At 38.4% G+C, this 144,179-nt stretch overlaps 1 protein-coding gene across 3 annotated transcripts; it reads left to right on the forward strand.

The window, feature by feature from the left end:
- The first annotated feature begins 14,103 nt into the window (after positions 1 to 14,103).
- LOC124132860 (neuropeptide SIFamide receptor-like) lies at positions 14,104 to 91,048 on the forward strand. Of its 3 annotated transcripts, none has more exons than XM_048392440.1 (3): positions 14,104 to 14,445; positions 85,055 to 85,154; positions 89,290 to 91,048. In XM_048392440.1, the coding sequence occupies exons 1-3, from the start codon at positions 14,148 to 14,150 to the stop codon at positions 89,981 to 89,983; spliced, it is 1,092 nt and encodes a 363-aa protein (XP_048248397.1). In that variant the 5' UTR covers positions 14,104 to 14,147; the 3' UTR covers positions 89,984 to 91,048. The 3 variants fall into 3 exon arrangements, with proteins under 3 accessions (XP_048248397.1, XP_046352961.1, XP_046352960.1); XM_046497005.2 differs by lacking the exon at positions 14,104 to 14,445 and adding an exon at positions 35,121 to 35,768; XM_046497004.2 differs by lacking the exon at positions 14,104 to 14,445 and adding an exon at positions 68,249 to 68,864.
- The last annotated feature ends 53,131 nt before the right edge of the window (positions 91,049 to 144,179 follow it).

Here is a 144,179-nt window from a genome sequence, read left to right on the forward strand (position 1 = left end):
TCTATTTCTTGCGTTCCAATAAAATTAATGGTGGTGTATGGTTTTCGACTGTTGACCCGAGATTAAGACTCACAAACTTAAATCTAATTTCGTTGGCTCGTGATGTTCAGAAAATAACATTTGTGAAGTCGATTTCATGAAAAAAAATTAAAAAGGTGACTTAATGATACATTACAAATCGTTTGATCAATTGAATGTAGCTCAAAGAATATCCACGATTTGTAACATCCGAGCCAGTGGTTGTGTCCCAAAGAGCTTCAGTTGAATCAAAGGCGTGATATATAACGTTGACTATGGTGTTGATGTTACTTAAATTGTTTATCACAGTAAAGGTCAGAACGTCATACACGCTGAGGGATTATTAAGAGGAAAAGAACAAAATTCTCTACATCTGTTTTGTTGACGTTTGACACTCCTCGTCTTCCTTAGGGCATTAAGATTTATTTTCAATTGTATCGCCTTTACGTGCCACCAGCTACTAGGTGTTACAATTGTCAACAGTTTGTCCATGTGTCTTCGCGATGTAACAATAATAATCTGGTATGTACAAGATGTAGTGGGGACCATTAGGTTAAAAATAGTAAGGCTGGTGGTGTGTCCAAGTCGAAATTGTGGAGAAAATTACAGTGTTGCGTACCGAGGCTGTAAAAGCGGTAAAGCAGTGTCTGTTCCGCGAGTTTGAGTTTAAAAAAAGCCTTGTATGCGGAAGCAACTCGCATTGTTTAGGTCACTCCTGCTTCCTCTCACGCGTCTGTCTTTGCGAGCCGTAGTGTTACCTCGCCTCCACCAAATAAGGGGGGCGGTCGGGTAGCCTAGTGGTTAAAGCGTTCGCTCGTCACGCCGAAGACCCGGGTTCGAATCCCAACATGGGTACAATGTGTGAAGCCCATTTCTGGTGTCCCCCGCCGTGATATTGCTGGAAAAAAATTAATATTGCTAAAAGCGGTGTTAAACCATACTTACTCACTCACCAAATAAGGCTTCCAAATAAGGCTTCTGTAGAGATACGTACTACACGAGCTGGGTTCCCAAACCACCTACTGTTCCACCTGCTGTTCCTGTATGTTCTTATCAAGTGCATGGGTCATATATTTTATTAGTCACAATGTTTTGTAGGGAAGTAAAAATTCAGACTGCAATGGAACAGTTATTGAAAACGTTTGAATCAAACCTGGTGATTTTAAATGATGATAAAATTACCCTATGGTTTTGGGGAGTCTATTGTTTGTTTGTTGTTTTTTTTTTTGGGGGGGGGTTCTGCCATGGACTTGTCGATTATGTCCTACCCATTTGCTCCTAAATGTAACTGGGATGGAGAACAAGACGATGCCCAGGTAGTGATCACTTTCCAGTATTAACTGAAATTCAGGAAAGTCCACTTAGATCCTCGAAAGTAAACGTTTCCCGATGGAAATTCTAACAGGCAAACTGATTTCTTCTCTTTGTGGTAAACATATTACATCTGACCTAATCAACGAAGATGTTTATGTTTTAAATGATAACAATACTTCACAGCCATTGAAATATCACAGGCAACAACTGGAAAATCGTCATGGAAGCGACCTACTTTCATCCCCAAAGTGATTTGATGTGAAAAGGCAAACAAACCAAAGAAACAAGCCTACAACAGGGTTTGTCACACTTCACTTCAATGTGACCTGGATGTGTTCAGGAAGAAACGTGTCGAGTTTCAACGTGTTGTTCGAGCAACTAAACGGTCTAGATGGCGTAATTGTATTTCGAGTAAATATATTTATTCCCTTCTATTTGATAGATAGACTGATATTGTATTTGGTAGTTAAGGCCACATTGTCCATTGTACAGGATGGTTGTTGCTTATCGTGCTTTGTAGCTACTGTAACATACGCTTTTGCCTTTTTACCACAGTGAAATAAAACATCATTATTTTGTCCTACAGCAGAATCAACATTATGTTCTAATAACATAGAAAAGTCATTAAACATATCCTTACTAGCATTGCTGTAAAACTCGTTTTGATACGAAGTGATCTTATCTTCAGGAGTCTGTATCTAACTGTATGATTTATTAACAAATGACATTGCAGGCCTCTTATTTGGTTGATAAGCTAAAGGTAGGATGTTTTTCAGAATACAGTTTGCTGAACAACCGACATATCTATTATATATGTAAAATATCAGTAGAAATGATAAAATAGTCACAACGCTGCATCCAGAATGTGATACATAAGTCATATTGCCTATGATATCTGATTTAAATTTCTATTATCTATATGGTTGTCAAATATCTTACACATATCTACATGTAGTAAATTTAAGCCATAGCTAGGTGTTTATGCCTTTGTCTAAAGATTGTCGAGGACAAGAGAAGTTATTGGCTTAATAGTATAATCAACCTGATTTCCAGTCCTGGCATTGAAATCTCCACATAAAATAAATTGGTAGAATCGATCTTCAGCAATTCATGCTTGCCGTAAAAGGCGACTATGCTTGTCGTAAGAGGCGACTAACGGGATCGGGTGGTCAGGCTCGATGACTTGGTTGATGCATGTCATCGTATCCCAGTTGCGTGGATAGATGCTGATGATCGATGCTCATGATGCTCATGATGCTCATGATGTCAATCACTGGTCAATGACTGGATTGTCTGGTCCAGACTCGATTATTTACAGACCGCTATCATCATAGCTGGAATATTGCTGAGTGCGGCGTTAAACAATAAACAAACACATTCGCATGAATCGCCATAATCATGAAGAATGTTCATAAGTTACCCATCAAGCATGTCAATTCCACTCTCTTCACTGTTTGCATATACTGGTGAACCCTTAGGGTTGATGTAAACAAACACAAGGAAAACATGAACGGGAGACAACTCATTCTTCACCCTGAAAAATAGAGCGTTATCGGACTGGCCGTAAACTCTCTCAAGAAAAAGGGGATATATTATGTTTAATTATACTGATATTCCTCCTGAAAACTTACACGGGATTATAACGTTTTGGATCGCAATTAAAGATATCATAGTTACTTAATAGATTTTGCTATCTTGTATAACTAATGCACCGTTGTCACTCATAATATCAGTTAAATTCATGTTTACATAATAAAAGTATTGAGTGCTTAATGTATCTTCATGACTAATAAACGTGGTTGAATCTGGTATTCGATCTAAGTTCTGTTTAGTGGCACCACAATCTGTAGAATCAAGGTTGGTATCTATCTTGATAAACACACCACCACATTTATGTGCTGTTCCAGAATATATTGTGCAAAGATCTGGTTGTCAAATCTATCACAGTGTGTTAGAATTCACGTTTGAGTACATATACATGACAGTTTGTCCATAATTATTGTCTGTGACAATGTAATCATCAGCGCTAGATTTAGTATCACTGGGACCATTTTCATATCCCTATACTGATGACTGACTTGGGTCAGCTGGTGACTTGCTAGTCTCACGACTAGAGGTGGCCCAGTTGCAACGTCTTCCAACATAGCGAATATCAGAGATGTCGTGGTCGTATATAAAACACCGTACCATCGATAACCATATGTTACCACTGCGTGAATGCCGCCTTTGTGCACATTCAATCCTAACTGTGCTTGCGGAGCTAGTGTTCAGTGACGAAGTCATAAAATCCCTTACCGTGTTCTCTGTTTCCCTCCATGTCTCACGCTTTCTTTCTGACAGCCCATGAAAAATCACGTTGCAGCACCGGGACTTAGCCTCTAGGTTATCAGTTTTTATTTCTATCTCTGACACGTGTTTTTTCAACCTGTCGTTTTCATCCTGTCTCTCACTTACTCCCTTACGACAATGATCGAAGTTCGTTTTGAAGGATGTCAATTGTGATTGAATAGTCTTACGTTTAAGCGAGGTCACTCGGTGTGATACCCGTGAAGATCCGGGGTAGAATAGGTCTTCAGCAACGAATGCTTTCGGTAAAAGGCGACTATGCTTGTCATAAGAGGCGACTAACGGGATCGAGTGGTCAGGCTCGCTGACTTGGTTGATGCATGTCATCGACCCCAATTGCGTGGATCGATGCTCATGACAGTATATCACTGGATTGTCTGGTCCAGACTGGATTATTTACAGACCGCCGTCACATAGCTGGAATCTTTTGCAATGATGATAACGAGACGTAAAATTCCTTCAAAAATAGAACTTGGCATTGGTGACCACAAATTAAAAATTGCATGCGAGTTGGCGAGACTAACAGGGGGTTCTAACATATCTCATGTTGTGAACAAATGTAATATTGTTATAAATCGGTTGAAATCCATAGCCAAAACGAAGTGGGATATTGATAAATCCTCTATGTTATTGCTTTATAATTTTTGACTATGGCTGCCAGGTATTGATGTCTGCCTAAAAATGTCATCTTTCCAAACTTGACCGCATTCAGTCAAAGGCTTTGCAATTACCCAAGTTTCAGCTATCCAGGCTAAATTTAGAAATGCCTCCAGGCCTTCGTCATTACCTAATGTCTCACACATATTATCTCAAACTGAAATCTAAAAGCAATCCTTGGTTGCTTCTGAAACCAGGCCTTTGCTATTATTCAACCAATAACAAAAGAATGAGTTCAAATTTTATTAAATCTGTATCTCAGGATTTCATAAATGAAAATTAGGCCAACTTCATACACATTTTTCTGATGCCTCAAAGGATTCGGCCTTGTTCGAACTGCTGGGGCAGTGTGTTCAGGCTTAATGACCAGCAAAACCCGAAGGAGGGTTAATGAATATGATCGTGAGGCAGGTATATATATTTGCTGGTTATGCTAGTTATGCTGACCGACACATGAACACAGTTTGTCCTGTAAAATTAAATTGTACATTTCGTTGAAGAAAGAAACGCGAGGAAGTTAAAATTACTAGACTTCGTCTTGGGAACTGTTATGAAAATACTCCCGAGACAGTGAAACATTATTTAATTAAATGCCCCGGCCATAATCTTATCAGATTAAATAAAAAAAATGCAGTACTTGAGAAAGAAAGCTCATTTTCTCTTTTGGGCCTAAACATATTTTTTGGTTAAATTTAAATAAAAACTATATCACGAATAAGCTTTGTTAATCATCCCATTTCTATTGCATTTGATGTGATGGGCGCAAATAGACCTTTAATGTTCCAAGTCGCCCTGAAACAGAATACCACACCATGCGATTTAGATATCATGGAACAAATGAATTTGCTCATTTTCTCTTTTGGGCCTAAACATATTTTTTGGTTAAATTTAAATAAAAACTATATCACGAATAAGCTTGGTTAATCATCCCATTTCTATTGCATTTGATGTGATGGGCGCAAATAGACCTTTAATGTTCCAAGTCGCCCTGAAACAGAATACCACACCATGCGATTTAGATATCATGGAACAAATGAATTTGCTCATTTTCTCTTTTGGGCCTAAACATATTTTTTGGTTAAATTTAAATAAAAACTATATCACGAATAAGCTTGGTTAATCATCCCATTTCTATTGCATTTGATGTGATGGGCGCAAATAGACCTTTAATGTTCCAAGTCGCCCTGAAACAGAATACCACACCATGCGATTTAGATATCATGGAACAAATGAATTTGCTCATTTTCTCTTTTGGGCCTAAACATATTTTTTGGTTAAATTTAAATAAAAACTATATCACGAATAAGCTTGGTTAATCATCCCATTTCTATTGCATTTGATGTGATGGGCGCAAATAGACCTTTAATGTTCCAAGTCGCCCTGAAACAGAATACCACACCATGCGATTTAGATATCATGGAACAAATGAATTTATATTCATGTTCCCTTTTCAAGAAGCATTTAAGTCAGCTTAATCTTGTTTGTCATCAAACGAGAGAACGCTAGCATCATATGTGTGTGAACTTACCCTTTTATGAATTATATGTGTGACCCATAATGAGATCTTTTAGGGACAATATAGGTGAAAATTTACATTTTGTCTTTTCATTTTATTGTAAAGCTAGAGTATCTTCAGTACATATAAATACAGTTCACAAGCTTCAATTCATATTTATTACAGAAATACATGACATCAAACATTTTGGACTCATTTCCTTTTCAGAAATGTTCATGCAATAATTACAGTTTTTAGGCATACTGTCTGATGAATGGAAAGTTAATATGTATGTTCAAAGGTTTTGAAATAATGTTTTTATTACATAACAAAATAATGAGAGAAAAATAAGATATTTTGTAGAGTCCGCACACATATGACTTCACAACAATAATTGTATCCTAGCACCCATAAGGTCACTTTTCTCTTGGTTGGTCACATATATTGTTTCGAATTAAATTAACTTGTTGTAAAAGGCGACTCACCTTATTCATATCACGCCACAGTATGTATTCCTAAACATGGAATGTTTATCAATCTCGTCATTTTTGTCTGCGTTGATAAGAACAACCGTTTTTGTTAAACTATTGTAAATTAAACATGTTTTTGTTGTCAAATTTAATTTTAAGGATAGAATGTGTATTTTCTTCGGTTCATTGATATATGAATCGAAAAACCTTGAATAAAACTACATAACGAGTTGAATGCGAACAGACCACTGAAAGAATTGTGGTAGTGAAAAATATTTTCATTTTGTTACTTTGGTTTCTTTTTATTATAGGAATGGTCTATCCTGGACTGACCAAGCCGTATTATAGGATTACATGTAAACACACACCACTGACATAGTATTGAATTAGCTTCGGTATGGTGTACTTGACGTTCGTGTTGGTTAGACGCCTTTGAGAATGCTAGACATCCTTAATCGAACGTCCAAGGAATAAGATTACCATTCCAGTCAAGGCTCAGACCTGCTTGTGTTACCTTGTGAGATGAAGTGCTCCGGATTCAGTCACCAAACGTTGAATAGTACAATTAGATTCTATGATCAACGTAACAACCACGATTGCTGACACTCTATACATGTAGTATGTCATTAAGTGGTAACTAAAAAAGACAGCACTGATACAAAATCGGAAGACACCAGTCTGCACGGGTTGTGAGGTTGTCGTCTTGGTATGTGTAGTTGCAGAGATTTCTGGTTAAAATTAGTTACTTTTCAAATAGTCACACATCTCTCCTGCATAACGAGGACAACATTAATGCAATCTTCATGGAGTTGTCCTGCAGACCTACAACAATAGTAATGCAATACTCCTGTCTAGCAGTACTACCTTAACAGTGAGAGTCCTACCTGGAATTGTCCCGCAGAACTACAGCAACAGTCCTGCAGCACTCCTCTAATTGTCCTGCAGAACAACAGCAACAGTCCTGCAGCATTCATGGAATTGTCCTGCAGAACTACAGCAACAATCCTGCAGCACTCATGGAATTGTCACGCATAACTACCACACATTCCTCAGTACCGCCACAGTTCTGAGTACACCCGAAGATGTCCTGCATAACTGTCCAAAAACTGACGCAATACTACCGCAGAACTCCATGTACGAAAGTCCCATGGGAATTTATATCGAATGACTTTTCTCTTTAGAAGCCACCATAATATTTTGTAAAAACAGTAGTGGACAGACTTAAAAAGCAATGCATATGAAAGAGAATCGATACATAACACTTTCATTTCTTTCTATGAAACTCTTAAGACTACAGACTAGCGTTAACGTTCTGATTATTTTATATCAATAATGAAAATCAATTTCACGCATATATTATTCCGAATCACTTTCCATCTAAACTTAGAACTTAAAGATAACTCCTTTGAGAGGCATTAAGAGGTTGGAGTACTAAGTAAGGATAGGATATATGGGATGAACGACGTCCTTATTACAATTAGGAGCGACGTTTTGGTGTAGGTTTCAACACCTATATCAAGCAAGTGATGGAACATCACTTGCATTTAGCAAAATTCCAACAATATCGCGGCAGGGGACAACAGAAATAGGCTCCACACATTGTGCCCATTTTGGGAATCAGCGTGACTAGCGAACGCTTTAACCACATGCCTACCCCACCGCCCCTCATTTTGCGTTGATGAATACAGCAGCATGCTGCAAAAGTGATTGAAGTTAGAGATGTACTTAGTTTTCACTTGGAAGCCCTTGAGGTTGATGCAGTCCTTTTGAATTAATTTTATTTGCTTTCTACATTTTCGCAGAATGACTATGCCAGGAAAACATGTCCACATGCCAGTTAAGAATCCATAGATTCTGAACACGCATTGGTTCGAAACACTTTCAGATTTCGAACATGCTGAGGAAATTAGCATTCCTTGACCCCACCAATGATGGGAAAACCAAATTAAGGATCTAAAGACATTTTTATAGTATATTAAAAAAACACTTTTGTTTTGTCAATTGCCATAGCAATATGTTCAATAGACAGTATAATGCTGCCGTCCAGACCTCAATAAATGATGCCAGTTATTATGCTGTATTTGGAGAGAGATTTTTGGTTCTGTAAGAAGACCAAACCAAAATAGATAAAATATAGACATTCTGACTACGTTCCAATACCGTTCGTGGGTGTGGCGATATCAACATCAGACTCTTGATGAGATAAACAGTTCAGTGGAGAAGATTAGCCTAGCTACATATCTGACGTCTGTTCAGATATCATGGCACATAGTTGGCATATATTGGCATATCATGGCATGGGAGTCCGTTGATTACGTAAAAAGTATTCTTGCTAAATTGTCTGAGATGACAAAGGTATATACATGTATTTCAGGTAGCCATGGGTGATTAACCAGCTTGCAGAAGAGGTGACAAATACCAAGTACAACTTATAATGTATGTGTATTTTCCAACAATATACATGGATTTGTGAAATGGTTTTATTTTTAAGGGATTTCTTTTGATCTCGGTGGTATGATAAAGAACTCACATTTGAATGTTGGTATATCCCGATTACTTACGTCTGAAGTGAGACATTGGTTGTGTGTATGTGTGCGTGCGTCCGGTGTTTAACGACGCATTCTGGTCTAATCAAGCTTAATGATACCCTGTCAACCAAGTCACAGAATCTGAACATCCACCAAGTCACCACCAGCCAAAAACGATCAACAGGTTGCTGGAGATCAATTCTAACCCGGAATCAACAGATGTTAAAGTTCTAAATATCGCGATTAGATGATGCGATGGCACCAGAATAATGTGTAACTGACACTGCTTGAACAAACGCAGATGTAAAAGTTCCATTTTTAAATATCGCGATTAGATGACGAGATGGCGCCGCAATAATTCGTAACTGATACTTAAAAATGTTTTTATTGTTTTGTAAACGAATATGATTGTGTGTACGTGCCTCAAAGAATAATTATTCTGTCCGTGGTATTTCTTTGTCTTCATGTTACCAAACGTCAATAGAAACATGAACGCATTAGATTGCGTCACGTTTCTCTTTAAGGGTCAATGATTATTAACAGTCAAAACGTTTGCATATAAAATCTTACTTTTACGGATTATGTACATTACTATAAATATACTAGTAATTTAAATTTTATAACGATTTGTCTCAGTCTGTAAAATCTCCTTCTTGAGGTCATTACAAGGTTGTAGCGCAAAATAATTAGAGGTTGTTAAAGGCATGATATATGAAAGGCTTGCTTAAATAAAATTAAATATGTTATAAACATGAAATAAAACGTGCAATTGAAAAAAATGTGCTTCTGAAGGCAAGCATTTTAAAGTGTCAACCCTTAAAATAGAAAAAAACGTTCAAATTCTACAAAACATCGCGTCCAAGTCATTACCAACACAATTGAAGCATAATTATTTAGAATAAGTGTGCACGTAGGGAGTGTTCAACGGACTGTACTTTAAGTAAAGAGACTTATGTGTCATCACTCAATGATCCATTACTATAATTTTTACCAGTGTTTTGCCTTATACGCCCAGTGGAATCTGTTTCGGCAGATAATCGAGACTGATTATTCTCTGGCGTTGACATTTTATATTCATGATAATAGAAGTGGTTTCTCGCTTTTATTCTCAGTAAACTTCAGATCATATTTGGTTTCATTTTTAACAAAGTGTCTTGAACATTTGACTCGATAGAAATCTAAGTATATCTAAGGTCACCGCGCGTTTGACAAACGCCCCATGGATCGATGAAGTTTTTTTCCCATTGTAGGTTTCTCAAATGGAATAGTGGTGTATAGTGTAGAAGAATTTGGCTGTCCAATGGCGTCACTGATAAGCGTTTCCTTCTATTCTGTTCTTTCATTCTGTGTCTTTTTTCAACTGATGTCGTTAATGTATATAGTACAAATCTAAACGCTCATTGTACCATCTTTTAAATTCGTTTAGTGTTCTCGAGTTGTGTTGAAAGTCTGAACATGTTAATATTTACACGTTTCAAATCTGAATGTGCTCTTTATCTAAACGTGTTCGGAATAAGTAAGTTTTGGTTTGGTATGTTTGGCAGTTGCACGAACACGTTTTCCAGGTGGTACAGCTTTTTATGCGATTGCTTTAAGGTAAGACACCAAGGGCTGGATCTGCTGGAATATTGCTCGGCATGAAGGGTAAGTTGACTGTTGGAAAGTTGAAGTTATCTCTCTTTTCATGGTATTGTGGATATTTTTTGTAACTCTGAATCTTTATGCTCAGATCTAAATATTATAACAGCGGTTTTTCACAGGTCACAGTTCATGTGGTTAAATCAGTGGACGGGAATCGGTTATTTGATGGTGAGTGAACGATATCAGATAATCGATATACATGAAGCTCAAGTTAAACTTATTCCCCAAATTCCAAGCACGTGCAACATTTGTTCCCCTAGGATTTAAAGTTTTAACACAATTTTCAACACTTTCAGAGTGCAGTGTCAAGTGTAATAATTTCATATTCGATAAGAAATCTATGTATTCCATAGCCATGTGTGGACGAAGGGCGAGTTGTCATAAAGGAAGAATGTCAACATTCATTCCACTAGATTGTCTACATGACTTGGGGCATCCAGCGCAGTTATTCACTTACATACATGTCCATCTAAGACCTTGTTTGATAACCACGTTCGACCCCTGAAGATAACTGCCCATCTACTCGCCATCACAGGCCTAGTTACATCTTCCTAACCCTTAGCGGTAATTAGAGAGTCTGGACCCAGAGTCCATGCAAGCACCAGACAGTCGAGACTGATCTCTTCATAATCATCCAAATTGCTTGAAGCGCATTCAAAGATAAGCAATTAGCTTTAGACATGGCATTCTTACAAGTATGTGTTTTATGTTCTTTTACACACATACATGTTACATGTGTATTTACACACACGTGTTAAATACTATCATACATAAAGGCACATATACAAGTACTGAAATATCACTTCTGTAGGCTTTGATTAAAGAAGCTGTTCCTGAAAATGCTTGTAATATGCGATCGACAACCTGGATGTTCTAATACGTAATGCTTGGTGGTGTCCCCAAGATTTGTGTGCCCCTCGTGTCAGAAGAAATTGCATATTTCGGAGCACTGACGCTAGAAAATATTCTGCCACGAACGCAAATGGTTGACAGCTAATTGCAATAAGACATTTTGTTACTCATAATCCAATGTGCCGCCACATTCCCCTGTTATCAATAATTCTAACATTGCTGAAGGCTTGACCAGATATAGATAATCACGGCTGTCCCTCGTTATCTGACAAGCGATAATCCTAATAAATTACTTGCAGACAATAACATATAAGCTAAATTGTCATCATCAAAAACGTTTCAGATAAAAATGCCTGTATGTATGTTGAGTGTTTGTTTGTTGTTTAACGCCGCACTTAGAAATATTCCAGCTATATGACTTCGGTCTGTTAATAATCGTGTCTGGACCAGACAATCCAGTGATTGCTATCATGAACATCGATCTTCGCAATAGGGATACGATTGCGTGCATCAACCAAGTCAGCGAGCCTTGACCACCTGATCACGTTAGTCGCCTCTTTCGACAAGATAGTCACCTCTATTCTAGACCCGTTTCCTCACTGGGCACGTATGTTGTTTTACAGCTACCATCCGGGTAGGGGTAAAGTGGATAGTTGCGTTATATATTCTTGATTTCATTCTTTTAACCCGACATCGTCTTTTGCTGGTTACCAAGTCATGTAGGCATAACAGGTAGACTCAAAAGCCGATGCTGCAGCTAAAACAGCTCTTGACAAACCGTTATCTCCACTTCTGATCCCGTACATTGATTTCAAACCAACCATCAAATCTTATACTCGGGATCTCATGCAAAAGAGGTGGGACGCCCAAGTAGGAAGCAATAAACTACACGAATTGAAACCAACAATCGGTCATACCTACTTGGGTTGTCAGTCAAGACATGACGAGGTATTTGCCACAGTCGGTTTACACACGAATATCTGCTTAAGACAGATGGGGACGAACCTCCTAAGTGTATCCCTTGTGATGAAAGGTTCACCGTCAAGCATATATTGCTTGATTGTGTGGACTTTGCAGTCGCAAGGGATTCACATTATCAAAGCGTAGATCTGAAAGATCTCTTTTCCCGTGACAGCGGGCATCTCATTATCAGCTATTTGAAGGAAATCGGTCTGTATAATAAATTTTAAATATGTATGTGAATACTTAAATGCTTGTTCTTAAATTTGGTGTAATGCTATTATCAACTGACATTATTGAAGGCTCTGTCCAGGAGGTTAACGTAGCGTAAAAATATTGTCCCCGTGTGTGACACTCAATCCTATCATAATCGATGTTACTATCATCAACCAGTGTTTTTATGACCATTTTTTGACATTGGCTAGTATTGTTCACAACCACTAGTGGCTAAAGTGATGACGTAAATCCTGCTGGGGTATCATGCAGGAAGTCGAGATACTGTAAGTCCCAAATATCCCCAGCGAGGTGGCCTAGCTTTGGTTGCTGGTGGCCTATGGCCCGTGTTTTAAAACTGTATGACATTGTTGTGCTCAAGTATGTTTCGTCAATCGTTTTTAAATATGGTATGCATGAATTGATTTTAAATATTCCTTTGCTTAAATGACTTTTTTTTTAACATATTAAACTTGGTCTCGTCGCCATATGGCTGAAATAATGCCGATGCGACGTTAAGTTTTAACTCACTCACTCTTTTAACCCACCATTTTTCTAAAAGCACAGGTCACTTGATTGTCTAGCTGGTCCCTTGTAGGCGGCTGTCGTATGGCAAAGGTACTGCTGTGCCGAATCAGGCAACAAAAACTAAAAATTGTGTCAAATTTGTGTGCGTGGCGGGTGCTACGGGTAGAGCAAGACATGCTAACCCGTTTCGGGAACACCGAGTGTCATCACCTATTTTTAGTGATCCATTAATATAACTTTCACCACAATGTTGCCTGTTACGCCCAATATCCACAATGGAAGGATGTTTCGGCTGATAGTTCGACTTAATCTTCTCTGGCGTTGACATTATATATATGTTGAAGACAAGTGAACACTTTCATTCTCTGAACTACCTAAGTATTTAGTCAGAGACTTAAGATAAGATTCTTCTTTACATGACATGAAAACAGGAAATCGTCCGGATTATCGGATCATAGGTGCACAGTAAAGTTATTTTAAATAAATAATTAAATTTCCAACAGTTAACATCCAGAGGGGTTTTCGGACTAACGGAGTTACAATCACGAACAGAAGCCAACAAAATGCATCCATGTATTTATGCAAATAAGATATGTTATATTTCAGCAGAAGTTTCTCATCAAAGACTTAAGACGATAATTTAATACAGTCTTGATAGAATACTCATACAGATATTCATATCCTCAAATTCAGTTCTTCTAAGGTCCATTTATCTGACACCCCTGTCAATTATACAACGAAGCCCCCATTTGAGACAATTGTTAATTCTGAAGATTTCTTGACCTTTTCAGTAGAGAAGTGCTTAATCGGTTACATTCTCCTGTTTCTCACGAACGCCCGATGTTTGCCCCTCAGATAGAACCGCGCCGATGGTGGAGCACGCGGCACATTTATCGAACGCCACTGCTTGCTGATATTCATTATCCTCTTTTGTGTTGCGATGAACTTAAGAATGCCCAGAAGATGGCTTCAAGTTTAGTTAACTTATTCGTTGGCAACAGACATATGTCATGACAAGGGGAAATTAGAAACACGGCTGCGCCACCTTCTGGTACCAACCCTGCACAGTGTAACAGGCACGTTCGTGTTTAACAGAACCTTTTCAACGTAGACTGGAGCATCAAAATGTCAGAAAGCAAGTGGGATGAGAACTCTTCATCGGAATATCCCCTGCATAACTATAGTTTGGAATACGCCTACCTCAATCTTGAAAGATCCCCGGAATTTAAAAGTGTTTTGTTTTGTCTCTATAGTGCAGTGTTTTGTATTGCAATAGTTGGCAATGCTTTGGTTGTAAGTATCGTTTGTCGCCGACGAAGCATGCGATCTGTAACTAACTATTTCCTCGTCAATAAGGCTCTTGCTGACGTACTCGTTGTCGTCTTTTGTGTGCCTGTCAACGTCCTACAGATTGCTTTTACAGGTAGGTACATTACGAATGCAGTCACTTCACTTGCTGTAATATATAGATGTTTAGTCAATCATCACAACCGGTGATGCCTCTGGGACCTTTTCATTCATGTGGATTAAGAACGTTACAGATGTGGTCTCGGAACATTACAATACTGTTGAGTACTTATCGCTGTGTGCACATTTTCATCCTTAAATCAAACACACTTAAGCACTCACCAGGGGCAGGTGTTAGCAATGTACCTGTTATTTCCATGTAAATGGTTCATAAAAATCTCAAAAACGTTTTTTCAAAAGCAAATGATAAGTATTTATGTCCATTTAATTATTTCTTCTCCACAAAGAACCAGTGAGAGGTAATTATTTGGTAACATCATATTTGTTTCTAACCAAAAAGTAATACAATTCGTATAGAAAGTAAGTAGCACTTAACTCGCAAGATGCACATGTATATAAAGTGAAAAAATAGTTGTTTATACGTTAATAACTGCTAATATGATATGAATACAGTTGGTGTAAATAACATACATGTGCATTACATGTTTCCATACTGAGTTACTAGTATATGTACATCTTTATCTACGTTGGAATAAATGAAAATACAAAAGTTTAGTTTACTTGATAAATGTTTAATTAGATATATGGGCACAACATGTTTAATTTCATGTGAGAGTGTTGTGTCACTCATCGCCGTCAAAACAACTCATTTCACCTGTCGGAAGTCATGCTAAACATATATTTCTCGATTGATCACCAAACGCTATAAGCAATGGTGTTTCTGCAGACGTTGAGCGAATAATTGCTACAGAGACACAGCTTCAGTTCATTCATTGCCAACGTTCGTGCCCAGCGTAACTGTTGGTATTCAAATTATGTCTGTACGGTATCCTGGTGGTCATGCCAAAAATAGGTCGCTTTGTCGAAATCAATTCATCATCTGCTGTTAATATGTACACCGAGCTTTTCTTGATGACACAATGGAAATATAAATTTCGCTCCTTTCAAACTCCCGACACAAACTATAGAAGATAGGACGTAATATACATATTTGTTTATCGAGCAATGGTGAGAATTTACTGATAATCATTGAGCCAATGAAACGAATCGATCGCGATCGATTCTTTCAAAAGGACCAATCCTATACCAGAAAGAGCTTAAACATCATTATCAAAATCGAGATTTAGATATAAGACGAAATGCCTTGAGACGAAAACGTAACAAAAATTAGAATTAGGAAATAGAATTAGTATGTGTGAATATTATTTAACCCACCAGTCAACTTTATTACAACTATATTGATACATGGGTTGTTAAATCGTCTAAGGCGCCCGATGTCACTCTCCAGAGGTAATTTCAACTTATGATTAATTGTGTCATGATCCGCAGATCGTGAGGCCTGAGTTCGATCCTTCACATGGGTACAATGTGTGGGGGGCTATTTTTGGTGTCCCAAGCCGTGATATGGCTTGAATATTGTGGCACAAAACCACATTAACGCTCTTTAACACTCGTATGATATACTGAGTATGTATTGTGCCCCGGAATTACACCCAGGCATAATGATTACAATGTTTCTACACCCATGTGCTCATAGGTGTATGTCGTCATGTATACATGTCAGCATTGTAAGGTTCGCAACACAGTGGGTTGACTTAAATTCGATTTTTTACAGGTACAGATTTGAAGACACACAACGAATCCCATTAGTACGGAACCTACCTTCCGGATAATTACAATTTTGAACATCTTCATATTTACATTTCTACATTAGGGACATTACTTCATACCCGTGATGCTTTATCCGGGCATATTCATAGTGAACGATAATGTCCGTATTACCTGCATGTCACTGCAGACATTGGTTACACTCCCTGGTTAACACCATTTGTGTATGTATAACAGGATGGATGTCAGCCCACGTATGAACTAATATCACTGACAATGTATAATTGAAGCATTATAGTTTAATCAAGTTTGAGAGCATATATTTTACCATTATTCAATAATTAATATATATAAATAAAAGCGAGAAAACCACTTAACAATCACAAGAAATATCTGCTAAAAGCAGAGTCCATTATATGATACCAACTTTGTCATAAGCATGTGTTCATGAATAACTATCAAATGAATACATACATGTATGTCGCAAGAAATGACGAAAACAAACATCGAACGCTGATCGCTGACATGCTTGCTCATATTATCATCTCCTGGTTAGCCTCGTTCAGACTTGATATTTGAGGGTAATCCATTATCTAAGTCATACTTTGACGAAACGTTGTCTTTCATTGTTTGATTCCTACCCCTCGTAACAAGTGGCACATCCCTCAGTTGGTAATATTGCCTAGGCGAGGGAGTGCCTTGGGCAAACAAGGATCGATGAGATGTAAGAACCGGTCGTTACCAAGACGTGCACTGATTAAAGGCATTTGAAATTACCTCATGATATAATAGAGTCGCAGGAGAATATGCCACCTCTTTGAAATCTACACCAATTATATGTTATAGAAGTTTCTATAACTTTGATGTGAAGATTGGAATTGCTTTCATAAGATTTCTATATAAACCTAGCTAAAAGTACCAATTAGGACACGAACTGTAGGATACTTCAGTGATAGTTCAAAATATATCCGTCCTACATTAATGACAAAGGTGGGACTCTGGACGTTCTAATGAAGGAAATGATCATAATGAAAAATTACCCTAAGGGAAAGTAAACTGGATATGATTACACAGTTTGAAAGAAATAGAAAAAATCAAAGTAATATCACTAATTGCGTTGCTTGTGATCAAGTATAACAGATAATCTCATAACAATGTGAAAAAACAGCTCATCGTATTCAGGCTACATCCTAGTTATTTGGCTCGTTACGACATCACTGGGATTGCTAAAATATTAAACCGAGGACTCCATATCGTTTCCAGGTTTAAATTTACTTTTTTCAACTTTACGTAATAGGAACTGTTCGTATTAGATATTTGGTAAAGGTCTTGACATCAAGATGGGTTGGACGTACATGCAATTATGCTTTTACTTGACAAAATGGATCTTGTTGCAAAAAGATGAATGTGTACATGTATATATACATTTTCAAAAGTACATACAGTTTAAAACAAGCGACACTGTCCTTTCCATATTTCATAAGCAATCACTGCTACAGTTTTGTCTGGCATTGCATTAGTGCATTATTTGAAGCAGCGACACGGTCTATACGTTTACAATTTCGAATCCCTGCTACAATGTACACCTGCTGAAACTATTATTATGAAGTTATAATCAAATGAAATTTAACGCCAATATTTAATTGTTTGGGCTTGTACGGGACACGTTGCCGTTTTACAATAGAGTATTAGTCCTGATTCTTTCGCAAATACAGTTTCAAATAACTGATGTATATATATTCCAGTGGAATCAGTCTGAATGAAAGAGTGCTCACACAAAGGTATGCATATCCTGTTTGGAGGAACATTTGAAACGAAATTCCGAAGAATTTTTAATTGACATCACCGACAGATTGTGTACAAAATACAGAAAGCGATGCGTGTAGCTTGCAAAGAACTTCCAATGGTTCATCCCTTTAGGAATCTACTAGCAAAAGTCATATATCTCTATTTTCGTTTCCTGCGATATCGATACCCTCGTTGTTGAGAAATTATGAGAACGTATATGTTCTAAATAGATGTTTGTCTGTTGACGATGTGTGTAGAGAAGTATCACGTTCGTAACGCATTTCTACAAGTACTATTTTAATGTCAATTTGATCAAGAACTTTGGAGTATGTAACAACATACGTCAATGATATAAAGTTTCCAACTGTAGAAATATACCACTGTTTTGCAGCAGCACCAGATACTGCAAGTCTGTCCATCCAAGTCTGGAAATAAGGACGATGTCGTTATCTAATCTGTCATTAAAACATACATTACTTCAATGTACTGCAGCCTACATATATGATACAGTAACTCAAAATCAAACGTTTCAAGTTTTATATCAATCTACCTGAGCGAAAAACGTATAGTTAGAGTCTGGGCTTCTGATGGCGGTTACACGTTACAGTCAATGCCTAAATACAGTCAGTTTGTTGAATGTAACAACGTTCACTCAGTCAAATGATAAATTGCCGGGAAATGTCATTGATTTAATTTACAGATCGATTCACTGTCTTGTGCTATCTTTTTCACCATATATTTTCTTCTGGCATGCTTTCATGTCAAATAAGGACAATTTGGTCTCAATTTCAGATTGGATTTTACTTACCAATAGATTCGATCGGCCTATCGAATAAATCAATGCTCTTTTCAGCCATTGTTGATTATGACTGAGTAAATCAATCTTTTCGTAAATTAACTCAAAGTTTTAATTATTTTCAAATTGACTTAATTTAGACTTTGACTCTTTCATGCATGCAAAAACTGTTATGAAAGAAATTGAATACTCGATGAAGAACGTGAGGATATTTAAGAATTGACCTTCACTTTGTGTGAGTTCATTGGAGTATGAACCTTCATAGAGTGAGGGCCTAACTGTATGAACGTCGGAGCTTGCGACGACGTTCATGCAATGTTTGGCCCTCACTCTATGAAGAATCATACTCCAATGAACTCACACAAAGTGAAAGTCAATTCTTATAATTTTTTCATCACAATTTCTTACCTCAAACGATGTAGGCCAAGATCTAAACACAATTTCATTTACATACGTGTGACTTCATGTTTACACTGACAGCCATACAACAACCAGCTACATCGCGGAGTAAAATAGTTCCTAAAAAAGAGAGGTGACATGGGCGTATGGATGCACAACTTGCTCTTCAGAAACATCTTTAGCAGCACATGTGTTCAAATCATATCCTCATTAGATGAGAAAGGTCTGTAAAGAACTACCTCAGTAAGTCAGTCACAATGACAGCGCGTCGTAATACATTTACATCAAGTACAAGACGTCAAAATGGCCGACACGTTAAACGTGACGGGAGAGATTTCCGAAGTTGTTAAGGAATGTGTGGCGGTTACATGTGTACGTCATCATTGATCAACTGGCCGATCATTGAAAGGTGAATAAAGATGCGTCAAACAGACACTAAGGTAAATTCATAGATTGCTGGAGACGGTCATAGCAGCCTTGGCACGGATCGAGTCGACACTACGATAGTTTAGATGTGCATTTCATCGTTTGTTCATTAGGATAGGCCGCAGCGAGGATATTCGTGAACAATCATGCAGTCACGCTCTCTGACATTTCTCAATGTATACTGAAACGCTGAGACCAAGAATAAAGGTTCTAAATGATCAGAAAGAACGCTTATGTGTGTTTTCGTGCTAGGGAATTCCCAGGGGTTTCCCCAGGAATGTGGAAGTAGTCCGTCAGTGTTTACGTCATTTAAAGAACACGGTCTCGTGAAAAACGTATGAACGTCAAATTGTGTCGTTCATACACTTATGAACGTCAATTTCACGGTCATGTGACCAACCTCTCGTCCAAAGGAAAAGCCGTATATCTTAGAAACTTCAAATTAAAAAATTATTATTAGTTATGGTGTCTTCAGTTGCCGTATACGGCGTCATATTACACCGTATTCGGCAACTACAGACACCCAAACGAATTTATAATGCCGATAAGTGCTTTATCGCACATGTCATGTCTAAACTTGACACTTACAACCAGTATAAATGACAGGACCAGTACGTGTTTCCATTAACAATGGAATATGTGATGCATTATTGTAACTAAAATGGTGAGAATTATCATAAATATGCCCTCATATTGACAGAAATCTGTGGGCCACAGTAAAGTGATAGCAGTCCGTTTTCGCATTTCGCTAACAACGGGCTGTTGTCTATTCTGTTATATAATATACAATGTAGCCACGCGATAAATCGCAAACAACTATGAAGTACGAAGCGGGGTTTATTTCACGATATAACATTGTTCTACCATAATGCCGACGAATCCCTGTTTCATCCCCTCAATGCCGAGCGCCGGTAAGGGTAACAAGTACCATCTTCTAACGTATTTTGCCATGACAAGGACGGTTAGCGAATCAGTGACCTGGGAAGACGCTCTATCCACGAGACCACAGAGGCGGTCTGGTTGAGCTATGTTCCTCCAATTAAATCAATGATTAAGAGTTCAGTACGCACAAACCAAGTATATCTTTTGACTTTTTCGAGTTCGACATTTGATTAACTCTTGTTTTATATATAACATGGTCTTTATCACTATTACAATCGTGAATACGTGACTAAATAGGCACTCCGTTTGCCACGCTGATGGAAACAACTATTGAAGCCAACCTGTGAGAACGTAGGATTGTCAACATGATGAGCAAAGAAATAAAAGCGACAAAACCCTTTCCATAATCATAAGCAATCATTTTGACTCTACCATAAGCATGCATTTATGAATCACTCTCAAATAGTGACGATACGAAGTGTTCACGAAAAGGTGAGCGTATCCTGTCCCACCGATGGCATGCTATCTCATGTTAATACCTTTGCACAATCTGTACACCTTATTCACTGGCACTGTAACACTGAATTTCAGTGATCCATTCATATCGTTTTCATCACACACTTTCATATTTGACGTTTTGAAATCTCGCAGCCTGTATCAATGTTCCAGCAACATTCCCCGGTGGTGGATACCAAAATTGGTAATCATATAGTGTACCAATGTTGGAAATCGAACCCGTCCTGACGTGTAAACGTTGTAAACACAAGGCTTTTAAAATATTGCCACTTACAACATGATTTACACGTTCATTTACATCTGGAAATCGGGATTATCAGTTTAATATGGCCTGACCATTACAATAATCGTACTCTCACAAACCGTGATTTAATATGCTCTGTACAGGCATCGGATTTCTTAGACAATTTTATATTGAAACATTATATAAGTTGTGTTAAGTAAATTAACGTCATGATAGTTATACTCATACATGTAGCACATGTCTTCAGGATAGTCTAGGTTTGTCAGCAGCAAACTCGTGCTGGTGGGTTTCACCAGTGTAATAACCGTCTGAGAGCTGCATCACTTGTCTCCCACTTCAAGCGGACACGCCGTAACATAACTGCAAAACTGTTCAAAGCAGCGTTAAACCTAATTCACTCACTTATGATAGTCTATGAATGACTTAAAAAGTCGAGTATGACATGGTGCTCTGAAGCGTTTCACATTTTACTCATACAGGCCACTGACCACCATAGACTTATGATAGTCTATGAATGACTTAAAAAGTCGAATATGACATGGTGCTCTGAAGCGTTTCACATTTTACTCATACAGGCCACTGACCACCATGGACTTATGATAGTCTATGAATGACTTTAAAAGTCGAATATGACATGGTGCTCTGAAGCGTTTCACATTTTACTCATACGAGCCACTGACCACCAGTGCGACCACATGTGTCAGAAGAGATCTCATTAACTAGAAAGTGTGTCACACATAAGCCTCTTTCAGCAGTATTGCAGCAATATGTCAGGGCGGAGAAAACACGATTTGGCATCAGAAAACGATACAAGGTCCTTTAAGTGACGAATGGGTATTTAAACCACTGTATGTACATGTAGGCGTGGATCACATAACAGTTGTGTGAACGTTAATCGAACACATATTCGATCGGTTAAATTACCATACGGTTTCCAAAGGAATGGCACAATAAATACCAGAAGAAATGATGTTATACAGACAATATACCAACCTATAGCATGAACGAGTAGATGCTGCTGATGCATATGCTGTTCTTGTACACATTTTATGACACTTCAAACAGAAAGTAGACACGAACACAACAAATATTGCTGGATTTGGCGGAAAGCATTTGGCCAATAATACTTGGCATACAATGGAGGCGTAGTACACCCAGCTGTGTTATCTTGGACGCTCATTCACTATGAAAACATTTGTACCTGTATGTAAATACAATTTCAGTAATTCATTCATGTACTTTTCACTGCCGTTATGCCTTTTCCGCCCAATGGAATGATACATGTCTCGGTGTATAATTGAGACGGACTATTCTCTGGCTCTGACATTTTATATTTCTTTAATGTTCAGAAAATAAAGAGCATTATAAGTATATATTCACGTAATATTCATACTGTTTAATTTTGTTATAAGATTACTTTTCATTGATTTTCGCGTACTTTATTGGGATGTTAATTCTTCGTTATTTTCGGTATCTGTTATTGTCATGATGGTTATGTTTATTAGTTAAAATAATGATGATTTATTCTTTTAAAAGTGAAATACCATGTAACTATAAACATGTACTCGTGCAGGGCCCCGTTTCAAAAAGCAATCTTAGCGCTAAGATGATCGTAACCATACTTTAACATAGGCTTACGACAGTCGTAGCCCAAAGATCGCGCTGTGGAACGGGGTTGCTGATGTTAACGGTCTTTCTACTTCAGTATTTGATTCAACTGTTGAATAATTATTATAGTTTGTCAACTTTCGTTAATCATTTGTAACAACAAAGTAATCTTTGACAAGATAGGAGCGTGTAATCTGTTGAGTGAGTGGGTTATTCTATGTCCAAATTGAGTAGGTCCATTGTACTGTTCCTACGAGCTCATTGTCTACTTACACCATGTACAATGTATGTCTTTCTTGCGTACACGCTATCATGTAAACAGTTACAACGTAAATCAGACAATCAATAAACGTAAGGATAAAAGGCCACAACGACAATATGACAATAAATCCACATATAATCCAATGATAGTGATGCAAACCAAAGAGGCTAAGTCACGAAGAAATGTAAAAGGATAAACGAAGATTAATTTCTGTACGACGTGAGCAAAATTGTTTTGTGCCAATCGCTGTTTTATCACCCTGTTAACGCCTCTTCGTGTCAGTAACACACGGTTACTGTTGTCTGTGGAATCTCATGCATTATTGATACAATGAAATCTCTTCGGTTGAACATGAAAAAGGTGGATTTGTAGTGCCACTTTATATTAACGATAGAAGACACACACTTGATCGGGTCCTGACAGAATAATGCCCTCATTCGAAGTGTTACTTTGTTTACACACTTAATATTCCGCTTCCTTTCTCCCCAAGGTACGATTGCAGTATGTATTTCCTGGAAATGGACCACAGATGGTCCGTTTGGTAGGGGTGTCATATTATTTAGGAGATGAACTCTGTGTGTTTTTCGATTCGGAAATTTATTTTTGAACGTACGGCGTGTATCAGCATTGTCAAACAGCTATCACTAATTTATAAGTTCACGATACACGCTCTTACTACGCCTACAGCTGGGACAAATAGGATGTACGTCACTCTGGAATGCTACGACGTCATGATACAAAGGATTACATCATATGTTTCCATGACAAGCGAATCCGCATTGTGTGCAGAATACAGAGTACAATCAACTAAATCGAAGGTTTAAACGACATATGCTTCTTCAAAACTTTAGCCATGACATACTAGTATATTGGGGAAAGTATTCATATGCTGGAACAGTCCATAAGGCTTCACACTGTCAGACTGAAGCACGCACTTGTCGAATAAATCCATGGAAACGTGATGTTGTTTGTGAAAGGTGTACACATTGTTCGCATGTGGGGAAGTAAACCCGAGTCTTTAACCACTATAATATTATGAATACCCAACCGCCACTACGGGGCAATATATTTGTCAATGTCAAATGTAAAAATGATTTTATTCATAATATTTACATTCATGATTGTAAGGTCATGAGCTCTGCGTCCTTGTTCAGTATGAATTACATTAGTTTTGTTGTCATTGTCTCTTACAATCCTAGCTCTACCTGGACAGTGGACGCGGTTCGGATATACGTTATATGTAAATAAATACATTACAACTGATTCAGTGGCATTTGATGGGCTAACCATGGCCAAGCAATTCCGTTTGCGTTTATGTTACCATTAACCGAAACCCGAAATTTCGGTACTTATTGTCACTGATTCCCTATTGTTGATCAAAATTCAAAGTTAATTACACAATAAGTCTGTAAAGTTGTTTTTCAACATGTGTGTGCGTAGTATGGACACCGGTTTTTCCGATCATTCCTCCTTAAACGCAAAACAAAAATTGAAGTCAATTCTTAAAAAAGGAGCGTGTTGGGCTCTCTTTATCTCATTTGAGAGTTATATACAGGCACACAATGGAGAGAAAAATCAATGTGTAAGATGTTGTGTGACACTGTAACATTATACTCAGATGTATCATATTGCGCTGTGTAAACATGTAACTTACATGAAATACAAATAGATCAGACCAGACGAAGTAGTTCGCCAGATGAAACTCGCAATAATGGCACTAATATGCGAAATATGATAAGTTATATGGTATTTTGATGTCATAATGGTGACTCATTTGTATTAACGATCGAAAATCATTTCCAAGTTCGCTGGATGAAATGTCAGAGTTGTAAACTTAATCTTGCACAAACTATAATGTAAAAAGATTCAAAGTTAATGTAAAGGTTACAGTCTATTGTCTAATGTGTAATATGGTCATTTGCTCATGTTGAATACAGTTGTATCCTTTCAACGCATTGCTAAATGGACACCTTGTAATGCAGTGTGCTTCAGATTTACTGCACAAGGTATATAGAACAGAAGCTTGTGTTTATATAGAGGTCTTATAACAGTACATTTCGGGGGCATATGTATACAAGTAAAGATACCGTTGCATCTCTCTGTTACAGTGGCTGAACTGAGATGATATCCCAATTATATATGATTTGCCCCTTTGCCCCTTTTGTTGGTATTTTGTTTCATATGTCTTATGATTTAGTGGTTAAATTAATAAAAGCGGCGTAAAACCTCAATCACTCAATGACTCTCTGTTGTTGTTTTTTAAGTGGGCATTGTCATCTCCCCGAAATGCTTGCATGAAATTCTTGGACGAACATGTAATGTTAATCAAACGCTATATGATATCAGAGAATCGTACCTCGATACTAAAGCTGGCTGATTGTTTAGACATTGGTGCATGTAAATGCATTATTCTGCCTATGTTCCATTTCTCAGCCCCTTAAACCTACATATAAACTGCACAATTTAACTGTGCTTTGCATGATGTACACTGTTATGATGAGCTTAATGTCTATTTCACAACAACTTTGTAATCTGTTAATCTGCTGAAGCCAAATTGAATACATTAATTGTATTCATTATGTTCACCTTTTCACAGCCAAACATAAACTGGTGAGTGACTCGCACGTAAAATCAGTATCTTCCTTAAACCTTTGTTTACACTGTCATGTCTTATCGAGTTGATGTCGACGTTGAACCATGTTCTGTCCATATCAATATTTTTCCCTTTGAGATAACCAACACAAATGAGGCCCGAGTGAAGGGTCTGTCTGCATATCTACGTCAAGAGTGACGAGGAAGTTCTAATTGGAGAACTCGCACGTATCACACAACATCGATCACAGGAACATAGGGGCCAGCAATATAAATAGGCTAACGTGCTTGTAAACCAATAAGAACGTCTGATATACACGTTTTGTAGGTCTATCAGTCAGTCACTGCAAATGGACAGTGATATGTATCTGTGGTATTGATACGAAGTTAGACGCACATCATCGACTGTTTCTGTTGCTAATTACACAATTATTGATACAACTCCCAACTGGAACCAGATATTTGTGGTTACAGGATATAGCATTTATTATTACACTGGACGATACTTTATGGCAAAATTACTCTCTTTACAAGTAAAAGTTGACATTAATCATTTTGCAGACAGTGTTTCTATGTTGATCTATCTCCATCAGGGTAGAGAACTAATTTTCTTACAATATCTTGTAGCAGTCAGGGGAGCCCTTGTAATATGTTTTGCAATAAAACGATCATTTAGTCTGGTTGATCGAGACCATTTTACAATGATTCCTTAAATGAATCTCAGGAAAAAAGGCTATAAATTGCGCTTCTAGTCAAATCGAAATAGGAATCACCAAAGACCATATATATTTTCCCACGAAAGCAGCTTCAATTTGGTATGGAAAGTATTCAAATAGAGCCAAGTGTTCTGTGGTCTATCCTCCTCACGTTTGCAAAGTAATCATGTTTAAGACCCAGACTCTACATGTAGAAATAGAGGATGAAGCTAAAATCGGCAAACATGCATTGATCAGTCGTAACGCCATCCCTCTATAATACATGTTGTAATCATGTAATCAATCATACCATTTGGGGCTCATTTATCAAAAGTTTCAAGGGGCAATCCACATTTCAGCTATTTGATAAGATTGTTTGGGAACTACGTGTAGAATAATTATGAAAGCAATAATCAAACTATGTACAGAGATAGGACTTAGTAACAAATATTACAGTTAATATCACACGTAAGGCTGTATTTGTGATCGTGCAAACCTAAAAGGTTTCAGGAGCAGAAAACTTCGTTTCAGAGAACCGTTTATTTATTGAAATCAAATTCTGAAATCCTTTTAAACCTTTAATATAAGAAAGATATGACGTGACAAAAAGGTACTGAAAAGTGTTATCATCTCTTGAAGGTTTAATAATTATTGGTGAATATAACGACATGCATGTTTTCATCAAAAGTGAGTGCTGTCATACCGTATAGCACGTGTGGCACGATCGTTTTGTAATGATAGAGAATTGATTTGACCACTGAGACACTTTCCGAAAATAAATGGATGTTGTCTGTCGTGAAGAAAGACCCTAGATGCCACGAGACGTCATGTTATGTCGCCTACGCACATCCTAGGGGATAATGAATATCGCTCTCATCGTGGCTAAATCTGCTTCAGTTGAAACATGTTTTCATTTTGGTATGATTTGGAAATGTGCGATTATATGTTGCGGTTAGCTTTTTGAAAAGAAAATACTGATGTGTTGACGTTGTGTTTATGTGAAGTAAAAAGGAAATAATCTGTAAATTCTATTGGTGAAAGTTCAACATTTCAGTCACCATTGGACATATCCTTACGAAATGATTATTTTATAACAAATTCAAGGACAGTTTAATTGAAGCGCCAGAGCTTAAACGTAGGTAATGTCAGGGGCAAATGAAATAAAGATGCACCTCTAATGTAGTGACTTAAGAACTGAAATTGTTAACGCCCCTTTATCTTTGTAGTAGCATGCAGGTCTTTGGTGAAAGCCAAGAGCAAACCAGATATCACAATCAGATCGAATCTTGTTCTCTAACCCACAATCCTTAAGTTGGAAGCAACCGTGAAACGCGTCGAAGGGGCAACACATGCACGTGCAAGTCTTTTGTGTAGAGGACCGCCTCCGTGGTCTAGTGGTAGAGTGTCCACCCGGAGAGCGGAAGGTCCGGGTTTCGATCCCCGGCCGCGTCATACGAAAAGACGTTAAAGATTGTACTTGTTGTTACCCTGTTTGGCGCTCGGCATTAAGGGTCTAAAACAAAGACTGGTCGGTTCGGAGTCAGTATACTGTGTCTGAGTGGGGTATTTATGTTAAACTGCCGCATGGTATCTCAGTGAGCTGGGACTAATACAAGCAGCCACACACAACCACACACACACGTGCATTCACGTCGCTATATAAGTGCAATAATCTTGGACGCAACGTTAAACCCTATTTCACCTCACCTTTTGTGTAGACATTAATGATCTCTTAATTGTAAACATAGATTACCATAAAAGCGCGAATGTCATTTGAAGTTTAATGAGAAAACGATATGTGAAATGTGACTTCTTCATAGATAACATCTATGTGAATTTCGTGACTAGGACGTACATTTATACAAATGTGACAAAAGATTGACAACATAGTATACACAAGGTTGTATGACAAGACGGATGATTTCAACTTTCCCGTTATGTCAACAATATTCCAGCAGTTCCACAATTCACAGTTTTTAGATACGATCGAGCTCTTTATACGAAGAATTCAAAGAGCTTCACACAACCCTGCCTCAAAGGTAACAGCATTCATGGTACAAGTAAGGCTTTCAAAACGTTTTATGCCAGACATGTGGATGACATTTCTAAGTTTGAAGCATCAGTGACAGAAATGCAATTTAGTCGTTTGAAGTGTACAATAGGAACAGTATTTGTTTTGGCTACAATCTGACTTTCCCTTACATGTGTTTGTGACGGAGGTCATCAGTGGGGCAGGATACCTTCACCTGTTCAACTTTCTTAAATTGGTAGTGATCCATAAAATACATCAAGCTTAAGATATAGTCGGAGTTGTACAAAAGACTTTCTTAAAGTAATGGAAATGGTCCTTTTCCTTTTCTTGTCAGCTATAGTGTGCTACTGGGACGTACAGATACTGATTATGTCAAGTGTATCAACGTGGCTATTCCTCCACAAAAAGTTTCTGAATTTACTGTTTCCAGCTAAAAACATGATTGTTGACATGCACATTTAAGATTTATATTAATTATATTTCTGCAAAACCTTGTATGACTACTAGCGCCACTAGTTGGTAGTTCATATCAGCATTTCTGGTCCAACTGCACCATACCCATGCTCGTAGTCATCGTAGTAGTCAGTGTCTCCGATATGTGTCATATTTACCCAACCCCTACGCCGTGATATAAGTTCAATACTGACTCATTTCCGACGACCAGTTTCACTATCTTTAGCAGCAGATTTAATCATGTATTTTGGTGGAGCCCAGCTAACTTTTAAGTTGCATCTTTGTTGCAAGTAGATCCGCATATAGATGCCCCGATTATTTCATTTTGTAAGCACTGTGCTCTGGTGAGCTGTGCCGCAGGGAGTATGTTGAGTGCACGGTGTGCACATGTCTCTTTTCAATTATTCTTGACGTGCTGTTTGACAGTCTTGTTTTTGACACTATTGTACCACTGCGGTCGCCGCTAGCGCCAAGCTCAAAGGTAACTAAAACGTTCACGTTCAAGTGCATAATCATTGAACACTGAACACAAAATGGAAAACCGCACGTTACCTTTACGATAAACTACATCGCTTAGTTCCGATACATGGTCGTAGTCAACGAGCGTCAACGCCGTTCATGCAGCGATAAAGTCAGCAAACTTGTCAGGGTCAGACTTTTAGAGCGTGAGTTGACCTTGGCTAAATAAGGCGAATACACGAGCCGTATATACCATTAGAACATCCGATAAACTGTCCGTGAAACATTTCCGACAGTATATATGTGTAATGGCCCTTGAAACATTGTTTTTCATCAGTCTTGACTTGTTGGCATTTTACCAGATGCACTCGGTAACTAATTGGAATGTTAAAAACCAAACTGGACGTCGCGCTCTGCAGGGTGTGCAGAGTTGTTTAATTTATTACACCTTGAGCATGGACAGGGTACAAGTTCACAGGGCGAAATTAACGATAGATTACCATCTATTTAATTTATTAAATTAGCACTATCACGTTGTTGTATTGTGTAAAACCCGTTACGACCTCTCAGTTGACAACAACATACTATTTATAATCTTCGTTTACCTGAACTGGAGAACAAATGAACGGGGAACTATTTCATAGCACCATGACATCACTTAATTCCGCTGTGGTTTGGATGACAAGCGATGTAATCTTGACCTTTCTCTCAGTTGCTGAAAAGTCGTTACTGAAACTAACTTTTACTGTGGTAATAAATAGGAAGTTATAATCGCCTCAACTGATATCACGTTAATGTCCCTCGAGAAATATTTTCAATTATCTCGGTAAACATGGGTCAAGCTTAAACTTATTTCACTCGGGACATAAATGTGATATTAAATTGAAGCTTGTGTAATATCCTATGACTTTTTCACTCAAGGTTATAATATATTGAAATACTCAAAAACAGTTATTGTGACGTTGATTGCTTTCACATTCAAACCTTCATATTAATTTTCTGAAAATGGAATTTGTTCATGGCAAATCTCGAAAATCCTAAATCTCGCGGGTAGTGCATGTTTCATCGCAAGAAATATCGAACATTCGGGAGAAATTGCTTCAAATGTTCTCTATAAAAGGCCAGATATCCACGCTGATATCATTGCCACTCTAAAAATTCTTCCGAAGTTCAGAATTCAGAAAAAATCTTTCCATCGTTTGGATGATATTTCATTGTGCTACGCGTAACAGATGACCAGCCTAGGGATTGTTTGAATTCGGTACCTCACAGCGTGACGTCGCACGTCAAGTCAACGTCCACAGGAACACCATATGGCACGCATGGCACCAAACAGAACTACTACGTCCTCTGACAAAAACTATCTTCCCGAGGTAATGGGGTTAACTGACTAAAAGTCCAGTTTCCACCCTTGCCGAACTAGCCTGGAGTTTCTGGGCTTGATCGTAGCGCCACTAGTGGCTTTTGCAAATTATTTCCCTTCTCTGTCCCTCCCATTGACCAATCAGATTCTACATCTGATATCACTTGCATTTTGCTTCAGACAAAATGGCGGCGCCCAGTCAAGACGATCTGATCGAAATCTACATTGTGATAAAACGGGTGTTACAAGTCATCAAGTAACATGAGCATCCTGATTAAAACCATGAAAAGATATCTGTTGACGCCGAGTTGGCGGTACACCCATGCTTTGCAAAGCCTGCAATCGACCGAAATTTGCACGGCAGTTTTCGAACCGAACGTCGATTTTGATTGGACTATGCATAAATTATACTCGTTAGTCAAATCCATAATTCCAGCCCCGTTCGGCAAGGGTCGAAAATGGACTTTCATAGTCAGGTAACTCCCTGCCTCGGGAAGATGGACAAAAGACTCGCCAAGACATAGATTCAAACTACACATGTTTGAAACAGACTCCAGACAGCAACTTTCACAGCCGTACCATTCGAGGCAATAGAGACATTTCTGCGAAGACAGTCCGACGACGTCTACGCATCTACTATATCCGTGCGTGACGCCCAGTCAGACGGCCAATCTTGACGGCTGAACATCAACGTCGACGTCTCAAGTGGTGCAGACAACACTTGCGGTGGACAGCACGTCAGTAGAGGAGGATCCTCTTCATCGATGAATCACGCTTCCTTTTTCATCGACAAACACATGTGTCCACGAAGACGATAGGTTTGGAGGTGATTGCACTAAGATATAGGATGGAATAACGGCTACACGAAGGATTCAAATTATCGTGATTGATAGGAACTTGAAGGAGGTTTTGCAAACAGACGTTTTACCTTCTTCAGACCAGAACGACCCTGGAGTCACATTACAGCACGATAGCGCCAGACTACATGCTACTATAGCTGTGCAGTCGTATCTGTGTTAAAGTTAATATTCCATGATCTGTTACAAATCGAACATGTAATGGGTCACATGGAAAACCGTTGCAGGGACTTTGGCTTATCCTTCCTTAAATACGGAGTGCCATTCCCTAGGCCTTTCTTCAACGTTTTGTGTCCTCAATGAAGCGAAGGTGTCTGACCTACATATGTGCCCAAGGTGGACACACTCGCTACTAATTGTTCGAAGTCAGACCCTAACCCTCTCGTGTGACATAACTCATTAACGTGCGATAACATATGGATTGTTGCTCGATATCTTCAGACGTTGTTCTTTCAGACATTATGTGACAATACTATCCACTTCTGTAGTACGTTGGAAAGATACTTTTAGAATGCCACAACAACTTTGGCATTTGAGTATATTTATAACATGTTTCACAGGTTATTCTAAGAAAGTAAGTCAAATATAACAAAATCTCTACAGGATGTGTCTGATTTTCTCAGTGTTACTAATCTTCATAACTCTTTCTCTGGAATTCTGATTTTAAATTTTCTACTGCCGTAAATCCAGTTGAATATCTGATCGGGTTAAATCAATGTTCAACCTGCATTCTCCTTACTTTATTCTGTGATCAATTCACGATCTGCCCACACTTCATAATTCTTCTTTGTTATTGCGGTCAATGAATCCCGTCCATTCGTCTGTTAAGGTTTGTTTTTTCAATCTTTCCCATACTTAAGCAAGCGCTTTCTTCAGCAATCATTTCTAGACGAGTAATTGCTTGTACTTACATGTAAATAAATGCCCACGTGTTCTTCTGTGATGCATGTACATCAATCTGCCCTTACGGTGCCTACCTATTGTGTACAGCGTGTACCTCGATAACAGACAATGCTGACTAACATTGAAACCTGCATTATTTATGTGTTACATTCTTCAACACTAGCCCTCTGCTAAACAGAGCAAACTGAAAGAATTTGAAAAAACAAAGCGATTTCGAAGAAGCAGGTGTGCATTTATCCACACAAGTGCAGAGTGACAGCGATGACAGGTGTGGATGCAAGTGAATATTTAACAACAGGCACGACGACAAAATGACAATTAAAGTGTGCTTCAATCCCTCTATCGTGCTCAGAGTTCCTTGCGGCCGTCAGGCCAGCGCCATGTGACGATTCGTCACATCTTACACAGTCCATTCAAGATATTGCATGTTTGTTTAATCTGTGTCATTTTTGTATCAGTTTTGAAAAGTCTACACATTCAAGGCTTGCATTAGGTTTGCATGTCCTGATTGCAAAATTAGCGTGCTTGTTTACAAACAAGAGATATGCAAATTTGCCTGTGGCAGTGGTATTATGCTAAGTCACCACTGCGCCGGAGTGAGGCTTCAATCTCTTAGGTCATAGCAGCCACCACTGGGGGAAATCCCAATCCAAGTGTATTCACAAGTTCTATCTTACACATAATACCCTGTTCGAAATTGCGACGTGTTTCGAAAAGATCTGTAACGCTGGGATGTGGCGATGCGCGGCTAACGGTGAAAACGTGTACTAGCACCACTCCAGCGTGGCGCTAGGTATTTTTCAGAGGGGGGAACTGATTTGATGGATTGTTAAGGTGTGACGTTTTCACATGCTATCAACATGTGAGGCACTTAGGAAATATACATAATGTATCGTTTACAGAATTGCAAACATTCAACATGATTCATTTTATTTCATGAGATTCGAAGCCCGGAAATCTTCATCGTGAATACTGTCTGCATTAGCACCATTTATGGAACATTAGGCATGACGAGATAAATTTTTCATTTATTATAGATTATATTTGATTAATGTTTACTATACTCAGCAATCTGCGAATCGAATCACATATAACGGGTATATTATATTAACTTTTAACATTGAAAAACTCAATTGGTTTTGTCGGTTTCTGTCTTCAAATTTCATTTAACAACGTATTTCAAACACTCAGATTGAGTTGCACGCTCCCTCTTTTGCGATGCTTTAATATCCAATCACCGACACAGTTAGGTGCATAGTTCATTCTCAGACAAATCTCCTAAAATAGTAAATCATTTAAAGTAACCTGACATGATTAATTTCGACTTGCTTGTCTTCACAGCCGCGCTGAAGCAAATAATTTTCCCTCGAGGTATCGTGTTTCTAATGACTCTGGTGTCAGCAAGATAGGCGTATTATAATATAATGTTTCTAAAAGAATACGCAGATCTGTAACTGAACCCTAGTGGTTGCTTTAACTGTACATGTATGACTTTGAAGCGATGTTGTCAAACACTATCAACTTTTTATTCTGTTACGACGTTTCAGAGCTACGTACTTCTTGCGTCTTCATTATGTAAATGCTGAGTAAGTGTACAGACCTTTTACAGATATATGGATAGATAGATATGTTTACACAACACAACGTTGCTTGAATGTTCAAAGGTAACAATATAATGTCAATGCCAATGAGATAGGATTAATGTTCAAAGATAACGAGTCCCTGGCGTTGACGTTATACACACACGCACGAACAGACAGACAGGCAGTGAGGCAGGCAGGCATGCATGCATCCATACATACATCTGAATGTAATGATAATACTACAAATTGTATCTGGCAGTTCATTATATACGTTTATGTTACTGTAAAGATTATATTTGTGAACGATTGCGTACTTTTTAACATTGCAAGCTCGCATGGTAATCACGGTATTAATTCATCTCGAGATCAGTCATCAAAGCCTGAGCTTAACTACATTATAAAACGGGGTTCTGTATTCTTCGTTCTGACACATCAAAAGCGATCATTATTACATAACTGATGACGTCCATATTAAAAGCGCTTGTTGCCTTAGGGGTAACAGCAGGGATATGCAATTTCACTAACTTCTGTAACCACTCAGGTAACGTCATCGGGTACACGGATGCATCATTAATGATAACTGTATTAAACGAGAGATAGTTCAAAGTGTATTTGATGACGATCCGCGCAAAATAGTGGAAGAAGTCACTAATGCGACAACCGCTCCAAGCTAAAGAAACCTAAAGACGATCAAACGTGATTCTCCTCTCCGGTGCCACATAGGATCAGAGAGACCTTTAACTCGACACTGCTTCGTTGTTTGCGGCGGTCGAGGGATGATGAGGCTCGCCAGATGGGCATATCAATATAGCACGTAATTACCAAGACAATCCCCAAACGGGGCTATACTTCTTCAGCCCTTCATCGTCGTCACATTCGTGGACCTGCTGTTATGCACCGAACATCTAACTGAGCCGAAGACATTTTTATTCATTGGTCTGTTACTTTTATTGCCTAGACCATTCTGGACCCACAGAACTTACTGAAAGGGAAATCTCAATTCAGAAAAGAATACACATGGTTAATCAGTCTCGTGTGGAAATTAACTTTCGGGTCTAACTCATCGATTCATCTCTGTAATTACCATGTTTGATGGTCGGGGACGGGGGGGGGACGATTCAAGTTATCTGCGTGCCTGAAAGTTTATAGTGTGGCCTACTATATCGATTCACGGGCACTGGTAACAAAGCTCAGAATGTTGATTTACCAATAAGCACAAATATCCCATATATCTGGCCTTACCAAGTGGCATCTTCCGGGATTACAGATGCTATCATTCTATCCGGAGAGAGTAGCGACAACCATGTTTTGACCACCATTTGATTTATTAAATTAATCGATGTCAGTTTTCCTTAATCTTGCCTCAGCAGTGAGAAACTCTGTCAAGTTGCCTGAATAGACTTCAACGCGGAGCCTCTTCTACGGTTCGGAACGATTTCGTCAAACAAAGAAACCTAGCTCAACGGACCAGTTTTCTACCGATGAGCCGTCTGCAGTTTCTTCCATAGTGTGTAAATCATTTGCGGAAAGAATATCAAATCAACAATGGCAAATTCAACGCCAGGATTAAATGACACGGATTTTTATTTTCCATTGATTAAACAACCGGTGTATATGGTTGTGATCTATTCCTTGGCTTACATCATCGTGTTCCTGACTTCTATGGTTGGAAACATCATGGTGATGGCGGTGGTCTTTAAGAACAAAAGCATGCACTCTGTCACAAATTACTTCCTGGTGAATCTGGCTGTGGCGGATATACTTGTGACAATCGTCTGTGTGCCAGTCAATCTCTTAACAAGCTTGTATAATGGTAAGTAGCTCTCCAATTTCATCCATGTAATAAACAATTTGGTTGGCGCCAACTTGAGTTGCCGTTTTAAACATCAGCCATTACAAAGTAAACACCAGAGGAAGCTGGAATGCACAACGCTATGTAATTCAAAATAATTACTTTGTTCTCTTAACTGAACATAACTGAACACCCGGTATCCCTCTCAACTTCACACTCTCGACCAATGTTCGCCCACACACTATATGAAAACATATTATGTTATGATGTAATTAGTCACGTTCGTTCAAGGTTTTTTATATCATATTTGTTTAAAACGTTGGTTATTGAACGATATGTAATAATAATAATAGAACAGGATAACGTCTTTTTATTCAGATCCAAACTTGATTCATGCAGTGTATGTTGGCCCTAACATGCCATCAAAAGTTTTGTTTACCAAACAGGTACTCAACTTGAATTACTTTGGCATTTCAGTCTTAGTCAAAGAATTTCTTCTCTTATGTTTCTCCTGTTTGACAATCGTTTCGATCCCTTGTCATATGATCAGATCAATGAGGTGTTCATTACTGCGAACCGTACCTATGTCTTGTCTGTCACCTTTGCAGGCATGTTCCTCTGAAGGTTTATTCATGCCATTTGCTTCTTTTGTCCTCTCGATCTTGACTTCTCTCAAGATATTTCCTCGATCAGTTTACAGAATGGCGACGTACGTGACCTCTTACACATACACATCGTTCATTTTCTATACATTCTTTATTTTTCTACAATACAATTCCTGTCATGTATTCAGACTTGTTTTAGCCAGAAGATGTCGGTATGGAAAGTGAAAAATGCTTGAAGTTTGTTTATTTCCAGTCACTTTCCTTCCAATCACTGTCTACACAACTTTCGGTCACCAGCGTGTCTATTTGCAATATGATTCACAAATCTATCAAGACATTCATCACACTTTTTAAAATTAGAAATATTTCTTTCATTCACATAAAATTATGTGAAATTCCTTATCATACGTCCCCATTTGTCTCAAACGCACATTCATAAGATTGAGATTAGATACTGAGGACTCAAACTGCAGATTTACTGACTTTTCAGAATTTTGATGCAAGTCGATAGGAGACTCCAAATGTTGTTTGTGCATCCACCGAAGTGAGATTCTAGGAACGTAACAACTGCCACAGCGAGGCGTTCGAATGTAATAACTCGGAAGCTTGTCTTATTTTGAAAGCCTGAAGTCTTTAACATCACACTCACTTTCTCTATTGGATTAGGCAGTTAATTGAATCAGTTTGCCATCGGCAAGGGGACTTACATTAACTATAAGATGTGCTACTAGCGAACTTGATATCTTTGAAAATCTATTTTGAACTCTCGGTAGTATTAATGAAAGTCTATTTTGAAGACATCCTGCTTAATATCAAATACGTCAGGTTTCACGATTTACGTGCCAATGAGGAGTTGGTGTACGCATATGATTTTGTGATATCGAAAACGTTTCTGCCATGCAGACGTTTTGACATTATTGACAGTTTACGGAAATTAGAATATTAGAGCCCCAGTGAAATGCAACTAAAACGATCGGGGGGTCAGGCTTGGTGATATTGTTTGATGCATGTCATCCTACCCCGAAGGGGTGGGGCATTGATCATAATTTCAATCACAGGTTTGTCTGGACAGATTCGATTATAAGTATGCAGAGGTTACGTTTATTCATGTACAGTGTCTGACCTTACCTGTGACATTTAAGATATTTCATTGCGCCGAATAACTCAAAACTAATTATGACGAAATGGATTTAAGATTGATCAATTTGCTGACATTGTACACATCAAACCGCTTCTAACGACAGGCAAAGGTAGCTTGATGTACATGGGTTAAACAGAAAATTCTTACGTTGTGTTTTTTATCATTATTTGTTTGTCAACTTCATTACATTTATGAGTGACGCCATGCCTGTTTCACATGTGTTAGTTCATCAACTTAGGAGTAAACGTATTGCGTTTTAAGATTTGCTGAACATATGTTATCGAGTACTTTAAGTATTTGAAGATTTTGAAGTGTTAAAGTCCTGATATCTGTAAACATCGCTGGAAACATCGCTTGTCCCCTGACAAGTGAGCTCCCCTGATGCGGAATGCAGAGAAAAATGATGAACATGTGAGAAATATACTATATGATGGGTGAAATTTAGACTATGAATCTTATATTTCCGGTTTTTGAATCAATTTAACAACGTTCGTTAACCGATTAGATTGTGGTACGGATTCTCATTTGTACCATCTCCTTTAATGAACATGCATGGTTGACATATATATTTTTTCTTTAGAGATGTGTTTGTATCATTGAATTTCGTCAAGATTTATCCGACTCAGTGCTCATTTGCCTCATAACTATGAGCTTCTGACACCTGGCAAAAGGTGAAATGTTCACTCAGTCATTGGTTTTCTCGTTTCAGTATCTCTTAAATCGGCCCTGATAGTCTATACGTTGCCCCAGGGGAAATAACGTGTTTAAGTATTGATAGTTATTAAATTCCTTCACTATCATAACTTGAGCGTCTTGATCCATGTATTCATGGCTGGGTATGTTTTAATAAAATTGTTCATCACATTGTTTTTAATCGCTTAGCAGACACACTTAAGAACGTCATAACATTATACGCTCTATACAATACCGACATAACAAATATTGTGGCTCATATAACAGTCACTATAAATGTTATACATTTTTATGATCAGATAGCCAGCGTAATGAACACGTTTGCTAATAGTTCATATATATGTATGTATGTGTATGCACTTCCGGCTGAAGAAAGGCTTGCATTTCGAATTAGTCTTTGGGTACCAGATCCGTTCATCTCCTACATCGGTAACGTCTAGACTGCGTATTGATGCGGAGATGACGAAAGAATCGGTTAGACTGATTAGGTGCTCATGTTGTACCGCTTATACCTTCCATATCATGTCAGCGTTGGTGACCACGAATGAGTAGTTAAGTGGAAACGTCCACACTCTGCAAGGGCAGACTGGTCCACTCACACACGCATTGCAAATGGGCTGTTGACAAATCCGGAAGTAACTGGCGACCAATGAATGTTCAAACACACTCATCAAACAGTAGTAATACATAAATACGTTTTCTGTGGCGGTTCTAACACTAACACAATCAATATCAATATACTTTCCAGATTGCCTTCAATTAAAAAGAACGTTTTAATATCTCTATGCATGCATGGTGAAATGTGAAATGCAAAATGTAGACCTCGTTACTTTTTATAAGCCTTTAAGTAATGTGCAGTAGTCGTTACTTTCTATTTGCCATCACGTGATTTTGAGAACTCGTTACTTTCGGTATTATATTCATTTATCAGGAAGAAAACGTTGCCCTGTACATTGCATGTTGAACTCGTCACTTCTGTATGGCCTTCGCGTAATATGCAGAGCCCGTTACTTTCTATGTTATTATGTACATATTCAAATAAAAAATCCAGCAAAGAGGGATTGTGTGATCCTGGCACAGTCAGGCTGGTTAGGCACACAATCAGCTCAGGGCTCTTGCCCATTCTACACGCAACGCAACTTGGTACTTTGGATGATGCAAGCGTGACATTTCGAAAGCGAGGTCTGCATATTTGCCATGTATTTGTTCAATCTTGTCGATCACATTAGCGTCAAAAGGGACAGAAAATTCAACAATATAAATAATTTCATTGGATTTATCAGAAGGGACAAGATCAGGTTTGTTGGCCTGGACACATCTGAGGCTCTAAACGGGCCTATTCCAAAGAATTTTGTATTTATCATTTTCCATGACGCCCTTTACATGTTCAGGGCCGTACCATGGATGGACCTCTGTGTCAAAACCACAAGCATGGCGAAGACGGCAAAAAATGATCGAGCCACTCCATCATGTCGCTTAAGATACTGTGTTTGTGCCAAAGCTGGGCATCATCTGACAATGTGTTGGACAGTCTCAATAAAATCATTGCATAATCTACATTTCATATCTACATTTTGATGCAAAATCATTCATTGACGGTTTGGAGTGGGAAGTGACTGGTCCTTAGCAGCAAACAAAAAGCCGCCTGTCTCACTTTTCAGGCCAGCCGACTTCATGCAAGCTGAGGACTCTGCAGGGCTGCTGATCTTCCCAATACACTGCACATAAACCCGATGCTGTAGTCGTTCAGATAGCCTCTCTTTGAGTCTGGGCCGATTTGATATGGCACTTCGCTTGGTTGACACTCTTTTCTGTACCGTCCAGCAGTAAAGAACCACCAACTTACATTATTAACAATTATTAATATTATTATACATTTATATACCTTTATTTTATGTGCAGAACGTATTAGGCACACACTGTTACTTTCTATATTGCCTTCACTTCATATATGGTGAACTTGTTACTCTCTTTTTGCCTTACTTTCTATATTATCATCATGTAATATGCAAAACTCTTCACCGATATATTTTTTTTGTCTTAACGCAATATGCAGAGCTAGTTTCTTTCTGCATTACCTTCATGTACTATACACAACCTGATACTTTCTATATTGCCTTCACGTAATATGGAAAACCCGTTACTTTCTATTCTGAATTCGACCGCATCCGTTGTCCAGTGGAAGAGCGTGGAAATATGGTACTTGTTGTTACCCTGTCTGTCACTCAGCATTAAGGGGCTAAAACAAGGATTGGTCGGCTTGGCGTCAGTACACTGTGTCTGAGTAGGGGTATTCATGTTAAACTGCGGTATGGTATCTCAGTTATCTAGCACCACTATAAATCGGCATCAGTCCAGACCAGCACAAGCAGCCACACACACAGACACACACACGCACACACGAACACGCACGCACACACATACGTGTATGCGCGTAGCTATATAAGTGCAATAATCTTGGACGCGACGTTAAACCCAATTTCACCACCTATTCCGCATTCGCGTAATTCTATGGAATTCTTAATTATTTTTCATACAATTGGAACATGGCATCATCATTCAAACTCAGTTACGGATGGTCAATTTTCTGAACCGCTCCTCCAATATGTTCTCGAAATGACACCAACGTTCTTAATTGGGTTAGTGTATTATCTGTGAAATACGGAAATGATTGTCGGGCAATCTGCACGTTAGAGGTTGCACGTGGTCGTGTTAATTTTCAATATAAACGTCAACGCCAGAGAACAATCAGTCCAGATTATCTCAAGAATCAGATTTCATTGGGTGACAAAGGCAAAACAGCGGTGAAATCTATTTGAATAGATCACTGAAAATCAGTAATGACACCAGGTGTTCGCGGAAAGGGTAGGCAACCCTGGCAACTGTGAGCATTTTGACTGGCCAGTTTAAATCGTGAGAGTATCTTGGACCCTAATCCGAACCCACATATATGTCTTCGGAGTGTGTTTTTCTAAACGGGGTTTACTTGCTGCAGCGTTCACTCTGATCACAAAATTATCTGGAAGTCACGTTTAACTGAAGACGAAAATGTTGTTAGAACACGATGAATAATCAACACCAACCTTTCGGCAAGACAGGCCTGCAGACTCACGTTGCTTGGACACATGATATCCTCCAGTAATAACGTTGACTTTATATTGATGCAAGATGTTTCCGTCTTCATCATCTACAGTGAGTGAAAGAGGACTCTGTGAACCTATATGCTTGGTGGATCATTAAAGCCAATAGGTTTCGACAGGCAAAATGCAGTATAAAATAAGTAACCGCCATCCTGTTTTCAGAGGAACATAATACAGGAAGGTAATAAAGAGCAAATGGAACCTTCTCACATGGCCTCTCTGTCGTCGTTTATTTCATTCTACGAACCGATATGTCTAGAACTTGTTTTTTCGTGATTATGTGTAAACTCATAATATAAAAGCATTGGTATAGAATGATCTTTAGGTTTATGTAATGTGTTGGGCTATTGGTTCTTTGTCATCCCCTATTTGTCCAGTAAATTTTGGTTTGATGAAAAAGGGAATAATGACATAAGCTGACTGCTGTGGATGTTTCATGCTTCGCTTTGGAAAGGCTTGGTCTCTAATGGGGGTCATGGGTAGTTCAAGATTTTGCAATTAACTTTGAAGCCAGTTTGTACAGTAGTTCAACATCAGTTAGATGACAGCGTTAGGTCAGCTTAATTTGAGGGGGAAACTCGCAGTGACGCAGGTCACGTGTTGTAACGTAAACTATTTTTTGGTAAGATGTTAATAGGTCAAGACTCACAATAGGGGACTCTCGATAATATATCAGGAAACGAACTTTTGTATTACATTTACGTATAACGCACGTGTGAAATCCAATCAGTCCGAAAATTCCGCTCTCCCGGCGAATTTGATGGGTGCGTCAACATAATATAAAGGAAACAAAATAGAAATTTACAGTGAGATCTCCGATCTACTATAACAAGAGTGAATTATTTCTGTTTTAAGTATTCCAAAATTCATATTTTACAGTTAGTACATTGTTCAATAATACATAAATGCATTTAAGGTTATCGATGATACTGCATCGTCATCATCGCAATCATAGGCCTCGTCACAATAGGTCACGTACATAATCATAATTTTCTACAGTTAATAACGTCTCATATAAGGATACATTAAACTTGTAATAATATACTGTTACGTTTTGAAACGCGAATGTTAACCCAGAAATCAATATGTACAGAACTAAATTGTGAAAAAAGGTTATATCCATAAAAGATCAATGAATAATCAACAAATTATTTAATTGAAACACACAGAATTAGATTTAGAAAGACAATACAATGGCTCACACAGGTGGCAGCAGCAATAGAAAACGGGCTCTATTGTATTGGGCAGTGCACTTACAAAAGTGCGGAATTCGACACAGCCGAATGCCTTGAATGAGGAGCGTGCTTCGTTCCTTAATCCAGGAAACAGTGTTGGAAGAAGACAAAATTGTTTTCAGATACTAATAGATATCCCGTATGCAAAGGGGAAGTAAATAGTTCGAAAGGCAGATCGTGGCCTCGAACCACCACTCTCTCTTATATAGGTACATGTATACTAGCCATCCTTCTAGAAACTACACCCTAACGGAACATTTCGAAGAATTAAGTCAGTCCCGGAAGTGAGTATAAACAACCACAACCAAGGGATGTTAATAAAGATTACGAGCTTTCATGAACATGCCTCCAATTATGAACCTTGCCGAAACAGCTAAAAACGACAATATATGAGTGTTTGATGTGCTGCATCTAACAAACATTATCAAAAATATAGTTGAAATACATACGGCCACATAACAACACTGTCAAAGTCAATATACATGTACTATCACTCAAAACCTCTTAATGATAATACTTTGTTTGGACTTTTAATATTACAATCAATAATTATGCATTGAGGTAGACTACAAACTACAGCCCCACGCGGGGGTGATTTGAAGGCATTATACTTATATGGAGGTATCCTTGTTACAAGAAAGAACAAATAATATAATCTACGCGAAAGTGCTTTCTATAATGCGCTACTCCAAGAGGAAATAATTTCAAATGGTTTGAAAAACACTACCGTGGGATAAAAAGGCAACATATACACAGAGTCGAACCCTGAGCAATTCCAATTACGGACGAGCTATAAACTGGTTGTCTGGCTAACCACATGACCTGAGTGAGTTATGAAGAAAATGATGGCATTTCGATATTTCATTAAATTAATTTGGCGTGCACAGATTGGCAGCTTTGGGAGATGAACATCGATAGTTAACGACTTACATCGGCACGTCTAGCTGAGAGTGCCCTGGTACAAAGCGCAATATCAATAGTTGGAGAGGCGAGTGGTCCACACAACAACAGCCATGCTTATCATTTCATAATGAATTACTTTCAGCAACGTCCTGTTAACCACTGTAACATTTATGATTGAAAACAGTATTAGAAGTTCGTTAATCAGATTTGGTTAAGAGGTTATACGTTTGCTCTTTGTACCAGCGTCTTTGTCTGATATCGATTCAGGCGATCTTTAAGTGGAAAACTGAAATAGCACCTCTGTCATTGTGGCAGGTCTTGGGTATTGAACAAAGGACGTAAAGCTCGTGACATATGTGAATCCAATCCTGCCGTCAAGACGTTTTCAGTATGCGTTATTGAAACACTACTTGATACTTCTGAAGGGTGAATGGTGTTTTCGTTCGTGTAGGTCAAACTTTTGACAACGTTGCTCATTGGTTTCAACTCACTTAAGGACTTACATATACTATATTATGTTTCTGCACGTATTTTTAGATTTAGTTTTACTATCAACATAGACGACATTGATAAAAAAAATGGATTTTACTTGTTTGTTTGTTTGTTTGTTTGTTTTCGGATTAAGATCATTTTCATCGCTGTACCACAAACCCGTTAAGAGTAACATGAGAGGTTCAACATCGTGACTGTATCTCGTGTGTTTGACGTCGTTGCAGGCAATTTCATAGGTTTCTGTATTAATAAAGCCAAAACCTAATAAACCAGAAGTCGGTGTAAGAGCAACGATAAGGGGATATCAAAGCTGTCAGGCCTGAAATTATCACCATCTTGCGAATTGTGTACACGTACCAAGTGCATGTCAGTGAGCTGGTTCTAAACCCCTTTAACGATATTCAGCCATATCACTGTGCGTCAGCTTAATGTCGTAGGAGTGTCCAAAGAGACGCGACTCGTTCATGTAGAAGTTTTTCTTTCAATGGAGAAACCTACGAGAGCGGGTTTGCATGAAAATATAACCCTTAAAGCTTCCACGTTCAAAAGAAATCTCTGCTAGAAGCCGAATCCATTGTACGATTCCGACTCTATCATGAGCGTGTGTCCATGAATTACCTATAGTGATAGTAAATATTGATGATACCATGTGTTGGCGAAATGGTGAGCGTATCTTGCCCCACTGGTGGCAACTGTCACAAACACATGAAAAGGCAATTCATTTGTTCACCTGAAAAAAAACGGTAACATATAGTACAAGTCAAAATGGGGAATTGTATCGTTTTTGTCACTCAAGCGGCAAATTACGAAATGTCCTCTACATGTCTTCCATCAAACTTTTTGAAAGCTTGAATGAGGCTTTGAATGTTGTACCATTAATCAAACAACTTGGGCAAGGGATCATATTTAATGTGAAGAATTCGAACCATTTACCAGCGTGGATCTTCAAAGCTAAGGGACATACATGTAACTCAGCATAGTGATTGCTTTCAGCTTGCGTTTTTAGATTGTATTAATCGTAGGAAGTTACTTCTCACAGGAAAAGTGCCCAGTACTGAAAACGAAAAACGTGCCTTAATTCTTTACCTTCAATGACCATTCCTAAACACAAACAGTCAAGTGCATTATTAATTCAACAAGTAAATGATTACATTTACTAGTAGTTTTGGTGTAAATTGCATTCAATTGTGAATCCTTAGTCTATCACAATATCCATGGTCGTAAGATTAACCAAAATAGTAAATGTCTACGCCCTGCGTCAATTTTTAGTTTTCCTCCATACTTACGCTGACACGCAGTAATATAACTGAAATACCGCCAAGAGTGCACTCAAACTACCTCACTCACTCTAATAAACCGTTATTCGTGAATGATGAAACAGTTACAAAGTAGGTATAAAAGTGAACATGTATTGGTAAAATCAAATAACGGTAAATTGGGTGGGTTACGCACCCTATTATAGTAATCGCCTGCAAATCATGCCACAGACAAATTATTGAACAGTGAATATTGCGTGTTGACAGCATATAAAATAAATATAATGTATTGATAAGAAGGTAAGTAATCATATCATATTTCAACTTCATGGTAATTACTTCAGAACTTTTTAATGTGTTTTTTTTTAATTTGTCAATTAAGTCCATAGTGTCAGTAAGTAAGTGGGGATCTGACAGTATTGATTGATGGGGTTGATCGATGAAAAACCTCTTAACACAACGCCTCTGGTGATACTTCACGATCCGTGGAGTTATTAAATCCATAGGAAGGAATTAGTTTTTGTTGCAGGAGAACGTTCATCAACTCCTACGCGTATCGGGTTACGTGTACATATACATGTGGACCTGCATTCATCTTGTCTCAGAAGGAGTGGTTCTCGATACTCAACAATATTTATCACAAAAAAATTACAGTTTTTCAGAAACTCTGAGACTTAAATTATATACTTGAAACGTAAATAGCAGTATTAATCATGCTCAATCACCGCATTTAAAACTAGCTCCCTGGAAAAGTATACAAGTATTTCAGCTAGCATGTTCTCCGTGGGTGTCACATAATGATGTACCAGTGAATACACCCTTCAAAAAAAGAAACGAACAGGTAGTGTGTAATACATTGAACCTGACTACGCAAAAAATCCGTTATATTAATCGGATATATGTTATTGGAAAATGTTGGTGGCCTGATATTCGACAAAAGGTGCGTCCAAACGCATGTCGATTTGCAATGTATTAAACGGCATTGTTTTCATACTTGTTAAAAAATGTCATGGAGGAAAACAGTAAAGCAAAATGCACGTGCAAGTTAAGGCCTTCGTAAACCAATAATTTGTCTTTCACTTATCAACATTTTTCAAGTTTGAAAATGCCGCTGCCGATCGGAACATCGCCACAGGGCGTATCCAAAGAGGGGAATCTCAGTCTTCTGTTGCAAGCCACTTCAACGTCCACGACAGCACCATTTGCCGCCTTTGTGACCGATACAAACAGTTCAATTCCACTGCAGACCGCCCGAGAACCGGCCGACCCCTGCACAGGATCGCTTCATTCGACTGTTCCACCTACATCATCGCAATGCCACAGCTACGGATACTGCATGACGCATCCCTGGTTTGAAGAACATATCGGACCAGACTTTCAGGAACCATCTTAGCGAGGCAGGAATCCGACCGAGAAGACCAGTTATCGACCCTGTTTTGGGACAACGACGCTTGCGTTGGTGCCATACCTTACAGCTTTGTAATTTGACAAACTGGAGACGAGTGTGATTTAGCGATGAAGCACGATTTCTTCTTCCTGTTTATCGTCGTCGAAATACGTACGTGAATTCTTCAATTTCGGTGGCGGTAGTGTCATACTCTGTGTGTGTGTGTGTGGGGGGGGGGGGGGGGGGGGGGCATATCCTACACCACGAGATCTGACTTGGTTTTGGTTAAGGGACATTTGACAGCAAATCGCTACATAAATCAAATTCTTCAACCTCCTCTTCTTCCAATCATTGACCGCCAGAAGGAGCTGTTTGAACAGGACAACGCTCCACCGCACACAGCTCGTGTCACGGTAGCCTACCTTCATAATGCCAACATCAACGGCTTGCCCTGGCCGTCGAGATCTCCAGACCTAAACCTAATCGAACACCTCAAGGATGAACACGATCGACGTGTACGTCAACGTCAGAACACGCCGCAGACACTCCCACAACTGGCCAACGCGTTAAGCAGAATGGCGTAGAATTCCGCAGGACAGAATTCGTACACTTATCCAATCAGTGTCGAGGAGATGCTGAGCCGTGATTGCTGCCCGGGGAGGTCACACAAGATACTGAGTTCAGCGCAACATCGTGCCTTTATGTGACACAACAATGAAAAGTTTTCAAGGCCTTTGTACGACAACATGTTACTATCGAGCTCCAAAATGTCATATTTGTATTTTTGATATTAACTTAAATATATCCACTTTATTAGATACAATAAATTTACAAAAAAATCCACCTGTGCGTTTCTTTTACTTGAGAGTGTATATGTTCAGACATATATTCACGTTTCTAAGTTGTTTTCCCATGCTAAGACATGGACAGTATATGTCAAATGTGTACCGCAATGATAACATGATTCTGAACGACATGCATGTATCCATGTACATGTATGTACAATCCGGAGTGACTGTGATGAACAACAAATGCTAAATCTTTCCTCTGGTTGGTTGGTTGGTTTGTTGTTTAACGCCGCACTCAGCAATATTCCAGCTATATGACGGCGGTCTATATATAAATAATCGAGTCTGGACTAGACATACCAGTGATCGATGTCATGAGCATCGATCCACGCAATTCGGATCGATGACATGCATCAACCAAGCTTTCCTCGGGATTTAATCACAAAGTTTCAACAAATTGCCAAAAACGACAAACGGATCTCTCCGAAGTTTGATGTTTCATTATCTTACGACTGTTTGCCCTAAAGTTGGAACGGTTGGTTGGTTGGTTTGTTGTTTAACGCCGCACTCAGCAATATCCAAGCTATATGACGGCTGTCTGTAAATAATCGAGTCTGGACCAGACAATCCAGTGATTGATATCATGGGCAACGATCCACGCAATTTGGATCGATGACATGCATCAACCAAGTCAGCGAGCCAGACCGCCTTTAGTCGCCTTTTACGACAAGCATAGTCGCCTTTTATGGCAAGCATGGGTTGCTGAAGTCCTATTCTACCCCGGATATACACGGGTCTAAAGTTGGGGTCAACATTTAAATTGGATCGTTCAAACTTTCTTTAGGCTTCTCTTGAATGGCTTGACTGATTACAGTTGTGCGAAGATGGTCCTGACCTTACTCAAATTTAAGTTTATTTTCAATATGACGGGTGGTTGTTTATGTTAGAAAATTTAGTGTTAATTTATCTAATCAACACTTAGTCTAGCATAACTATATAGATGAAACTATTGTCAATCATTTACATAAAGGTAATAGCAGTTGGAACGTGCGGTATTGAAGGAGTCAATTGATGATAGGTCTTTTAGTAATCCATTTGAAATGTTACTTATCTCGAGCTCATGAGTGTTCAAATGACAAAACATAATACATTTTTATAGATGAATAGTTATTGACACTGGTCATGAATTGTCTGTCTTCATTTTCGTATTACGAAGTCCTTAAAGATGTTTTTGTCATATCCAGGATATGTCAAAAATCTTGACGTCAATTAGGAGATAAACATACTGTGTTGTCAGTGCAGAACTACAATGTAGGTTACATGTAGATTAAACTGCGCTAAATTTACTTTTGTACAGCAAGTGTAGCATATTAACGTCAGCTTATTTGAAGTTGGAACGAAAATGAAGCTAGCCTTGAAAGGTTTAGTTCTACATCGCACCTCGTTGTTATTACGTCGGGAAATGACGCCACAGCCAATACAGAAAGACGCAAAATGTCAAGCTCACTGTTTTCTCCAAAAACGCACTCTGTCGAGTTGAGTCTTGTTTTCTTGTTTTTCAGAAATACTTTGAATATTGTTGCTACAGAACATAAATCTGCCCGTTGTAACCTATAATGTTCAATACCTATCGACAACGACCGAGAAGTACATGTACATATTTCAAAATGCCAGCCAACAAAGATTGCGAAATTAGCCGGTTTTTTCTATCAATATTAAGTGCAATTTATGTCTCGTTACAGGCTGGAAACTGAATACATCTTGGCATTTCATTGATAAAACGTCTGCATTTAACTGTTCATGTGACATATTGATTCAATTCATGTTGATATTTATAAGCGTCTCTTCTCAGACGATACATTGAGTCCTGATTGGTCGACAGTGAGCACTCAGTCTGAGGCATGATCGCAAATTAAAACTTTGAAATAAATACGCTTGCTCTTTCCTTTCATTTCTACCTCGACTGGTATCTACATGTCTCTTAGAAGCCGCCTGATTCCTCGATGAAAGCAACTTTCAAAGTTAAAATGTTCTTACGTTTGTTTCTGATCATCACACATAAATCTACAAAGAGTATATTCATGCACCTTTCTCTCATCACATGTTTGTTGGTAAACTTAAATGTTTTGTCAATGACCATAATACTAATGCTTTGTATTACTTTCTCTCGCCTCTATTGTTGCACTTCTTGCACACGTTCCAAGTATATCAAAGTTGAGCTATTTCGTGAAAGCACTGACGGTGTCTGGGTTCCTTAGTGAAGTAGGTGTCAGAAAGGTAGCTGTCAAGCAAGAATGCTGTGCCGTGAAGATATGACCCAGCTCATCCTCAGTCAAAACTGCAAGCTGTACTCTTCTGTGACAGATATGTGGATATCAGCTAAACGTCCAGTTCTGGCTCCGACGCCAACCTTTATTAAAAACGGGGTTTTTTTCACGATACAGAACACGTGTGTTTTCAAATGAGAGTTAGTCAAAAAGGACATTTCTAGCTTTTGATATAAATAGTTTTGCAATAAGTGCACAGATTCTACGGGGTCTTTTTCAGTTCTACATTACCACAAAATAATCCAAAAGAACTATTATGTTTCATTCTTGTTTCTCCAATTGGGTGTTTGGGTTAGAAGAGGTCCCCAGCAACCTATCCTTGTTGTGAGTGTCGACCAAATGGATTGGGTGACTTGGTTGATTGCGTGCCCTCGGACCCCAAAGCAGTGGATCGTTGCTCACATTATCAATACACGCCACGTTATATCATTAGAGCAGCTTGCCAATTTAATATTCTCTCATGTGTTCTGATGTCCACATGTACAATGTACGCTTACATTTATGCCCTAGTACAGCTTGATATCAGGATGAGTGAGTGAGTTGGGTTTAACGCCGCTTTTAACATTATTCCAGTTATATCACGGCGTGTCAGCTTAATGTGGGAGGAAAGCCCGAAGTGATGCAGGTCTCAGACGTTTACCACTTCGGTGAAACCCACGAGCACGGGTATGGTGCTGACAAACCTAGAAACATAATCGGGGCGAACCGGGATTCGAACCCACAGCCATAGGTTTCTGGCGTGCCCAAGGGACCCAACTCTGCACAGCGAATCGCGGCGCCTCAGGCGACTGGGCCACCGGTACCCCCTCATATTAGGATGAATTAATTATAAGTAGTGTATAATCTTTGAATGAATCATAAATACAGTTACATTAATGGTATATACTTTTCATATTATCACGTAGTTATGTTGTCAAAACATATTATTCATTGAAAAAGTATTCTAATCTCACTTAACGCATCTGGCCTTATAATATGGCCAATATCATATTTGCAATTATTTCTGATTACATTTTCTTATAACTCGTGATGATCCGTTTAAAATATTAGAACTTCGTGATATTATTTTTCTTCGGGAATGTTTGATTTTATGAAGAGCAGTATAATTAGTTATATATTTCATCCATGCATATTTTATGTCATACATCTAGAGTGACACGCAGAGTTTTGCAACTAAAATGTTCATTGTACATATTGCATTACATAATCTGCAGATCCTATTAAAAACATATCCTGAAGTATGATATGGTGATGACTTCATTTAAAAGTTTCGTTTCATTGTTTACGTAACTAATCATCGTATGATATATTCACTAATCGAATTGGTGACACACGTGCGGTGTGTCAAGAGTGGAATAATTATAAAATTTCAGTAATATATATTTCATTAGACTAATAGATGCGATGTTTTCCTCACATAATAGACAAGTATGATGCAATTAGCAGTTTGCGTAACACCTTATCTCAAACAATTCTGCAATGAACATGTAGATATTACCGGTCAAAACTGAATTTGGAAAGCTTGTGGGATGGCAAAATTATTTTGATATTTAAAGGAACAGTTGAGTCTGAATTTTGCATTTACTTCAACGAAAATGTTTACTGTTAATGGTTGACTGAAATTTCAATATATCCAACCCTGGTCAGATTAAAAATAATGAAGAAAACATTTCAAATTGGTGGGTAGAGCGAAAATGAAAACAAATTGGTTAAAGGTGAGAAATTGATTGCGGTATGTGATGACAAAAACAAAGCTGTTTAATTTCCAGTGCGCAATACATTCTGTGGTCCCTCCTTATAGGTGTATACGCCCCAACACTTGTATTTGTTTAAAGAAACAGGCTAGCTCAGTGTTGCACTTAAGATCAAAGATCCCATATTTGTAGTCGGGGTAAATACTGTACATGCGCAACATTTTTTACCTTTGATTAAACAACAGACAAGCTTTCGTTGGTCCCAATCATCCAATATCGGTTCTATCCTCATTTATCTTCTATTTTCGAACTTCTATTAGCAATTCTCTTCATCACACTTCAACTGTATAGCGATAGGCAAAGTACTCTTGTTGTCTGGTCTCCCCAATGTAAAGGGTTTCACAAAGGTAGCTGCAGGGGCTAATGTCAGACGAGGATGGCGACCCGTGTGTAATTTGCTCCTTCCTTTATCCAAAGTGTAGGCTCTGTTTGTCATTCAGAGTAAGTACGATGGGATTTCTCGTTTAAATATTTAGCACTGGCTGACAACTGGTGACCTTTCAGATAATATTAGTGAATACGATACTTTTTCGATTTAGTTTTATTTTATATCATAAACTGAGTAACCGCTTAAATGAGTTATCCAAAGAAACATGCAATTGGGATTGTAATATTATACACGCATCAAATAAGTCAAATAATATCAGTTGATAGAACAATGGTTTAGAGTATACTGTCTACTTTGCGGTTAAATTGCTTTTTAAAACTCAAATTCAGAAAATGCAAGAACTACATCTGTTCTTATTTATCAATAGATCTTTGTTAAACTCTGATATTTCTGAGGAAAACTGGAGCCATAATATATTTTAGCAGTTCTGTTATTTTCACTGTACGTTATTAAACTTACATAAAGATTCATGTTAGTGAAGCATCAGATATACATAGAAAGTTCAATCACAGGGTGTCTGGAAGTAAGCCATGAAATACCACGAATAGCATACTCTGTTCTGCTTTACAATTACGTGTCCAGTCATCGCAAATACCGAACTACCTTTCCAATGTAATGTGTTCATATTTGTGGAACCGCAAAATTGCTGATAGGAATTGTGAAGGGGATTGAAGTGAAATAGTCTGACAACATGTGAACTTCAATGCTTTCGTTCAAATGGCCTAAGAAGTGTTGAGATTTCACGACAAGTAGTACCCGTTCAATGCATATGTATAAATATGCATTCACATCAAATGTAATTTTTTTTCAGTATGGCAGTGTCGAAGCGCTAGATCCGATCAGGAGTCATCCTCCATATAATGTCCTCCACTAAGTGTTATATCTGTGCTCCATGCACAGACCGTATACCATCACACACGCACTGTGAGCCTCAGTTGTCTCTGGCACCAGTCACGGGTATTTGTCCTGGGCCCATTCCATAAAGCGATCTTAGCGTCTCAACTAAGAATTACATTCAGGAGGATTTGCTGGATGCAGACACAGAATTTGAATATTAAATGTTGATCATGAAAGGCACATAAACGTATAAGAGATTAAAGATATTGATTCACATACTTAATTGAGTGAGCATTTATCAATACTTAAGCAGTACCAGAATCAGAATCAGAATCAGTTTATTCTCAGAAACCACAGCGTCTTGGGATACCCGAAATGGGCTTCACGCATTGTGATCACGAGTGATCAATTCAGAAAAATACAAAGCGAAACTGATGTATTGCCTGAAAACCTTTTTTTAAATAGCTGTCTTAAGCATCTGTGATGCCGTTAGAGCAATACTTATCCCCTCATATTAGCATCAGCGCATGAATCTGACTGTTAATATTGAACAATTCATACCATTTTTGCAAATTGCAAAAATGGTATATACCGGCTTCCGGCTATATCGCCAGCTGTAAGAGGCTTACATCCATCCACGAAGCAGCCTGCCTCACAGCATAGGCATTATCAACGTGAAGTGCAATTCTCTGCTTCAACGACCCCTCTGATAGCCGTTCTAGGTGGCCAACGGTACACATACTTCGTAAGTTGTGCTACAATCGATTCCAGGCTTGACAAAGTGTTAGCGCAAAATCAGAACCTATTCAAGTCTTCTACATCCCCACAATGAAACACGTTTTCGCAAAGATGTCTTTCGGTAAAGCTGGTATCGAGAAGCACCCTTCAAGTGTCTTTTAATATTATACAGTGAACGTATGTGTTTTGAAACATATGCAACGCATGTCATCTTAAGTGACTCTTTCTACTCATCACTTCATCTGTAAGTTTGCATTTGGTGTTCCAACTGTCCTTGAACATGTCTTTTCTTATTAAAAGGCAATGTCATACAACAACAGGAACTAAGGTATCGAATAAGAAAAAACATATAAATCCTGTGTGTGTATTGCGGGTGGGGGGTGGGGGGGGGGGGGGGTGGGGGGGGGTGGAAAGGTAAAACACATCCTACGTAACGTCATGCCCACGACCTGACAAATATGAAGGTGTCCGCGGTGCCTTTCAGTTACAATCTTCTATAAAATTGAACTGAACATGCAACAGTATACAAAAACCTTAGTGATATCACTTTTGCCACTTGACGTGTGATAATGACGTTCATCTACGTTTTGCATATCCATACCTACTCCTATATCAACGTGCCAAGAGGCTGCATTGTGAGGGTACTTTGTTCATTAGTTAAGAAGGAAGGTTTACTCGACCCCCATGTGTCGTTCAATAAAGTATAATTTTGCCGTGAACTATTTTGGTTAAAGCTTTGAATTTATATATTATTCACACTTCACATGGAGGTAGAGCAAACTTGATGCCGAAGTTAAGACTGCCCTTGTGTTTTATTGGAGTTTGGTTTAAAATCAAATCTTTAATGACCTGTGACTTCAGTTGAAAATATTGAATAGGGCTTACTGACGGGCTCTTCCACCTAATTGCCTGCACCCTACGTTAAGAGACATTTACGCTTTAAACATAGATCAACACCCTTAAAATGGGTTGATTTATGATTTGTTTGTTTTTTGTTTGTTGTTCGACGAAACATTCCACTCTAATATTCCAGCTATATGACGGCGGGCTGTAAATAAAATCGAGTCTGGACCAGACAATCCAGGGACTGATATCACGCGCATCGATCCACGCAATTTGGATATGATAACATGCATCAACCAAGTCAGCGAGCCTGACCACCCGATCCCGTTTCTCGCCTCTTACGACAAGCACAGTCGTCTTTTACGGCAAGCATGGGTGCTGAAGACATATTCCATCTTCCCGGGTCGATTTATTATTTAAATAACTCATATTTCATTATGCGTCTAGTGTGTGGTTATTCACAATCCCAGTCAGCAATAAGCAGAATTTCAATTTAAGTTAGTATTTTAATATGCTTCAATTTAATCTCGAAACACCCCACAAGTGCATTGTGGGGCCGGGCTAACATGTAAACGCAGCCGAAGATCGGTGTCGTTGGTTATTGTGAGTTGAGATGTTGTAGAAGTTGCAACTTTGCTTCCACCCCAAACGCTAGAAGACTGTAGCAACTGCAAACCATGAAATCGTGTACATACCTAGTTGTCTGCGCTACATACCGTAACCGGCGGCCTAAGACGTAGCCGTGGAACGAACATGGCAGGGTAACAGCAACAACAATCGTTGTGTGAGACTGATGTATATTTATAATTTCCATCCGCTAAGGCCATAACTTTAAATGAGTATTTTGTCGCAGGATTAAGTACAGTCGCCGTCTTGATCTTTCAGCATGAGTGATTACTTTTAAAATTACCATTTCTCAGGCATATCACAGAGATATGTTGACTGAGGGACTCCCAGGTTAAAAAAGACATATCGCAGATATTTTATATTCCTGTGAAACACACGTGAAACAAAGTAACAGAAGTAAGGCTTGGAATCGAACCCACAGCCAACGTTTCGGTAGCTGCATGTACATCTACACAGTGACACAAAAACTCAGCGACTTGTGACCATTATTAATACGTGATTGTCAAATACTACTATTGGGTGCGTCCTGAACCTGCTTGTCTATCAGCATCCGAATTGCGCCGTACATGTGCGTGTGATATTTCATTGAGATCAATTTCCGAATCAGTTAATGTTGGTTCAGAAACATGCAGGTTGAAACATGTATCTGACACGGTTCTTGCAATTGACAGCATGACTACAAATCTATAATAGAGGAACATGAATATGGAGGACTCTGAATGTCTAAATTAAATGAATTGTTAATACAAAGCTTATATAATTACCGACTGTCAGCATTTTGCATGACACGAAACTGCATTTGCGTGTTTTACATGATTGCACCATGCTCCTTGCATGACAGTTCCCATCCATCACAGCACAACTGACATAAAACTATTTCTGTAAATATGAGGCCTTCGTGATATACAGTAACTTAATCACACACTTATAGAATATCATAATTCGTCATGATTGCATGTGAATATATCTTCCGGGGTTCCTTTTGGTACATAGCTGCGTGTGCACACGAACTGCTCGGCTTGAAAAAGAAGTAGAAATAATGTACTACTGTATTACATCCGTTGAAGATAACACTGTTGAATAAACATACTGCAATACACATTGTGTAAGCATAGTGACATTGTACAAATCCCCTAATCTGCTTCCAGACGGACTACATACTCCCGATTGGCCGTTCCGGTTGTCATGAAAGACCATGCATCATGATATTCATCGACGCACTCTGTTACGACATATAGAACTTCCTGTTACTAATCTATGGTGCTCCTTGTTTGGAGTTGCTTAACGGTAATTACACCAAAGGATTTGCATGGACTTTTGCAATCTCAGAAAATAACCAAGTTCAATTCTGTCAAAACATTTGATTTTTTCAACTTTGTACACCCCTATCCCATACGATAAACTTACAGGAAAACGCCAATCCTTCATTCTTGGGGCATTTATCTGAAAGTGGTGAACATTAATAAGTTACCTCAATTTGTCAAACATGAAAGCAAATGTCGTCTGAAGCAAATACTGAGAAAATACCATGTGCAACGTCCTCATAGATAAGATATGCTAACGGAAAAAAGTAACTGAAAACAACAACATAACATTTGGTCATTGGCCTGATCAATGTTTTATCATATCATATCTCGTAACAGAAAGCAGAGCGACACGCCCTCAAAGAGGGGTGGTGTAACAACTCAAAAAACAAAGTCAATATCGGGTATGACTAGCATTTGCGTTAATACACGCGAGTCAGCGGCGGCGCATTGAAGGCACCAGAAGATTGAAAACCGCCTGACCCAACTGGTTCTTGCCCTGTCGTGGACGTCCCTCCATCTCATCCCAGGCATGGCAGCAAAGCAATGTTATCCTGCTGTAACATGACGTTGTGTTCTTGCATTTGCACAAAGGGTAGACTATGATCATGAATGATGTCGTCCCGGAAGCAGACGCCATGAGTTGGGAGATAACGTCTCCGGAGAGATGATATTGTGTTTCGATGAACATTAAAATGTCTAGTAATTTCGTTTTGCTCCCTACCTGTTTGCAGCATACTCACGCCGCGTAGACGATTATTTCAGCAAGCCGTGGCACTGCGTAAGCGTTATTTACGGTTAAGCTAAAGTGTTTTTACTATAATTTGTTTTGTTTTTGTTTGTTGCCGCACTCCACTCTAATATTTCAACTGTATGACGGCGGTCTGTAAATAATCGAGTCTGGACCAGACAATCCAGTGATTGATATCATGAGCATCGATCCACGCACTTGAGATCGATGACATGCATCAACCAAGTCAGCGAGCCTGACCATCCGATCCCGTTAGTCGCCTCTTACGACAAACATAGTCGCCTTTCACTACAAGCATGGGTTGCTGAAGACCCAGTCAAGCGCCTTGTATTAACACGCACGTGCAAATTGTGAATCACGACCTTAAAGTCGAAGAGATGTCTTCGTGAATATGTATTGAAAGATGCAGTTTTTAATTTTAGAATAAAACAATTATACTTGTTTTAACTTTGAACTCTCCTCCCATCATTTCTTATCTGTTTCATTTTGCAGACGAGTCGGAATTTCTGTTTGGAATGACAAAATCAAAACACGGGATTTTGGCCAGGAAGTTGATATTGAAGCATCAGGTGTATCAATGATATCTGATATCGTCCACTAATGGTCAAATAGAGAAATAGATTGACCCGCCTGAACTTGAAATATATGTCACCAGTGAAACCGCCTCATCTGTTTCATATTTATATCGATGCTTAAAGATGTGACAAAAAGACTATCCACGAGACTGTATGACAAGAGGGACTTTCCCAATGGTCAACTTTCCCTTTATGTCGAGAAATAGTCCAGGAGCTTCAGCCCTTTGTGTCTACTATGCACGCCTTTTCACGTACAATTGACCATGCTCTTTCTGCGAAGATTTCAAACTTTAATATTGTTGCCGTGACGTCCACATTGAAATTTGATTCGAACCTCTTGAACAAATAGTGGTGTCATCATTGGTTGGTAGAATAATGTGAACTTTCAGCTTCATGGGGTTTCTGAGAAAACGTGAACAGGACACGACATAAATTGCTGCAACTATGTACAATCATTGGTTTTTTTAAATCAAGCTTTTAGGAGCCACATGACACACGTTTCGTGTGTGCACGTCTTTGGGGGCTCTATAAAACTTGTTCTTTAAACAGAGAATCTCCTTAATGTAGTTAGGGATTATGCCTGAATGTTTTGAGAGTTTTTCCTTTCTGGATGCATCTTTATAGATTTTAAAAGTGTTTTCCCGGAACACTTTGACACGAGCTATTTACGACTATGACGTTGCCATATTAAAATACCACAAACGCAAAAGAACGCCATTAAATCATTGGCAATTTTCCACGATTATGCTTGTCTTTGAAATGCATCCGACAGATACTGAAGAGCACATCTTCTAATTAAATTTTATGATCATTTGGATTTTTTCTTCATGCTACAAATTGATAACTCACAGTGTAGAAAGCATCAACGTCTCTGATGTTCAACACTTCTAGCAGCCCTTTAACTTTAAGTGGTTGTATCTTAATCACGAATACAGCTTCAGAAGATATAATGATAGCTTTCCCGGCAATTAACACAAATTGCGATCGGTAATATCGATTTCAACACGATGTAGACGGAAGCTCGTTTCGTAATTTAAAAGAAACACACTTCGTATGTGTACCATTCGCTTACCGTTGTACATGCAACATCTTGCCCCATAACGTTAGTTCTACATGTACATTTACTTCTTTTGACCTCAAACTATTTACTCAGAATAGTTACCTTGAAACTGGTAGGTTATACACCAACGTCATATTTTTATCCCACAGAATTAATCATACGTTAGACAATCAGCCTTTACATTTTCCTGAAAACTTGCACTCATTAAAGAAGGGATGATGTTTTAACTTGGTGTTGTTTGTTTACAGCAATGACATTGTTTATAGAGTATAACGTATAACAAACAAACTTTAAAATATATCGACAAATCTCTTTGCATATTTGCCATTTCAGTAAATGTCAAAAGCGTTTTGTAGAAGAAAACGCAAATTCGAATAAAATATAGGGCAGGATATATAATTGAGAAATGTAGATGACAATGATATTCTGTGAGGTAAAAACATTATGTTTACCAACGATCCGGGTTCAAATGTCGTTCTTCTTCATGGTACTACACAAATAACACAATTGCGTGTCTGAAACACGTCGCATACATGGTGAAGACCATTGCATGTGTGTGTGCATACCAACAGTTCGACATAACTGTTAAGTCCACCGTGTGCACATGATGGACCGCTTCCGCCTTGCTATAGTTACAGCTGCCAACAATGGAATGCCTATTCACACAAAAACGGTCATACCATGGAGTCACCGGAATCAAGACTCCAATTCTGTCAACAACAACAACAACAACCTGCTGTAAATGTATCATCACACAAACGATTGTATTGTGGGCCAAAGGCTTTACGCTAAATACATCTGTCTGTCCGTCTGTATGTTTGTGTCATTCGAAGATGGAAGGGCTTGAGTATACATGAGAACCCGTGAAAGTTATGCACAATATGCATGTGTGATAGAGAGGAATCGATTTGGTGGCGGCAGCATGGTTTGGGTAGCAATCAACGCCAACTTCCGGCGTGATCTCATCCTTGTTCGTGGAGCTTTGACAGCCAAACGGTACGTCTGCGATTTTTTTAGACCTGTGCTCAAACCACTTATGCGCTGACGTCTGCAACAACTGTTTCAGCACGATAACGCTCGACGTCACACCGCAAGGATGACTTGAGACTTTTCACAATAAGCAGGGATCAATCTGATGAACTGGTCAGCAATATCACCGGACGTTTACCCAAATGAAACCAAGTGGGATGTATTTGCATGGACGTCGTGTACGCCAGCGCTAACCACCGCCAAATAACGTTATGCGACCTCGTTCGGGAGGAACATTCCCGCAGGGAATGTGAGACGTTTGTGTGACTCTTGTCAATGTCCATGTGCACCGGCCTCTGAAGCTCGTTCAAGCTTCTGACTGTTTCATGGGAGGGTTCTAATTTTATTTGTGGCTGTCATTCGTGAAATGTTATTGTCTGATGATCATTCACTATTTTCACATTTTCGAAAATGGATTTGTTTGTTTGTAGTTGAACGCCGTACTCAGCAATATTCCAGCTGTATAACGGCGGTCTGTAAATAATCGTGTCTGGACCAGACAATCCAGTGCTTGACATCATGAGCATCGATCCGAGCAATTAGGATACGATGACATGCATCAACCAAGTCAGCGAGCCTGACCATCCGATCCCGTTAGTCGTCTCTTACGACAAACATAGTCGGCTTTTACGATAAGTATGGGTTGCTGAAGACATAATTCTATCCCGGAATTGTCAATGCGTATCAGTGTAAATGTATTGCCGGTGACCTGAACTATATTTCATTGATTCATTTTCAGCTCTTATCTTCTTCTTTCGAATCTGAATAATACTAAATTATTTCAACCAAACTATTGGTAAGATTATTATCATATTTACCTTCTTACTGGTATACCCATGTATGGTTAGTCTTTTTATGCGGGAAGGTTTTTTCTTGTTTCATTTGCAAGTGTAATTAAATGTAATAAATCTAGGAACAATTAAGTATTGAAGGAAATGATTTTATCCTTCATTCCATGTACATTTTAGATGGTTAACACAGAATACGTATGTATTTAATACATGCATTCCTTGAATCACATCTTGCTTACATCATACACTAGAATCAAAATGCGGGAAAGCGGACGAACAAACTGCATCTGTATTCTTAGTTTTAACGTGTAACAAATCTTTTGTAAACGGTTGCATGCGGTTTGTACTTATCCTGCCAAACAAAGTCTTCCTGTCTGGTTCCGAGATTAGTCAATACAAATAAGGCGATAGATCACGCAACAAAGCCCATCGAGACACATTTTTAATCAACTTGAAATCATCTTATTTTATTCTTGTAAATTAGAGGATAATACTTGAACTAAAATAATCCAGGTAAACTTGATAACTGAATGAAGGTGGTATTTTCACCTCAGGAAGACATTATTGCCGTGTAGCCAGAAAGTGACACGGATCATTAATCATATGCCGTAAGTCGCTCCTCACGACAAGCATGCGTCGGTTTAGACCAATTCCACCCCGAATGTTCACGGGGGATGACAAGCATGTGTCGCTGTGGACCAATCCCAACCCGGATTTAAACGGGGTGACAAGCATGTGTCGCTGTAGACCAATTCCAACCCGGATTTTCACGGTGTGACAAGCATGTGTCGCTGTAGACCAGTTTCAACCCGGATTTTCACGGGGGATGACAAGCATGTGTCGGTGAAGACCAATTCCGACCCGGATGTTCACGGGGGTGACTAGCATGTGTCAGTGTAGACCAATTCCAACCCGGATTTTCACGGGGGATGATAAGCACGTGTCGGTGTAGACCAATTCCAACCCGGATTTTCACGGGGGTGACATGCATGTAGACCAATTCCAACCCGGATTTTCACGGGTTGACAAGCATGTGTCGCTGTAGACCAATTCCAACCCGGATTTTCACGGGGTGAAAAGCATGTGTCGCTGTTGACCAGTTCCAATCCGGAAGTTCACGGGGGTGACAAGCATGTGTCGCTGTAGACCAATTCCAACCCGGATGTTCACGGGGGATGACAAGCATGTGTCGGTGTAGACCAATTCCAACCCGGATGTCCACGGGGGTGACAAGCATGTGTCATTGTAGACCAATTCCAACCCGGATGTCCACGGGGTGACAAGCATGTGTCATTGTAGACCAATTCCAACCCGGATGTCCACGGGGGTGACAAGCATGTGTCGCTGTAGACCAATTCCAACCCGGATGTCCACGGGGTGACAAGCATGTGTCAGTGTAGACCAATTCCAACCCGGATGTTCACGGGGGATGACAAGCATGTGTCGGTGTAGACCAATTACACCCCGGATTTTTAACGGGGGTCGACAAGCATGTAGACCAATTCCAACCCGGATCATCACGGGGTGAAAAGCATGTGTCGCTGTTGACCAGTTCCAATCCGGAAGTTCACGGGGGATGACAAGCATGTGTCGCTGTAGACCAATTCCAACCCGGATGTTCACGGGGGTGACAAGCATGTGTCAGTGTAGACCAATTCCAACCCGGATGTCCACGGGGTGACAAGAATATGTCGATGTAGACTAATTCCAACCCGGATGTCCACAGGGTGACAAGCATGTGTCAGTGTAGACCAATTCCAACCCGGATGTCCACGGGGTGACAAGCATGTGTCGCTGTAGACCAATTCCAACCCGGATGTCCACGGGGTGACAAGCATGTGTCAGTGTAGACCAATTCCAACCCGGATGTTCACGGGGGATGACAAGCATGTGTCGGTGTAGACCAATTACACCCCGGATTTTTAACGGGGGTCGACAAGCATGTAGACCAATTCCAACCCGGATTTTCACGGGGGAGACAGGCATCTGCCGCTATAGACCGATTCCAACCCGGATGTTCACGGGGTTGACAAGCATGGGTTGCTCAAGACAAATTCTAACCCTCATTTACATGTACAGTTTCTGCAGACAACATCCATTTAATAAGTCAAGTCGCACTTGTTACAAAAGTATACACCCAAGTTTAACACTTATATACGTACTAGTTTATGTAACTATATATTTATGTATGTACAGTAAACTACGGTTATAACGAACACGCTTATAACGAACTGACGGATATAACGAACTACTTTTTTGGTCCCGATAATTAGCTGTATTATGCTGTATATATGCTTATAACGAACTACGGTTATAACGAACTAAAATTCGTAGTCCCTTTGAGTTCGTTATAACCGTACTTTACTGTATAGATAGATAGATAGATAGATAGATAGATAGATAGATAGATAGATAGATAGATAGATAGATAGATAGATAGATAGATAGATATAATAAAATAATAGGGTCCACGTTAGTCCATCATCTTCTTTATGTCAGTTTCAGACATAGTATATATTTATTATATATTACATGTACACCGAGTGAACATTTACCTCATTTTTGTATATATATATACGAGTGATTTCTTCAGGTGTTTAAGCATTCAAAATACAAATAAAAAACAGTCCAGATATTCGTGCTTGTCAAACCTTCTTTATGCACACAAGATCTTTCGCCGTTCAACACCTCTTCGGGTGTAATGAAACCTTAACGTACATTTTTGTCACTGGCGACGTACAACAGTAGTATTTGTGGCGTCATAATGCGTAAAGTATGGCGTAAAAGTGAAAATAGAGGGAGAGATAAAACGTAGTCGTAGGCTACAGCCAACGTTATGTTTTTGACGTCATAAAGCCTATGACGTCATAGTGATAATAGCGGGAGGCGTAAATACATTATGGTGTGAGTGAACAAATACACATTGAGCTATTTTGGGTATTTTTATACATTATACTTTTGAATTAAGTTCAGGTTTCAATGTTTATATTTTGTAATAGCATATACACAATATTTAACGTGTCACTCACATGTGTCATTTTATAATAATTCTAGTAGGGAATTTCAGCTCTCGGAATTTTGTAACATGCTTCATTAATGAGATTTGAACATCCGAGAGCCGTCCAAAATGCCACTCTCATTAGTGTAAGTAGACGTTAAGAAGTTGCTACCATTAGCGATAGGGGAAATTCATCGATTTCTACAATCAATATATATCCTGTCTATTTTCCGACTGATATATCTGATGTAGGAGTTCAGTACCGAAATGTCTGGGATTATTGATCTTTCAGAATCAATAGTAAATCGTAAGAATATGTTTAACTTGAAAAGTACATGAATGAAACAGCTATATGTCCCATTTGCTGCTATCACAATTAAATTCAAGAATTAAATGAAAAACTGAACTTCGGATATTATCATATTGCCTAAATGGAACAGACGCTCTTTAGCAGAAGCACTATTTCCATTCATGTACTTATGCTGGTGTGAGTGGACATGCATGTACATTTGTGAAGAAAGTTAAGATCTGGACCCTTCACACACGGCATCTTGTCAACAATTGGTCTCGTCTCTGTGGGATTTACAGTAATTTGTGAGTCAGTCACTTTCAACCTGTTAATTATCTCCCGCCCAAACTAGGTTTTACGTGGGATATACAAATGCGCTCAGTCCTTCGATTCTTCCGTCACGTTTCGTTTCTGGAGTATAACTCAATATTTCTTCATGAACCTATGTCTAAACCTGAGGCATGCCACGAACTGGTGCCTTTTGCTCTTCGTGTGTGGGTGTTTTTCGTTTCGAAGGGAACGCTTTAGTTCACATGAAGCTACATAAATGGAAAATTTCGGGAGCATAACTCATACTCGGTTTATCAACGTTGTGAAACTTTGCCAACACAGCCAAGTGCTGAAGTGCTCCTTTTGTTAATAAGCGAAGATTTACTGTATTCTTTTTGCGTTCCCAAGGCAACAAGTTTGACATAGGTTCAAATGTCGATGACATTGATCCAAAGTTATATTTTTTCTTCAATTTGATATCTTTCTTAAATAAATAATTTCTTCATGTGCAATCAAGTAATAAGATATCAGATATGTATTATGTATGGTAAAAGTGAAATCCTAACAGTAATTCTCTGCAAGCAATTACTTGTAATATCAATATTTGACATCTAACAACGATGTTTCCTACTGATCATATTATATATGTATACATTGTAAGTGTTGTAGATTATATGTTTCTTGAACTACGAGTTGCTGTGTATATTAGACAACATTGTATTTCACATGATAAATATATTGTGTATTTCATATATAAGCTTATCTTCAACATGAAGTTTGGAAATGAGGTCACCACCATATGTTAATTATAATCCATCTTTTCTATTGTAAAAAAGTACAAAAATGCATTTAAGTTATTCCAGATTTACTCTCTTGAAGTAGTATTCATTTTGTTCTTTGTAAATGGGTTACATGTACATGTATTCCACATGAAGGTCACATGGAATTGTCCGTTTTGTCTTTAATTGCTTCTAAATCGATCTGGGGTTTTCATTATCACCACATGTATGTATGTCCCCCTCAAAGATACAGCTGGACTACAAAAATTCAGCACTGAAGTCAGTTCACTTAACCGTCTGTATATAAAATAACCTTCTTCAAGTACTCAACCGTTATAAATCCGGCCATTTCACACAACTAATGCCTTCTCAGTGTCGCTCAAAAGAAACGTTACCATCAGCATGTATCCTCGGATCAATAATTTTGGTTGCTAACGACTTAATACTACGGTCATGTTACACAAGAAATCCGTTCTCTATAAAAAAAAAACCATTCACACAGAAGAAGCATCTGCATTCATTATCTACTTAACCATTATCATTAGATGCTGACTGGTGATAACATGATAAAACTGGAACTATCAGTCTTACCAAGTATTGTAACTTAACATTGTGTATTCCAGTTTTCCATGTAATCTGAAATATGTACACATGCCATGTTAGCAGTAATGTATGTACACACATGTATGAACTAGACAGCTACAAATTCAAAAACACTGTTTACTGTATTGTCATTGGTTGTGCCGAATTCTTAACAAACAGATTGCTTTAAAGCTTTGAAAGGATATATCACTGTGTTTAAATTAAATGTCACCACGTGTGCAAGAAACCACCAAAAGGGGTTTCGTCAACCCCTCACAACCAGTTAATAAAATTACAGTCACTTATTAATGTCAGTGAATATTTAAAGTGCTTGTAAGATGAAGCACAATACAGTGTATCTTCATATAAGCTAATTCTCGGTAACAGCTTTGTTAGTAGATTATAATATCATCACAGCATGTGTGATACTGAAAATTGTTACGTGTTGATATCCAACTTAATTTCGAAATCGGTACGTCCAGAACTGAATTGTGAAATTGTTAAATAACCACACAATATCAGATGATAATTAACAAATTATATTTAAACATACAGGATCAGGTTTCCGATCATAAAAAACACAGCAATAAATAGCAGGTTTCATTATAATATAAGTCACGAATGTCCATAATGTGTCACAATCGATTGTCTTGAGTGAGGCACGTACATGTAGTACCTCGGCGTTTTAAATTTGGTATTCAACCCACACTGGGCAAGTAGATAAGTCCAAAGTCTGGTTGTCTAAGACCTCGAATCGCCCTTGTCTGGCTTTTATAGGTACAGACAACCTTCTAGAAAATGGTACTTTGCCAAGCGTCTCGAACGCTCGAACTACTGGGTAGTCTGTCCCAGTAACAAAAACAATTTAGAGAGACAACTTAATTTACAAAGGCGGACAACTCCGGTACTCTGGTTGTCATAGATCACTATTAAATCCCGGGATTATACGAGCGCCTCAATCTGCTGCCACTTACTATCATCATAGCGAGTGAGTAAGTATGGTTTTACGCCGCAATCTTTTACCGAGCAATCTTCCAGCAATATCACGGAAGGGGACACCAGAAATGGGCTTCACACATTGTACCCATTTCGGGAATCGAATCCTGATCTTCGACGTGACGAGCAAACGCTTTAACCACTATGCTACCGCCTCACAATCATCAGGTATATACTTAAATAATCTGCTGCTACATAACATAGTGTAAAGAAAAATGACTATATCCATGGATGTGAAACAGCTATCTTTATTCCGGACTAACGAAAGGGAGCCTGTTGGTACTCCTCACACAGGAGTTCACTCCTCACACAGAATACAATCTGTGAAGCCGATTTCTTGTGATACGTGCCCTGTTGTTGCTGGAATATTTACTAAAACGGCATTCAACCATAATCAACCTGTCAATAACGGGCATATTCTGGTACAGAAAAAGAAACTTTCTTGTGATCATAATACACAATGTAGGTATAACTAGATAAATGGTGTAATAGTGACAAGCAATGCCTTAAATATTATACAAATATCTTAAAGTACATGTAATCATCCGTTCACCTTAACATTGTAATATAATTACAATTTGTCTGTGTGTATTCTGTTTATTCCCAGCTTTCGTTTCGATATATGAATGTTTCTGGCAGGTAAGAACCAGAGAATGTCTTTTCAATAAATGTATTCATGCACATTGTATAATGCTGCCTTTGTGTTCACTGTGCAACACAAACTGTCCTGTATCGAGCATGTTTAAAGTGAGTGAGTGAGTTGGGTTTAATGCCGCTTTTTAACAGTATTCCAGTTATATCGCGGCGTGTCAGCTTAATGTGGGAGGAAAGCCCGAAGTGATGCAGGTCTCAGACGTTTACCACTTCGGTGAAACCCACGAGCACGGGTATGGTGCTGACAAACCTAGAAACATAATCGGGGCGAGCAGGGATTCGAACCCACAATCATAGGTTTCTGGCGTGCCCAAGGGACGCAACTTTGCACAGCGAATCGCGGCGCCTTAGACAACTGGGCCACCCGTGCCCCCAGAATATTTAAATATCGTATACGTCAATGTACTGCCGATATAAAGCAGTACAGCCGTCGAAGGTGTCGCATTATTTATCAAATGAGAATGATTTAACATCATTTTACGACAGATCGCATATTGTTTACATCCTGTGACTGTCATTTTCACATCGTGTGGTAACTCAAAGTACGGTAACACGTCATGAATAAATATACTTCCACACGTTAGAAATTACATGTAAATTAGAACGATTTAATGGTTTTCGAAAAGCCATGTAGATTAACATTTTATCCATACGTGGTCAACCTGTTTCTTAACTTTACTATTAAGTATACTTTTTATCCAAAAGACGGTGAATGTTTTTTTTTGTATTTGGCATTGTAATCATTAAAAGCGCCCAGAGCAATAGACTGCACAAATCCCTTCTTTTTCCTTTTGTAAAGTTACAATAAACATCATAAAACAAAACTAAAAACTCTGAATACAGACAGTTGACATCCTTATGTCAACAGTAATTCGACTGTCTACACCGTAAAAGCTTGCTTAGCCGTATCAATAATAACCTGGGCAAACAGTTCAGCTAAGACGCCGAAACGACGATTTAAGTCCACGGTACTAAATCAAATCCTCAACTGAGGCCTGTTTCAAGTAGTCACGGGGATAGCCTTATAAAGAAGTTAGTTGTGATCGAAGAAGCATTAAAGTATAATATCGTGTCACTGGGTGTTCTAATTACTTCCACACAAGCGCTAGGTGCGAGACTCTAATAGTTCTGTCAGTGGACTATAATGCAAAATCCAAATCAATCAAAACGCACCAGCTGATGATGAATGGTCATAGCATGGAGGTGGAGTCTAGCTGGAGCGGCAAACCCTCCGTTTCCTTTCTTACCAACTAGAACGCTCTGGCTTGCAGACTCTTATTCGCTTCCAGAAGTGTTATTCTTAAAACACTGGTATTAGATGAAGGAGGGAGAGAGTCTTCTGGACATGCCCACAAGGGGATGTCATTACCTTTTGTCTTGCTTTGAAAGAAAGTATAGATCATGTCCTAATTTGGTGATCCGTCAAAGCATTACCAATGGACAGTTGATTATTTGAGTCGAAATGTGTGTCTCCATGATGGTTGACAAATGGGGTTGCCCTTCGATCATAACGGTACAGTGAACCAGTGGAGTCAGCTTAATCGTTTTCTGGCAAAGGAATTCAAATGAGTGCTTCGTTATTATAAACATTCAGCGATGATCCAGGAAAACTTCTCGGAAACTATGGAGAAAAGTTCCAGCAATTCTTCTGATATTCTGTTTCCTGTGCTGAAACAACCACTGTACATGATAATCATATACTCTTTTGCCTATGCGGTGGTTTTCTTGACATCGGTGATTGGGAATACAATGGTGACTTCCGTTGTTATTAAGAAAAGGAGCATGCATTCTGTCACGAACTATTTCTTGGTGAATTTGGCAGTAGCCGATATTCTTGTCACCGTGTTCTGTGTGCCTGTCAATCTGATGATTAATCTTTATAACGGTAAGTGATTATAGTAATAGAAACCACTGACTGGGTAATGAAATGAAAATGGCAATAGGTCGCACAAAGTAATCTTGTAGGGCTATTTTTCACTATGTAATTGAATTGGTATTCCTTTTTTAATCGCCATTTCTTTCTTTTCATCCGTGCGCTTAAAGAAATGAAATTTAATTCATTTTTTTACACATTCCACCTTCACAGGAAATAAATGTTCTTGTTCAAAAGATATAATTTCGTTTAACAAAATCCTTTCTGAACTCGATTCTATTAAACTAAACCCTTCCTCAAGCACAATTACTCTGACTCAAACGAACGCCCCCTTCATGTGAATCATGCATCACCACGGTCAAAGTTGGAATTGCTCATTGAAACGTTGGTTTTTCAATATCATTAAATCTGCACTAGTATCGGTAAAAATGTTTCGATTACAATTCACACTGTGACTAAGGATTCGATTTCTCAAACTGAAATATGAATAGTTATGTCATGATAAATTAACTGTCCCCATTTCACAAAGATTTGTTTGTGAAATAGGTTGCGTGTGATGCAGATTTTGAGTGGATTTCAGGCATGGCAGCTATAGCGAATATTATGTAATAAAAAAACTGTTCTTAGGTTCCATTACTGTTCATGTATGTTTTATCTTAGGGGCGATGTGGTAGTTAAATGGTGGTCGCTGGTCACGCCTAAGGCCCGGATGCAATTGCCAGGTGGGAAGATTGTTTGAAACTCATCTCTTGTGCTAGCGGCTGTGATGTTGCTGTGATATCGCTAAACGTGGCGTAAAACCGAACTCACTCACTCCTGCTCTATTTTGGGACTTGCTGGTCTCAAAGAGTCCGGTATATCCGGATTAACCTGTATTTAATGAAACATTGAGCATGATTAAAGGATAAATATATAGTCCTGAATATTATTATTGGTCAGGTCGCATATGCCTATTAACGGCACACATAGCAATTAAGGCCAGACACTTCAGCAGGTATTGACAGACCCTGTCAGAGATCAATACGGAGTAGCCAAATCTGAGTAGGACTTTCAGCTTATGATGTTCAACACACATACTTATTCAATATCCAATGCGATAATATGTCACGTTCTGGCTTTATTACATTGTATACTTCATTTATATCTTTGAGTATCAACATGTGTCAGGTTCGGCATGCAGTGGAATGCCTTGGTCTCGTTCACAAAGTGATCGCATCTCTATTGTCACATGCTAATGATATAGTAAGAACGTACAATTGATTCTCCTTTTAGTAGATATTTCTTATGATAATGGAAATGTTTTTGTCGATTTGAATTGCACTAAATCTAAAAGGCATTAGCAGTCCTCTTATGGACTTTCGTGCAATTGAGATGTTTGACATTTTCATATTAATCCAAATATGTGATGACTCCATTAAAAAAAACCAATACCTTCTCCACGATATAAATAAAAGTGACACAAATAAAAGCAACAAAGACCATTTCAATAATCATAAGAAATCAACTCTTGTCAAGAGAGGTTTGACGCTCTTCCAAATCTTGGTAAAAAGAGCACGCAAGTTTCAGTTTAACAATAACAGCGCTTTTTAAACTAATCGCTAATACTAATTGGGGTATGCTTACGTTTGTTTTACAGTACATGTGTAGATGATAAAGAATTATCTACTGCTCATTATGCAGACACTATTATAACTTCATGTTGGACTAGAAACAAGCTAAGCAAGGTTGTACGTATGGATATTAAGTTATTCATTAGTCCTACTCTCTCCAAACTGGCCACTCCGTCTGCAAATACACTATGCTTACGAGCCACTTCGATCAGTCCCTTCGCGTTATCGTCCATAAAATGAATCCAATATCACTGCGGTCGTAAATCCATGTTATGTGGCGATGACATCAGGCTTCTCCTACCTTTCATAGTGTCGAAGGAATGAAGAAATATGCATGCTTAATGCGAACATTATTATGAGAGTCCTAGATGTTACCGAAACTGCCAAATACAATAACGTAACTTTTCCGTTGGTAGCATTGCCCCGTGTTATGTCTGATCCAGACTCGAGTATTTACAGGTCGCCATCAATTGGCTTGAATAATTATTACTGCACCGGTAAACAACATGCTACTGTGAATTTGGAAAATACTCGATTTTGAATGGTCAATCAAAGGTATCAAATCACAATAAACCCGCTCTGATTAATTTGACGGCCGCATCACCGCGGAAGGTAATATTGTTAGTGTAATACTCTTTTTATAGTCTTTAAATAATTATGTTTACAATTATATGCTACTAAAAACTAAGTTGCGGTTACTTCATATCGTGCAGAAAACACGATAGACATCTACAAGGAGAATGTATTTCAACAAAGAGCTTGCTATTTGGCACTTTTCTATATACGACTGTGCCGTCATATATTTTGCTTCACAATCAATGAAGAACGAAACCTTTGCAAGGTTTGTTAAGTTTTTCTTCAGGGGACCCCATCTCATGTTAGCTTATGAAGTTGCCGTGCTACATGACTTAAGTGCCTGTCATAAGTTCGAATGATGTATTATGGTGAAAACAAACTGCTTGAGTATATAGAGTGCTGTTTTTTGTTTAACGGTGGTTATTGGTGATTCCTTAAATTCTGACCGACAACTCATTCAAAACACTCGACTCAACGCCTGCCGCTTTACTCAATGTATTTTCTATACCATGTTTTCAATGTAGATCAAGGTTACCTGTAGATTTAACCGCGATAAATTTAACATTTGAAACCTTTGCTGCGGGTTCGGTTCTAAATTCAATTTAGCGTGTATGTTTATCTACTAATTTACTGACTCACTCGAAAACAACTTAAGTCAACTGACAACTTGAATTCGTTCAATACGTATCAATATTAACAAGATATATCTCCTGACATCACTTGAGCATCATTTGGAATTGGAGATGTGAGTGAGTGGGTTCAATTTATTCGCTGCATTATCAAGTCACATCACGTCGAGGGACAAAAAGCAGGGGCTTCACAGATTGCTCTCGCATGGGGGAATCGGACTCTGCTTTCGGCGTAACTGGCGATGCTGTAACTACTACGTTTAGCTAAGCTGCCCCACTTACCCCAGCTGGTACTTGAACCACGCACCAGATCATAAGAGTCACGTATTCGTGTTGTGTTTCATACTATATACATGTACTGTCATGTAACACATCAATACAACAACCATACAAAGGCAAGATTAAAGCATAGAATAGCAATGATAGCAATGTTAATTTTAGAATAAGTTCACACGTACCATTATTGACTTAAGTGACGTCGATGAAATCAATAAAATAAATGGGCAAACACTACATACATGTATGTGACAACATACACACCATCACACTGCAAGACTGTTGTGTTGTTTTAGTTTTCAGTAACGCTTAGGGTTCTTGAGGATCGCTGTGTAGTGTCTTACCGTAAGTGGGGGACGTTTTGTACCTACTACAACCGATAAGTCACAAGGACATGTGCCACCAGGACATGACGCAGGTCGCCGTAGGAACCATGAGTTACTGAGTGAATGAGTATGATTTTTCGCCGCTTTTAGCATTATTCCAGCAAGAGGGCGGACGCCAGAAATAAGCTTCACACATTGAACCCATGCGGGGAATCGAACCAGTCTTTGGCGTGACCAGCGAACGGTTTAACCACTAGGCTCCCCCACCGCCCCGTATTACTATAATGATAAAACGTCTGTTACTCTCATTTGGGACAAAAGTAAGTTTGGTCAACGGTGAAAAAACATTGGAAATGTACATTCAACGCCGGATATTTCGCGAATATTATTAAATAATAAACACTGTTCCTAGGTTCCATTACTGTTCATGTATGTTTTATCTTAGGGGCGATGTGGTAGTTAAATGGTGGCCGCTGGTCACGCCAAAGGCCCGGATTCAATTGCCAGATGGGAAGATTGTTTGACACCCATTTCTAGATCTTGTGCTAGCCGCTGTGATGTTGCTGGGATATCGCTAAACGTGGCGTAAAACCGAACTCACTTACTCCTGTTCTATTTTGGGACCTGCTGGTCTCAAAGAGTTCGGTATTTCAGGATTAACTTGTATTTAGTGAAACATTAATCATGATGAAAGGATAAATATATAGTCCTGAATATTATTATTGGTCAGGTCGCATATGCCTATTAACGGCACACATAGCAATTAAGGCCAGACACTTAAACAGGTATTGACAGACCCTGTCAGAGATCAATACGGAGTAGCCAAATCTGAGTAGGACTTTCAGCTTATGATGTTCAACACACATACTTATTCAATATCCAATGCGATAATATGTCACGTTCTGGCTTTATTACATTGTATACTTCATTTATATCTTTGAGTATCAACATGTGTCAGGTCCGGCATGCAGTGGAATGCCTTGGTCTCGTTCCCAAAGTGATCGCATCTCTATTGTCACATGCTAATGATATAGTAAGAACGTACAATTGACTCTCCTTTTAGAAGAGATTTCTTATGATTATGGAAATGTTTTTGTCGATTTGAATTGCACTAAATCTTAAAGGCATTTGCAGTCCTCTTATAGACTTTCGTGCAATTGAGATGTTTGACATTTTCATATTATTCCAAACATGTGATGACTCCATTAAAAAAAAACAATACCTTCTCCACGATATGAGTAAAAGTGACACAAATAAAAGCAACAAAGACCATTTCCATAATCATAAGAAATCAACTCTTGTCAAGAGAAGTTTGACGCTCTTCCAAATCTTGGAAGAAAGAGCATGCAAGTTTCAGGTTAACATTAACAGCGCTTTTAAACTAATCGCTAATGCTAACTGAGGTATGCTTACGTTTGTTTGACAGTACATGTGTAGATGTTAAAGAATTATGTACTGCTCATTATGCAGACACTATTATAACTTCATGTTGGACTAGAAACAAGCTTAGCAAGGTTGTACGGGTGGATATAAAGTTATTCATTAGTCCTACTCTCTCTAAACTGGCCACTCCATCTGCAAATACACCATGCTTACGAGCCACTTCGATCAGTCCCTGCGAGTTATCGTCCATAAAGTGAATCCAATCTCACTGCCGTCGTAAATCCACGTTATGCGGCGATGACATTTAGGCTTCTCCTACCTCTCATTGTGCCGAAGGAAACAAGAAATATGCATGCTTAATGCGAACATTATTATGAGAGTCCTACATGTTACCGAAACTGCCAAATACAATAACGTAACTTTTCCGTTGGTAGCATTGCCCCGTGTTATGTCTGATCCAGACTCGAGTATTTACAGGTCGCCATCAATGGGCTTGAATAATTATTACTGCACCGGTAAACAACATGCTACCGTGAATTTGGAAAATACTCGATTTTGAATGGTCAATCAAAGGTATCAAATCACAATAAACCCGCTCTGATTATTTTGACGGCCGCATCACCGCGGAAGGTAATATTGTTAGTGTAATACACTTCTTATAGTCTCTAAATAATTATAAGGAAGAGCTTATATGGATGTCAACTTCTTGATCGTCAACATGAGGAACACAACGTTTTGGAGTATATACCTACTCCTTTATCAGGTGAATGAATGCCATGAGGCAGCGAGCATATATGTGAAAAAATGAACATTCACCTATCAGTGCTAATAATTATGTATACAATTATAGGGTACTAAATACTAAGTATCGTGCAGAAAACACGACAGACATCTACAAGAAGAATGTATTTCAACAAAGATCTTGCTATATGGCGCTTTTCTATATACGACTGTGCCGTCATATATTTTGCTTCACAATCAATGAAGAACGAAACCTTTGCAAGGTTTGTTTAGTTTTCTTTAGGGGTGCCCATCTCATGTTAGCTCATGAAGTTGCCGTGCTACACGCTTTAAGTGCCTGTCATAAGTTCGAATGATGTATTATGGTGAAAACAAACTGCTTGAGCATATAGAGTGCTGTATTTTGTTTAACGGTGGTTATTGGTGATTCCTTAAATTCAGACCGACATCGATATCTTATTCAAAACACTGGACTCTACCCATGCCGCTTCACTCAAATTATATATTTTCTATACTCTGTTTTCAATGTTGAGCTAGGTTACCTGTAGATTTAACCGCGATATATTTAACATTTGAAACGTATGCTGCGGGTTCGGTTCCAAATTCATTTTAGTGCGTATGTTTATCTACTAATTTACTGACTCACTCGAAAACAACTTAAGTCAACTGACGTTCAATTCGTATAAATATTAACAAGATATATCTCCTGACATCACTTGAGCATTATTTGGAATTGGAGATGTGAGTGAGTGGGTTGAATTTATTCGCTGCATTATCAAGTCACATCACGTCGAGGGACAAAAAGCAGGGGCTTCACAGATTGCTCTCGCATGGGGGAATCGGACTCTGCCTTCGGCGTAACTGGCGATGCTGTAACTACTACGTTTAGCTAAGCTGCCCCACTTACCCCAGCTGGTACTTGAACCACGCACCAGATCAAAAGAGTCACGTATTCGTATTGTGTTTCCTGCTATATACTGTCATATAACACATCAATACCACAACCATACAATAGCAAGGTTAAAGCATAGAATAGGCGTCAGTTATGGTGGCCATAGAAGCACTGGATAAGTTCACACGTCCCATTATTTACTTAATTATATAAGTGACGTCGATGAAATCAATAAAATAAATGTGCAAACACTACATACATGTATGTGACAATATACACACCATCACACTGCAAGACTGTTGTGTTGTTTTAGTTTTCAGTAACGCTTAAAGTTCTTGAGGATCGAGTGTAGTGTCTTACCGTAAGTGGGGGACGTTTTGTACCTACTACAACCGATAAGTCAAGGACATGTACCAGCCATGCAGTAGACATATACTGGACCCCATATTTATACATTGAATTATAGTGAAGAGACATGCACAGTTCAGTCTTTGTTTTCCGTACTTCATTATTGAAATTGGATACAGATCTGTCGATTTTACGCGAATACCTGTGACAATGGTAGGCAGGATACCTATTCACGAACATCTGGTATTATCACTTATTTGACGGAGATTCATAAACACCTGCTTATATAGTCGAAATCGTACAACGGACTCATGATTATAGAAAGGTTTTTGTCGCTTTTATATAATTAGATATTGTAAGAAGAACCAATGTAAATCCGAAACAATGGCATTGTGTAATTAGTGCAATAGATAACTGTTAGATGGATCTATGTAACATATTTTGAAGAAAATCAAATTTAAAACGAAAATCTGACGAATCAGATTCCGGAGAAATAATATGATGACACAAGTTGTTTGCGAAAGGGTAAGCATGTCCAGGTCTACCGGTGGCACCAATTACCCACAAACTCTAAGGGTAAGGGCTAGTAATGGGATAGTATCGCGCATCATGTTGGCACGCGACGTGTCATATTTAGTGAATTCCCTGTGAGTAAATTGTGCGAGTGGCGGGTGCTACTGGTAGAGCATAACCTGCTTACCCTTTTCCTGAACACCTGATGTCATGAATGATTTTCAATTAGTATCAACTTTCATCAATATTTTGCCCTGTACGCCGCCATGGAATCTGTTTCGGCAGATAATCGAATATGGTTATAATTAGTCTCTGGCTTAGATGTTTGGAACTGAATCAACTTTACTGAATCAACTTTTCAAGGAGTGATACTTTGTCTCTCCCAAAGTTTAATCTGCAAAGATATAGATTAGGAAAGACATGTCAAACATGCGGTTGGTGCTACTGCATATTTAATCTGACGGAGTGGCAAGTGATGGGAACAATGTATTATATCTATGTTTAATAATAGGAAAGTAGCACGTGGAAACGTCCTATTAGCATTGGTGCGTGCCACTATCTTATTGTGATAGTGAACAACATTCAATGTCAATTTGGCGTCCTCTTAGGAAATAGATACACACCTTTCCACAATCATAAGAAATCTCAACTGGAAGTTGAGTCCATTGTACGATTCCGAGCATATCATTAGCATGTGTTTATGAATCACTATTAAATAATGATGAAACCAGGTTATCCTGTCCCACTGGTGGCACACGTCACAAACACGTGCAAAGGCAAGTCAAATGTTCACATGAACCAACACGGAATCATGATGGAAATGTCCTCCACGTGTATACCATAAAATCTTTTGGAAGCTTTTCTAAGGCATTGAGTGCTGTATCCCGTGCAAGCCATGTATAACGATCTTTGACATCTTGGTAGAAACTACGATATGTTCAATACATGTAAGACGATGTAACTGTATAGTCCCGTCAGTATCCTCATCGACACCTTAGTTTTATATCGATCGTCAATACGGTTATCTCGGCAAATATTCGACGGTGACCCAGATTTCGAGATAATGATGTTTCACTGAAATACACAGCTGCACTGTAAAACATTGCTTAATCATTAATCAATGTCATGGAAACAGTGTATTCACAAGTGTAAACATTGACTCCTGGTTAAACATTTTCAACAGTCCTTTCTTTATAAAACCAATGATCCCAGTGTTATCGGATGTTTTCAAAATACGTCAACTCTGTTAACATCCCCTCAGGACGAAGAACCCACAGGAACCCGTGGGAGAATAAAGGTCCCCTAGCAACCTACATGTTTGTGGGGTGAGGTGACTAAATAGACCAGGTGTTCAGGCTCGGTGACTCGGTTGATTGCATATCATCTGCCACAATCTGGATCAATGTTTATGATGTCAATGACTGGATTTTCTGCCCAGACCGGCGTCTTATAGCTGGAATATTCTTGAGGACGGCATTAAACAGCAACCTCAGGACGTGGATAACACGTACATATTTTCCACACGTTATTAGTCAAGCTTTTCTGGTGGCCACATCGATACTCTTTTACCCGCACTTCGTTCCGTCTAGCTCCTGCTAAAAGAGTAGGAAAACGACGTGTCTGGAAGCTGCAGCATTTAGAGGTAAAGGTTTCAAGCTAAAACCACTTCAGTGATACCTAAAATAGGTTTTAAAATGACTGTCGCACCATAGTGTCTTAGTTGAATAAATCTTAGATTCCACACAGAGTCAACAATAGTCATGTTCCCGTTTAATGCCTACGTTTCTCCCAGTCAGTGCTAGAATCTATAAAAACACTTCATTACCGTCCCAAGAGGTAGGAGCTGATATAGACGAATTTTGGAGACATCGAACATTTCGTTTAATATGTTTCGGAAGTCAGAAAGTGCTTCTACTTCATTTGATTGTGTGTTTGCGTGAGACATCTTGAGTCAAATGTCTGTCAAATTATAAACAGTCCATTAAACTATAATTCTATCATTTTTAACGTACTGTTTCATGTGTGTTTGTATCTGGTTTGAAACAATCAAAAGCTACTTTATTACATTACGCACATATTCGTATTTCCCAAACAACTTGAATTGAACGCGTTGACCAGTTTCATAAACTGTTTCAGCGATTCCCTTTGCTATAACAGTTATGATTTGTCAAGACCAAGAGTCCTGAAATAATATAACCAGTCCTTCTATCTGATCTATAGCTGCATGTACGTCTCTTTTCAGTGTTTGTGGTTACGTTTTATAAGCGAGAGACGGCATCATAGATGTGTATGGTCACATACATTACAGAAAGTAGTACACATTGCCCTTCATGTTTCAGGCTTTGCCAATTGCGTTCCAAATGGCTCAAATAACACAATGATTAGGAATTATCATACTTTACAGACGTTGTTGATCTTAACTATATATATAAAAATAATTGTACCACAAATGTTTATTTATCATTTTTTGTTACACTGTAAAGTATACATGCAGATAACTTTAATTATGTTTTGAGGGTTTATGTTATGATTGTATATATTGTCTTTCGATTCATTATCGACTGACTGGGGCGACGAAAAGAAACACTGAAATCATTTTTCCATATTAATATCAGTTTCTGTTATGAAACCATTCAGTTGGGAGATGCGTTTTGTTGAATATTTGTTTTCACTCTTGAAACAGATTACAATTAAATTCAATGTCAGTCTTAAAAATCTACCGATACATAAGCCACAGAGTATAAAATGCCAAATAGTGATAAATAATAAATTTCGTCGTAAACAAGGGGAATTGCGGCGTCTCAGAGACGGCTGTGCCAACTTTGTAGAAGGCGCAAAATGCATGTTCTAGAAAGTATATGTTAACGTAAAATAAAATCATGCGTTGTATGTATGGACAGATAATTACTCAATGTGTTGGTTTCATCACATCACGCTTGGTTTGAACAGTAATCATGACGCATTCAGACCGCAGATCATACATTGATATGTCATTACTGAAATCTAAATGATTCCTTCTAGCATTTCTTATTTGAGTTCCTGTATCATGTTCGAGTATTATGGTTTACATGATAAGGTATTGATGTGAATGTCCCCGGAGTACCCCTCCTGTCGTGTTTGTTTAGTGCTGAACCACCTCGCGTGCTGCTGGCTAATACTGACAATTTTCTCAGTTAGTGTCAAATATAGCCATTTAGCGCAGGAGTTTGCATCACTTACTGACTGTCTGAGAGATTATTTTACACTTACATGCTTTGAAAGGTGCTGACTTATCCAACGTGCAGATTCCGTAGCATACCCTCTCGTTCTAGTACATTGTACGTACCACTACCAGGGTTAGGATACATGCACAGGGACAACGGCAAATCGTAAAAGGCGAGTAAATTGGATAGGACGGCCAGGCGTGGTATGTTCTCTTGGCGTGAAATGTTGCTGATAATATAACAAAACTGAATTTGTCTGGCCAAGATTCGATTAAACAAAGACAGCCGTCAGGATATAGCTGGATTAATGCTGACCACAACGTTAAACAACAAACAAACAAAATATTTGTAGATTATTATTACTAAGAGTTGAAGAAGTAGGAGTCACGCGATAATAAGTTTTGTAAACGATCCTGATTTCTCAGTGTGAGTAAGTTGGGGCGAGGGTGGCACTTCCCTTATAACAGTCAAACACCTCGTGTCAACTTCCTTCATGTGAAAAACCAGGCTTGGCGTTGCCCATAAAGATAAATGCGAATCTGAGCAAGACACGCGGGTCCAGGCAGTTAAGGGCCCTAAATACGTACTGTCTCTTGGTAATTCGTGACTACTTATATCTAATCATATTCCCCATCTTGTACATTATATATTATACTGACTTGTTCGCGTGTAGTTCATTTTCTTCCTTGTCGGATCCCGAATCCGTCATCGTAGATCAAACTTCAATCCGAATACGTGAAAGTATCACTGCACTCGTTTAAAATAAAACAATGATGAATGTGCAGATGACGATGAATTTAAAATTCAGATATTCAAAATTGAATATATGATTTGGTCTTTCTGATGGGACACTGGCTCCAATTGTATGCCTCACAACAAGTGCTAGAAAATTGCATGTTATGAGTCGTTCCTGGTTTTAATTAACTCCATCGAGAAAATAACGTGTTGTTGCCGCCGGTATGTCGTAATAGCTGGCGACCTTTTTACCCTGTGTGTTTATGGGCAAGTATCATACCGGTTATCCATCTCTCGTTTAATGACAATTTGCATGGGGCCAATAAAACAATAATACAGGATTGATGCGTCAAGCGATGGTAAATCCAGCGATGTGTTGACATTTAGTCTAACTGGTGTTTGGATGGAATACACAATCTGTCAGCAGCCTTCCAAGCTAATATTTGCAGTATTGAAATAGCAAATCCCACGTAATACGTTTTGGACATTCCCAACATTTATCGTCTTTTGCCGTCAGTTAGAGAAAGAATGTATTAATCGTGCAATTAGTATTATATACGAACTACGAAATTATCATATAAATTGGGCGTTATGCCAAGCACATGTGATATAGCTTCTTCAATCCCCTTAATATTGAATTACAGCGTACCACAAAGACTACTCCAGAAAGGAGTTGCAAATTGCACTGTCAGAAAATGATGTAGTAGCGAATACTCATATTGATAGCCCTTGATCAGTTCGTCCGAGTATATGCATAAAAATTACTCATGGTTTCAACTAAACTCGTGACAATCATAGGTAAATTGGTTCGTTTTTTTATGTGCATGCGCCTGTTTACCAGTGGCACAGCCCTTCATTTTCTTACTAGTTGGATTAAAGCGAAAAAAACAATCAAGCTTTCCTGTGTATTAGATTATATATTTAGGGAATAACATACTGCGTTTTCAGTGTACAGCTAGGTTACCTGTTGATTTAACCGCGCTCAACTGAATTTAGAACCGAACGCGCAGTGTGGATGTATGACATTGGCAGAATTATTCAATTTCAGGTTGGTATTATTTCAGAAGTGAAACCTCTATCGATATCGATGTATAACAAAGTTTTGGTATAACTCTCTTCAGCATTTTTACATACAATTGAAATAAAACAAAGAAGGAGAATTTGCAAAGATCGAGCCTTTTTTGACGGTTATGGTGAACAAGGTACATTTAAGGTTACAAGGTGCGTGTCTAACCGTCGGCTATGGACAGCAAGCTAGGGTACACAATTGACATATGTATCGTACCTCATATACGTTGATAAGCACATCGTTCTCAGCAAAGGCGCGTACTTTCATGTGTTTGTACGAAAGTATATAGGTCCATGTTGAAATTATATTGTTGTTGATATCATAACCGGCTGCTCTCCTATTCTCTGTTCTCGCCAAGATTAACTTCAATCACCCTAAAGCAGCGTATGTGTTAGTGCTACTATGCATAAACAATTTTGTGATAAAATTTAGATAAAACTTTACGTTGTACAAATCGTGCCCCCTTGAACGAGGTTCACTATCTTGTTATTCGCTCATACATATTTTAATACAGAGTTATATATCTACCTGACATTATTTTTCATGTACGCACAAATAGTAGATTGCCTTTAAGTGCAAGACTCACAAATTGACTATACTGATGAGACGATACGTCTGAATGTCTGCCTCTTCAGTGGCTAGTCCCTAATGCAAATTCGCCTAATTCGAGACAGGTAGCATTTCAAAATAGTAATGCTCCCTAATGTTAGATAATTACCCTATCAGAAGCGATGTCAAAAGGAACGTTCCAAAAGGTATAATTACGCGAATTCACTACATTTCTAAGGTTAATATGTCAGTACATCCGGTTTAGATGCCCACATTCCTTTTTTTTTAAATTTAACGTAATGGCTGTACCGTTGAGTCAAATAGGGCTTAATTACAAACTGTAAAAGGAGTACTATCGGTGAACAGCTGGTCTGCACTCCACTTATGTGTTCGGACCATTTCCAAGACTGTCAGATATCTGTTACATTTCCTTAAATCCAGAGCCGTATTTGCACTAGACAAATATATGTCCTCTAAGTGACGCCTCATATGATTGCAAAATCTCAAGATGCGACCATTACCGAGTTCCTTAATCCATTTTCATCGTTTCAACAGCGCGGTCAGGTCGGTTGGCGCCCGTACGCGTTCCAGATAGCATCATTCGCCTTGATTCAATAACGTTAGGGAAAATGTGAGTTTATGATTACGTAGTGTGAAAACGTAATTGGTTTTCACCACAGTCAGTTTCCATTTTAAGTCCTTAAGATCAATAGCAAACAATTTACATATGATGAAACGTGCCATCTTTGCAAAGATACAAAATTTGTACATTCCACATCTTGAAAATTCAGAATGTATATGTCATGAGTAATAAAACATGCTCCCAGTTCTCAGCTATCATTTGTTGCTTTCATCTTTCATCTCCAATTATAAAATCAGAAACCATTCTGGGTTTTTTCCTATGAAAGGAATGACTGCCCAGCCAAAGAAGAACTAACAATGACCATTAAAAAACAAACATCAAAAGTCACTCGCCCTCTCTCTGTACTAGTTTAATGCACATGCTTTATTCAATATTATTTTTTAATTACTAAACATGGGAACAAATAGTGACCAGAGGGGAAATAAGGATGATCTGTTAGTGAAAAAGTAAGATCAGAGGCTCTGACAAGGAACTACTTTCATCCAAGACAGGTGAACACATTTTATTCAAATGTTTGATAAATCATATCATATATACAGATATCTTTCGAAAATGTAATTACATTCATGTCCTACAAAAGCATTTAAAATCATTGATACTGTTCTTATTATTGACATGCATAGAATAATTTCGAACTGTTCTCAACAATACAGCTGATGGACATCTTTTTGCATTCGCTAATGTTTGTGACGTGTACCGCCGCTGGAGCAGGGTACGCTCACCTTTTCGCGAACACCTGGTGTCATCACTATTTGATAATGATTCATAAAGACATGCTCATGATATAGTCGGAATCGTACAATCGACTCTTCTTTTGGCAGAGATATCCTATGAATATGAATATTTTCGCTTTTATTTATTATCAATATATTTTAGAATCGCATTTTGTACCATCAGATGGAATCTTTTGACATCTTCACAACTATCTTGCTCTGCATTTGTCGATTATGTCAAGTAGCATTATAATTTCATGCTATTTATATACGGATACGGATATATAATTTGGAGCTACTCTTTACTGCCTTCCTATTTGTTTTAATCCATGAACAGATGACAGTTATCGAACTGTCGTTCGAGAAGACTAATTTTGGCCACCACCGCCGTGTGAGATCAGTATTGGTAGTAATCATTCGATCAGGCCTGTTAGCCCATGCGTCAATATCTCACGTTTAATTACCTGTCTTTGACTTGATACCCTTCAGCAACGACAATAGGAATGTTAGAGGTCTTTGATCTCACCCTGTCTGATTCCACATAATGAACAGTAGGATATGTTTCAGATGTTTGTCCTGAACGAGTTGTTTTTGTCGATGTTATAAATGTGCGGATTTTTAGGAACGGACTTTAGAGTGATAATGGCTTTGAGTCTTTGAAATAGAACAAGTACATACATTAATTATTTGCCACATCCAACTATAAATAATCAAATGATGCTACATTTTTCCCTGGGACTGAAATCACTGTACCAGATTAAACATTGTATAGGTAATACCTGACATTATATCATAAACTCGCCTGTGTATAGTTCCCATGTAACAAGGACAATTCTCCTTTACAAACAGTCTATTTACTTAAATCATAAACCTTCCTGTTACCCTACGTGGCGCTCGGTGTTGAGAAGATAGAGCTAGGACTGGATGGCTCAGTACAGTGAGAAGCGTTCGTTCGTCACACCGGGTTCCATTGCCCACATGGGGACAATGCGTGAAACTCTGAGTCATATTGCTGGAATATTGCTAAACGCAGCGTAAAACCATAATCACTGACTCACTAATATTCAGATAGGCAATTGTCCCTGTTACCTATTTTCAGCACTATCAAGTAAAAATATTGTTTATGTTATGAAAGGAAACATGCACATATCAAATCTGTTCGATTGTGTGCATGAGTTCATGTAAGCATAGGATAATACGACTGAGCTTAATCGTTATTTAGAGCCCATATGCATAAGTTCTGAACAATGATTGAAACTGTACAAGTAGTTCATAAAGTTCAATTTTATCAGTTAATACATGGTAGCCATCTCTTTTTACGCCATTGAAACTGAATACAGATATTTGTTTAACCACATGCATACATCCTGTATATACCTTAAAATAGTTTAACGGAAATAACAACTGCACGATAGTTTTAAAAAAAATGTTCAGACAATGTAACCTACCCGAAATCTTTGTAGAGGTAGGGGTAATATATCTGCGCTCAAACTGCTTGCCGATGCAAATAAATGCACGCGAGAACTCAGGAAAACTCCAGCTACACCACGATGACCTGTAAATAATCAAATATGGACTAGACCCACCATTGATTAAATGCATGATCTAAGTCACAGAACCTGACCACCATTCCAGTTAAGTTGTCTCTTAACACAACTGTTGATTTTCTGGCGTTCACGTTTTGAATTTACGACAATACAGACAATATCTTTCTGGTGAGCTGTTCTAGCCTGGGTCCCTTCGGGGTAACAAGTACTCAAACAAGGTGGTTTGAGGTATGCCGAGAAATCTTAGTGGACTCATCAACATGCATGGTATTATTGGGACCTACACGTATTCCGAACCGGAATCTCCACAAGGACATGAATAAATGAAAATGAACTAGACATGGGGACAGTTATAGACAAAGAAGATCACGTCGGGTTACTCAATTGTTTCTTTCTTGAAAGACATCATTAATGTATGATCGTTGAATAGCACTTGTGTTTCTTTACAGGCTGGCAGCTGGGTGCCTTTATGTGTAAGCTGACGCCCTATCTCCAAGGAGTGGCAGTATGTGCGTCCGTCAATACACTGGCAGCAATAGCATTAGACAGGTAAGTTCCTATCATACTTCCAAAACGAACAGGAAGTTTATTGTGCACACTGCATGTATGTTTTCGACCAACATATTTCATTGTTTACGAAAGGCACTCATAGTCTACAGCAACATATTATATGCTTAATGCGGTTAATTGATTATGCCGACTGACACATTGTATAGAAACACACATAGACATATATTAATGAAACCGTTAAGCGACATAGTCTGTGTTGTAAATATATGGCCATAGTTCAATCACAGTAAAGGCAAATAATAGATCCTTCCTTATAAGTGAATAGTTACCGAGGATCTTTTTAGTCTGGAACAGGTTTATCCGATGTTATTTATGTAGACAACTGTCTGGAAAGCCAACTCTTCTTCATAATTATTTGCCTTTTCACTACATTTGCAGAGTACACATAAATAACAAACTCAATTAATCTTGTGTCCAACCTGTGAAGGATATTTCCAATTTGTCTGATGTTTTCCAGCAAGCATGCCACATAAGTCCTAAATGTCTTTCATTTTGATCAATAGAAAACTGATGGGAACTTTCGTGTCATGTCGTTTGAAAGACACTGGACTTCGAGTTCTCTTGCAATAGGCGCCAGCTATAACTCGGTGATATATCCCATCTTGTAATCATTGGACCCATGTACCATAACTAGCCGCCAGGCGTCTTTCTCCCTTCAAAATGAGTTGTATTTGCAACTCTTTGGTTTCCCCGCTTCCTTCACAAAGGCCAACTTAAGAAGGTTTTTATACCTGAGACCAAAGACACACGTCTCCATTGTCCCGGTAATAAACCTGATATGTTGTGTTTAATCTTGCCTTGACCACTCTCCCGATAAATAGTGTTGAGTAAGTAGCTGGTCAAGAGTGTATTCCAGGACACCGTCTAATTGACCCAGTGAACTGGAAGCCAGGCCCGGACAGTGATTGAATCGTTTAGGTTAAAGTATCCAGATTGATTGCAGTTAGATATCTCATCTGAACGCCCTCGATGACACTTAAAGCGACCGATCAAAATTTCAATGTCTTGTGCGAGGCTAAAACATATTAACCATTCTACTTTAGAGCCATCAACATATAACCAATATATTAAATTAAAAGGATTGGGGTGAAATTTAACGCTGCGAAATTCATTACTTTTGAAAGCGTTTTCTCTCGCCTCACAATATTTTCAGAGTCAGTGACATTTGTCAAGAAAGCTGTCATATTGACAGAGAAAACCAGCAATACACTATCCTTCCAAGATGCCAAGTAGTATGGGATCTTTGAGTGAGTGAGTGATTTAAAATTTTACGTCGCATCGGCATTGTTTCAGCCATATAGAGACGAGACCAAGTGAATATATACACAATTTAGTTATTTATGCAATGTCATATTTAAAAACAATTTATGAAACGTTTGAGCATACTATATTAAAAGCAATTCATGAAACATATTTCAGCATAACAATATCATGTATACAGTTTTAAAACACGGGCTATAGGCCACCAGTAACCAAAGCGAGGCCACCTCGCTGGGGATCATGGGAGACTTACAGTACCTCGACTTCCTACATGATACCCCATAGGGTATTTCAGTACTGTGAGCTCAACTTTAATAATATCTCGAGTTTATGAACAGTGTGTTCAGAAGGTCAGCAGCCCTGCAGAGTCGGGCAGAGTACAAATGTTGACATAAGAAAATCTTGAGATCAGAACTGAACGCTCGCAATAAAATTAAAGCTAAATATATTTATGTTGTACTCTTCCTCTTTCGTATTCTTTTGGTGTTGTTGATTGGACGAACCAAGAAATTCAGGGTATTGACGCCCTCGCACGAAGAATCATGTCAAGCAATAGATTCCACCACACTCGCAATTTCTCTCAATCGCTTATATTTAGCAATTATCAATGGGAGGGCGGGGTTTGATTAACGTGGAGGCTCTTCATGGTAGAATTGTAATGTGCACTTTTGCACACACTTATTTGTCTGATGATCCTCTTATGAAGCATGTCAAGATAAAAACAAGACATTCCACAGTTTCCTTAAACGAGACTTTAAGAATGTTGGAGAAAATCACAATGTCAATGTTGAATTTGTTGATGGTTCTGTACTGCTGGATGGTATAAAAATGATTGTCAACCACATGCCATCTCAAATCGGCCCTGACTCAAGGAATCGAGTTTATGTGCAGTGTGTTGAGAAGATCTACCACCCTGCAGAGTCATTCGCTTGGATGAAGTCGGTTCGCTTAAAAAGTGAAACCGTCAATGTTTGATTTTGCATCAAAATGTAAATATGAAATGTAGATTATGAAATGAATTTAATGAGACACATTGTTAGTGGATGCTCAGCTTTGGCAAAAACACAGTATCTTAAGCGACATGATGAAGTGGCTCGATCTATTAATTACCGTCTTTGCCTTGCTTGTGGTTTTGGTACAGAGGTCCACCCATGGTACGACCAAGAATATGTAGAGGGCGTCATAAAAATAATAACAATCAAAGTCATAAGAAATCTCAAATAAAAGCAGAGTCCATTGTACGATTCCGACTACATCATGGGCACGTGCTTATGAATCACTATCAAATAGTGATGATACTAGGTGTTCGTGAAAAGATGAGCGCATTGTGCCCCACAAGTGAAACCCGTCACTAATTTTTTGTATCGGCCATCTTTGATTTCAATAAGGCCACCTTTTCTCATAAGCTATCGGTCTTACAAGGTCTGAAAACAACTGATGTAACATAAATTACTCCTCATCGTTAGCATTGCCGAATAGGGTTTCTGTTCGTGACTTGTTGGCATTGTTTTTGGAGCAAACACACCTGATTATTCCTAAGTAAACTCAAATAGTTTGAGCCAGTTATGCCCTCAAAGAAAAAACGGTGAGTTAAGTCCAATCAGATTTTCTATCGAAGGCAGAATTTGCGGCAGAGCATTTAACCTCTCTACTAAGATTGGTTTCGGTGTATTTCCGCTATCTTACGTCAGTAATAACTTAACCTTTGTGTTTTGTCACTTCTATATAATCATCCCACGGTTTTTACAAATAAACACTGTCATAACAGGTTTTGATGCAATTATGGTTTCCCAGGAGTCCTTATGTCATATTTACTTTTATTAAACACAACCTCCAGTAGAAAATTGTGTGTGACGTATTTAGCAGACAAATCATGTTATGTTACAGATACAAATAGCAAATTTATCACTGCTTCATTTGTTGTCAAATACCTTTGTGATGAAGCACTTTCATGCCAAAGACATCAGGAATGACAAACACAGTACACTTACTTTGACCACTTGGAAAATCTTTCAATCTTTCGATAGATTGTTGTCATAATTGGCATCATATTTGGTAATGATTTTCCAATTGACATATAAAACGCCATGGCAAGAGAATAAATAGAGGTGCATGATAGTGCATTTATTGATTTTGTTGAAACTAATAAAAACGATATGTTAACTTTGAATTTTGTCTGCTGTGTACAAGTGCCGAGATTCTGATGCTTGTAAGTAAAAGAAAACGTTTAAGAAATATGTTCGTTTCGCAACACAGTGGGGTCAGTATTAAATGTCTCGGCCCAAACATTTCTTTTGTAGTTGACATAGATAACAGTTAATGCAACTGGGCATTCTTTTCTTACAAAGTCATGAATAGTCTACTTTTCGTATGGAATATACAGCGAGTGATATTTCTTCTCTAGTTTTGCCGCCGATATCGTTCAAGTAGCTTTAATCAGGCGAATTTGCTTAACTGTACCCATTACAAAATGTTCTCATATGTTTCAATGAATATTCGAATATTTCATTAAAACTAATGCTACCAGTACATTTTTTGTACATTTAGGTAATGCCGAGAAAATATTTTAACCCGTCAATCTGGTCGCAATTGCTCCACTCGAAATAAAGCCAAGAATAAAATGCCAGTGAGAGGAGTTTATGACATCTTTAATCTGTTATCAATACTTTTCAAATATTTCACTCAGCAATAGCATAGTATTTCTTATCTCAACAATTCGTTCCAGCCCTGTATAATGGAGCAACACGTAACATTTTAACATTTTAACAGTTTATGTTCAATGACTTATTTGCTCACAGAACAAAATTTAATGTTCTCTATGACTTTATGAAACTTGTCCTTTTTATCATTGCAGGTACTTTGCCATCTGCCACACCCTAGTATTAAAAATCGATACTCGCAAGTCTCGACTTATCCTACTTGGAATTTGGGTGACAGCCTTCGCCATAATGGTTCCCTGGCTTGTCTTCTACCAGGAAGTGGAGTACAGCAACAGCAAACAGGTTCTGTACTTCTGTATTGAAGAGTGGCCACGCTTCACCATCCAACAAGCTTACTACATGGGTGTCATCTTCTTCTGTTGCTACACGATCCCACTGGCTATGATCGTAGTTTGCTATGTTCTGATTGGCATCAAGGTTTGGCGACGCGGTGCACTGGGGGAAAGAAACAGTAGTACAGGCGTTATACAAAGATCAAAGGTCAAGGTCATAAAGATGTTGGCCGTAGTCTGCATTCTTTTTGCATTTTCATGGCTTCCATTGTATGGTCTAAAATTTTGGCGAATGATCCAACCGGAAGTGGACGTCAATTCACAGAAAATCGTCAGCGATATTATATTCCCTGTGGCTCAATGGCTTGGATCATCGAATTGCTGCGTTAACCCATTGATATATTGCTTTTTCAGTCGTAAGTTCAGGAAAGGATTCAAGGATCTGTTGACATGTTGTGATGGAAAAGTAAAGTATGTTTCAGGTTCTCCAGAGGCAAGGCAAACAATGAATACTCGATGGACCTCTCGAAGCAGCCACTGTCAGTGTCGAGTGTAGTATTTGTCACTCAGAGAAATTGTTGATGTAAACTTGACGTATTATTGTATGAAACGTGGTTGCTTCCGTGTGCATTTTTGTCATATATCAAATTCCAACTATAAATGCAGCTCATTCCCGAGGACTTAAATCATAAATCTTGATCAAATACTCACAATCATTAAGATTAACTCATGCAAACTAAACGCCACCACATACAAATGTATGACATGCTTTTAGGGAATGTTGGTAGAATAATGACACATATGAAACATTCCATACAGAATTAACTGTATACGTGTTGATTCAGTCATCTATCACCGACATCAGCGTTTCGTTGTCACGCAGAATTCCTCGTATTTGATCCAAGCATTGGGGATGCCAAAGCATTGAGCCCCCTGTCCATTTTGCTGCTAAAGTGTTACAAGTGGCCTAAAACCATACAACTGAAATAATTTAAAAAAAAGGCATTGTGTTCAGGTACCAGGTATTACAACATGGGAAGTTTGTGTGATCTTTGGATAAAAACAATATTGTCATAAGCTGTTTACCAACTAATTCTCAACTGTGACAGAGGCTGATTCAACAAAGATATTTGTTCCGTTGCCATCTCAGATTCATTTGGAACCATTAGTATTCTGCACAGGAACAGCCATCACACTGGCATTTGGAGAATCGATAATGGTTAAGGTTCTTCCTTGTTCACAAGACATAATTCACATGTTGTTCAGTACTCTGCAATTGTATTTCAATGAGTCATTATTCTATTGGGAAAATGACTATTTTTGCATTCATTGTCGTCCATTTACATTAAGTAGCACTCATTTACTTCACAATCAGGTGCAACAAGTAGGGTAAAGTGTGCTAGTTACCTTCTCCATTTATTGTACTTCCTTCAACATGTAATGTCTCTTGTTAACCCCTGACTGACTGACTGACTCCACTGAATGCCAGTGCAAACAAAAAGACAATTTTGTCACGTTTCATGAAAGAGCCATACTAATGATTATGAGTATAATATATCTCTTTTCACCATCCCTCTACATCACATAACGTTTACTTGCCACTTCAACAGATGTAATTATTGTGAGACTAATAAATAAATACATGTTAAACATTCTCTATTGCTTCCCCTTGTCTATTCTTTAGCAAATGCTAGCAGACGTACATGTACCTTGTGGATCAGGTTGAGAGAATCGGGTTTTAATCGGGAAATGCATTCTTCTGAATAAAATGTTCCTCTTCCTTCTCACAATTAACACATATGTGTACCTTGAATTTGTATTGTAAAAATAGACACTGCAACAAATCATTGTTCATGACAGAACTGTTGCAGTGTGAGAGAGTGAGTTGGTTAAACGCCGCTTTTAACAGTTATATCACAGAGTGTCAGCTTTATATGGCAGGAAAATCCGCATGATGCGGGTCTCGGACGTTTACCACTTCGGTGAAACCCACCAGCACGGGTATGGTGCTGACAAACCTAGAAACATTATCGGGGCGAACCGGGATTCGAACCAACAATCATAGGTTTCTGACGTGGCCAAAGGACGGAACTCTGCGTGCCCCCTAACTGTTTCAGATTTACAACTCTACTGTTGTTGGAGGTCGCTTCAATGGCTGCAAAATGCGTATGATCAGAGTCGTATGTATGCAACATGCAGAATACTACATGTACATGCATTTCCTCAATGTTAGCGATAAGAATATTTCAATGCAAATACAAACACTGCTCGCGTTTAAACCAGAAATGATTCAAATCTGTGTGCACATACACTTTAATCCTTATAGTATGGAACCCAATATTATCTAAAATTGAATACAATTCTAGTTAGCTGAACACAACTTACTACTGTTTTCGGATGTTGGTACTTGCTTTGTCACCATGGGGAAGTAGGAATAATAGTTGGCACGTGTGATCCAGACCTCACACTAGCTGCTAGAAGCTGGTGGGAGGTTACGATTCCTAGATTGGGTTCGATGAAGATCCTTGGCCTTAGAACGCGATGCATGTACTCATTGGTTTCACCAAAATGATAAATGTCTAAATTCCTTCACTTTCGGCTTTGTCATATTAGCAAGTGATAGTGCAAAAATGGTGGAATGCCTGACTGCCACTGGTGTAGAAGGCTTTCTTCTGGTCGTGTCAAAAGTCCCCCATAGAAGAACGTCATCATTATGTACATAATGCAGGCAGTTCTTCAAGTGTAATATTTGGAAGAGGTGGAAATCTGACGTTGCCAAATCTTTTGAATAGGGAGGATTTTCAATGAGTTCACAGTCATTCATTGCAGCCATTGCGACAACAGGCTCATGTCCATTACCAGTTGCCATTAATGATCTGACCTTTTGGGATGTAAACCACCAGTAGTATATGTTTGGAATCCCTGAAAACCGAAGCCAAGACCTTGCCAGCTGATGGAACAGACATTTAACTCTTCGAAGGAGGAACCGTTGGATGATTCAAATGTTTTGACTGTTGTTTAATCTCTGAGAGATAGTGATGATCCAAGACTCATCCAGGTTGCACATCACTAAATACATCCGATGGGACTGCTTCAAAACGAAGTAAATTCTTACGATAGATGATGAACCTAAAGCGTTTGTGATAAGGAACCCAGCTAGCTGAAACCTTTGTCATGCCCAGTTCCTTCCTCAGTTTGATCTCAAAGCTCTTATAAGAGATTCCAACTGTTGTGGCCATATGGTGAGAAGTCGATCATCTATAATCATAACACGCATTTTATCAACATTTTCCTTTGTGGTTGCAGTTGAATGTCTTCCTGATCTGGAATCATCTTCTTCTGTCCCTTCCCATCTTGAAACCTGTATGCATATCTCTTAACAGTTGTGACAGAAGGAGCATCATCAGTTCGAGATACTAAGTGACAGCGCGCAAGGCAATTTTATCTATATGTATGTTTATCCACAGAGATTACCCAGACACTTTGATGAAATATTGGTTATTTATTTGGTTCAAATGCAGCCTGTAATCATTACATGCAAACTGTTAAAGGTGTTCTCTACATCCTTTGTAGTTCGGCTCAGAACTGCTCAGCCGCCTATCTATACTAGACAAATGACTGTGGCAGCTCAAACTTTTGGCATGTTAATTGATCAAGATTAACTAAATATTATATTTCCTATATTTTTAAGAAAACAAACGAACATTTTTATTGTATCCTGACAGATTTTTAGCAGTTATACCAAATGCCTCTAGATAACCAATTAAGGTAGGTAATGGTAAATCAAAGTGACATTTAGCAGAGTCTGTTGAACAATTACTACTATATCATAAGCATATACTTCTGAATAACTATCAAATAGTGATGATACTAGGTGTTTGTGAAAAGGTGAGAGCATCCTGCTCACTGGTGACACCAGTGCTATTGATTAGCACATACTAAGGCACGTTAATTGTTTATCTGAAAAAATCTTCCACTTGTCCATCGTAAAACGTTTTCACAGATTTACAGAGAAAGCAAGAATCTATGACGCTATTGCAATTATTCGTAGATTGCTCCTCAAACGTTGCGAAATGTGGGCCCCAAAGGGTGGAGCTGCTTGAATACTGCTCGACATGAACGAAATAAAGGTTCACTTTTTAACCAAGCCACATCACACTCGTAACGCCTTGTTCTAATTCTGAATCATCGGGACATTGACTTCTCTGATGTGAAAATCAGCTTTTTGCTCTTTGGGTATTTAGTTGGTCTCTGTTGTCGATTTGTTAAAAGTCATATAGTGCAGCGTATGTTCATAGCCTGTGATTCAGAAGGCATTCCACTTGCAAGTCAATCATATATCAAAACTAAATAATGAAATGATATAATAAATGGTAGAGTTGGGCTGTTAATGAACAAAAGGGAACAATCCTAGTCTTGATGATGTGCTTTATTGACATTATTAAGGGAAATGAAATGTGAATAGGGATGTATGATACAGGGTCAAGTAAACAATGACCAAACATGTTAAGTTAAGCATACGACAGATATTTCCGAACACTGAAAATAGTGTCAAAGCTATTGGGATGCTCCAAGCGGACGATTGTGAACGTCTGAGTGTGGTGCACTCCAACGTCATTCGAGGGTTATTGGAAGACTGTGGATGTGTCATAAGACCACTGGAAATGTTACCAATTTGCATATACTCAGGACAACCAAGTCGTCCTGGGGTCACAACACAGAGGCGGGATTGATACAGTGCTAATTTTATCCTACGTAACATATGACGTCACGTCAATAAAGGGATCAGCACCTTAATGATCACATTAGCAGAACTACCATAGGGAGCAAGCCCAGGCATTTAACTGGTTTCCATTCTCGACGTCCAGGAATTGGTCAACAATCTCTCATTCAGGGAGGAATTGATGTTATTTGTCACAGATGAGGGGGAGAGGGGGCATACAGTTCCTGTTATAGGTCACAGTTGTACGTTGTTGTTATGCAAGATCACTGCAAATATGAAACCATGATGTCATTGAGGACAATATGTCACAAACGAGATTCACAGATCTTTCAGGGCGATAATGAATGTCCACATCCTGGTAATAGGAATAATGCCTTTATTTGATAACAAGGCATATACAGGATGACTTTAGCACTACTGAACATCTATTTCTGAGATGAGTTTCGCTTGTTTACAGAAGCCAACCACAGATTGTTTTATTGTTATTGTGAATCTGGTGGTAACTATGAGTTGTCGTTTCACCGATGGTATCTAAAACAGGAATGGTTATTTGATATACTGACTATACTGGTATAATTCCCCGAGGGTGACAACAGTTTGTGAACAAGATATTACAGGGTGCTCCTTTAACTGCTTCATACCTTGATTTCTATTGACCTTATCACTTTTCATCTGAAAAGACTTTTGGAACAGAAACACAATTCATCATCCCCATAAAGGATAATACATGCTATTAAACTGCAATGAAGCGCTCATGTAGATTACAACTAGGTTTTTTTTCATTTGGACACTTAATACAAGAGCTGAAAACTGTACAAAGGTAAAAGAGAAAGCGGTTCCAAAATACCACCTCACATATCTTTATTTATGATGTGTTGTGCGGGACATTTATTTGTGCCAAGTGGTTTCCAGCTGATGATCCTGATCATTATAATTACTCCAAAAAAAATTTTCATCCAATTTACATCTTTAACCATTTAGTTATATCGTTTGACTAGTTCAGAATAAGAGTATGTGTGTTCGGGAATATTCGAATACGCCACTTAATTACACAAAATCAAATGAAATTGTATGTTTTTTAATGCAACTGAACGGAGTTTATGACAAGATAAAAACATTGATCTATTTCCAAATTTTCAGTCAGTAAAAGTATGTTGTTCCACAAATAAGTCTTAACGATTGCCGGTGTTCTTCGTGCACTTCTTCAAGCGATAAAGCAGATAATCGCCATTACAAAGATTATATTTGTTAATGTATTTGTTTGGAGGACATTTTCTATCTATTGCAAGACTTGATAAATATTCCTCTTTTGACAATTATAAATACTTTGCAATGTATGCTACATCCTTGAAATAAAGATCGGTACTCACAAGTCCTTTTTATCCTCATTGGAATGTGAGTTCCTTTTCTTGTCTTCTTCCAGGAAGTCAAGTACAGCAAACATGCTCTGTACATCGGTATGTTCTTGTCTCCTGTCAAAGTACTGACTATGATACTAAAATTCCTGCTTAATTTGCTGAGGTTTTGTGGATATGCTTCTATGACATCATTTAATGTCAGCAACAAAAGATTTCACTCTCGCGCAATTCCTTTTTTTGAGGCTTAGAACTCATCAGTCAACCCTAGTGTTTCCTTTAGCACTAAATAACTACATAATATCATCTTGTATGTTGCTCTACTGTTTATGGGAAACGATAAATATTTCTTTTAAGAGTTCCTCAATTGTGAAACATCCAATTGCCAGGTTCACAATGGTTATACCTTATTGATCAAATCAAGATGAACCAGTCTTCTGATGAATAGTTTGCCTAACATGGTTAAATATTTGTTTATTATTACATATATTTTACTCAAAGGAAAACGTGATCACTGTGGTAATACACTTATGAGGATAATCAATGATTATGACATCGACTGGCTTTTTCAGACTTGGGTTGTTCCAATGCCAGACATGTCATCTGATTTCAACGTGACTGAACAGACAAATTCCATATAAACTAATGTTGATTTCCGATCGAAAATGAGAATATTTACATTTCAGACAGACAAATAGACTGGATTGTTTTCCATGGCCAAATGCACAACTGTACATTAATCTTTGATATTGATTTTGTTAGCATGTTACATTACACAATCACACAAAGGTGACACTACAGTGAAGGTACATGAAATGACATTCATGTAGGGAATGCACTGTGTTTTACCAATTCACTAACGTTTGCAGATAGACTTCATATGAATTCGTCCCTTGACTAGTTATATTCATCTTTCTCATTACACAAATGAGTCTCCTAAGAGGTTTTTGGTATATTACACCTCTCACATTTAAGCGAAGTCATTGGAACTCTACGCATGGACAGCAATCCCATTGGCATTTAGAGAATCGATATTGATAAAAGATCTCCCTTGTTCACAAGAGCTAAATTACATGTCAAACAAGATTTTGTGATTGTATTTCAAGATTGCCATTATTTTATGGGGACAAATTTCATTTCTGCATCCCATTCGTCAATTGGATTTAAGTACCACTCCTTTCCAACAATTTAACCAGAGGTTATAACAGTAATGATCTTGTCAGAAGTGCCAAAGTAGGGCACTTTTAATATTAATTAGGCTGCCTATAGTTTGAATATTTATGCTATATGCTGCTCACTGATTCAATCTAGGGGAGTAATGTCAAGACAGCGTCTCTGGAGATATGTATTCTGTTAAATGAACACATATTTGTCTGGTTTGTGTTCGGGCCGCCGTCGCGTGGCAGGATTATCGTCGGGTAACAAACTCTTACTTGTTATGCAATTGAGTGATGGGTGGTAGGGAGGACATGCTTACCCTTTTCGCGAACACCTAGTGTCATCAATAATGTTCATGTTCCCATTTATATAATTTTCACTGTAATTTAGCCTTTTACGCCAAATGGCATCTGTTTCGGCAGATAATCGAGACTGCTTATTCTCTGGCGTTTACGTTTTATAGCGAATAAAACAGTCTGTGGGTTTAATGCCGCTTTGAACACTATTCCGTTCTATCACAACCAATCAGCTTTATGTGAGAGATAAACCTGACGCGATCCTGGTCTCTGACATTTACCACTTTGACGAAACCCACCATCATGGGTGTGGTGCTGACAAACCTAGAAACAAAACGTTTTATAATGAATATAACATACCCAACACAGAGAGTCTACAAGTACTTACAACAACAAAGAATGACAGTGAAACCTACGGCCAAAGGGGTCTTCATATAATAGAGGAGCGTCCAAACCTTAAAAGGCGGGATTATTTAAGGAGTATCCCTCACCACAGTAGCACAAAGCGAAACCACATTTTTCTTTACAAGATGCCATTTATGCATTAGAAAATGCTGGTTGATTTTTTCTTTTGGTGGCAGATGTATGTTTTGGTGCGAAAATGCATATTTTTGTGTCAGAATTAAGTAAATCAAATAAATGGTTATAAACAGGTCAGTTATCATAATGGAATGCTCATTTTATCACAAAATCAATGTGCTGGCATAGGAAACCTACCATAGAATAAATAAACAGTGAGCAAAACTGTTTAAATAAGAGTTATGAGCCAAAATGTGTCAAAAAGATTAATAAAAATCACTCTATTTTTATTTTCAAATTATTACAAAACTGAAGCTAATGTGAGGTTTATATTGACAATCATGTCGTTGGATATCTCAAAATCTTCCCGAATGTTTTAGGAGTTCATAACAAATTCCACAACTAATGTAGGTATAATATCATCATCATAATATAGGACATCCAGCATGTTTGATGTTATTTAACATAAATAGCGGGAGGACGAATGTACAAGGAGAGTTTAGGGACACTTCTAGGTGGCTCAATCGAAACTGACAAGCTCTTCAAGATTTCAACATGTGTCAGCAATGTTGAGAAAGCTGTCTTCTATGAATTTATGACCTGACATCACAATAAGAATGTTACGTATGGTTTTCACAATGTTCTTCTAGATCACAATTACAAGCATACAACTGCCTTTCCTGATTCACTTACAAATTTATAACAGCAAATAACCAGTCTCGATTATCTCAGCTCAGTACAATTATAGTAAAGTGATACAAGACTGTGAGTTCAAATACGTTTTAAAAGATCTTATCATTATCTTTATTTCAGCTAATACATAGTCTTCCAATATGATCTTTGTCTTTTAATAAGTAGTGGGCACTCTCCACCGACCCACCCACCTCTCTCTCTAATATAACCCTTTAAACCGTTTAAACAGTTTGGTGCTTAGTGTATCTTGCTCCGCTATGCTTACAATATATACGACAGCATTAACACCAAACAACATGTTTGTTTAAATGTGTACATTTCTACATTCCTTCAAAGCAAAGTATTTAATGTTGAAATGTGCTTCGATTGGACAAAGCACAACGAAGTTACCATTTAGGGCTTATTTTTACTAATAACGAGGCTCACTTTTTCACCCCTGGTTTTTCATAGGGAACCATTAACACATGTTTATGTTGTGTAATTATTTTGTTAATTTCTATACATATGTCCTAATGTACACCAGTGCACCACACCACTATAATGATTGTTCTGCACAATAATGTAGTCCTGCTTGTAGTTAGATATATTTTCGCTATATTATTTGAGTCCTTGTCACTTTTGACATCTGCACACTTTCATGTAGGGCAGCCACACTTTGAATGACAGCTGGCTGGGACAGAATCGGTTTATTCAAAATTCAGTTTCCTTTTTTTCAGTTTGTGCATTCTTCCAATGACACCAGTACTCAAGAATAGATTTGATTCGTACCTCTCTTCTTGTCAACCTGTTTCTCTGTGCATATTCATGGACATCTCCTTGACACTCATCTACCTTTAGAATACAGTACCACAACTTCTCGTGAGGAGGATCTCTGCCGTAGGCCACACGTCTCAAGACAAGCAACCAGTTTTTGTGAGAATCCGTCGGACTCATCTACCTTTAGAATACAGTACCACAACTTCTCGTGAGGACGATCTCTGCCGTAGGTCACACGTCTCAAGACAAGCAACCAGTTTTTGTGAGAATCCGTCGGACGCGAACCCGCGACCTTCGGATTGTTAGCCTGACTGCTAACCGACTGAGCTACGTCCACACTGTTAAACTTAGTGCAAATTTACCTAGTCATGCCTATGACGTCACGGAACTGAACGAAAAGGGTCAAATAGGTGACGGACACTTACAAAGGCTACGGGTAGGCATGGTGTCTCGTGACTTTAGTCTACGGACACTTACGAATTATCCCGATGCCATTTGGCACACTCGTCCCATTCCGTAATCTACAAGATACCGAGTGGTGAGGAATGAGCCGATATGCCGCGAACTGAAAACGGCTCCAGGCGTCAGACGTCAGACGTCGAACTCGCGAGTGCGCATGAATGATATGGTGATTTTTGTGACAGAAAAGTGTGGTAGGGAACACTATAAGGATGATGTGGATAATAATAAGGAACGAGGGAGGAATAAGCATGACTAGTGACGACACAACGGTGAGTTCGCTTTTGAATCAGTACTGAAAAAATGTAGCCGGTGAAAGTGGCTTGTGTGAATGTTCCAGGACAGTTTCCAGTAGCCAAAGTATTCGACACTAAACCATTTCGTACTTTTTATTCGACGTTTTTGTGTGAAGAATATTAGGAGCCGCTATTGAATCTATAATTGTACAAGGATGATTGACCGTAAAGGGGATCCAAGGGCTAAGGACAGAGTTCGGGTAATCTAATAGCCACTAAACGGGTACCTAACCCTAATGATCGTAAAGGGGATCCAAGGGCAAAGGATAGAGTTCGGGGTAGCCTACCCTAACACTAGCGATATTTGGATGTGTTCAGCGCCAATATAATATCCCTAATAAACTGCGTTCTTGTGCATAATAATGAAAATTAATGAACCGAAAATATAATATATGTATATCAGTTCCCATTTATAACCATTTTAGCCACTTGAATTACGAGAAAAACGAAATAAAAAAAATATATAAAATAAAAGTTCGTTCGTAAACTAGCGCTTGCTTTAAAATGCGCCGCGGCAGGCTATATTTAGTAAACAAATATTCAAAACTCTCCACACTGCTTGGCGTATTCAATGGCATTTCATGTAGAGATGATAGGTCACTGGGAGGAGCTTATGCACACCCGATGACCCCTGACGTCACAGGGCATTGTTTCGCCGGTGTGACTGGCAACAAAATACTACAAATAACGTCATAGGGTATGATCACGTGTTTGAAAGGTTTGTGGTACTGTATTCTAAAGGTAGGCCCAAAGATTTATTACATTGACAGTAGTTGTTTTTTGGTATACCAAACTACACTTTATATTTACTTATACCGATATGTATGCCTCCGATGATTGAGGAGCCTACGAATAATTCCCATTTACACGCATGGTCAATGTGTGACGCAACCCGTGAGCACTACGTTGGTCACTTGAACGGAACCCCTTCGCAATGTGTGTGTAATCCATCTGCAACGCGTTGGTCAAGTGTGTGCATCCGGCCATGTATCATGTAACTCGTGGCCCATGAGTATTATATACCACGTGTCTGATAGTGAACACCCTACTCTTCATGTACTTTTACCACTCAAATGATTGTTCTCTGTGGCAGTATTTCATACTTTTTCCTAAGGCTTCGACGAGATAAGCATTTACAGAGTAATGGGTATCTCCTCTTCTAACAACTGACTGATGTATACTAGTATGCTAATGGAACTTTCTGTCATTTGCCGATCATAATTAAGAACTTATTTCTAGCTAATATGGTCAAGCATTCACCTGCTAATTTAAGATTATGATATGACTTGTCTCACTTTTAAAATGTCGTCATCCTCCCATTTTCTACCGAAAGAAATGTTTTCTGAGGTCATATCTAATGTTTATAAGAAACCCCGTCAAAAGCTGCAGCCAGCGTAAAGTCATGGGCTTAAAAATGTATGTCAGGCCACCAGATGAAATAAACCTGCTGTATGACAAGATTAAGCTTTATAGCAATCGTTAACTGAATTTTATGCAGTAAACGTCTATCCATATTTTGCAATAGTTGCAATATGCGATATGATGTAATTCTGACGTCATTTAACAACTGGAGTTATTTATTCACTGGTCGAAATATTCATATCATTTGTCGATAAAATATCGGCGTTTCATTATTCTCAATGGGAGAAAATAAAGGGTATTTACTTTGCGTTTATATTTTATGAGTTTTATTTAATCCACAGGTTTATTCCATCATAGTTGGATTTGTTTACTATTGCTTAAACCTGAAACAAAATCAAAAGCGCGATAATGACATTGACAACGAGATTTTTTAGATGTTTAAGATGAAATTAACGTCAAGCTATAATTGGTATTGATTATGTGCTAAAAATGGTTAAGCTAGATCAATGTCAGACTTAAATAGACAAACACTTGTTTAAATTCTTCTTTAAACACATGTCCTCACATCCTGCCTCACTCGGCACAGGATGATCTTAAGTTCTCTGCAATGGCAAGAAAAAAACACACGAAAACGCAAACCAAACCTTTGATCTGTAGTCTCTATAATAAAAATCAATACAACGGGGTTTTTTATGAAACGCTGTGAACTTCTAAGAATCTTTCGTGACACAGGTAACAATCTCCAGTTAGCCCTAAGTAGCTCAACATATTTGCTTTGCTGCGTTCAGGATGGAGTAGTGGCTTTCGATAAGCTGGTGTAAGATAACAAGGATTAATATGAGTCAAGTACGAAAGACCATTCAATACGGTCCATGTCTTTCACAGGCTAAGATTCAAGACAACGACGTATTATACAATTTTATTCTATAACTGCTTATAAGATTTTTAGGTTATTGTGTCGCCAATGCACTTTTTATCGTCCATCTGTCCAATATTTTTTTTTTCTGAAAGCAACAAATACACTACACTGATAGACATCAAGGTCAAGGAATATTCAACAAAGTACATTAAAGCTCACAGATTTAGGTTTACAATAACAAATGCCTTCTCGCTTCAATATAGTACATCCAGTCGTCGAGAAACAGTCCCATGCAGAAATGGCTAGATCGATCAAACCTGCTATGTTCATGCACTTCACAACGGCAGATAACTCAAAAGTCAAAACAAGGTAATTCGGCCAAGAAGTTTAACTTAAGCTTGATCTGAAATCGTTCAATAACCATCAAATAGCCTTCATTTCCACTGCTTTACCCACCTGAACCTGAAATAAAGGAGACCAGTGAGACCGCTTAATTCGTTTTATATTAAGATCTTTGCAAAAGGATTCAGTGACAAAACACTTTCCACAAGACTGAATGACAAGAGGGATGACTTCAACTTTCAAGGAGTCAACTTTCTGTTTATGTCTTGACGGTAGCCTAGTGGTTAATGCGGTCGCTCGTCACGCCGAAGACCCGGGGTCGATTCCCGACATGGTTACAATGTGTGAAACCAATTTCTGGTGTCCCCCGCCGTGATAGTGCTGGAATATTGCTAAAAGCGGCGTAAAACCATACTCACTCACTCACTTTTATGTCTTGAGGTACAGTTGACTTGCCTTTACATTGTGTTTGTGACGGGTACCACCAGCAGAGCAGGATACAGTCGACTTTTCCCCGAACACCTGGTATCATCGATATTTGATAGTAATTCATAAATAAAAGCGACAAAACCGTTTCAATATTCATCCGGAAGTTCTGCCTAAAGCAGAGTCGAATGTACGATTCCGACTCTATCATGATCATGTATTTATGAATCAATATCAAATAATGATGATACCGGGTGTTCGCGAAAAGGTGAGCCAATCCTGCCCCACTCGTCATAAACACATGCAATAACAAGTCAATTGTCCACCTGAAATAACGCGGGAGCTTGATGGTTCAAGTCAAAATAGAGAACGGCATCTGACATCGTTCTTGACGCTGATTGCTTCAAATTTGGAAATTATCATAAAACTATTTGAAAGCTTTTGGGACCTTGAATGCTGTAACCATGACCAAACAACTGCACACCACCGAGCAAGTTGTTCTTCACATACGAACTGCTGCTTAAAGAGGGAGTACAAGTACATGTAGGTGTATGTACATTGGTTTGTAATGTATCATGCCATGTTTATATATAATGTTGCAGACATTTATAACAATTGCAGACATTTGCAAAAAAAATATGTCCGATGGTTTAATATCTGTTAAATTCCATCGGAGACTAACAACTGTTCATGTTATACTTTGAGGAGCGATAGAATATTTCGACTTAATACAATGTCCACAAGGAATGGTAAAGTTGGTTCATCGCGTTCTCTTAAAAAGGAAACATACATATCTTGTGATAATATTATAATACCAGCATGTGGCCTATTAGGGTTTGTATTTTATCGAGAATACACATGGCGCCACCTTCTACATTGCGATGTCCCAGGTTTGCGAACATGGATCTGTACACTGGCCTCTATCTCATCTGACTAATATGTTACCCAGTAGTTCGTATACATTAGAATTGGAATAATATAAACCGTCACATGTCTCCATATAGATGCATTCACACAAATTATCGTCATTAACAGTATTCATATTTGTAGCTTTGTAACAATGAGAGGATTCGTTAATCTACAATCAGGAAGACATTTTAATGAGTATAGTATCATTCAAAATGGTCTAATCTAAGATGAAAGCCATTGAGACTGCACATAGTACGTTGTACAATTTAACTAAGCCACGTAATGACACATGTGGTTCCATGTCAAGTATTCTTTTGGTGCCGTCCCCCTCTGGTATCAGATAAGTTTACTCATCACGCTAAGCTAGAGAGTACTTATAAACCCTTGCTGGTGTAGAAAACGCTCAGGGACTATCTCGCAGGGCATGACTTTTGATAAGATCCTCTGATACAATTACCCACCAGAATTAACTGACACTTGTCTTGCCCAGAGCTCAGCCTCACAAGAAAGTATCCTGTATCAGAGCTGGTTTACATTAAATCAAACACAAAAGAATAGAAAAGCAGTAAATCATGATGTCATTCATTTGATGGCATTCTCTGACATGTTCTTAAAAAGCTGTTGGATAAAAATCGAATTTTTCTTTCAGATCCACGATCCTTATATCTATTGGTAGCGCAGCATGTTCTCTATTCAGCCACATGGGAACAAACCAATCACGTTAACTTTTAGTGTCACGGGCAGGATGCTGGGGTGCTCTCTACAAAACCACAACTCTTCCCTCGAGACATTTCAAAGACGTAAGTTTGTGATGCCAAGATTGTTCTTTTTTATGAAGTTTCACCAATCATCCAAAATCGGGTTGTTGTTTTTTTCCTCAGGTTATAAAAGGTGTGTTGTGGCTCAGCCTGTTCCGTGTACGAAATTCATTGAACCTACTGACATAAAAGACATAATGAGCAAGGTGTATATATGCATATATGTCTGTGCTTTTTTAAGAGTTATTATTTTCATTACCACTTTTAAATTGCTGGAAATTATTTGCTAGATTTATATGGTTCATTAGTACTTCATCAGTTGATAGTGAACAGATGGATACATAATAAAGTATGGTCTGCTGTGTTCTCCCCGTTAATTATCCGCTGCATGCTGGGGAGGTCCCACATAATAGAATTAAAGAAGGAAAACGTGACAACAAGTTCAATTTCTTTCCGGTGCGACTGTCTGGCCACTGAACGAACAAAACAAGCGGTGGTCATTAACTATCAAACCTGCGTTAGTTGGAAAAGAATGTCTTATTTGCGCAGTAAACATTAATCAAGAAGCATGATTAGGTTTAATAGTCCTACAAATGAAAACAACACAACGTCAACTCTTTATAGCGCTAAACATAATAAACCTTCATTTCAGGATAACTGCAAATATATTAAAAGACATTACGTTTTTGAAACTCAACGGCATCGTCACACAAATTGAACTTATATATCGCTACGACTCTGGTAACGTCCACATTGTAACACAGTGTTGCATAACGCATTGTCTATTTTATGCTTCCCACTATATCAAAAGCATATGATGCCGATTTTAAAATCATGTTCAAAACCACATAAATGTACACACACACGTTGGCTGTGTACTTTCATTCGAGTCACAGATGGTTTATCTGTTATGAAATTGGTTGTAATTACCGTTAAGTTACACCTTCTGTACAATTTCAGAGCACGAACAATTCACGACACGAGATTGCTTCGTTTGACACGAGGATAACATTTCTAATGACTATCAACTGCAAGCGCCTTCGTTACTCTCCCGGAATTGTAGTACAGAGAGCTCCGCGAATGGGATATCGCTGAAGGGCGCTACTTTCATTAACAACACACAGTTCAAGGTCGAAGACGGCGATGAATGTTGTGATGATCTTTCAACATAATTTTTTGTGAATAATATGCAAGTAACTGTTCGAGTCTAATATAAAACAATCAACACCTTTTGCCAAACTAGAATCAGCGTTATCCCTCGTTTGTGGTCAATGCTTCAATGTGTCAATATTCATATTTTCACTGAAACACATTAACCTGGAGTCACTCCAACATTTAGCTGGCCACATTGAGAGGATAGCAATAATTATGAAACGTCTACCTCCTAATTGGTTCAGTGACATCAGATATTGAATGTACAGGACCTCGGTAGGTAGGTAGGTAGGTAGGTAGGTAGGTAGGTAGGTAGGCTTTGACTTCCTTATGAACTTAAAAATCTTTATGCCAAGCAAGGAATTAAATAAGACTCGTTACCCACTTTGACCATGGTAACGGATAATACTCAGTGTTGTTAGTGAACAGACACTCTGACAGTGAGACTGCATGATTGTTCAAATGTCTAGAGAAAATTGCACTGAGGTTTCATCACAGTTTCTACTGAACTCGATCATGAGGCAAATATCTGCTGCGAAGTCACGTTTTGTTACAACACAGCCTCGACGTAGTTTCAGTGGACGACATATGACTTCCTCGTTTACACGCGAGAGCTACTGCGGTAGAGGATGGCGAGGTCATTACAATAACAGAGACCATTTTCGCAGTTCACCAACAGTGGGCAGGGATTTGGAAATCAACCATGTGGTCAGAATCAAGATTTATGAGATTTATTGTGTATGACAATATAATAAATTGACAATTGACATGGTGCAGTATGAGCGCACGTCACAGAATGGTACCGAATGAATCACAGTCAATTCGAATTCTGACTGATATTGTGAGCAGTTTGACTGTATTACAGTGGATTAAGTATGGGAGTCATTTTTCCATTTGAGAAGCAAAACAGTGTGTTGAATTGCCAAATCGATCATTGAATGTGAGAGAACGTGCATTTATTGAATGTGAAATTGATAATTTGTTAAATTGTGGCGCCCTGAAGAAATGTGAAACAAAACCAAAGTGTATATCTCCCTTACGTTGTGTACCAAAGAAGCGTGAGACTCATTACATATGAGACAACTGAATTCTTACATTCAATGCCTACATTCAAGCATGGTGACGTTAATAATGTGATTTTCCATAAGTTGGTGTGAGTTGATATCAAAAATGGATTTTATCATATCCCTGTTAGTAAGGAATCACCACCATGAAATGGACTTTATGCATGCAAGGGCGTGGAAGCACAATGGTTGTGGAATGTCCGCATGTCACACCGACACTCAAATGTCCGAACAATTCTTCAGGCGTTCAAAAATCACTCCCTGGGGGAAATGTACAGGTCCTCACGGACAATAAATGTATATCGGTGGTGGCCGTACATCAATTTTCAATGCGGACACAGCAAAGAGCGCCACACAACTCTTGCTCAAGGTTAAAACATTCAAGGCCTCAGAAAAGCTTTCCTACACTTTTATGAAATATATTTCCAAATGTGACGCATTAGTGATAGAAATTATGTCTGGTGTAATTCACTATTTTGATTTGTGCCATATGTTTCTGACGTGCTTGTGACGGTTGCCACCGATGGTGCAGGATCCTCTTTTGATAGTGAATCGTACAGTGGAGATGAGATGAGATTATGGAAGTGTTTTTGTCACATTTATTTGTATTACGGTTGAATTTAGTTCATTGATACCCAAAACATACTTTGTTTTTATATGTACATAAACAGTGTGGATGGGGGTAGCTCACTTACCAGGCACCTATTGTTAGGTTTTAAGTTCATAATTAAGTTTATAATCCTTTAACAATAGGGTAAGTCTAGTCCCCTACACTGCAGACTTGTGTCGTCTGCTACCAAACGGAAGTGCTAAAGCTCTACTAGTAATTCACTAAAATTTAAAACAAAACTTAAAACTAGTTTTCACTTTATGGCAATGTTACAAGGTTAATACCCAGTCAAGTGGGAGACCGCATCCACATATTCCATGATGGACTTGCTGCCATCAAGCAACTGATATTTGTAGAGTCCAAGATCATCATCACGTTTGCGGTTCTTCTCTTTTCGTTGTCTCACCTCTCCGCCCACACTTAGCTGCAGAATCGTTGTCTCAGTTGTATCTTGTTCATTCTTCAGGAAGTCTATAATTCTGAACAAGTTGGGATGCGATGATTAAAGATCAAAGCTTTCTATGCCAACTTTCTACGTGGTGTGTGGTTCTTGGGCCAGTTGTTGTGAAATGGTTCCACATTAACCGACCGCGTGACCCTTCTACCCAATGGCTGGTGACATATTCAGCGAACCTCTCTGCATTTGCGTCTTCATGGGCTTCTTCAAGGATCCTGAACCACACGTCGCTGATGAGATCTACTGGTACCAAGGGCAGAGCTATGGCACGTCGAACAAGCTGGTTTATTTTTAGGTTGTCACGATATGATATGGACAGTTTGCGGGGTTGAGCATTCTTCCAAACTCCTTGACCAAAGTGGAAAAAACAACCTTTCAAAGTACAATTTGGAAAAGTTATTCTTAGGGCATTCTGAGCTGCGGCTTCGAAGTCAGTAAACACACAAGATGGATTAAGATCAGCACCGACGTCAGAAGCACGTTTTTTCACACACCTGAAGAAACGCTGGTATGTTGTCTGTGATTTGCCAGGGAGGAAAACATAGACCAAGGGGCACATCTTGTTGTGGATGAAACTGTGGACAGTATACATCTGGCAAAACAGCGAAGGAACCTTGTCAAAAATTAACCCTTCTAGACTTAATACTAAATCTACTATCTCGATATAACACATATGGACCGCCTCTTCCGTTAGGAATGAACTGAGTTGCAACTAGAATGTTTGCCATTTTGCAATCATATGCATCAGTGGTAAACACAGTTCACTGATAAGAAATTGTGACTCGTTTCACCCTGCATTTTTGCTTCAGCCATCTCATTAGCTAATCAGATTAAACAATGTTGTTAAAAGTAATCCATAATAATCTACTTTAATCCGTGCAGGGTGCCGGGTAAGTGAGGTAGACCCAACAGTGTACAGTGGAAAGCTACCACATGAGCTCACTCAACCTTTTTTCTGAAATAACTGAGTATAAAGCTGATGGCATTCAGAAATGTCACAGAAGGCGAAGACTATCTCCCCTTTAAGCCAGTTTTACGTCACAATAGATGGAGTAATGTCCGGAATTGTCTACTAATTCTGTTGAGGCCGACGTCTAAATTGAACAATCTATACTTATAAATGTGTTATATGGCCTATCAATCCAACTAAGCCAGTGTCAATCTCGGAAACCTGGTGTGCTGAGACACTTGTCCTTCTCATGTCAAGACTTTCGATTAGAGTCAGACTGTTGAACCAATAAATTGGATGAACGGGAAGACGTCTTAATCTATCACGAACACATGCGTCACAAACGATAAACTATTATTCACTCAAATTTGACATTTTTGCTTTGGATTTCTGTTGTTTTGGTTTAAAAACGCATCGAAGTAAAATATTTGCACACACGTTGCCTCATTGACCTTTCAATGCATATATATATATATATATATATATATATATATATATATATATATATATATGTCACTGGTACAAAGCTTCATTTACTTTATTCTCAGTCTGCAATGAGAATATTCATATTCAGCAGATTTTCGTAATTTATGATACAATGAGAACAAGTTACATTTACATATCAATCATTGAAGTATACTAGGCGATCATTGGAGAACAATATATGCTAAATACATTTTACATGTTTATTTTATATATCATATAAATAATCAACAGATGGAAATCGATTGGTCAAAATTGGCACATATCATGGAACAGTTGATTTTAAAGGTTAAGTCATCTGTTTTCAATATCTTGTATGGCCTCCATTAGAGTCCCAAACTGACTGGCATCGTCATCCCATGGAAGCAATCAGATCCCGAATTATTGCCTGGTCAATGTCCACTGACTCTGCCTGCAGTGCTTGTGCCACGTATCTGAGGTTCTGTGGTTGTTTCTGGCGTGCTCGCAGTCGTTGATCCAGTGCATCCCATAAATGTTCGATTGGGTTTAGATCTGGAGAACTTGAGGGCCTTGACAGGACCTCGATGTTGTGATTCCTGAGCAGTGCTGTCTTGTCGTTCGAGGTCTGGCGTGGGTGTTTCTGGAAAATGACGTTCGCTTGTTGCATAATGGGAAGAACGTATGACCGAAGAATCTCATGCATGTTACCTTGTCCCCAAAACTTGCACCAAGTCTGTTCCACCAGTGTGTGAGATGGCCGCACACAGCATCACACTATCACCACCAAATCTGTCCTCTTCCTGTATGCAGTTTCGTGCATAACGTTCCCCGCGATGCCTTTCTCCACAACGTCTACCATCCGCACTGCGAAGCATAAAACGTGACGCATTACAAAACCGAACTTGTCTCCATCGCAGTTGTAGCCACACTTTCAATACTGACGTCGCAGCCGACGATGACACCTGGAACTGGTCGTCTGGCGCGAACACTTTCAGCGCGTAAGCGGTCCCTCACTGTCTGGGCTGATATCCGACGTAATCCTGGGATTGCCGTAGTTTTAGAGGTGGCCGTGGAGGTCCTTTCATGTAAATGACGTAGCCGTATAAATCTGTCCTGTGCTCTAGTAGTGATACGTGGTCGACCGGATCTGGTAGGGTCTCGTGTGTCCGATAACGGGTTCCAGTCTTGTAATGGTGCTTCGTGCTTTGTCGAAAAACCTGGCTGCAGCTGAAGATGACTCTCCTGTTTGCAGTCGGCGTTGTTGCGTTGGGCCTCCGTCAGACGTGACATGTTTTCGCTGTTCACTTACTGTAACATTGCGATGGCATGCAAATGAAAATCTAACCTTTTTATAGACCAACAATCGACGTTGCACGTGAGTGTCATGTTTGTGTGTTCCTGATCCAGGCTCTCACGTTATTGTTCTGGCGATTCTTCAATCTTTTCACCAAAATTCAGAAGTACCTCATTCTTTCCCCACATATCAATGTCAATCCATGCAGAAATGACCAATTCATTTTTGGTATTAATTTTGTGTGAATGATTTACGATCTTACTACTTTTGCGATTCTTTTGTTTCAGAGTCTTTGTATATATCATAATACATCAATGACTCTTACGTTATCCCTTTTTGTATATATAAAACAACTAACTTAATCACACTATTAATGAATTTACTCCCCATACAGGTAAACCTCATTAACTCATACATAAGTCATACATATTTACTCGTAGTTCGAAACCTTATCAAGAGCACTGTGGCGATACGGATTCTACCTCGACCATAAAGTCACATCGTCACTCTCGCAGTTGTGCCTTTGGCAGAATTAAATGGATGTCACAGAATTCGTGAACGAAATGGATGAAGGCAATTTGTGACAAATCTGTGACAAGATAAGCATATTAGCTACCAACAATGGAATAATTTTAAGCTTAAATGGATTCAAGGGTTATGTAACGATTGAAAGGAAAACACATTTCTGAAATGGGCTTTTCTTATCTTAAGAGATCAAATATATCTTCATAACTATGCAGGTTATCGGAAAAGAATGTTTCGCAATGAGCTGACATCAACCAAATGACGCGCCGTCTAATACATAATTATGTATTCGACTTATCAAGTACCTACGTGAAGAAGGCCGATCCGTTTCCCCCCGATCAAGGATAATATTATGCGGACATACTTTAAGTCAATCGGGAAATCAGTCATACAACGTACATGAAGAATGGTTCATGTTGCTGGAAGGTGCACACACACATAGTATGACTTAACGAAATCCAATTACAATACCTTGAAACATGCAATTGTTCATGTACAGTTTCATTTAGAGCAAGTATGTACCACACCAGAATAACCCCATTGAACTGAAACAGCATATACCTTTCATTTGTAGTCAATATTGCATTAATAAGGACGTATCTTTGTATATTTTAGTTAATAGTGAGTGAGTTAAGATTTAACGTCAATTTTAGTTAATAACTTAGAAAACAAACAAAATCTGAATTGAAATTATTAGTTCGAGTAAATGTGTTTTTTTCAGAGGTTGTACATGTTATCAGATGTTTCAATTACGAGTGAGCCTAAACAATGTGGATCCATGTTTTTGTGAAGCAACACATGGTACGCATCCCTTGTCATCACTTTCACGAAAGTCAATATGCAATGTATTGTCAAGAATAAAAGCGACATCAGAGCATGCTATTTAACGGATGTATGACGTACATTCTAAGCACTTTGAAGATTATTTATATTTTAACCAACTCATATGTTCTTCACATCAAACTGATTAAAACTGATATAAAAAGTATTACCATTACATCACTTATAGTTAATTCAAGTCTCTCCTGAATTTGGTTCTCAATTAGCTTCTTCACAATGCTGACTAAGTTTCTTCTACTTCGTTATTTGGTGTCTTAAGGGAACAATCCCAGGATGCTTTAAATATTCAGAATGTTCTTGTTTCTGATTTTCACATGTGAAAGTGTAAATACAATTGGGGCATAGTTAATTATTCTAAGAGTTAGAAATATGATATTTTTAAAAAGAGCACTATGGAACACGAAAACCAATTCTATAAAGAAGACTTCCTTCTTGGTTGTATTTAACTCTTTTTTCGTGTTTGACTTGGCAGTAAGGCATCAATATTAGTTACTTTTTTCTGATCGACCAAAATAGAAAACAAGCCGAATCCTATGAGCCCTTAATGTACATGCATGGTTATACAATGTTACATTTACTCTTATAGAGGGAAATTATTAATTGATATTTAAAAAAAGAAACATGTCACGAAATCAACACGTTCGAACATATTCGATGAAAAATAAACAGTTTGTTTTGATCAAAGTATTATGTTTCTAAAAACAACATAAGTCGAAATTAGTAAGGAACACACGTGATTGACAAAGATTCATGGATTCTGTTTCGGCGGATAATCGAGACTGGTTATTCTTTGCATATTCCAGACGTACATGTACATGTACATTTGTGTAGTTGTTGAGATGTCTTATTCCCTCGCGAAATGCATTATTGCGTGTTTTAGCTGTACATGTAAATGTACATTGGCTCAAAAGAATATTCGACTGCATCATGAAGCATATTGCTGGCAACAATGAAAGCATCATTAACACAGTTAATATGTACAGCGTATCACCACACACATGGAAGATATTTTCAATATTTACAAACATTTTCAAACATTGATTGATATATTTGTGATTGTTTGTAAATAAGTATTTACGAGATATTTTCACAAATTAAACATCGTAATTTCTTCCAGAGGTGCAGACATTAGCATATTTGTTTCTGAGCCAGACACATTTGAACATATAACGAATGATCATGACGCACCCATAAATCTCAGCTAACAACAGAGTTCATTGTACGATTCCGACTATATGAGGACCATGTGTATGAATCACTATCAAATAGTCATGATACCATGTTCGTTAAAAGGTGAGCGTATCCTGCAACACCGGTGACACCCGTCACAAACACATGCACATACAAGTAAATTATTCACCTGGGAAAAAAACTGGGAACATATGGTACAAGTCGAAATAGGGAATTGCATCGGACAACATTCTTGTCACTAATGCGTCAAATTTGGATATGTGCGCGACATGTCTACTTTAAAACGTATTGAAAATTGTACGGAGGGCTTGAATGTTGTAACCGTGATCAAACAGCGTCTGACCATGAGTCGTATGACGCCCTTTGACATCTTGGTGGAAAGAGCATGCTCGATTGTATCTCAAATGTTGTGAAATGTAGAAACCAAAGGCTGGTGCAACAGGAATAATGAAGGCCATAAAAGGGAAAGTTGACTATTGAAAATTTGAAGTCATCTCTCTTGTCATGTAGCCTTGTGGAGAGTGTTTTGTCTCTCTGAATCTTTATGCATCAATCTGAATATGAAACAAATGAAGCGGTCTCACTGGTCTCTTTATTCTACCTCAGGTGTTCTTCACAGCGTTTTTATATAGTCAAATGTATACTACACACAAAAATTATATTCTGTTATAAAAAGGAACATTTAATGACATACGATCGTATCATTACAATTGTGCATTAGCAGATTATCAAGCTCCACAACAAAAACATTTACAGGTAGCTGTCATTGAAAAGCACACACGAACAAGTCGAATAAGAAATTGGAGGTCAAAAAAGGAAATCACAATGTCAAAAGCGAGTGTGTCCTCCACGTTGATTGATGCATTCGGTGCATCTTCGCCTCATGGATCTTGCAAGGGTGCGAAGGGTAGCCTGAGGAATCGCCTGCCATTCCATTTGGAGCCACTGAACCCGAACCTGAAGAGCTGGTGCAACTCCATGATTGTACTGACACGTCGTCCCAGAACATCCCAAAGATGCTCAATTGGAGCCAAATCCGGTGAATATGCTGGCCACTGCATCACAGTCACATTGTTCTGTTGCAGGAAGTCTCTAACGACTCTAGCCCGATGTGGTCTGGCACTGTCATCTTGCAGGATTGCTCCTGGAACAATGTTGATCAACTGTGGTAGGACAAGAGGGCGCAAAATCTCGTCACGATACCTCAATCCATTCAAATTGCCTTGAACAAGATAGAGAGGTGTTCGGTGATGCAAACTGAAGCCTCCCCATACCATCACAGAGCCACCGCCAAACCTGTTTCTTTCTCGTACAGTGGCACCATCATAACGTTCTCCAGGACGTCTCATAACCCTTACCCTTCCATCATTATGCTCAAGACGGAAACGGGACTCGTCAGTGAAGAGAACTCTGGACCATTGTTGATTATCCCATCTCAAATGTGCCCTGGCCCGGGCAAGTCTTGTAGCTCGGTGATGAGGACGAAGATGAGGACGTACAGCTGGACGACGTGCCCTTAAATGAGCAGCTCTGAGGCGGTTCCTTATGGTCGATACGCTTACGTTGATGTGTGTTGCTTGTCGGAGTTGCAGTCTCAAAGCACTGGCTGTTGTGAACCGGTTCCGAAGGGCTTGCAGCACAACGTATCGGTCATCTGCCCTAGATGTTACTCTGGGTCTACCAGAACGCGGTCTGTCCTGCACTCTCCCTGTTGTCTGGAACCGTTTCCTCAGTCTGTGAATGACCGACGGTGACTCTTGAAGACGACGGGCAACATTCCTTATGGATGCACCATCTTGTAGCCACGCTATGGCCCCATTCCTGTCGTGAATGCTTAACGGTCTTCGCTGGGGCATGCTTAAGGAAATGTGTAACTTCACAGTGTCTGGGGCTTCTTTATAAAAGAAAAGTTGCTACCAACTGCATGGGAATTATGACTTTCACGTGCACTAGGTTTTTGTGTTTTGGCGTTTGAAGCTGATATTGCGAGGGAGTCTTTCTGCACCCAAGTTTTTTCCTATTTTAGCATTTAATCAATTTGACCAAATTCTTCAAAAAAAGAAGCACTTGCAAAAATGCATGACTCAATACGTCATTTAAAGTGCCCTCAGTGCACACAAAAAGTTGCATTTACTGAAAGTCATAAATGACCAAGCCACGATTAGTTTTTTAAACACGGCTATGAAATTTAGGGGTGTTCCCATAATTTTTGTGTGTAGTATATATATGTGTAGTGTATGAATTGTTCTCGTTACTACATGTGTGAAAGATTGCCGATGTGACGTTAAATATAACTCTCTCACAGTAGTTCAGGTGGGTAAATCAGTGGAATTGAATTGACTATTTGATTGTTATTAAACGATTACAGATCATCGATATACCTGAAGCTTAGTTAAAATTACCTTGTTTTGACCTTGCCAATCCGAGGAGAAATTCGGATTCATATGCGTAAAGGAACAGATCAGGAAAAAGGGGAACACAATTGGTGCCCACGGTGATGCCTACCTCTTGCCGAAATGTCTTACCCCAAAATTTTACATGGATATTATCAATGAGGAAGTCCAGCATTTCACATATTGTTTTCTCATTGAACTTCAGATGGCGTTTGCTTTCACTTTGACAAATTGACCTACACGTCTGAAAATAGATATGTTACTATATCCATGGTTACCACGTTTTGTAACAAAAGCCCCATGGATCTGAGAAGGAGGTTTTTCCTGAAGTTTGTCATGTGGGACATGTCATGTTTGTCAATACGGGAACATATGGTACAAGTCAAAATTGGGAACTGCATCGGGCATCATTTTCGTTGCTGAAGCGTCAAAATTGGAAATGTTCTCTACATGTCTGTAGAATGTTGTAACCCTGATCAAACAACTTTGGAGCAAGAGTCGTATGACGCTCTTTGAAATCTTCGAAGAAAGAGCATGCTCAATAATACCTCAAACGTTATGAAACGTTTGCTTCCAAAAGCTGGACCTGCTGGAATATTGCTCAGCAAAACGGAAAGTTGACAATTTGAAAATTGTGTGTGTGTGTGTGTGTGTGTGTGTGTGTTTGGTTGTTGTTGTTGTTGTTGTTGTTGTTGTTGTTGTTCAACGCCTCACATTATTCTGGCTGTATAATAGCGATCTGTATTTAATCGAGTTTGAACCATACAATCAGGTGACTGATATAATGAGCATCGATCAACACAACTGGATTACGATGACATGGTTTAACCATGTCGGCGAGCCTGACCACCCGATCTAGTTCGTCCCCTCTTGTTACTGAAGACTTTTTTTTTATTTCCAGATCAGATGAGTAAATCAGTGGAAGGGAATTGGCTATTCGACTATTATGGAATGATATCAGATCATGCATATACATGTACCAGAAGTGTAAGGTAAACCTCTAGGCCAAATTCCTGTGTTTTGATTTTGCAATCTGAACAGATATCCTGATTTTTATTTTCAAAAAAACAGATCAGCAAAGATGGTAACACACATTGTGCCCACGAGGATACCAACGTCTTGCCTAAATGTCCTATCCCCAAATTCCATATAAATGATGTCCATGAGGATATCCAGCTTCTCACATATTCGATTTTTAGAAAACTTCAGATGACATTTGCATTCATTTTTGAGAAATTGCCCTGAATCTTTGAAGATAGAGATTGAACAATATATGTGTCAAATGAACCAGGAATGAAGTTTTTCCTGAAGTTTGTCAAGTAGGATAGTGGGATAGTGGTGTACAAGTTACAAAAATAATTGTTATGGAAACAATTGAACTTGGATCTTTATTGAGATTACAAAAATAAAAACAAATCTTTCACATTTTGAGAATTCTCACACTGTTAATTCCAATTGTCACACTGGTCTTATATGTGACATTGTTTGAAATGCCATTTTTCAAAGTTCTTTGATGAAACAATTGATGTAGTGATGCTTACATATAACGGTTATGTTATCTGAGGAGTTGTCAGTGGTAACAACTACAAACCCTTCATGTGGGGCAGCCTGACTGAGAAAAAATGAATTTATTCAAATTATTTCTCTCTTTCTCAGTGCGTGCTTTATACCAATGACAACATCACGAACTGATTTAACCCATTACGAAATAAAGCGTCAAAAACCTTTCATATTCGTAAGAAATATCTGCCAAAAGCAGCGTCGACGATTTTGTCTGTATCATGAGCTTGTGTTTATGGAAGAAACAGTTTCATATCCTCTTGTGGTCGATGTTTTGGCTTGGCTTTGACAGCATCGATAATGTTCAAGTATTATTTCATCTTCAACTTTTCAAGGAAAATGTTGAAGAAAAATAGAAAACTAGAACTGCATTCGGTCATTATTGATCAGTTGAATTTGAAACTGATATTTGGTGAGGTTGTGAATTTCATGAAACAACTGAGTGAGTGAGTGAGTATAGTTTTACGCCGCGTTTAGCAATATTCCAGCAATATCACGGCGGGTGGACACCACAAATGGGCTTCACACATTGTTACCATGCGGGGAATCGAACCCGGGTCTTCGGCGTGACGAGCGAACGCTTTAACCACTAGACTACCCCGCCGCCCCCATGAAACAACTGAAGCACATGGGATACATGTACACGTATGCATGTCCATTTGATTTATGTCTATAAAGTCTGTAAGTTTGACAAGTGATATATCAAAAATAAATGTCAGCTGCATGTTTATGGTAACTAACTGTAAGATAGAAAACTTGTAAAAACCCTATCTGTTCGAAAATAAGAGAAGAAATGTAATTCAACGCAAACCTTTGACTGTTAACCGCCAAATAAAGAACTGTTATTTTCGTTCTGAATTCTAATCCACTAATGCGCTCATATAAAATACAAACACAGCTATCTTATATCTTAATTAATAAAAACAAATATGATTTATTACATAAATGACTGGATTGTCTGGTAGCTGGAATATTGCTGAGTGCGGCGTTAACAACAAACAAACAAAAAAACATTACATAAATACCTAAAATACAATATACTGATCCATAAAATTGTGCTTCGGGTAATTCATCGTTGACTGCAAAAGAGTCATTTGTTTCTGCTCTTTGGAAAGGCTTTATCGTGTAAGTGTTTGCAATCATTTATGACTTGTTTGTGTACTTTTCATCGATACACTGTATAAATATTGTGTTGCGAAGAGAGTAACATTCTTTTGGTAAATCTGTACTTGATTTGTATGCCCAGGAAGGGCTATTTAGGTCCCATTCTCGTTCACGAATTCCTACGAGAGCATGCTGTTATTTGAAGCAATATCCTGATCATTATTTCACCGATGGTCTGACAGAACATTAATATCGATTCCGCATGAAAACAATGTCAACTTATTCACGCAGGAATACGATTACGTAGAAAGACCTATTGTAAGATGAGATTGAGAAAACATTCCGTGGTAATCCTTAAGGGCACGAGAAAGGCATTATTGAAAGTGTTTCAACACAATGACAAAGGTAACTTTCTACAGTATATTTTTATAATCAATTGTTTTTTCGCCGAATTGGTTATTGATTTTTTTGTTTTGGTAACCACTTATCAGCTCATAAAAATATTAGAAAGCGATTAGAGTGTCGATTGGTACCATACTCGTGGGATGTCAGTACACTAAATTTAAAAGCATATGGAGTACGGAAAACATGAATATACAAAATATGTACATAATCATGAGATTAGACAATCTGACAAACATCTTGAAAGGGTTGAATACTAATGAAATTGTCAATGTCAAGGCAGAAAAGCCATTGCATGAAGATTTCACCCTACGGTTGATAATAATCATCTCTTGAGTGGTCTTAATTTTTGTCCTGTGACGTAAATGATCAAGAATAATATCTTTCAAAATATTGCATCATGAAGTACATTATCTTGAATGATCAATAACACCACATAGTTTACATTATTAGTCAAAACTTACATTATTAGTCAAAACTCAAGAACAAGGTAAACTAATTAAGCTTATTAACAAGCCCCAACAAGTCTCTAAAATACATTTTTATATAATATGAATGGTTTATTACATCTCTGTTCTCGCCAGATTTTTATCTGTCTTAATTACAAGGGAATCATCGATACTGCAATGGTGAAACATAATTAAAAGCTAACGAGAACGAGATCATGCCTACTGGCAATCATTCGCCTATCCTCTTGTAAATTGATACTCATGCAATAAGGAATCTGTATTAATTTTTAAGGTAACTGCTTCGTGTAAAGTTCAGTAAAATTTAATTTATTCTGCAATTAAATAATATTGTATTAACCAATGTTTTTCAAGACATATTCATGAAGACATCTCCCCGACTTTAAGGTCGTGATTCAAAATTTCCACGTACATGTCAATACACGGCTCACAATTTGGATGTTTGCGTGTTTGTTGAGAGCATACACGTGTTGTTGTTTTTAATGGGAACAACAGACAATGAGTGAGTGAGTGAGTTCAGCCATATAGCGAAGGGAACTATGTCGAAATTTAGAAAATATTTTTCAACAAAGGACAGTAAAATAGTAGGGTATATCACAGTTTATGAGTAAAACAAACCAGATTATATATTATATAGTTATACATAGATTAAGTCTCATCAATTAAAACAAGGCTATAGACCAGAAAGAACCAAAGTTATCATGGAGATTTACAGTACCTATGCTACCTGCATGATACCCCAGCAGGATTTATGCTGTCACTTTGGTCACCAGTAGCTGTTCGTTATGCAAGACAATATGAAAAAAGACACAATTATTGTGAAATGCATATCAAATTTATCTTTTCAAAATGTATCTTTTATTTCTAGCTCTCTTTTGAAAAAGATCAACGAGTACTGACCTTATTAAAACGATCTCTTAAAGAAGATAAATGATTGACTGTGGTTCTCATCACAAGGGATACAGATGGAGGATCTTCAGCTTTCAACATATATTCGAGTGTATAACGAGAATGACCTATATGGCCGCATATTGACCTCTTCAAATCTGGACTGTCAACCAAAGTAAGTGTGTATGGGCGCATATTGACCTCTTCAAATCTGGACTGTCAACCAAAGTAAGTGTTACCGATAGTCTGTAGCATGTAGCTTATTTACATCAACCTGGGTGTCCCACTTCTTTTGCATTGGACTTTGGATGTAACATCTAATCACAGGTTTAATATCACAGTAACGGAAAAGAATTGGTGTCACAGATTTGTTGAGTGCTGCTTTTGCAGCGGCATCAGTCATTATGTTACCCACTACGCTGACATGCCTTGGCAACCAGCAAAAGACAAAATTGTATTGACCAGTGGCAAGATCATTGTACACTTCTCATATATCCAAGATGGATGACCCGAGAACACGTTTATAATCGCCTGAAGACATGACAGTCAATCAGAAAATATTATTAGTTGTTTATGTATGGACTGCTGTTGAATGTATTCCAAAGTTGTGAGTATTGCTTTGGACTCGGCTATGAATATAGAGCTGTTGTCTGGTAATCGGGAAGAGATAGTTTATGACCCAATGACAGTGGCACTAGACATATTGCCACCATCCTTGGTCAGTGAAAATAGAACGGTGTAAATCATATTTGCCCCTTAACTGTATGTAATCCTGTTGATATTGTAACTCATTAGTGTCTGATGTTTTGTTATTAGTGAGAGTTAGGTCCACTGTCAGTCGGACCAGTTGCCATGGAGGAGTTGACAAACGTTGGTATGTTTGGGTTTCTTCTGAATCAGTTCTTCATTATAAGGATGAAAAACTGTATCATAAGCAGGTTTGGCGGATTTGAATGTAACTTAATGTAAGATATTGAAGAGACAATTTAATACGGTGTTGCTGAAGGGAAGGCGCATCAGTTTCTACATAAAGGCTGTCAATAGGCTATGTCCTAAAGGCGCCAAGACATAGTCTTTGGTCGTGATGGTGAATTGAATCTAATTTTTGTAAATTGCTCGAACAGACTCCACCATAAACGATGGAGCCATAGTCTAATTTAGAGATAATCAGAGACATCGACAAGGCTGATAGGGTTGTCTGATCACCTCCCCACTTTGTATTAGCAACAACTTTCAACAAATACAGAGCCTTCAGGCATTTAGTTTTAAGATAATAATATATGAGTCCTAGGAACTTGGCCTCCTCTACAACCTTGATGGGAGTGTCATCTAAAAATAACTCAGGATCCTTTGGTGCTTGTATTTTCTACAAACATGAATACAGTTGGTCTTAGCTTTTGAAAACTTAAAACCATTTTCAAGAGACCATTTTGGATTTTGTTGAGACGTAGATGCTACTGTCATTCCATGGTATGCATGTTTTAGCCACAACATGAAATACCAAAATCATTCACAAAAAGGGAACCATCAATGGAATCATTTAAAACCTTTGACAGACTATCAGGCTTTATACTAAACAGACTTACAGACACAATACTGCGTTGGGGGACACCCTGATCTTGATTATTATGGTAAGACAGTGCGTAACCCATACGAACTTGAAATTGTCGGTCTGTTAACAATTGGGATATAAATTAACGGCCTCTTAACCCCAAATCATGTATATCTTTTAAAATGTCATGCATCCATGTGGTAGCATACGCTTTTTCTAAATATTGATACTGCATACTGTTATTTAACAATGCCATTTTTGACAAAAGATTCTAAACGTACCAGATTGTCTATTTTGACGGAAACCACATTGAATGTTACTTATGAGATTGAGTTGGTTGGTTTCCAAGTACCACACAGGTTGATTGTTTTCCATTCGTTCCATGGCTTTGCACACAAAGCTATTCAGAGATAATGGTCGGGAATTAGCTGCATCTGTATGATCTCTACCAGGTTTAGGTATGGGAACAACTATTGCATTGCGCCATGAAGTAGGATAATTTCCTGATGTCCAGATCTGATCGAATATATCAACAAGTGTTCCTAAACAGGAATCAGGAAAATGCAAATGGCTTCGTTGCAGTGTCGTGCTGCCTTGATGTAGCTGATACATCAAATGGATTATTTCCTGTTAATATTGAAGAAAAATAGTCTCTTCAACAAAAGTCATCGTGGACCGACCCATGTGCATTCGTTTAGCAGATTGGAATCTGGTTAGTGACATATCTAAAGCAGAATGGGTTCCAGTAGCAGGATGGAAACATGTTCTTGATCCATTATTGAAAATGCATAAGTTATTGTCGGAAATGAACTTTTCAAGGACTTTTCCCTAGGATTAACCCCTAAACCCTTTCACAATGATCACAATAGGTTATGGTTTTGGTGCCGATACCAGTCATGGTGCCGATGCCAGTAATAGTGCCGCCGATACTTCCATTGGTGATGATATTGGTGAAGATGGTGATGTATCTTCAGTTTGGAAAGAACTTTACTGCACCAAGGAAAAGGTGTCGGAGTTAATGCAAGTATTTCCGACTGGCATTGACCAGAGGTAACTGATTGGTAGCTTTTTGGAGGGGACAAGTGACGACTGCAGAATATGACACAGTTGTAGTTGGAGTGGTAGATGAAATTACCAAAATCTTCGGCATCAAAAAAAGAATTATTGTTGTGCTTTATTATATGGTGTTGAAGTTAGCCGTTCTCGACATCGATGGCATTTCTTTCTGTTGGTAAATGATTGGGCACCATGGCCAAACTTTTGACATGAGTAACACCAGAGTGGATTCGGTATTTACTTATCCACACCAATATTACAGTATCTGCTTTGATAGAACCTTGTGGAACAGGAAGAGAAAAGGTAAAAAGGTAAGTGTTCAACATTTCAATGCGACGATTCTGCTTTTTTGTAAAACATTTTACACCTGGAAAACACACACACACACACACACACACACACACACACACACACACACACACACACACACACACACCACCCCGGTCTTTCAGTTCAGAAGTTAGTTCATCTTCAGACATGTCTGAAAGACGATGTTATCGGCTCATGACAATGCCTTTTGAAATGCTGCGTGATTTGTGTGGTAATACAGTGAGTGGCACAGAAAAGATATTTTTAACAGCCAACACCATAACTGATTGTGATGCAGATTTACATTCGCGATACAGATACAGCGAGATCGTATCCTTTCCATTGTCACAACCTCGCCAGCTATACCATACATTTCTTTTAAATGGCAAATGGATTCAGTTTCAAAGGTCCATCATCAGACGATTAAATCTACAAAACTCGAGACCAAAAGTCAGACATTTGTTCTTGAAACAGTGTCATTATCAGATGTACTGTCATCTAGAGTACGTTTGAGATGTTTCGGGGGAATCGTGGTAAGATCATTCTTTGATTTAACACAAGATGTGGCAACCATGATATAGTTACAATGTACATCTCCAGCTTTGTCAAAAATGAAAGCAAATGCCACTTGAAGTTTACTGAGAAAACAATATATTAAATGCAGGAATTCCTAATAGCAAGAGGACCGTCTCCGTGGTCTCGTGGTAGAGCGTCCGCCAGTAGAGCGGAAGGCCCGGGGTTCGATCCCCGGCTGTGTCATACCAAATTACGTTAAAAGATGGGACTTGTTGTAACCCTGCCTGGTGCTCGGCACTGAGGGCGAAAACAAGGACTGGTCGGCTCGGAGACTTTGTCTGAGTGGGGCATTCATGTAAAACTGCGTCATAGTATCTCAGTGGGTTAGCCCTATAAAATGGGCATTTGTACGTACTAGTACAAGCAGCAACACATACGTCTCTATATAAGTGTTATATCTGTAGATTTATAACTACACGCGTTTTGTAGGTACAGGTGCATCCTAGGCATAGAGAAATGGTGAAAGGTATCTCAAAATCATTTTGCGATACGATTATTAAACGATTAATGTGCCTGGAGACCAAAGGAAAATGTTGATAGATGTATCATACGCTAGGCCTGACGACCCTTAAGTAACCACAAAAGCTTTTCCGAGTAACTTGTATTTATAGAAGCTGTTGTATTTCGTGTCTGAAGTCCCGACGTCTCACCACCACCCTCGTATCACTGCACTAGGTGATTTGAAATCACTAGCGTTTAACAAGAGATTCCTATCATCGTGAATTATATCAAATTTACCCAAGCAGGAGAAGTGTTGGATGAGCCTTATCTGAATGTCCTCACTGGTAAAGCTCTCCTTCTGGTGTGGCGTTAGAAACCCTTGCTTATTGATTAATAACGCCCGACAAACACTGTTCAGGGATAGAAGAGTTATAGCGAATATAAATAACCTTGTCCGGAGGTTATGCTGACTCAGATCCAAACTTTATACGAATCTGGTATTATTGGAGTAATTCATTTACTTTAATATGAAACTTTAAACACTTATGGATGTTGTCGAACCGGATGCCAAAAAGCAGGCCAAAAGTGAAATTGGACCTGTTGAATGTCTATTAAAGGCTGTTAAGTCAGAGCATGATTCTGTCGTTGGTACTAGAGTACACAATCAGAGAAACTGGAAACAGAATTGGATTATACCCATTCTGTCCAAGACAGTTGTCAAGCAAAGTCTGGCTGTCCCACTATCACGGCAACAAATATCAAAACCTTTATATATTAGCTTTCCAATAGTCAACTTCTCTTTACATCGAGCACTAATCACGTTATAAAATCTTGGTCGTGTGTTTAATGCATCACACTGATGTTACTAAGTAGGGTGTATCATTGACCTGAGCTTCCCGAAAAAATACCTGATTTTGACCAGTCAGAGCTAAGCACCGTGTAATGGTAGATTATAATGTCTTGATTATTGTTATTGATTTACTGATTTCACAATTTAGTTCTGTACGTACCAGTTCGTACCTAGAATGGATTGGTCATTGCGCATGCTTTCAATCTCTGGTTGTTCTACATTACGCAGGAACCGTGACCCGACTGTATACGTGCATGCAAAGACATACATGCTTGTTATGTTGAAAACAGACACATAACGTTCTGTGAAGAATTTAAATGACTACAATTCTATTTTTAATTAGTTTATTGTTACATATTTATTTTCATGATTAGCGAAGTAATCCAATAGACTTTATATTTTCGAGTTTAGCATGGATATCCAACTCTGACACTTATACAGTAATTATATCTCTGAGCCGACAAGTTCACGTTTTATCCTCTTAATGCCAAACGCCAGGCAAGGTAATAACAAGTACAATCTTTTGGTATGGCGTGATATGGGGGTCGAACCGTAGACCTTCTGCCCTCCTGGCAGACGATTTATCAACTACACCACGGAGGTGTTATTATCGGCATTGCTACCAGGAAACAACTCACTGTACGGACATGGAAAGGGATACCGTAGTACAGAACGAACAGGTGACTACGGACAATTAATGGCTACAGTACAGAAATATGGGCATTTTACCCCTGAAATATTATAGTGGCACCCATCTACACAAACGACTGGCACCTACCACTGCCCATGTTTAGATGGTAATTACGGTATAGCTGTCTGGTGAAATGCCCGGCTCGACGACTTTCCTTAATATGCTATCCCCTTGCTTTATGATGTGAAATCACTGGTCTACAGTTAATAAGCTTTGTCATCAAAAGTCTGAGCAGTTATTCTATCCTACAAGACAAGGGTCGTGTAAAGGTTAGTGTCCAGGTATTAACACTGCAGTGCTCAACATCAAATAGCATTTCATCTCCTCGTGAGCGTTGGAAACAATGCACACATTCACATCTCCACAGTAGCTTTGACACGTGCAAACCATGGGTACAAAGACCCACATGCTTGCTGAGCCCATTCATGGACAAACGAGTAAAGGCTATAACGTGGTCCACTACAATGCCAAGACAGTACATGACAGTAGGGCAAAAAACGACAGGTGATCGTGTAGATACAGGGTGTGAAGTCATTTTGCCAAACAGGAAAGGCCATGCAGAAGTCAAATAGCGTGATTTCACGTCTGTGGGAACTGTACCGCCAGACAGGTGATCGGGCCTTCAAAAACAACTGAGCGTCAGGCTTGACACATATTGGCATGAAGGGACAGATTAAAACCCTCCTCCGAAATAAAGAGCTGTTACTCGTGTAAGAATCAGAGATCGAACAGTGAGGAATCGCCTAAAAGCCACAGGCTTAAATCACGTCGTCCATTGGTTGGAGTACGAGATAACACGACAGCACAAGCAGTTTCGATTGACATGTGCTATACGTCATGGTGCGCGGCAGGTACGTCACTGGCGGTATACTATGTTCAGTTATGTTCAATCTTGACATTAACGACACTATCGACAACATGGTCGACATCTAGGAGGGTCATTTTTCAACAAGATAATGCTCGTCCTCATTCGGCCCGAGTGTCAATGGACTTCAACTCCACAAAGTCACTACTCCCTTGGCTCAGCGAGAGTCCAGACATTAGTCTCATCGAACATCTCTGGGGTGCCATTGGTCGTCGAGTCAGGGATCGGGACGTCCAACCACAGACATTGGATGCCATGTTACTTGCTCCTGGGATGAGGGGCGTGCTGTTCTAAGGGCTACTGGGGGGCTACTGACATTTGATTCTGACATGCGTTGGCATTGTGTACGCACTAATTCAAATGTACGGACAGTAAGGTTTATTTCCCTATATTTGTTATTGTTCGCTCATTCGTTTCCATCAGCATGTGTAACTGAGTACTGAACATAGATGATACGGTGAAGTAGTTCAATGGTATTCGGGTTTGTGAATAAAATTCAGTGTGTGCCTGTTATTTCGTGTAAGGGCCCCATACAACGTTTGTAAACGTCTGCCCATAATCACACATCGTGGCCAATACAAACCCTTACATGTACGGCAATTATGACACTTTGGTTCACACTTGCTTGCCACAGAATATCAATGAGGTGAGACCTGATAGATTTTGTTTCAGGAGCCAAATACATGTTTCCCATTCCATTTTCCCACGACCATTTTTTCAGGGCATCCACGACACAATTTTGCACTACTACACCATTGCAACACCTGATAAAAAGTGGAATGGAAAGGTATATTTTTTGTTGCCGTGTGACGCTGTCAGCAGACCTGGTAGGTACACTACCCTACCTTGTAAACATGAATTTCGTATGGTGTACATGTTGAAGCATGAAAAAGTAAATACTGTATTTGTACATGATAGACAGCAACTAAACAAAACTAACGATAAGATTCACTTTCAGAACTACGTACAACAACACTGTACGTTGACATATTATGTTTTTCAATCATTTTAGACCTTTTCAGTAAAATGTGTTTCAAAAGAAATATTGGAGAAAAGTGCATATGATGTAATCTGGTCAACATTCTTGGAATGTTTAAAAAATCGTTACCAAAATGAGAATAGGTATGTAACCTAAGTATTTATTTATCCTTAAGCTAGAACAGCTCTGTCCCATTTCACCGACGCGGACCAAAATATTAGGGTCAGTAGGGCAACGTGTTACGAAATGAATGCTCCAGATATGTTTACCTTGTCACGATAGCCCTTGCAGTCTTGAAAGCCCATAACTTCAATAAGACTCATATACTTGGTTTGGCGAAACCGCATTATCGGTGGTTCGAGAAGGGAGCTAATATAACTCCGTTTGCCTAATAGAAAGTTCGAGGTGGGCCCACATTCGAAACTAAACGCACTTGTTGTTGAGAATATGTACTACGTAAACAAACCCGCATTACGAACTGCTATTTTGTCTATTTAAAATAAGTATTATGACTTATATTTGGATTAGAATATATAAATGCGATGACAATACAGAAGAACTCACTTCTACGAACATCGCCAAACTAGGTCGTGGGGTCATTAATATTCACGAGCTGTTCCTTTTATGGAACAAGTTCTCGGAAAAGGTTGAGGCTTGTATCATGTCCGAGATCAATTCAAGTGTAGACATGTTTTCAGGCTTATATCGCCACCAAAACTTATGATTAGATTGATGTTTTATGCTGGAAAAAGTAGAATGAGTGGTATTGCCTCTGTAAATTTAATTTGAAGTAGATCTAAGTTTCTTGCTTTGTAACTATTTTTGCAAAACTATGATGACGTTTTTCAAACTTCAAAGACTTTGTGTGCCTTTCGTGGAATTAAAGTCACGCTAAATAATATATAAAGATATTTCACATCAATATTACAAAATGAGAATAATATATAATGTCACATACCCATGCAAAGTAATGACAAATGTGAGACCACTAGCCTAAATGACTTAGTCAAGCCCAGCGATTTACAAATGTGGGCCCACCTGTTTCGATCACTATAAGACGAGAACAATGTGGGCCCACATTTTAGAAAAGAGTTATAAGTAAGCCAAGCTAATGAAGCTTAGCGATTCATAAATGTGGTCCCTCCTGTTGCAATCACTATGACGGAAGAACGTCTACCCACTAGGCGATATTCAAATGTGTGCCCAATTGTTTCGATCACCATACATGACGGGAACAATGTAGGCCCACCACATACGAGAAAATAATTATCAATATTTAAATAGAATTTCGCGGTTAATAAATGTGGCACCTCCTGTTGCAATCAATATGTCGGAAGAATGTCTGCCCACATTTAGGACTTGATTATCAGAACTAACGAAACAACATAACGAAGCTAGGCGATATACAGATGTGGGCCCACTTGTTTCGATCACCATAGATGACAGGGAAAATGTGGGCCCACATTTTAGAAAATGGTTATCAGCACTAAACCAATCTTAGAATATGTATGGATGGAAGCATAAATATATACTGCATTCAAACATTTAATTAAGAATACGTTTTTACCTTAAGGATAAGCTGGGCATTTAATAGCTGGACCAACAACGTACAGCGTGGGTGACGCCATTTCTCGCAAATACGAAAACAACGTTTGAAATTAGAGCGACCTCCCTTTCCAAATATGAACCACTGATAATGCGGTTTCGCCCTTGGTTTGGTACGACAGACGCGGTATGAATACATATATTATGTTGCTGTCGTAAATATAGTCTTTCAATGGCAAGTAACCTGTTATCAATTTTCTGTCGAGTGTCATACCAGCAGGTTTTTGAGTGCCCCCGGAATATAATGAAGTTGTATGTTGCAGAATGATCTCGACTCAGGATTTGGCTTCCGCCCTCTAATTCTTTGTTGAAAGGTACCGAGACAGGTTTATATTAGCGATGCCCATACACGCTGATAGTCTTCCGGACGATCATGTTTGCAGCGTCAATAAATATCCTCAAGAACATTACATTGTACCAGTAATACTGCAATTGTTAATCCGAACAATTTCAATGGGAACCTGTATATATTCTGTATCTACATATGAATGGATCTATAATAGGGGAGCGGATGATCTTGTCGTTTAAGGCGCCCTAATTCACTGTGCAGAGTTGCGTCCCTAAGGCTTCCTTTGTTATAACCCTCGCAAAGGGATCTTCCTACACCAAGTACAGAAACAAACCTGAATGAAAGGATGAATTCAGTGAATGTCAATATTCAAAACAGACACGTGTACACTTCTTGTTTAAACGCAAATTAATAAGGGGGACACATTTGGCCGCAATTCGTTGTGTTGTGCAGAGTTGCAACCCTTAGACGTGCAAGGAACCTACGTTTGAAACCTAGAATCCCGGCTATGATTCTAGATTTGTCAGCACCATTCCCGTGCTCGCTAATTTCACGAAACTGGTAAACGTTTGGTGTTAAAACAAGCACACTCACCTGACTACATGTGAGGAGGATGTTGTTTTTATATGTCAACTAGTGCATCTTAAAACATACCTTCGTTAAAGTTCAGTAAAGCAAAATGTGTATGGCGTGTATAGTGAACAACGAATAATAAGAGCACAGGGGAATATATTGATTTGTCTTTGCATGTGCTTGTGACGGGTTCCACCGGTGGGGCAGAATGTTGTCGTCAGAACTTGAAAGTAATGTATAAACACATGCTGATGATATGGTAGGAACCTTACAATTGAGATGTCTTATGATTATGGAAAGCATTTTGTCGTTTATTTGACATATGCTTAATCGTCCAAAACATCTCCAAACAATTGTCCCTTCACATGGTCGAAAGTACAATGACCCTAATCGATTTAAGGCAGCTGTTTAAAGCGAGTTAACCATATTTCGAAAGAATACTTTATGTCTGTTTTAGGATTGTCACACTTTGTATTCAATGTGAAATACAGGTTCGGTATTGCTGAAAAGTGTGGTTCGTGTTGAATTGATAAATAATTACTCTTCATCAAAGTATTTGAATTATATTGTCGGGAAATGTTCTTTATCTAAAGCGGTGCATGAGTGTGACAATGTGTAAACTGCACAATACTTTTGATCCATATTGTACAACGTGATTCGAAATCTACACATATTTTTTCCCACTTGACAAGTCATCGATCATGTAAATGACTAACACAAGGATCGCGTAACACATGGAGTTATTAATCATTAAGTATTTCAAGAACCGGTTATATTTCACAATTTTGGTGTCACAGGTTCACCGCATGCAAGTTTATGTGTACAGCTTGAGACGTTCCCTTTAATTATTTTCTTAGTATCAACATTACTGAACGCTATACGACGCCTTGTGTGGAAGTGAGAATAACGTGTTGGCGCCAGGTTGTGACGCAAAAAACTATTTAAAACAAAATATATTATATTCTGGAGATGTTGAAATGCGGTTATATATTGGACAAACATTATTTCTCAATATTTCAAACCTAGTCCTTTCATTTAGAATTTCAAACTGCGTTTGATTTCAAAGAACCGTGTCCAAAAACTAATCAATTCCTGAAAATAACTAACAATATTTTCTCAAAAACAAATCCCTTGTCAGATTAAAGATGTTTTGTTTCTTAAACCACCTCTTTATGCCGATGGACGAACATTTATGAATCCTAAGATCAAGGGAGAGATCAAAGTATGTTGGCTTCTCTTCAGCTGATTGACTGTTATTCGTTAAAGTAAGATAGAGTGAGTGAGTGAGTATTGGTTTAGGCCGCTTTTAGCAATATTCCAACAATATCGCGGCAGGGGACACCAGAAATAGGGTTTACACATTGTACCCATGTCGATATCATACCCGGGTCTTCGGCTTGACGAGCGAACGCTTTAACCACGAGGCTACCCAACCGCCCCTAAAGTAAGATAAAGTGAAACAGTGTGCGGCTGCATGATAGCGAGAGAGGGAGAGAGAGAGACACAAATTTGGACAGAAGAGAATATTAACCTGTTAAATGTCCTTCAGAGTGGGTTAGGGGGCACGGGTGGCCCAGTCGCCTAAGGCCCTGCGATTCGCTGTGCAGAGTTGCATCTCTTGGGCACGCCAGAAACCTATGATGGTGGGTTCGAAACCCGGTTCGCCCCGATTATGTTTCTAGGTGTAAACGGCAGAGACTTGCATTACTTCAGGCTTTCCTCCCACATTCAGCTGACACGCCGTGATATAACTGAAATGATGTTAAAAGCGTGGTGGGTAAGGTCAGTGCATGACGTGGTCATTGGTAGAATGCACAAACTGAAAAAGAGAAACAGAATTTGAAAAAAAGCCATTCAGTTTCAGCCAGCTGACATCAATATGAACAACAGCTGACAGCATGAAATTTTGTAGTTGTTCAAACAGACAATGCCTCAAATGTAACCCTTATATGTAAGCATCACATTATTAATTGTTTGATGAAAGCGGTTAGTATAAGTAGCACATCAGATAATGCCAATAAGATTAGTATAGTGACTGGGGAAGACATCTGCCAAAATGTCTGCTCGGATTGGCAAAATTAAAACAAGGGAATTTTGGCCAAAAAGTTTTACTTAAGCTTCAGGTATGTGGATGATCTGAGATCGTTCAACCATGATAAAATAACCAATTCCCTTCGACTGATTACCCACCTGAAATTGAAAAGAGACCAATGAAACCACCTCATATTTTTCATATTTAGATCTGCACTTAAAGATTCAGGGTGACCAAGAATGTTCTTTCCACGAAGATTTCCAAGAGTGTCATACGACTCAAAGTTGTTTGAACGGGATTTGCAACATCCAAGGCTTCATTTTAGCTTTCTAAAGTATTTATGGTAGACATGTGGACGAAATTTCCAATTTGAATCATCATGAGTCATGATGTCCAATGAAATTCCTTATTTTGACTTGTGCCATGTTAAAATGTGCCTGGCTCAGCGTAAACAAAAGTATTGATCTCTCTACCACAAAAAGATTTTATGATACTCATTACTATTTACATATTTAATTTTAAAAATGTGTATCGCTATTGAATAAAACAGAGCAGCTTTAGCCGTATGTAAACATTGTTATTTGGTAAGATGGGAGAGTACAACAAATTCAGTTGTATTTCAAGTTAATGTAACCATAAGTATACGTCAGGACTCCTCCGCCTTTCGAAGTGTCCTTATCAAGGGTTCAGAAGCCATTGCCAAACACTCTTCATTGGCATGAGTGAGTATTGGTTCAACGCCTCTCGAATGTGAGGAAAGAGCGATGCCGGTTTCGGGCGTTCACCGCTTTTGTGAAACCCATGAGTATTGGTATGGTGCTGACAAACCAAGAACAAATTTTAGCTTCGAACACATGCTTAAAGGTTTCTGGCACGGCTGTGGGACGCAACACTGAATAGCGCTTTGCGGCGCCTAAAGAATGTAAGAATGTTTAATATATCAAGAAAACGTATATGGTGTATACTTCGCAGTGTAAAATACAACTTCCCCTTTGCTATTTATTATATTGTTCCGCATTTAATCTCATTTATGATAACAGGAACGAACCTAGCTTTATTTTCTTCATACTGATTCAAATGTTGGGTAAACAATTGATTGAGTGAGTGAGTTCAGATTTATAGTCACATCGGTAATATTTCAGCCATATCGTGACTAAATCAAGTTGTACAGTAATAATACATACATATAGACTATAGAATCTGTCAACAAAGGACAGTAAATGAACAAGAGTATCACAGCTATAGATATAAAACCAGTGAGTAACTATAAAACTTTGACTATTCAGAACAATACATTATAAAAATTGGCTAGAGATCACCAGCAACCAAAGTTAAACCACCATACAAGGGACCACGGGGACTTACGGTACATCTGCTTCCTGCGTGGTACCCCAGCAGGATTTACACCATCCCTCTGGCAACTGGTGATTGTTAGAAAGTTTAAGCCAAAACATTTAAGAACCAACAAGTATTCTGCTATTAAAACCATGGAAAATGAAAAATACTTTGAATGAAATGGGACTTACGTACCCTCTCAGAGGGACAATTATTTTACGTTACTTTAACCCCCTTTGAATGTACAGCAACTAACAATCACAGTTATATATCAAAATCACATACTTTTTACAATACATATTATCAAAATTTATCTATTTATTCAATTTCTTCTAAAAAACAAGAATTAAATGATTACTTACCTGATTAAAAAGATCCTTGATTGAGGAAACCTGGAAATAATTAATTATCCCTTGTGATGCTTGACTGTGATTCTTTCATCACAAGGGACACAGATTTGAGGATCTTCACCTTTTAATAAATATTCATGTGTATAACGCGAATGGCCAATACGACATCGTCGCATAATGAACTCTTCAAATCTGGACTGACAACCCATGTAGGTGTGTAACCAAAAGTTGATTTTCTTGCATGTAATTTATTAGTACCTACTTGGGTGTCCCAATTCTTTTGCATTAGATCTTTGATAGAGCATCTCATTACAGGTTAATAGTCACTGTATGGTATAAGACGTGGTGTAACATATTTGTTGAGAGTTGTTTTTGCTGCAGCATCAGCCATAGTGTTACCCGTGATTCCAACATGACTGGGCAACCAGCAAAAGACGATGTCGTATTGGCCAGCAGCAAGGTCATTGCATAGTTCTAAAATATCTAAAATGAATGGACGACTTAATGGCCTGTAGACACGGTAATGAACCTGAAAAGATGATGAACCGTTTATAGCTGGGCTGTTTTGGATATATTCTAAAGCAGTTAATATTGCTTTGGCTTCAGCGGTGAAATTTGAGCTATTGTCCGGTAATCGGGGTGATACGGTTTGGGATCCAATGACAGCAGCATTTGAGACTATGCTACCATCCTTGGATCCATCTAAAAATGGAACGGTGTGATTCATATTTATTTGGTGAGTGATACTGGTCGAAAATTAGATGCATCAGTATGGTCCCTACCAGGTTTAGGTATCAGAACAACTATTGCATTTCGCCACGGAGAAGAAAAATCTCCTGATGTCCATATCTGATTAAATATATCAAGAAGTGTCTCTGAACATGTATGAGGCAAATGCTTCAGGTGCTGATAGTGAATATTACCAGCTCCCGTTGCAGTATCGTGCGTTTGACCTAGGGCAGTATTTAGCTCGTGGAGCGAAAATACCTCATTATAATCTTCTACATTTTGAGAAGTAAAATCAACCCCCTTCTTTTCCTGTTGTTTATGATAATTTTGAAACTTAGGATCAGAGTTCGATGATGAAGAGTGTTCGGCCAGCGTTTCACCCAAATTATTTGCAATGTCCATTTTATCTGTTAACAGATGGTCACCTTCCTTGAGATGGTGGACTCTCGATTTTGATCCTCTGCCTTTAATTTTTACAATCATGTTCCACACCTTGGATATTGGTGTGTGAGAATTAATCTTAAAGACATAATTCCTCCAAGATATACGCTCTCTTTTTTAGGTAAGGCGTGCCTTGGCATTTGCTATTTTAACATGAAGTTATGTACTGTTGGATGACGGCGGAAATATTTCTCCGCTTTTTTTCCTGAACTTCCTTGCCTGTTTGCACTTTTTATCGAACGATGGTTTTCAAATGGGTGAATTTGCAGAGGACTTATGAATGGTATTATCAGCAATTTAATTCAACTTATCTGACAACAACTGAATAGGATCAGTAACAGTCGTGAACGTATTCAGTGCCGGAAAGGAAGGCCAGTTGGCCTTGGTAGAATTCACCTTGATGTAGGTGGAACATCAGATGGATTATTTGTTGTTAATATTGAAGAAAAATGGTCGCTTCCACACACGTCATCGTGGACCGACCATGAGAATTCGTTTAATATATTTGAATCTGTTAGTGAGAGATCTAAAGCGGAATAGGTACCAGTAGCAGGATGTAAATATGTATTTGATCCATCATTATAAATGCATAAATTGTTATCTGAAATAAAATCTTCAAGTACTTCCCCCTTAGGATTAACGTTAACTCTTCCCCATAATGGGTTATGTCCGTTTAAATCACCCATGATCATGCAAGGCTTAGGGGGCTGATCATATAAGGATTGAAGGTCCGATCTCTGAAGCACAGAGGAAGGAGAAATATACAAAGAACAAAGAGTAAAGGTTATGTGTAAAGTTAGTCTTACTGCAACAGCTTAAAGATAAGTTTGAAGTGAAACAGGGCTGTGAATCACTCCCTGCCACATCAAAACAGTAGATCCTCCAGTAGATTTAACACCTAGTGGAGACAAGGAATGATAGGAACTGTACCGAACATCAAAGGTGTCGGTCTATTGAGATATCTCTACTGGAGACAGATTGGTGAATGCATAAAATCTTGTATCAAAAGTTGGAACTGGTTACAATTGGTCTTGAGACCTCTTCAATTCCACTGAACTAGTGGAGTGAAAATGTTCATGTTACTGGTGGGTGAACAGGAGATCTATTTCTCCCACAACGTGGCGACTTACTTCTGTTGCGCCCTTGGAGATGAGGAGAGACACCCATGTCCTCCAAGGTTTGAAACCTAATATACACCTGAAAACGATTATATATCTGTACAGGGTCACGGTGACCCTTAGAGACCCGATCTGAAGTTTTGGAATAATCAACTTTTTAATGGAATTTCTCACAACAGGGGATGGTTTTGGAAACGGAGCCAGCTCCGGTGCTGCTGCTGCTGCTGCCATTAATCGGGCTGACACAGTTGCCGATGGTGATAAGGTATCAGGTTGAGAAGAAAAACTGGATTGAATCAAGGAATAGTTTGCTGTGGCAACCCAAGTGATGTCTGTTTGGCATTGAACGGATGCGACGGATTTTGGATGTGTGCGATTCACAGCTGCCAAGTAGGACACAGCTGAGGTTGGAGAGACAGTAGCCTGATTAGACGCTTAGCTTCCAGGGAGGTGATGCTGGATTTTAAATTTGGGACAGGACTTCGAGGAAGCCACATGGTCTCCAGAACAGTTTGCACATTTAGGAGTTTTAGTACAACACTCCTCAGTTCCGTGATCATTTTCTCCACATTGGTGACATATCTTGCGATTGTTACATAATTGTGCGCTGTGTCCAAACTGCTGGCATTTGTAAAATCGAAGTGGGTTTAGGATGTGCATGTCCACTCCGATGTTAAAATATCCTGCTTTTATATGTTTTGGAGGAGTTAGTTTTGAAAAGGTCATTAGATTTATAAGGAAGAGAATATATGGGTGTCAACTTCTTTATTATGAGGAACACAACGTTTCGGAGTATATGCTTACTCCTTCATCAGACACAGTATTCTGACTCTGAGCCGTGCAGACGATCTATCACTAGACTACGGAGGCGGCCAACATTAAGATGACACGGCGTGATATAACTGGAATACTGTTAAAAGTGGCGTTAAAAGTCAACCCACGCACTCACTAATTAATAAAACATTAAACATCCATACAACAAAACAGTAGCAGATTCAAATTCAAGATAAAGACGTAACAACCAGATCGAAGTATGTGCAACAACTCGGCATATAGATATAGAATCTTAATCAATCTTTATATACAAAAATTATATTTGATGTACATCTGATACAGGTTTTTATTACCTGAGAAATGAGTCGTATTTGTATCATTTCTTCCTGACCTTCTCATAATTGAAGTATTTGCATTCATTGAGTGAAATGAGACCTTTAATGTCCATCATTTTAAGAATGACATTATATGATAATGATATGATTACTCTTGTTTGTTTCCGTATCTCAAATATCAAATATAAGGAACAAAAAATATGTTTTGTAACAGTCTTTATTTACATTAACTATCTCGAATGGAAATAATTTTGAAATAAACAACAACAAAACGAACGAAAAGAGCAAAGTATCTGAGCAGTGTATTATAGATATAGAATCTTAATCAATCTTTATATACAAAAATTATATTTGATGTACATCTGATACGGGTTTTTATTACCTGAGAAATGAGTCGTATTTGTATCATTACTTCGTGACCTTCTCATAATTGAAGTATATCTGTCGTTTGAAAGACTTCCATCGTGACTTATCACCAATTATCATGGTCATAATGATAGACAGTAAAGTAAATGTCGTGCGCACATAACGTCAGACATGTCAATACATGATCATGATCAACAACCTTTCATTTCTTGTTGTGGTTACTAGTAATTTTACATTGTCCAGATCATAGAGATGGATTTGAACACATTTAGTTTAGAATGATGGACAACCTTTGGCTACGTTTGAACCTCAACGGACCAGCCAGATTGGTTATTGGACGTTCGCATACAACAATCTGCCTTCCACCGACTAAAACCTGGCCGTGACATGCAAATGCAACACAAAGATAGAGTGAAATATAACAGCATGAACACCCGCCCGAAACATGGTTTTTAGTCATCCAACATGTCTGGAACGCTTTTTAAATACAACTTACATATGAACTTACAGTATATTACCGATTGGTGAAATGTTATTCTGTACACTGAGGAGAAGATGAGACTGCCATCAGACATCGCCGATTGTTATCTCTTTCAGTAATTTAATGTTTTTGGCTTTTGTTACTGACAATAAATGCATTCATCTGTTATATACGCCATTACGGCTGGTATAAATTGCGTTCAATAAAAAAGTATCAATCAAATCGATTAGATAAATGAAAAAGCTTATTTCCTTTAGATGTTTTTTTGTCAGATCTGCGCATGCTGTTTGGGTTTTCGCTCAACGCTCAGCAGGCTCTAACAAGCAGGTGCGCTATGATATCAAACGTATCCAAGGAGGTGGACAATTTCGATTGTAGAGAAAGTTTTTGCATTTTTTATTGTCAAAGTGTTATTACATTGTTACAGCGCTTACATTGTGTTGCAAGTAACGTCAGCAAAGTTTCTATAAAGAAACATTTAACTAAGCCAAAGAGTTAAATTTGACTACCAATATGGTTTATCATTTTATTCTAAGATAAAACATGTTTAACCAATAGTCGCGTTACTTTATAGAGTAAAATATATGTGTTGTTACACGCTGCCTTCACTAGAAATTTTAGAACTTAAAGCTTAGAATATCAAACTAATGTTATATGTCTGCGAGTACATTCTAACTAATTATCCTATCTGTTAAATGTCAAATTTGATCTGTTCTCTTTCTCAATGCTTGGTGCTATCAAAGAATCAAAGACATCAAAGAATAGTGTAGCGTATTGTTTCAAATACCATCTACTGTTATAGCATAAAAATGGATGTAACCATGGAATCGCAGTGAATGACATTATGAAAATGGATGTTTTAGTGACGATTACCTATAGGAATTGTTTTATTATGTTTCTCGCAAATGAAAAGGTGCTGAAAGGACTGCTTCCTGTATTTAAGACATAAGAGCACATGTTATCATATCGATTTAATGTGCTGTCCCAACGTGTTAAATCCGCATTGAACTTTTCTCTTGAAATGTTTCAGCAACTCATGGAGTAAGTAAGTGTGTGTTGTTTGACGAATCAGGCAACAATTTTCCATCTATGTCATTGAGCAGTCAATATCATCTCTCACAAATAACACTGACAACGTAAGGGACTTAAAATAACGATCACCACTCAATCGCCCGAAATTAAGTTGTTTAACGCCGCGAACAGCAATCTTCCAGCTATTTCACATCCTTCTGTAAACCCTCTTTGCGATAAGTATAAACTAATGGAAATAGAATGTTTCATTTCGGTACATCCAATAATGCCAGTTAGGCAGGTAGGTTTGAGTAATTTCTTAAGCAAATTCTTTTTATATGGCCTGTCACTTACAATCATTATAATGATATAATTTCATATTCATCGGTAGGGGACTATTGGTTTTAAATGTATTTCATACATGTAAGTGATGGTCAGAACTAATAACTTATAGCTAGCATTCCAATCTCCTTAATGACTGGTGTCTGGACACAGATTAGGGACGGTCATTGAAGTCGCCGTTAGCCAGTACTGGTCTGAGGGGAATTGCTATTGGTGTTAGGACACAACAGAGTTTATCTTACATCATATTTACACTAGTTACAAATATATACAGGAATGATCTTTGTGAAAGGCACAAAATTAATGTGAAATCTCATTTCACTATTCAATCATTACGTGCATAATTATAATAACGTCAATATACGCCTTCTAACCAATCAAACGACTAATTATGATGTTGAAGGACTTTTAATAAAACGATTTAGGTTATTCTATTATTCGACTACGGAGATGAAGTTAGTGAAATATTTATTGACATATTTTGAATATAAGACTGTTATAACAATACTGTTGGGCTGTGAATTAATGCATAATTCTGTCTCTAGAAATAGTTAAATTAAAATTATTCTGAATGATGATATGGTAAGTGTACATGTATAATGAACAAAGAATGCAATTAAACAATCACTGAAGTAAGTTTGTATCAGACACGGATTACAATCATGGATGTTTTTCCTTTGGCACTGTTAACGCGGCTTCTTGAGGTTATTAAGAGTGAGAGAGTGATCTGGGTTTGAAGGGTATAATTCGGTTATGTCACGAGCTGTAGGAAGAACGCTTTAAGCAACACATCCTGTAGATGTGTGGCATGACAGACGATGGATCATTATCGGCCATCGGATCCTGGTTCGGCTACGAAACGCAACTCTGCACAGTGAACTTGCTCACACACCACTCAACCACTAGCACCCGTATGCTTTTAAAAGCCATTCTTTATCCCTTTCATGACAATGAACTTCACCGTAACACTGTAAGGTAAGCATGTTATACAATATTTATACAATAGATCGATAGAAACACCTTATAGTGATATTACACCAGACTCAACTTTTTTTAAATCCACCATTCAACGGTAAACGTACATACATGTACCATTAAAATGTGACAGATACAACATTGTACATATTTATTTTATTCACCTCCAGTATCTGCTTTTAAGTGTTCAACTTTTATGTTTAATTATTGGTTAAGATAGATTAAATGTTGTTAATGTGTCCTGCATGTTGTTAGCCTCATCAAACCCAAGCCACCTGACGTGCTCAACTAATTGGCAAAGCTAACCCTCAAATGTGACCCTTTGTCTGCACACATTTCTTACACAGACTAGTTGACAAGGAAAATCATCTAAATCAGGTTAGTTTAATATGTTTGTGTATATTTGTATTGTATGTTATTGGATGTAAATGTTGCAGTATATTAAACCTATAATAACTAAACGTATTTAATATTCTCATATTCTCAGTGACAATCTATTAAAGCAAATGTGGTAAACAAGACATAAATTGTAAGCTTTGGTAATTACTAACATGTCACTTTTCTGTCTCTATATTCTTGTATGTATGAGGAAGAGTGTATGTGTTTTTTACGGAATAGGCTATGTTTTAAATACTTTTGTGATCAGTTCTGTATGATATATAGTCTGTACTATACGGGATCCGGATTAATATTTTAAAGTTGTATGTTAATAGCATAGTTGTATTGATCATTGTTATAAAAGTATATGTTTTATTTAGATATCCGGAATACGTTGCGGCACTATAGACGGGAAGACACCCCAGACTCAGCCACAGGGTAGGCGCATGTATAGTCAGTTCCTATATTTGTGTAACATATAAGTGTGTCACAATCGTAAATTCATGTGTAGGTATGTATTTTGAAAGAGATTTATAATACATACTATATACATCAGTTAGCATATTATTGTACAGTATAACTACTAATATAAGAATAAGATCTGTTTGTAATGTAAACCGTTTTGTACTACTGTGATGTTGATGACTGCATTATGTATATTGTTAATAGTACTTATCATTTCATTTAATATGTTTCAGGGTGTAGATACTAGATACATATATGAAACATCCATTGGCAAAATAAAACGTCTCTCACCCATAGCGTGTGTTTGCCTATCATTCATTCACTGCCCTGCTACAATAAACGACAAAAGTCTTTCCAAATTCATGAGAAATCCAGAATTCCGACAAAATAATAAGATTGTGTTTATGAATCGCGATCAAATGGAGTTGACACCAGGTATTCGCGAAAAGGTGAGCGTATTCTACCAGTGGCATGCGTCATAAACACACGCAAGGGCAAGTCAATTGTAACCTGAAGATAATATGTCAAAATAGTGAATTGTATCGCACATAAGTTTGTCATTGATAAAAGATTGCAAAATTACTCCAACGTGTCTACCATAACACTTTTTAAAAGCTTTTCTGGGGTCTTGAATGTTATAACCTTGATCATACAACTTTTGCGCAAGAGTCGTATGACAAATATTTTAAATATATTAGCTTTAATCTTCAGTATGGTATTTCATATGACATTTGGTATGTAGTCTACCCACGTAGAGTTGATATAAAAAGCGAAATGTTTCATGCCCACATCCTGCAACTAGCTCGCTAATGTACAAAAAAAACACCTATCCACTGTCTACGTCCTTTTTATTTGAAAAAGATACTAGAATATCAAAACCTAACGCAAAAAAAATAAATCTGAAAATAGTTACGCGTTTCTCGTTTAAAGTTCATGGGGTTCTTTACAGATAAAAGAGAAATAATTCGATTAAATTCATTTCTCAGCTTCCAAAATGACATTTTCTTCCTGATTTAATATTTCTGTTATTATGTTCCCCCTGTTCATATCTCGCGACAAAGGACAACTATTAAAATCCCACATACATGTTTACACAAGATAACTTTTGTCATTGAATAGATTGCGATTGTCCACAGGTAGACTTCCTTTACAACAATACTTGTGCAAGTCCCTTTATGTCAGCACTATGCACGATGTTAATTGACATTGATTCCATTTAGTGATTTATACATGTATAGTAATAAACCGTTCCCAATATGTTAATAATTCTGGATAGAATAGATGCAATTCACCCTATCATAGGACACAGCAAGACGAACACATCTCGAATTTGATTATCAATCATTATATCATTTACAGAAACTACTGTAATATATGTATATGTCAAGAGTCTCGCCGCCCATTTACGTTTCAATATCATATTGGAGGATTTGAAAATGCATTGCTATGGACAAAGGGTGTTAATTACATTCCAGAGAAAGAATTAATCTGAGTGAAAGAAAACTGGTTTGATGACACCCGTGGGTGATAGTCTGAGCCAGGCGTCTTCGATACAAACCTCTGCTTCTTAGGCTAATCCCAACTCAATTGCACGGCTCAAGCACAAAGAAAGGGTCAAAGCCCAGAATAATCTAAGTTCTTAATTCAAGTTTCATCTTGAAGCGAAGATATAGCTTGTCGACGCTTATGGCTTGCCTGAACATTCTGATGGAATCACGACGTTGTCATAGAAACGGCTGCATCACGGCTGGTAAATTGATTGAATATTGGGGAAAATAAGCCGAGGCCACTAGGCGTGTCAGAAGTTTTGTCAAACTGATAGGCTTAAGAGGGATGTTATTGTTATATAGCAGGGATGTCAAGCAAAGATCAGGCTCACACCCTCAGGTTAAATGAGAAGTCACGAACGCCCCACAGGGCATTTCAAATGTACTGTCACTTTTTAAGGGAGAATTTGTCAAAACAGCAGATTGTCAAGGACGGCGTATTTCGCAAGGAGTGTGAGAAATTATCATGGTTTTTTTGCATCAAGTGTCTGTTGAAGTTTTAATGCAACTATAATAGTACACCGTAATTTGTGTTAGTCATTACAAAATGAGTGAAATATGTAAAATACTTGAGACAATGATGTTTTATGAAAAGGAAACGGAAAGGACATAGAGAATCTCACCCGAAGGGCTTTTCATATCAGATATATCAACGAGTGTTGTCATAGTGTAAGTCATGCTATTGTTCTTCAAAAATACGCGACTTATACGAAATGATGTGTCTTTCGTTATTATCTAAACGTCGGATATTCGGAGAAGCAATGATGAACAGTTAATGAACGTTTTTATCGACTGAGTCAACTTTCAAAAACGAGCCATTTGTTAAGTTTTATTGCCACATGACATTTACTGCTTGACAATTCTGTTGATTAGAATGTATTCTTCAGATCGCACGTGCCAATAAGGTTATTATAAGTCAGAGTTGTTTACACGGTTTGATCTTCAGCACAATTATGGTGGCCCGTATATAGTCAAATGTGGGTAATAGTTCATCACCAATAATTCATTCGATAATCAACACGCAAGAGTTGTTTGTCCATGTGGCAAAACATTCTGAAAACATTGCATCGTAGCTAAGACACCAAGTAATCATAAGTTTAAATGTGTTTGTAAGCAAAGGATTGACATAGCTATTATTTGTGATTATTCGCGGATTCCTGCTATTTTATTGTTTTAAGGCACTAATTAGGAGTTTTATGGAACTATCACGCCGTCACTGTATACCATGATGCTACACTGTGATTGCAGGTTCATGTAATGTTTGATAAATACATGTAAACACCAGCTTGTAAAATATTCCTGCTATAATATTATCATCTACTAGTCTTATTGACATGACTATTTAATTAATTATCAACTTGCATCGTGGCTCTTGTCTTGTAGAAATCTACAAGGATACATTTATGTACTAGCATATACTTATGTGGTGGTTTGATAAATACCACTTTGACACTGGTTACATCACAGTTGATGTGTGTACATGTACTTGGTTACAAAACACATACAATGTACATGTACGGATTGACGTCCTGATCAGTGTTGTCACACAGCTAACGTTGATATCAAAATGTAGTGCATTACATGTACCCAAACAAAACTGATTATTATGTATGCATATGCATCAGACACACATACTTCAATTCGCATGTTATTTTAATTTAAAACCTAGTATAACATATTGATTTTTCTGTGAGTAACATTTGCTACATTTCATTGTGATATAACAGTAGAACTTGGACAAACACGTTTTACACGTTCTGTACAGGGTATTACAATCAGACAAGACGGTCAGCAAGACATCTAATTAGAAATTATCTTGTATTTGTTTGTAATTAAGTGTTATGTACATCAAGTGTCGTCAGTGCGTCCAATTAGTTTCCTACACCGTGACATACCCTTTTCACTGTTTGTTTGGTCTTGGCATTATCTGTTGTGTATTAGATGATGGTTATGATCTGAAATGTTATAACGTAAGATTGCTAAGATTGGAAGGAGAAACATTAAAGTGTTTAATGATACACAGGTTCTGGGAACAC

Source organism: Haliotis rufescens, unplaced genomic scaffold (genome assembly GCF_023055435.1).
Source record: "Haliotis rufescens isolate VD_foot unplaced genomic scaffold, xgHalRufe1.0.p SCAF_11, whole genome shotgun sequence".
In the NCBI taxonomy this organism is placed as follows: domain Eukaryota; kingdom Metazoa; phylum Mollusca; class Gastropoda; order Lepetellida; family Haliotidae; genus Haliotis; species Haliotis rufescens.

Bases quoted from the DNA above. Each gene is read 5' to 3' on its own strand.
- LOC124132860 (XM_048392440.1), top strand. From the start codon at position 14,148: ATGTCAGAAAGCAAGTGGGATGAGAACTCTTCATCGGAATATCCCCTG. The intron at 14,446-85,054 runs GTAGGTACATTA...GTTTCTTTACAG, and splicing joins CCTACAGATTGCTTTTACAG to GCTGGCAGCTGGGTGCCTTT. The intron at 85,155-89,289 runs GTAAGTTCCTAT...TTATCATTGCAG, and splicing joins GCAGCAATAGCATTAGACAG to GTACTTTGCCATCTGCCACA.